The sequence below is a fragment of the Choloepus didactylus genome, chromosome 10 (assembly GCF_015220235.1).
Source record: "Choloepus didactylus isolate mChoDid1 chromosome 10, mChoDid1.pri, whole genome shotgun sequence".
NCBI lineage: Eukaryota > Metazoa > Chordata > Mammalia > Pilosa > Megalonychidae > Choloepus > Choloepus didactylus.
The window spans coordinates 87331756-87475934 of record NC_051316.1 but is presented as its reverse complement, the minus strand read 5'-3'; the positions used below and the strand labels follow the sequence as shown (position 1 = coordinate 87475934).

At 44.0% G+C, this 144179-nt stretch overlaps 1 protein-coding gene across 1 annotated transcript; it reads right to left on the bottom strand.

The window, feature by feature from the left end:
* Positions 1-29058: 29058 nt before the first annotated feature.
* On the bottom strand, positions 29059-88227 carry LOC119545267 (zinc finger protein 37 homolog). Its single transcript, XM_037850786.1, is given in 10 exon segments — positions 29059-30278; positions 30281-30484; positions 30486-30590; positions 72517-73835; positions 73838-74005; positions 74008-74130; positions 81573-81704; positions 82016-82087; positions 83792-83836; positions 88062-88227. Coding segments are annotated over 10 exon segments (2832 nt in total). The 3' UTR covers positions 29059-29780.
* Positions 88228-144179: the final 55952 nt, after the last annotated feature.

Genomic DNA, 144179 nt, shown 5'->3' with positions numbered 1-144179 from the left:
GATTTAAAAAAAAAAAAAAAAAAAAAACGGCCCTCCTCAGAGATCTAATGGGTTATTGAAATGCTAATAGACAAAGCAACCAGGGCCATTAAGGAAAGGTGCCCTGGGCAGAGAGATCAGCCTTGCTTCGGGATTTGCATATGCGCCTCAAGGCCTGATCTCCGCCCTTCCCCTTTCTGTGTTCACCAGAACTCCAAAAATCCTCTGCTTTTACTTTGGAGCTTCTCGTGTTGTTTTCCTTCTATGCCCGTCTCCTCTCTGCTGGGCTGGCTGCTCTCAGAGTCTCTGGTGTCTGGCCTCAGTCTATCTATGGTTGGAGTTTGAATCAGTAGAATGAGTTTCCGATGAGAGCAGCCACTGCAATTCTCCCTTCTCCTTCCTGGAGCTGACAGCCCCTCCTCCCCCGGGACTGAGCCTGGCAGGGAGGGGCGCGGGTCCCCTGGCCGCAAAAACTTACAGATTTCGCTGATCTCAGCAGTTCCACGTTTTCATGAGTGTTGTATGAAGTATGCCCAAAGACAGATTGCTCTGTGGTGTCCAGTCCACGCAGTTCCTGGCTTTTTACCTACTTTCCTGGAGGAGTAACTAAAACATACAGCTCACCAGTCTGCCATCTTGCCCCGCCTCCGGTATCTTTTTCTTGAGTGTCTCTTCAGTTTGTTCATTTCTAGCATATAGAAACATTACTGACTTATGTGCATTAACCTTGTATCCCGCTACTTTGCTAAATTTGTTTATTAGCTCTAGTAGCTGTATCGTCGATTTCTCAGGGTTTTCTAGATATAAGATCATATCATCTGCAAACAATGACAGTTTTACTTCTTCTTTTCCAATTTGGATGCCTTTTATTTCTTTGTCTTGCCGGATTGCCCTGGCTAGCACTTCCAGCACAATGTTGAATAACAGTGGTGACAGCGGGCATCCTTGTCTTGTTCCTGATCTTAGAAGGGAAGGCTTTCAGTCTCTCACCATTGAGTACTATGCTGGCTGTGGGTTTTTCATATATGCTCTTTATCATGTTGAGGAAGTTTCCTTCAATTCCTACTTTTTGAAGTGTTTTTATCAAAAAGCGATGTTGGATTTTGTCAAATGCTTTTTCAGCATCTATTGAGATGATCAATTGATTTTTCCCTTTTGACTTGTTAATGTGTTGTAATACATTGATTGATTTTCTTATGTTGAACCATCCTTGCATGCCTGGAATAAACCCCACTTGGTCATGGTGTATGATTTTTTTAATGTGTCTTTGGATTTGATTTGCAAGTATTTTGTTGAGGATTTTTGCATCTATATTCATTAGGGAGATTGGCCGGTAGTTTTCCTTTTTTGTAGCATCTTTGCCTGGTTTTGGTATTAGATTGACGTTAGCTTCATAAAATGAGTTAGGTAGTGTTCCATTTTCTTCAATGTTTTGAAAGAGTTTGAGTAAGATTGGTGTCAGTTCTTTCTGGAAAGTTTGGTAGAATTCCCCTGTGAAGCCATCTGGCCCTGGGCATTTATTTGTGGGAAGATTTTTTATGACTGATTGGATCTCTTTGCTTGTGATGGGTTGGTTGAGGTCTTCTATTTCTTCTCTGGTCAGTCTAGGTTGTTGATATATTTCCAGGAAATTGTCCATTTCCTCTACATTATCCAGTTTGTTGCCATACAGTTGTTCATAGTATCCTCTTATAATTTTTTTAATTTCTTCAGGATCTGCAGTTATGTCACCTTTTTCATTCATTATTTTGTTTATATGGGTCTTCTCTCTTTTTGATTTTGTCAGTCTAGCTAGGGGCTTGTCAATCTTGTTGATCTTCTCAAAGAACCAACTTTTGGTGATATTTATCCTCTCTATTGTTTTTTTGTTCTCTATGTCATTTATTTCTGCTTTAATCCTTGTTATTTCTTTTCTTGTACTTGGTTTAGGATTGGTTTGCTGTTCATTTTCTAGCTTCTTCAGTTGATCCATTAGTTCTTTGATTTTGGCTCTTTCTTCCTTTTTAATATATGCGTTTAGTGCTATAAATTTCCCCCTTAGCACTGCTTTTGCTGCATCCCATAGGTTTTGGTATGTTGTGTTCTCATTTTCATTCGTCTCTATATATTTAGCAATTTCTCTTGCTATTTCTTCTTTAACCCACTGATTGTTTAGGAGTGTGTTGTTTAACCTCCAGGTATTTGTGAATTTTCTAAGTCTCTGATGGTTATTGACTTCTAATTGTATTCCATTGTGGTCAGAGAATGTGCTTTGAAAAATTTCAATCTTTTTAAATTTATTGAGGCTTGTTTTATGTCCCAGCATATGATCTATTCTGGAGAAAGTTCCATGAGCACTAGAAAAGTATGTGTATCCTGGTGATTTGGGATGTAATGTCCTGTATATGTCTGTTAAATCTAATTCATTTATCAGATTGTTTAGGTTTTCAATTTCCTTATTGGTCTTCTGTCTGGTTGATCTATCTATAGGAGAGAGTGATGTGTTGAAGTCTCCCACAATTATTGTGGAAACATCAATTGCTTCCTTTAGTTTTGCCAGTGTTTCTCTCATGTATTTTGTGGCACCTTGATTGGGTGCATAGACATTTACGATTGTTATTTCTTCTTGCTGAATTGCCCCTTTTATTAGTATGTAGTGGCCTTCTTTGTCTCTCAAAACATCCCTGCATTTGAAGTCTATTTTGTCTGAGATTAATATTGCTACACCTGCTTTCTTTTGGCTGTAGCTTGCATGAAATATTTTTTTCCATCCTTTCACTTTCAGTTTCTTTGTGTCCCTGTGTCTAAGATGAGTCTCTTGTATGCAACATATTGATGGTTCATTTTTTTTGATCCATTCTGCGAATCTATATCTTTTAATTGGGGAGTTTAATCCATTTACATTCAACGTTATAACCGTGAAGGCATTTCTTGAATCAGCCATCTTATCCTTTGGTTTATGTTTGTCATATTTTTCCCCTCTGTCTATTAATATCCTTTATTGTACCCATACCGAATCTCTTTAGTACTGAACCCTTCTCCAAGTCTCTCTGTCCTTTCTTTGTTTCTCTGTCTGTAGGGCTCCCTTTAGTATCTCCAGTAGGGCAGGTCTCTTGTTAGCAAATTCTCTCAGCATTTGTTTGCCTGTGAAAAATTTAAGCTCTCCCTCAAATTTGAAGGAGAGCTTTGCTGGATAAAGTATTCTTGGCTGGAAATTTTTCTCACTCAGAATTTTAAATATATCGTGCCACTGCCTTCTCGCCTCCATGGTGGCTGCTGAGTAGTCACTACTTAGTCTTATGCTGTTTCCTTTGTATGTGGTGAATTGCTTTTCTCTTGCTGCTTTCAGAACTTGCTCCTTCTCTTCTGTGTTTGACAGTGTGATCAGTATATGTCTCGGAGTGGGTTTATTTGGATTTATTCTATTTGGGGTTCGCTGAGCATTTATGATTTGTGTATTTATGTTGTTTAGAAGATTTGGGAAGTTTTCCCCAACAATTTCTTTGAATACTCTTCCTAGACCTTTACCCTTTTCTTCCCCTTCTGGAACACCAATGAGTCTTATATTTGGACGTTTCATATTATCTATCATATCCCTGAGGTCCATTTCGATTTTTTCAATTTTTTTCCCCATTCTTTCTTTTATGCTTTCATTTTCCATTCTGTCATCTTCGAGGTCACTGATTCGTTGTTCAACTTCCTCTAGTCTTGTACTATGAGTGTCCAGAATCTTTTCAATTTGGTCAACAGTTTCTTTAATTTCCATAAGATCATCCATTTTTTTATTTAGTCTTGCAATGTCTTCTTTATGCTCTTCTAGGGTCTTCTTGATTTCCTTTGTCTCCCGTACTATGGTCTCATTGTTCATCTTTAGTTCTTTGAGTAGCTGCTCTAGGTGCTGTGTCTCTTCTGATCTTTTGATTTGGGTGCTTGGGCTTGGGTTATCCATATCGTCTGGTTTTATCATATGCTTTATAATTTTCTGTTTTTTTGGCCTCGTGGCATTTGCTGAACTTGATAGGGTTCTTTTAGGATTTGGAGACCAATTGAAGTCCTTATCTCTAATTTATCAGATCTACAGCTTCGTGGAGTACACTTTCTCTAACTAACCAGCAGGTGGCGTCCACGAGCCACCTGTTCTCCACAAGCCAGTTCTCCCCTGCTTAGCCTTTTTGGTGAGTGGGGGAGTGAGTCTTGTGGGGTCCAATTGGTGTACCAAGCTTGCGTGTGTAGTTGGTGTTGCCTGCCCTGTATATGGGGCGTGTTTCTGGGCAGTCAGGGAGGGGGGGGTGGCTCTAACAATCAAATCTCCCTGATGATCCTAGAGTTTTAAAGCTGCTGCAATAGTCTAATCCTTCAGTTCAGTCCTGCCACAGTTTGTCTCTGCCACTGACCCACAAGTCCTTGGTATTGGCGTATGGCTCCTGAGACTTGCAAGTGGGCCCCTCTTCCAGGCCGTGCACCCCGGGTCCTCTGTTGAGGGATGACTGTGCTATGTCACAGGTGAGTGCTGTCCCCGCAGGGCAGTTCTGGGCTGCTGGGCTGTGTAGGAAGGCTCCCAGTCTGCTGAAATGATGGCTGAATGGGGCTTTGTTAATTCACACTGCTCTACCTTCCCAACTCTGGGACAATCAGCTGAGGTTGCAGGGAAGGCTAATGTCCACGCCCAGTTTTGTGGTGTGTGCCTGTTATTTGAAGCACTTCCGTCACACTGGGTTGTCTGGGGCAGTTCTGGGCTATGGGGCTGGCGATGGGCAGGAGTGTTTCCTGTCCACCAGGATGATGGCTGTGAGCGGACACCCCCCTTTTCTTGGGAAGTTGTGGTGTTTAGTGAATTTTCTCAGCCACTGGATTATTGTGTTTTGTCTCAGAGCTCTCCTAGTTCTGCTCTTGACTTGACCTGCCCAAATTGCAAGTCTTTGAAGCTTTCTGTATTGGGCTTCTTAGAGTAATTGTTTTAGAAAAAGAAAAAAGGATTAAAAAAAAAGGGCCTTCCTCAGAGATCTAATGGGTTATTGAAATGCTAAGAAACAAAGCAACCAGGGCCATTAAGGAAAGGTCCACAGGGCAGAGAGATCAGCTTTTCTTCGGGATTTGCATATGCGCCTCAGGGCCTGAGCTCGGGCCTGAGCTCTGCCCTTCCCCTTTCTATGTTCACCAGAACTCCAAAAATCCTCCGCTTTTATTTTGGAGTTTTTCGTGTTGTTTTTTTTCTATGCCTGTCTCCTCTCTGCTGGGCTGGCTGCTCTCAGATTCTCTGGTGTCTGGTCTCCGTCTATCTATGGTTGGAGTTTGGATCAGCAGAATGAGTTTCCGATAAGGGCTGCCACTGCAGTTCTCCCTTCTCCTTCCTGGAGCTGACAGCCCCTCCTCCCATGGGACTGAGCCTGGCAGGGAGGGGCGCGGGTCCCCTGGCCGCAAAAACTTACAGATTTCGCTGATCTCAGCAGTTCCACGTTTTCATGAGTGTTGTATGAAGTATGCCCAAAGTCAGATTGCTCTGTGGTGTCCAGTCCACGCAGTTCCTGGCTTTCTACCTACTTCCCTGGAGGAGTAACTAAAACATACAGCTCACCAGTCTGCCATCTTGCCCTGCCTCCTCCTGTACTGCATTTAAATATTTATGCTAGGAGCTGGGGACTATGATCTGAAAACACTCTCACAAGTTGTTGGTGATCAATAAATATCACAGTTGAATGAAATAATGATTTCTATCCTGGGAAAGATGGAAGAAGGTAGAGAGGTGATAAAAGATGAGCTGTGCCACCCCCCCCCAAAAAAAAAAGAAAAGAAAAGTTAACTACTGATGTTAAAGCATTTCCAAGATAATACAGTAAGTACATGGAACAAAGATTCAATTTACAAAAGTTCACTTGGCCACCCATCTATAGGAAATGCATTTACTGTATATGATAAGCTATCTAGGGTGCAGCATTTAACTGCAGAGGAATTTTGCCTATAGTGTGGGAAGTTACTTTAGAAGATGATGCTACTAAAGGGTTTTTTTTTTTTTAAATGATGATTCAACTTGATTCAATTATCATGAGCAAATGCTTACTTGGCATTTAGAAGGCTAAAGAGATAGAAAAGATGGGGGCTGTGTCCCCAAGAAACCGCTGGCCAATGATTTGGAAACAACCTAATTATAAGGTTAAAAGTAAACAATTTTATATAGGAAAACAGAGGAGCCAATAATAGTGAAGACAAATAAGAGGAGAAAAAAGGAAATGTGATTTGGTCCAACTGAAAATTGATCTCCCAATTCCAGGTATGGAGCCAGAATAATTTTTCTCCTCCAGTTAAATGAGGCTTTACCTAAGGAACACAAACACACAAGGGAAGGATGGAAAACATGCAAGTGTCTCCTGATCCAGTGGGGAAGGAAAGGGAGGGTCTCTGGGAGTAAAGGGTTTCAGCTTCTCACACTGCAGACAAGGTTCCCTGCTCTCGGACAGGGAGAAAGGGGTAAGAGCTGAGTTGTTCTGCCAGCCTGCAGGTCCCAGGAAGCTGACTCCTTCCTCTCTGCCAGGGGAAGAACGGTAATTCTGATAAGTGGGTCCCAGTCAGCGTAACAGGAGCAGACGGAAAAAGTGTGCATCTTGTCTACTGCTGTCCTGGAGAGCTGGCCTTTGGCCCTTGTCTTCTGTGGGACCAACTGAATGTGGTTCTGACTTCTGTCGAGAGTGGTCACTCATTCCAGGGCTGAGCTGCCCAGGCCCTCCAAATCCACTAATCTTTTAAGAAAGAGGGTGTTTATCTAGTCTTACCCCACATTTCAAACATAGCATTGACACTGGAATTCAAACTGCTGTATTAGAGGCATGTTGTATCAGCTAGTTTGATACTTAAGGTCCTTAGATTTCAACACAACAAACTTAGGAACAGCCTGTAACAAAGAAAGAAGGTATTGTCACAAAGTCATATTTGCTCAAGGCACTCCAAGCATGGAATTGGGACAGGGTGCACTTACCAAGACAAACAGTTACAATGGAAGAACATTTTGCAGCAATTCAAATCTCATTTGTCCAGGGGCCAGATATATTAAAATAATATTTGGATGTCTGAAATACAATAAGCACTCACTGAATGTTAGGTTGGTGCTTTATACATACTGTTTTTATCAATCCTCATATAGCCCTGCATGGAAGGTGCCATTATCTTGTTTGACAGAGTCATGCACTAATGCTCAGAGAGGTTAAGTAACCTTAGCAAGATCACAGAGCCGGTAGGTCAGAGAACTGATATTTGAACCTGAGACTGTCTGATTCCCTAGTCCTCACTCTTATCGACTCCACTACACAAGTTGGGGCTTGCTGTTTCTAACATGAAAGATAGATGGCTGAATACAGAGAACAGGAATAAGTAAAGATGTTGACTCTCAGAAGTTGCATGTCGATGTCTTAAAAATTTGGTGCTGGGGGTGTGACTGCAAGAGTCTGATCAAGTAAAGGGCAATCAACAAACACTGGATGGATGGATGAATGGATTGATGGATGATTTGGGGTACTTCTCTTTTAATAAGGAACTAGGAGGTGCTTCCATACAGAAAAATACCTGGTCGCCAACCACATTAAGACTCTCCTACCAAGACAAAATAAAGGTCATTTTGTAAGCGGCCCAAGAGAAGGATGACAGTCTGCAGGTTGTTAAGAAACAAGTGGCCCACGTCATGGCTCACTGTGTGGGCAAGGGGTTTATGGAGTCCATGTGTGACCAGAAAACAGTCCATCTATAAGAAGGTAGTTTGACTGAAACTAACCAGCTGGCTGGAAATGTACTATGACCTTGTTCTCAGTCACACTCTCAATCAACTGGACAAACTGCTCATTGAGAAGGCCAGTGGCAACATTTAAGCCACATTATCTGACACCAAGGCATATTCGGTACCAAAAAAAGAATAGCAAGAAGCACAAGCTTATTTGATCCATGTGCCAGAGAGGAAGTATTTGTCGGTCCCTAGTAGTCAGAGTGAATACACATTCTGCTGATATTGGCTCAAATGCAATTTAAAAATATCATTCCTTTCACCAATGGAAGGTTTTTGAAGCTACAACATCTCATCTGTAGCAGCTGGGTCCTACAAAAAGCAGATGCTGAGACAGACGTGGAAGTGATGAAGGCTTATTAGGGAGTAATATTTGTGAACAGAAAAGAGAGCAAGCAGGTTTGGGCAAGGGGGGTTGCCAGACCATGACGCAGATCTGACAAAGTCTCTATCAGCTCAATGGGAGGCTCCCAAGCATACTGAAGGAGTCCCACGTTGCGCAGAACTGGATAGGCCCTTGCATGGCAGTCTTGCTCTGTCATTAGCTGGGGCCATCTCGGGAAAACCAGTACCTAGGCTCAAGGGTGGAGGCCAGTCGGAACCCAGTTGACGGTGGGAGGCTGTCAGCCGACCACACCCCTCACAGCTGGGCAGTGCAATGAGTCCTTTCCTGAAAGGGAAATTGGAACAACACATCTCTGTCTGGCACAGCATCCTAGTATCCAGAAACAGGTCAAGACTTCTCTTCCCACAAGAGGTCCAGAGATCTCTTCCCACATGGCATAGGGGCAGGCGTGAAAGCAGAACCATTTTCCCTCTGCTCTAGTTTGAAATTTCCACCACAGCATGAGGGTGCCCTGTAGGTCAGACAGCCAAGGGCCCCAGGGACTGCTGCCTCCAGATCCACTCATTAAAACTCAGCAAGTACTTACTTATGCATGTCCCCAGCTCAACCAGAGCACCCTCTGGTCCTGTCTCAACAGCACATCATTTAGGACTGACTTAGTCCAATGAAGATGACACCAGCAGCCTTGAGGAGGAGGGGAAAGTTTGGGCAATGGGAGAAATAATTACACATCCTGGGTCATGGAGAAAGGGTTCAGGAGGCCCCCCAAAATAAAGAGCATACATGTTACAGTTTTTCATAGGCAGGAAATGCATTTAAAAAATAAGAAAATTCTGCTTCATACCATCAATGTGAAAATTGATGCAAATATTTATGTAAAGAACTTGGCACAGTGCCTGGCACATATAAACAGTCAATGAACAGAATCTAATCATTGTTTTCCATTTTGATCGACTTATTCATTCAACAAATAGCCCCTGTCTACTATGTCCAAGAACTGAGAATACATTGCTGAATAAAATAGCTTTAATCTCTGACCTCACTGAGCGTCTACATTAGTCTTTTTTTTTTTAATCGTCACTTTTCACATAAAGTCAAAAGCTTGACCCTAGGAAAAAGACTCAACCAGGTGCCTTTCTACTAATCATAGCCTCTAACAAAAAGCCTAATTTATTTCTTCCCTTGCTTGTATTGCAATCCTTCCACCCCCAAGATACCTCCCTTATTTCTGCCTGAACAAATATTACCCTCTTCCAAAGCCCAGCTCAAGAACTCCCTTTCTTTGATTCTCCCGGTGCTCAGCCTTCTCATTTGTTCTCTATAATACTTAGAGCTTTACTCTCACACTGCAGCAGCCAACCACTCACTAACTCATGCTAGTATCAAAATATAATCCCCAAGGAGTTAAAAACCCAACTCTCATACAACTATATAGTGAGCATGTGTCAACAATTTAGTTAACTCATTACTGAGAGAAGAGAAGAATGACAGTTGGTTCAAAAGAAGGTATGAGAAAGAAAAAAGATGCTGAAATAAAATTGCTAAGTTAGATACAAAGTAGTTAATGCTCTAAAAGGCAATAAATCTACAACTTTTATGGTAATCTTCTCTATTGGACTGAGTCGTTTACATATCTACCTTACCGGAAAAAAATCATTTGTACTTTCCTGGGTTTTTATTAGTTGATCTCTAACTTTACAGAGACTGGGCCCTAAACAATAGTAAATAGTAAGTTAAACAGAGTTATATTTTCTAGAGAGCCAGATGACAGTTAGGTGGGTATATCAGTTATGCTCCAGCATAACTTTGAATTGACACATGGTCATCTTTTTGCTTTATTTCCAAATTTTGGATAATATTTAAATGTCAGTTTTTAAGGTTGCACATACATTGGAAAGGTGATAGTGAAAGGAGAACTAACTTTGGTGTCAGGAAAACCGGGGTTCAAATTCTTTCTCCACAACTTAACCTCTCTGAGCTTCAGTTTCCTCAGAGTTGTTGCAAAGATTATATGGAAAGGTTTCGAAGGTACTAGAATGCACTAGATGCTCAATAAGTCTCAGTTCTTTACTCTCTTCCTGTCCTCTTCTAAGATTGGTCGTATCTTGTAGTTCTTGTGGTTTGCCTGGGCTCTAGTAGAATGCCTGAGCTTCTATAGTAGGTTTTCAATAAATCTTTGATATATGCCTTGTCTGTGACTTAGGCAAGTTCCTTCCTCTATTTGGGCCTCAATTTACCCATCAATAAAAGTGAGAAGTTTCAGTGGTTCTTAACCATGGGCAGCACTAGTCCTGAGGGAAGGAGGGGTTTGGGAATGTAGTGGGAATGGGGATACTTTTGGTTTTCACAATAACTAAAGAATACTACTGACATCTGGTGCCTAGAAGCCAGGGATGATAAGCCTGCTGCAGAGCTTAGGCTGATTCCCTACCAAGTGGAACGGTTTTAGCCCCCATCGAGAAACACTGAATCATCCCTACAGGCCTTTGCAAACGACACCTTCTGACAACAAACTGATACTTCTCTACTCTTTTCTTCAACGGATAAAAGACACACAGTTGCATTACAAAGACCTGTTTTGTTTAAAGAAAAAAAGTGCATTGTTTCCAAACATTTTAGCCATTCCCCAGATTATTCCATGCCTGAAATGTGGCCTCATTTTGTTGACCATTTTCATCAGAAGAATGGCTATTTCTTTTTGCTGCTGACAGCCACACTGAGTTGATCTATTTTCTGGAGAAAGAGATTGCCCCAAGGAACCCATATTAGGAACCAACTAGTCTCTGCTGAGTGCCCAGGTCTGTGCAAAGAATAGCAGGTGTGCCAGTTTGAAGGTATTATGTCCCCCAGAAAAAAGCCATATTCTTTGATGCAATCTTGTGGGGCAGACAGAATAGTGGGGATTAAGTTGGAACGTTTGAATTAGGTTGTTTGCATGGAGATGCGCCCCACCCAACTGTGGATGATAACTGATAGGATATTTCCATGGAGGTGTGGCCCCACCCATTGAGGGTGGGCCTTGATCAGTGGAACCATATAAAACATGCTGACTTAAAGAGACTGAAGAGAGTGCAGCTGGGAGTGATGTTTTGAAGAGGAGCAAGCTTGCTAGCGAGGAACGTCCTGGGAGAAAGCCGTTTTGAGGCCGGAGCTTTGGAGCAGACGCCAGCTGCCTTCCTAGCTAACAGAGGTTTTCCGGACGCCATTGGCCATCCTCTGGTGAAGGTACCCGATTGCTGAGGTGTTACCTTGGACGCTTTGTGGCCTCAAGACTGTAACTGTGTAGTGAAATAAACCCCCATTTTATAAAAGCCTATCCATCTCTGGTGTTTTGCGTTCTGCAGCATTAGCAAACTAGGACAGCAGGGAAGTTGAAGACAAGGTCCCTGACACCAGGCAGGGAAAGGACAAGCACACTACTGCCTGAGGCACTAACCCATGGAACCCTAACTTTCCAGGAGAAAGCTTGAGGCCAGCTAGTTCCATTCTGTGCGTGCCCCTTCCAAAGAGCCCACCTTCTCTTTTTTTTTTTTTTTTTACTTTTTTTTTTTATTAAATTCAGTTTTATTGAAATACATTCACACACCATACAATCATCCATGATATACAATCCACTGTCCACAGTATGATAACATAGTTATGTGTTCATCACCACAATCTATCTCTGAACATTTTCCTTACATCAGAAAGAACCAGAACAAGAATAAAAAATAAAAGTGAAAAAAGAACACCCAAATCATACCCCCTTCCCACCCCATTTGTCCTTTAGTTTTTATCCCCATTCCTCCACTCATCCATACACTAGATAAAGGGGGTGTGATCCACAAGGTCTTCACAATCACACTGTCACCCCTTGTAATCTACATTATTATATAATTGTCTTCAGGAGTCCAGACTGCTGGGTTGGAGTTTGGTAGTTTCAGGTATTTACTTCTAGCTATTCCAATACATTAAAGCCTAAGAGGTGTTATCTATATAGTGCATAAGAATGTCCACCAGAGTGACCTCTCGACTCCATTTGAAATCTCTCAGCCACTGAAACTATTTCGTCTCATTTTGCATCCCCCTTTTGGTCAAGAAGATACTCTCAGTCCCACGATGCCGGGTCCACATTCATCCCCGGGAGTCATACTCTGTGTTGCCAGGGAGATTTACACCCCTGGGAGTCGGGTCCAACGTAGGGGGGAGGGCAGAGAGTTCACCTGTCGAGATGGCTCAGTTAGAGAGAGAGAGGGCCACACCTGAGCAACAAAGAGGTACTCAGGGGGAGACTCTTAGACACCATTACATACAACTTTAGACTCTCCTTTGAGCCCACCTTCTCTTCATTCTTTTGTTCATGGTCTTGCATCACATAATTATCTTAATATCTCCCATCATTGGACACTGAGCTCTGTAGGAAAAACAACAGGGTCATATTCTTCTCTGTTTCTAAACATACTTAATGCTGGGCTTAGCCCATAGCAGGCACTAAATTTATAGACTTTGAAACCAAACCTAGTTTTACGATTGGTTACCCCTTTTGCTTGGCATCTTGAGAAGAAGTCCTATAAACCAAGGAACCAAATAGTTTTCCTTTTGGAAAAGCAAAATCTCCATAAGATCCACACTTCTACCAAGATTCTTTCATTAAAAGCTTGCAAAGCAGGAGTATGAAGTAGCCACAAGGTGGCACAAGAGGATAGATTTTCTTTTCCTGCAGAAGAACTAATGAGGAAATAAATGTCTAGTTGTCCTTGCTTAGGAATTTGCATGTTGTGAAGAATTGATAAGAGTCATGACAATGCGGTTGAACAGTTAAAATGTTTTAATTAATTTAATCGCCTAATTTTAAGGAAATAGCTTTGTGCTCTCTGTTTTCTCTTCAACTTCAATTAGTTTAATTAATTCAGTTTTGGTTAGGGTGATTTTGTGAGTTATTTGTTCCTGTAGTTTTCTACAACTTACTCAGAGTCTTATAGCAAACATGCTGGATCATATTTAGGGGAACAGGGCCTGGGGAGTGGATGAGTGTGGTCTGGAAGGCTATTGGAGAGGAGCCTTGAATTAGTATTCAGGTCAATTTTTTGGAAAAGTTCTTTGAACATCTACTCCTGAGGCTATTTTGACACTGCCCTAATTGTGACCAATCTTTTCACTCAGTCACTCAGAGAATATTCAACTATTAACTAAGCCTACACTGTGCCAGGCCCTTTCTTCAGGGTCAGGCCTTTTGCAGTGGTAACCAAAAAGACAAGGATTTTGCCCCATGTAGGGAAGACAGACATTACATGAATAAACACAGAGATGGAAATAAAGTTGAAAATTGCCGTAAGTGTTATGAGATACTAAAAATGGATTCTGTGATTCATTCATTCAACATATGTTTACTGAGCATCTATGTGCCAGGACTATTGCTTAGGAAAAATAAGGAAGACAGATAGGATCCTTCTCTTTGTGGCATTTAGAGTCTGTAGTAGGTTGAAAAATGGTCCTTTAAAAGATACCCATGTCCTAATCCCTGGAACCTGCGAATGTTCCCTCATATGGCAAAAAAGGGGGGAGGGGTCTTGGCAGATGATTGTTAAGGATCTTGACTTTTCTTCTGGAAAAGCAAAGTTTTCCTAAGATGCTACCTCTGAGGTTTTTCCCTTAATTAGCAAAGCAGTAATAGGATGTGGCCACAAGGTGGCAGAACAGGAGATATTTTATTTTCCTGCAGAAGATTTAATGAGGAAATGTCTCTAGGTGTACTCCTTTAGAAAGTTGCATGATGTGAGTTGCAATCACATGTTTCTTTATAAGAGGGAAGCAGAGGAAGAGGCAAAGAGCATTCCAGGAAAGGGAAGAATATATACACAAAGCCTTGTGGCAAGAAGGAAGTGGAAAGTTCAGGGAACTAAAAGGACACCCGGGTTGCTGGAGATAGAAAGCAAGCATATTATGAAGTGAGCTGAGGCTAGAGAGGGGGACAAAGGCCAGATCATGCCAAGCCATGAAGGTCACGTCAAGGATTTTGGTCTTTATCAAAATGGGAAGCTGGTGAAGAGTTTTTAAATCAGGGGAGCGGCATGTAAGAGGTGTGTTTTAGAACTCACTCTGCCAACAGGGTAGAGAACGGGGAGCAGTGGGCAGTGAGGAGGGCAAGAGAGGATCCTGGGAGATCATTTAGGAGGCTACCGCAACATTCTGTCAAGAGAACATGTTAGCTTGGAAAGCAGTGGACAGAGATGAGGGATTTTTAGAGGTAAAAGAAATAAGATTTGGAAATGTAGATACAGGGTTTTGGGTGTGAGGTGTAATATTAATTTCCGATTTCCTGACAAGTCTAACTAGATAAGTTGTAGAGTTATTCATAAAGATAGGAAACACTGGAGGAGGGAGAGGTTAAGGGGAAGACTGATTTTTGCTTGAGTTTTAGGTGTCTTTGAACATGCAAGGCAAAAACTTCAAACAGGCACACAGCCTTCTCGGGCTGAAGACTAAAGAAGCGGCTGAGGCAAGATAACCATTTGGGAATCTGATTGTGGATGGTGTGCTGATTTGAAGCTGTTAGGGACCCCAGAAGAGCCATGACCTTTTAATCCAATCTTGTGGGGTGGGACCTTTTGATGGAATGTTTCCATGGAGATGTAACCCACCCATTCAGGGTTGGTCTTGATTAGTTTACTGGAATCCTTGAGAGAGCTAAGAGCCAGATGCTGAGAGATGCTTGTAGATGCAGACAGAAAGACGTTTGGAGATGTTAAGTTAAAAGATGAAGCCCAGAGTTTGCCCTGGACAAGCTAAGAGAGGACTCCTAGATGCTTACAAAGAAACACCCCAGGAGAAACAAGCAGAGAGCTGAAAGAAGCAAAGGGAGACAGAAACCCAGAGACATTTTGGAGAAAGCCATTTTGAAACACAACCTGGGAGCAAAGGACCAGCAGCTGCCAGCCACATGTCTTCCCAGTGAACAGAGGTGTTATGGACGTCACTGGCCTTCCTTCAGTGGAGGTATCCTTTTGTTGATGCCTTAGTCTGGACACTTTTATGGTCTTAAAACTGTAAATCTGTAACCTAATAAATCCCCTTTATAAAAGCCAGTCCATTTTTGGTATGTTGCATAACAGCAGCTTCAGCAAACTGGAACAGACAGTAACTGCTGCTGTGGAGCTAGACTAGATTCCTAAAGAAGAAAGTATAAAAAGATAAAAGGGGGCATAGGATACAGCCTCGGGTACCTCCAACATTTAGTGGTCAGATGGGGGAGAATGAGCCTGCAAAAGAAACCAAGAAGCCACTCAAAAGAAAGTATGGTGTCAAGGAAGACCAGAAAAGAGACTATATTAAGAAGGAGGGAGGTTGGGAGGAAAGTACAAAATGGCAGCAGATGTCTAAACTTTAAATAGACATGTCAACTTAACTTTTTGACAAAGGAAAGGCTTCCAGACTGGAGTGCCTTAGGCAAACCCCTCCACCATGTAAAAGTCTCTTTTGCTGTTAGAGGGAAGCTGTACCTCTCTATATTTTCCAATTTTTCCAATCTTGCACTGGGGAGAGGGACAGAGTTAGCCTAGGGTGATGAGCAATCTGACTTTTGTTGGCAATACTCAATAATCTGTTGGTGAAAACGTCTCCTGAGATGAGAGTCCTCCCAGTCTGTTGTATGTTTCTGGGTACTGCAGATCACAAGTGTATATTCCCACATTTCTGTACCTGCTTTCATGTGTCCTGTGCTGTGTGAAAGAAGAGAGAATGGACAAAATAGGAGAAGAACTCAAAGTGGCCAAAGCTGATGGTATCTATATACAGATGCCCTGGAAGCAAACGAAAATAAAGGAATTGAAGAACAGGACTGAAGAACATGGAGAGGTGAAAATGGAGAGCTCCACCATCAGCATCCTCTTCAAGTCTGTTTTCAAGGTACATCTGTGGAGTCAGTTGAAGTGTTGTGTGTAACGTGCAAAGGAGTGCCCTGACTTTTCCATGCGACTGCTTCCTCTCTAGCCCTACAGAGAGAACCATCTGCATCATCTTTGTGCTGGTGGTGTCTGTCTTTGGGGTCCCTCACCTTGGACATGGTTGAGCGCCTGTTTCTTCCTCTAGGATGCTAAGCATCATGTCGGGGACCAACTCAATACATTCTAAGGAAAAAAAGTCCCAACCATAATTAATAAAACCATTTGTGATAGCAAGCAGAGAAAAATAGATTTTAGGAGGAGGAAAAAGAATATGGTAGGGTTTAGTCAAATCACAAAATCCCTGAGAAAGGCTCAAATTTGAACACTTTGTGGGTGCAGTATTTTCAAAGCTGTATTGGAGGCTTGGATGGCACCTGCTTATACTAAAACATAGTAAATCAAACACACTCCTACACACATGCACATACCAATGTAATTTTAAAATATTGGCATGGTTTTCCTCCCTGATTCCAAGTTAAAAAAATGTTCAGTGCTATCCAAACAGTTTAAAAATACCTATGAAACCATAAAATGAGTGTGAATACAGTTTGGGGAATGAGAATGTACAAAAGTTTTGGTAGACAAATTGTAAAGGGCACCAAAAACTCAATCAGCAACTGCAAAGACTGCAATAACTCAATCAATTCGACTCTGACTACCTGGAATTAGGCCAGACCCCACAGGTTACAAGCAATCCTCTCTCTAAAAGACTGTCCTACAGGCACAATCACAAGTTTGGGGGCTACAAATGAGATCACATAACTCCTCTGCTCAAAACCTCCAATGTCTTCCCAACACTCCTAGAAAACCAAGTGAACTTCTTACCATGCTGACTTTTCCAAGTCCAACCTCATGCCCTAGCTTCCTCTTTCAACTGGCATTTTTGCTGTTTTCTGAACATAACGAGCTTGTTTCTATGTCACGACCTTTGCAATTGTTACTCCTTCTACCTGGTAAATATTTCTCCTTCATCTTTGCATGTCTTATTATCTCATTTTATACAGGTCTCTTCTGATATGTCAATCTCAGAGAGGACTTCTCTGTTTGCCCTGTCTTAAAAAGGCACTGTCACCTCAAAGTCGCTCTCTAGCCCTACTTAACACATAATCCCTGAAATTTTGTTATATATTAATTTATCTGCTTGTTTATGGTCTGTCTCTCTGAATAGAATATAAGTTCCCATAGGACAGAGGTAGTGTCTGCTTGTTTCCGCTGTGTCAATGATCGTAAGAGCACAAAGCAGGAGCTAAATAAACATGTGGCAAATGAGTAAAGGAATGGAAGATACCAGCTATGTGGCATGTCAAAAACCCTGCTTTGGTTGCTTCATGTACAAGTGTACTAAAAAGCTTAGAAAAAAAAATTCTTTTTCTTTCTAAAAGAAACCATAAGCAGTGCAGAAATAAAACAAGAGCCATTCTCATTGTGATTTTGGAGATACATAAGTAGCCTAGATGACACCAGAGCCAAATTACTTCAGAGCACTGGATAGTCACTGATCATCTCAACTGAACATTTTACCAAATTTCCTCAAAAGAAGAAAACAGCCAAAGACCTTGGAAAATTACATATCAAAAATGATCAGTCAAAATTTATTTATAATACACTTTCCCAGAGATGGTTCAAGGTGGATAATTTCTGGGAGTCCAGTCCTTTCTCTCTCCTGCAGATGGGAATGAGAACAGCCTCCTCGCCCAGTGTGTGTTGGCGGGAAATGACGGGTGAAAATAGCATTGTTCCGTGAAAGACAGGAGGTGCACAGGACTTGTCTCATTTTCCTGTTTCACTGGCTGCATGGCCTGAAGAGAGCCACTTGGTTTCTCTAAGCCTCAGCTTCCCTGTGCTAAATAAAAAAACTATATGATCATATCAATAGATGCAGAAAAGCCATTTGAAACAATACAACTTCCATTCATCGTAAATCCTCAGCAAACTAGAAACAGAAAGAAACCTCCTTAACCTGATAAGGGGCATCTACAAAAAACTTACAGCTCACATCATCCTTCATGGTAAAAATGGAATGCTTTCTTCCTACAACCTACTGTACCACTTTTGAAATTTCTTATTCCCTGCAGATATTTTCAAACTTCTCTTTTACTTCCTTAAACATAATAAGTATAGTTGTTTCATTTTCTATATTTGATAATTCAAACATCTAATGTCTTTACAGGTCCTCTTTTCTGCTATCTATTGTTTCTGCTCACATGTGTTGTCTTGTTTCCATGTACACTCAGTTAATTTTCGCTATGCTATTTCTTTTCCTTGTGGGGGTTATTTGAAGCCTAGGATGAAGGTGCTATCTTAGCAGGTAGGAACATTACCAATCTAGAGACACTTTAAATTCAAAGCTCTATTTTTTTGGGAGGCCACCAGGTGACGTGAATTAGACTGCAAATATGCAGTCTGGTTATGTCTTCTCAGACATAGGTTCTCCCTACCCCCCAAAGACAAAGCTAAGGTAACTTTCTTTGCAGTCCCTTTGGGATAGGGATATGGGGCAGGTTTACTTTCAACCTGAGGATGTAGCCCTTTGGGGTACCAGTTTAACATGAGCAGGGTCTCTTACTAGAATACTCACCCTGGGCATTAATTTCTGTTTCCTTCACACCATGAGACAATCAAAACAAAAGTTCAAATTTACTTGAATTGAAGCAAAAAAAGCTTCTAGACTTTGTTCCCTTCCTTGGTTCTTGCTTTCTCTTTGATTTTTGCCTGGGAATCCATCCTTTTGTTTCAGCATATTTCACTCTTTTCAGTGTGAGTATTGGTCAGAATAACCACAATCCCAGAAACTGACTTCTCTCCCTGCATTCCAAATGGTCAGCGTTCATTATAGTTGGGTTCCAGATATGGTTTTTATGCTCCCCAATGAAAAAAAAATGTTTACTTGGTTGATTTGCAAATGCCATCTATAGTATGCAATCACTAAAATAGAATCTTCCTACACCTAGATATCTCTGTATACTAACCAGAATGGCAAAACTTACAAAACAAAAAGTGACAAGACCAAATATTAGAAGGATATGGAGCAACCAGAATTCTCATACATTGTTGGTAAGAATGTAAAATGATACAACCACTGATTTATACACCAGTGAATGAAAAATGCCAAAACAAGGCATGTCATCCTTAAATTTGAAGACACCAGAGAAAAAGAAGAGAGCCTAAGGGTTACAAAGAAGAAAATAAGTTACATAAAGAGTACTTACAATAAGAAAGGCATTCTTAACGGCAACACTGAAGCTAGAGACCAAAAGAGAAATGCCTTTGAAATTCCAGGAAAAAAAAACGATTTTTAACCTATAGTTCTATATCCAGCCAAACTATCTATCAATTAAGCATAAAAGCAGAATAAAGACAATTTCACATATGAAAAGTTGAAAATTTTTACTTCCATCTATCCTTTCTCAGAAAGTTGCCAGAGGAGGAGATTCACAGAAAGAGGAAGAAAATCAAGAAAAAGATGTGGCATCCTGGAAGCAGGGGCTAATACACAAGAGAGAATGAAAGGGTAATAGGAAAGGAGGTCCCAAGATGAATGCAACAAAGGAGACCTGAGAACAAATATCTTTTGGAGTGTGTCCAGAGCTCTAGGAATGTCTCCATGTTTAATGAAAGAAGAAAGCAGAGGAAAAAAAAAAAAAAAAGAAGAAGAGCAAGAAAATAAATAACGAAAAGGGAATTTACACTTCTGGTAGTTACTTAATGAATAAGGGAGAAGTACATAAACAGAATAAAATTATAAAACAAAAAAATACTAAGGAAAACAAAAGTTGTTAGGAGAAAAGATATGTAATAACATTATACTCCAAAAGTCCAGTATAAATCATATTAAAAAGGATCAAATAATGTAAAGCCCCTGCACAACATACACACACATCTCTGGAAGCCTGCATGCCCAGACTAATATTTGCATTCTTCGAGGACATGGATGGACTGGAGGTGGTGGTGGATGAACTGTGGGCTCTGGCCACATCTTCCTGTGAATTGCCCCCTGGCAGCATGAAGCCCCCAGCCCTACACACTCCTGGTTCACCTGGCCACTGACCCTTTGCTGCTGTGGCTTTGCACTAGGCCATCACCATGCTCAATGGTCCATTTACCACGCAGGCCTAGGGTACCCAGCCCTGTGGAGCCTGATGCCTAGGTGGCAGGGATCAATGTGTAAAATGACAGATAAATCAGTTGTGCAGGGCTAATGCATGTGCATGTGTTTCTGAGCAGGGCCAGCATCATAGGGGTGTGCAACCTGTGCAGGTGCATAGGAACCAGTGCTCAAAAGGGCCCCATGCTTGGATGAATGCTCTACTGTCATCATCTTGGAATTATTAAAAATTTTATTTTTAAACTTACATTTTGTAAGTGCAGTCTGGTGGGACCATAGAGCATATGCATAAGCAATAGATATATGTGCAATATGTGTGTCCACAGTACCTTGCCATCCCATTTGCTTATAGTTTTCACAATGTCACATAAACACAGGAATTTGTTGGGCCCACAATGTGTGGGAGTTCAGCAAGACTCAAAAGAGGTTAAGTGTTTATGTCTACAACTGAATAAGTTGGGGTGCTGACAGCCCAAAGAGGCTACACTTTCCATTTGAACCAGAACTTGCTCAAACTTCAGAAAGAAGGCAATGGCAATATAAAAAACAGAAATAATTAAGGAACTATATCATATTCTTTTATATCAGAGTTACCTTCCTGTTTTTAGTTACGCAGAAAATGATGACAAAGAAAGAGGGAAATATAGGACAACACATAGTTTTCCTTTTCCACTTTTTCCTTACTCATCAGTAAGCTAAAGGGAGAGAGTGTTGGAGTGTGTGCATACCAGGAAGTGAAATCAAAACATTGAGTTAGTTTTGTGCAGCATTTATTTTATTCTGGTAGAATGTAATACACACACACACACACACACACACACACACACATGCAGATATGAACTAGAAAATACAAATTATGTCATTTTGGTGATTCAATCTATGAGTTAAATGCTGTTACATTTGCATTTAAAGTTGACATTGCACAATATAAAGAGGAAAAGCAAAATTTAATATTCAAAATTGTCTTTACTTAAAATGGCATTAAATAGAAAATAAAAAGCACCATGAAAACCATGGAAGAAAGAAAAAGCCATTATATTTTAGTACGTTTTAATTTGAATTACTTGGAAAGCACTTTTCTCCTGCCTTTTGAACAAGGGACCCTACATTTTCATTTTTCACAGGACCCTGCAAGTTGTGTAGCCAATTCTGCTTCTGAAATCCACTGTCCCTTTGTAATTTTTTATGAGCATATTTTTGTGTACTTCTCCATTCTCCTTTTGTTTTGATTAGGTTAACTGCTGGTTGTGTAACTATTTCTCAAAAGACAATTTTGATTTTTATATGGGTTTTACTGCTTTTTCTTTCTTCTTTTTTCTTGTTACTTTGTGTGATAGGTTGAATTATGTCTTCCAAAACGATGTGTTAAAATTCTAAACCCCAGTATCTCAGAATGTGACCTTCTTTGCAAATAAGGGTGTTGCAATGGAATTAGTTAAATTAAGATGAAGCCATAATGGAGTACAGTTTGCCCCTTATCCAATATGACTGGTGCCCTTATAATAAGAGAAGAGACAAACAGGAGACAGACCATGTGAAGACAGAGGCAGAGATTGGAGATATGCTGCCATGAGCCAAAGAACACAAAGGATTGCTGACAGCCACCAGAAGCCCAAGAGAGAGGCAGGAACAGATTCTTCCCGAGAGATTTCAGAGGGAGCATGGCCCTGCCAACACCTCCATTTTGGACTTCTATCCTCTGGAAGTGGATAATATATTTTTATTCATTTAAGCCACCCAGTTTGTGGTACTTTATTATGGCAGCACTAGGAAACCAATATACCTTATTGCTTTACCTTGATGTTTTTTACTAGTATTTTTAGTTCAAAATTTAATTAATTTCTTTATATTCTGCTACTATAATTGAAATGTCCTAGGGTCTAAGTGCTGACTCTGTCATCCACCAACCAGACCAGCAGAGGATTCCCTAGGTGGGAGGTCCTTCCTCAATGTTTTTTTTTTTTTTTTTTTTTGGTCATTTTTATATATTTAACTCATATATAATTTGTGTACCTAGCTTCTACCTCCTTGAAAAACTACCAAAAATGGCAGTGGTTATTCCAGGATTTCTAGGCCATCCAAGAATTTAATTCTGTGTATGTTATGAGGCAAGTACCTAATTTTTTCCAAATGAACAGCCAGTGATCACAGTATCACTCGAGTAGTCCATTTTTCTCTACTACTTTGAAACATCATTGTTATTATTGGGGATTGAATCATGTCCCCCATAAAAGATATGTTCAAATCCCTACCCCTGGTCCTGTGGGTGTGAACTCATTTGTAGATAGGACCATTGAAGATGTTATTATTAGTTAAGGTGTAGACTCATTTGTGAATAGGATCTTCAAAGATCCTATTTAGATGAGGACAAATTGAATAGGAAGTGCCTTAACCAATGAGTGGAGTTCTTATAAGCAGAGGAAATTTGGACACAGTCAGTCAGTAGAAGCCAGAGATCAGAAGACACTGGAGAATAAGGAGATCACCATGTGAAAGAGGCAGAGATGCAAGCCAAGGAACCCCAAGGATTATGGCAAGCCAGCACAGAATGCTACAAACTCCAGGAGAAAGCCATGGCCTGTTGAGACCTTGATGTTGGACTTCCAGGCTTTGAAACCATGAGACAACAAATTCCTGTTGTTTAAGCCAACCCACTGAGTGGTATTTGTCATAGCAGCCCTGGAATGCTAAGACAGTTTTAATATACTAAATTTTCATATATACACATCTCTGTTTTCTAGTCTATAGATCCATTTGTTTCATCTGTGGTGTATCAATTGTTTTATTTCATACAGACCAACATTTGAATTACTTGGAGGCAAGATCTCTTCATTGTTTCTAGTTTTTAAACATGCTTTTAGTTATTCTCATACAATTATCCTTAGTATACCAAACTTCATTTTAAAATCCCATTGAGTGACAAGAGGGCCAAGACAATTCAATGAGGGAAAGAATAGTCTTTTCAAAAGCTGGTGTTGGCTGGGAACTGATGGCTTGACATGCTGAGCCCTCTGTCTTGGGGCTTGCCCCTATGAAGCTTGTTACTGCAAAGGAGAGGCTAAGCCTGCTTATAATTGTGCCTAAGAGTCTCCCTCTGCATGCCTCTTTGTTGCTCAGATGTGGCCCTCTCTCTCTAACTAAGCCACCTTAGCCGGTGATCTCACTGTCCTCCCCTCTACATGGGACCTGACTCCCAGGGGTGTAAATCTCCCTGGCAATGCAGGATATGACTCCCGGGGATGAATCTGGACCTGGCATCATGGGATTGAGAACATCTTCTTGACCAAAAGGGGGATGCGAAATGAAATGAAATAAAGTCGAGAAGTCACTCTGGTAGACATTCTTACGCACTATATAGATAACAATTTTTAGGTTTTATTGTATTGGAATAGCTAGAAGTAAATACCTGAAACTACCAAATTCTAACCCAGTAGACTTGACTCTTAAAGACAATTGTATAACAATGTAGATTACAAGGGGTGACTGTGTGATTATGAAAACCTTGTGGATCACACTCCCTTTATCCAGTGTATGGATGGATAAGTAGATAAATGGGGACAAAAACTAAATGAAAAATAGGGTGGGATGGAAGGGGATGATTTGGGTGTTCTTTTTTATTTTTATTTTTTATTCTTACTCTGATTCTTTCTGGTGTAAGGAAAATGTTCAGAAATAGACTGGGGTGATGAATGTACAACTATATGATGGTACTGTGAACAGCTGCTTGTACACCATAGATGACTGTATGGTATGTGAATATATCTCAATAAAACTGAATTAAATAAAAAACTGGTGTTGGGACAATGATATCCACATGCCAAAAAAATGAAGTTGGACTGTTACCTCATACCATGTGCACAAAATTAACTCAAAATGGATCACTGACCTAAACATCAGAGTTATAACTATAAACTCTTAGAAGAAAACATACAAGTAAATCTTTGTGACCTTATGTTAGGCAATGATTTCTTAGATATGACACCAAGAGGATAATGAACAAGACAAACTAGCTAAGTTGGACTTCATCAAAATTAAAACCTTTTGTGCTTCAAAGAACACCATCAAGAACATGAAAAGACGACCCACAGAATGGGAGAAGATATTTGCAAATTATATACCTGATAAGGGTCTAGTGTCCAGAATATATAAAGAACTCTTGCAACTCAAATAAAATGACAAATGACCCAATTAAAAATGGGCAACGGAGGGGTTCGATCTAAGATGGCGGCATAGAGAGGAGTGGAAGCTAAGTAGTCCCCCTGGAACAACTGAAAAAAAAACCAGAAACAACTAGTAAATAATCCGGAATAACTGCAAGGGGACAGACGTGACTGTCCACTCATCATACACCAACCTGAATTGGGAGGAAGGCCCGAGATCACAGCATAAAATCTGTAAGTAAGAACTGCGGATCCAAATCAGAAGACCCCTCCCCCAAGCCCAATCTACAAAGCCTCGTGGTGCCAGAGAGAAGCTTTCTCCCAGCGAGCGAATGTAGCTCAGCTGAGCTCCAACTGGGGTTTTAATTAGCGAGTGGGAACTGCTCACTGTAGGTACAAATCCCCAACAAGTAGACAGAGGCTTTGGGAGATGACTGACCTTGGAGAGCTGGAGGGTCACCTTGGACTAGCTCTGTTCCTTTTTCGACTCAGTGGAGAAAGCCTCAGCCAGTTTCAGTCCCCAGTTCTGTGACCCAGACAGGGGTGTGGCACAGGCAGAGAGAGACCATTGAAATGCTAATGACCTCCCCCTAGGGTGTCTATCTTCTCTAAGAGGAAAGGGGTGGGTCCCAGCTTTACTACCTGCCTTTCATTCAGAACTTACACCAGTCAAGAATTATAGGCTAATCTTTGCATCAGGCAGAGAGTGCCCCTGCACGGCCTGGCGGCCCGGGGCTTCCCTTGAGGGACAATGCGCAATAGTGACGTAGCACAGCTTTCCCTCAGCAGAGGTCCTGGAAGATCACAGCTGAGAAGGGGGGCCCGCTCGGAAAACCCAGGGACGCTAAGTCAATGCTGGTGGTTTGTGGGTCAGCAACAGAGAAAATCTGGGGCAAAACTGAAATGAAGGATTAGACTCTTGCAACAGCCTTGAATCTCTGAGAACACTGGGAGGTTTGAATATTAAAGCAGCCCTGCCTCCCTGACCACCCAGACACATGCACCACGTTCAGGGCAGACAGCTCCAACAACAAACCCAAACTGAGTTCACCAACTGAACTCCACAAAAATCATTTCCCCACACACCACAGAGACAGAGTTGGGGAGAACTGACTTGAGGGGTATAGGTGACTCGCAGACGCCATCTGCTGGTTAGTTGGAGAAAGTGTACACTACCATCTTGTATTTCTGAAAAATTAGATGGGTATTTTTTTTTTTTTTTAAACTTAAAAGAACCCTATCAAGCAAAGCAAATGCCAAGAGGCCAAAAACAACAGAAAATCTTAATGCATATGATAAAACCAGACGATATGGAGAAACTGATCCCAAACACACAAATCAAAATATCAGAAGATACACTATACCTCGCAAAATTAATCAAAGAACTACAATCAAGGAACGAAAACATGGCAAAGGATTTAAAGGACATCAACAGACCATGGCCCAGGATATAAGTGACATAAAGAAGACCCTCGAAGAGCATAAAGAAGACATTGCAAAAGTAAATTAAAAAATAGAAGATCTTATGGAAATAAAAGAAACTGTTGGCCAAATTAAAAAGACACTGGATATTCACAATACAAGACTAGAGGAAGCTGAACAACATCTTAGTGTCCTAGAAGCCCACAGAACAGAAAATGAAAGAACAAAAGAAAGAATGGAGAAAAAAATAAAAAAAATCGAAACAGATCTCAGGGATACGACAGATAAAATAAAACGTCCAAACTTAAGACTCATTGGTGTCCCAGAAGAGGAAGAGAAGGATAAAGGTCTAGAAAGTGTATTCAAAGAAATTGTTGGGGAAACTTCCCCAACATTCTACACAATATAAATACACAAAGCATAAATGCCCAGTGAACTCCAAATAGAATAAATCCAAATAAACCCACCCCAAGACATATTCTGATCAGACTGTCAAATACTGAAGAGAAGGAGCAAGTTCTGAAAGCAGCAAGAGAAAAGCAATTCACCACATACAAAGGAAACAACATAAGACTAAGAAGTGACTACTCAGTGGCCACCATGGAGGTGAGAAGGCAGTAGCATGACATATTTAAAATTCTGAGAGTGAAAAATTTCCAACCAAGAATACTTTATCCAGCAAAACTCTTCTTCAGATTTGAGGGAGAGCTTAAATTTTTCACAGACAAACAAATGCTGAGAGACTTTGCCAATAAAAGACCTGCCCTACTTCAGATTCTGAGGGGAGCCCTGCTGGCGGAGAGACAGAGAAAGGAGAAAGACATATAGAGAATTTTAACAGACATATATAGTACCTTACATCCCGAATCACCAGGACACTCACTTTTCTCTAGTGATCACAGATCTTTCTCCAGAAGGGACCATAAGCTGGGACATAAAACAAGCCTCAAGAAATTAAAAAAAAAAAAAAAAATTGAATATACTCAAAGCACATTCTCCAACCACAATGGAATACAAATAGAAGTCAATAATTTTTGAACTGTAATTCCACTAGTTACTTCCTACATGATATAAAATACACAAACTCTAAGGACAAATCAGTGGTTTTGAACTCAATGTAAAATATGTAATTTTAGACAACTATATAAAGGTGGGGGAATGAAGGAGTATAGGAACATTGTTTATGTGTCCTATTGAAGTGAAGGTGGTATCAAAGAAAAACAAGATTGATAGGGATTTAAGAGGTTAATTTTAAGCCCCACAGTAAACACAAAGAAATTATCAGAGAATATAACCATAGAGATGGAAAGTAGAGTTTGGGTTAGGAGAAACAGGGGAAGGGGCAATGGGGAGTTAAGAAATGAGTGTAGGTAGGGTTGCTGTTTGAGGTGAAGGGAAATTTCTAGTAATGGATGGTGGGAAAGAGTGTTACAACATTCTAAACATGATTAATCCCACTAATGAAAGGCTAGGGACGGGGTGGAACGGGAAGATTTAGGCTGTATATATGTTTCCACAACTGGAAAAAAAAAAAAAAAAAGACAGTCTAACTAGATGACAATTGAATGCTAAGGATGAACTTGGATGGGACCGGAGGATAGAGGACAGGTGGCTCAAAGGGACACAGCTGAGACATAAAGAAAAGGAAATATAGAATGTAAGCTTTGTATCATTGTTGAATCTATTGTACTTCTTAGCTGAGCTTAATGGGATTGCATAAAAGAATGTTCTTGTTCATGGGAAGTGTATACGTGAATTACAGTGTATGCTCAAAGATGTGAGCAGCTAACTCTCATATGTTCAGAAGACAGAGCAATAGATGATGGATGATAGATAGGGAGGGAAAGAAATAGCGATGTGACAGCATGTTAAAGTTGGTGGATTGAGCTATCAGGGGAGGGGGGTCAGGGTATGATGGAATTCTGTGTATGGGGCTAGTATTGTTTTTGCAACTGTTCATATAACTTTGAATTTATTTCAAAATAATAAAAAAAAAAAAAACCCAAAAAAGAGAAATGGGGGAAGGGGCAATGGGGAGTTCAGAAATGAGTGTAGGATTGCTGTTTGAGGTGAAGGGAAATTTCTAGTAATGGATGGTGGGAAGCTGATACCATTACAGCATTCTAAATGTGATTAATCCCACTAATGGAATGCTAGGGAGGGGGTGGAATGGGAAGATTTAGGCTGTATATATGTTTCCACAATTGAGAAAAAAAAAAAAAAAGACAGTCTAAATAGATGACAATTGAATGCCAAGCATGACCCTGGATGGAATCTGAGGATGGAGGACAGGAGGCTCAAAGGGACACAGTTGAGACATAAGGAAAAGGAAACATAGAATGTAAACTTTGTATCATTGTTGAATCTCTTGTACTTCTTAGCTGCACTTAATGGGATTGCATAAAAGAATGTACTTGTTCATGGGAATTGTATATGTGAATTATAGTGTTTATTCAAGGAAAAAAAAATGGGCAACAGATCTAAAATACATTTCCACAAAGAAGATATGCAAATGGACAATAATTACATAAAAAGTTGCTCAACATCATTAGTCATTAGTGAACTGCAAATCAAAATCACAAAGAGATATTGCTTTACATCCATTAGGATGGCTATAATCAAAAGGTCAGATAATAACAAGTGTTCATGAGGATTTGGACAGATAAGAAACTTCATACACTGCTGATGGGAATGTGCTACACTTTTGAAAACAGACTGGTAGTTCTTCAGAATTACTATTTGACTCAACAATTCATGAAAACGTATGTCCACACACACAAAAAAAACATTGCATGTAAATGTTCACAGCAGCATTATTCATAATAGCCAAAAAGTGTAAACAACCAAAATGTCCATCAAACAATGACTAGATAAAGAAAAGGTGGTATATTCATTCAACGGAATCCTACTTAGCCATAAAAAGCAAGTGCTGATACACGCTACAAAATAGACGGCCCTTGAAAATGCTATGCTAAGTAAAGGAGCCAGTAAAGGTACATATTCTATGACTCCATTTTTATGAAATGGCCATGACAGACAAATCCATAGAAAGAGAAAGTAGATGAATATATTCCAGGGGCTGGGAAAGGGAACATGGGGAGTGACTTCTAAAGGATAAGAGCTTTGTTTTTTAGATGATGAAAATGTTCTAAAGTTGCTTGTGGTGATGGGTGCACAACTCTGTGAATATACTAAAACCAATGAATTGTACATTTTAAAAGGCTTATTGTCTTGCATGCAAATTATATCTCAATAAAGCTGTTTTTTTTTAATTTCCATTGAGATTCTAATTCAATTAATTTAAAAATTAAAGATAAATCTGAAACAAAAGACATTTATACTATTGTTTTCAATCATATTTATTTATTACTATACTCTATCTTCTTTAGAACAGGTTTACCTATTTGTCATATATCTTGGAATTTTAAGCTTTCTGGTATTTTTAGTTTTTGTCTTCATTGTGAATGTCACTTTTTCCCATTACATTTTCTGACTATCCTACTTTAGAAAGCTTTTTGTGTGTGTGTGCATTATCACATATATATATATCCACTTTAGTACCTCTATTAGCTGGATTTTGTAATTATGAAATATCATCTTGAATGATGCCAGTTTTTTCTCGTCTTTTAAAAAAAACGTCAGTTCTGGATGAACAATTCCATTACAACTTTCCTCTCAATGCTAACACATTTTCCAGATTAATTACAGCAATAGTGTTTCTTCTTAGTAAAAACTGTATAGTTTTGAGTAAATGTGTGTTCCGTGTGTTTTTTTTTTCTCGCATAACAAACCTAGGGTTTCTTGTCACTGTGACTGCTTATGTGTAAGTGATGATTGTGGCTGCAGGCTTTCCTAAATTAATTACTCTAATAAGATTTAATTTCTGAAATGAGTTCTCTGGTGTCAAACTAATGATGTACTATGACAAAAAACATCATTCACATGTATTACATTGGTAGGGTTTCTCCCCTGTGTGTGTTCACTTATGTATAGTAAGGGCTGAGCTTAAGCTGAAAGTTTTCCCACATTCATTACACAGGTAGGGTTTCTTTCCTGTATGAGTCCTCTGATGTCATATTAGTGATGTTCTATAGCAAAATACTTACTGACATTCATTACACTGATAGGGTTTCTCACCAGAATGAATTCTTACATGTTCAGTAAGGTGCATACTTCGGCTGAAGGTTTTTCCACATTCCTTACAAATAGAAGGTTTTTCTCCAGTATGAGTTCTCTGGTGTTCTGTAAGATGTGCACTCTGATTGAAGGCCTTTCCACATTCATTACACCCATAGGGTTTCTCTCCAGTATGAATTCTCTGATGTTGAATGAATGCTGGGGTATGGCTGAAGGATTTCCCACATTCAGTACATTCATAGGGTTTCTCTCCTGTGTGAGTTCTCTAATGTCTGATTAACGATGTGCTGTGGCAAAAAACTTTCCGACATTCCTTACACTGGTAGGATTTTTCCCGAGAATGAATTCCCTGATATTCAATAAGATGTGTACTCTGGCTGAAGGTTTTACCACATTCAACACACTCATATGGTTTCTTTCCAGTATGAATTCTGTGATGTTGAGTAAAGGCTGAAATATGGCTGAAGGCTTTTCCACATTCATTACAAGGATAGGGTTTTTCTCCAGTATGAATTCTCTCACGATTTCTAAGAGATGACCTATGACAAAAGGCTTTTTCACATTTGTTACATTCATAAGGTTTCTCCCCAGTATGGATTGTTTGACGTTGAATGAGATTAGTACTCTGACTGGAAGCTTTTCCACATTCATTACATTCATAAGGTTTCTCTCCAGTATGAATTCTTTGATGTTGAATAAGATTAGTGTTTCGACTAAAGGATTTACCACATATTTTACATTTATGAGGTTTTTCTCCAATATGTGTTTTCTGATGCTGGGTAAGGATTGCAATGCAAGTGTAGCCTATCCCATATTCAGTACACTGATAAGATTTCTCTCTCATACAAATTTTCTCAGGTTCCATCCATACTGAACTATGGCTTTACATTTAAATTGTATCCAGAAAAAGTAAGGTTTGAGGTACAAATGCATCATTTTTGTATCTAATAAATTAAAATACTTTTATTCACAAGCTGCCCGAAAAAAATCAAAGTGAATTATGCTTGAAGTGCCTACCATCTGTGTCAAGATTATGAGGTTTTATATACTTATAGAAACTCAGTTGTTTAAAAAGGTTTGAGCTCAAATTAAATATTTCTCCAAAATTATCATATTCATGACCTTCCTTTTGAATCAGCTTTTCCTTGTTATCTGGTTATACTGCTGTTTTTCAAACTGGTGATTGAATTCCAATTTTTCTTATGTAGAATATGAGGAACCATCATTTGAAAATTTTTGTCTTTGGCATTATTTGTCTTTCACAAATGCTCTGCTTTGGAGCCAATGCTCCGATCTCAGGAAATGTATCCAGGATTAAGTAGAAGGCACTATCTCTTTCCTCTGGGATCTAAGAGGGGAAAACAAGACTCACTCATCAGTTACAGAAAAAAAAATTAATATAAAAATAAGGTAGTGCTATGGTATAATAGTTAACATTATACACTATAGGTCCTGATTAACATGCGAGTTTTAAAAAGGATCAATATAGGTAGGCGTGGTACAGAAATGGTAGCATTTAGACAAAATACATAGTATAAACAAAGGTAAAATACAGAAAACTATATGACATGACTACAGGCCAATAAGATGAATTCAAATGTGTGTCTTTTGAAAGCAGAGATAAAAAATAAGATAGGATAAGTGAAATGGGACCAGATAATGGAGAGCTCTGACAAACAAGCAGAGAAATGCAATGTCATGTAGCAAGAGCTAGAAGAGTTTAAATTTTCATATCTCATCAATATAAATATGTAACGTTTTAGATGAAAATGCTTGTTAATTCAATATAAAGTGAATAATAAGAGAATAAAGCTATCAAATTCAACCAGAAAGTATGAAATAAATGATATGGTCCTGGTTTGGGATAATATTAGTAGGAATTTAGTATAGGAGTAAATATAAAAGCAACAACATCAAAACAAATAAAAAGTACTGATATTGATTATGGGGAGTTTTTTAAAATAAGATTCATAAAAATACAATGGTTTCTAGTTTAGGAGGCTGGAAGAATAGCAGCCCTAATGACAGAAAGAGTAAAGATGAAAAGAGGCACTTGGTGAAAGCTGGTGATTTCACTTTTCACCATACTGAGTGTAAAGTGATTTAAAGTGAAGTGGGACATTTAAGTGGAAACTAAGGAGGGGAAACGAATAGGATAGAATGCATATTATACATCTGGGTTGAAAAAATTATTTCAGGGAGTATGGTCGTTAATTTCATGGGTCAATTTGGCTGGGTCATGATGTTCAGTTATTTGGTGAAGCAAGCACTGGCTTGATTGTTACTATGAGGGTATTTTCTACATGGATTTGCTTATATAGTCAGTTGATTGCATCTATGGTTGATTGCATCTACAACAAATGGGGGAGATTTCCATTAGCAATGGGAGGGCTCTCCTCATCCAGTTAGAGGTCTTGGAACCTGCAACTGAAGATTTCAGAGGTTAGAAAGAATTTCTGCCTTTACTTCAGTCAGCCTAGGGAATTCTCCTGGGGAACTCAACGTCACCTTCTTCAGAGTTTCTAACTTGCATTCTGCCCTACAATTCAGACTTCCAACCCCCATGATCACATGAGCTAATTCCTATAATAATAAATCTCTTAATATATATATATATATATATATATATATATATATATATATATAGCCTGTCCGTTCTGTTTAGAGAACTCTGACTAATAAAGGGAGTTAATGACATGGAAGGACTATTTGAGGATATCAAAATGTATCTTTGAGATAAAAACCAAACAAGTAGTAAATAAGCCTTAGAAGGATACGCCTTTTCATTAGCAAGGAATTAAAGCTAATGAAATAGCATTTGGAAAGAGACTATAACAGACAAGAACATGGTGGTGTCACACAAGAAAAGACAAAATATCAAATGCAACAGATAGTCTGAGTATGGGAAAGAGTATGAATAGGTTACTATAAAGAAAAAATTCAGGAATCTCTTCAAAATAGTTTTAGTAGAAAAGGAGAAGATAAGGATCTAAATTCAAAGATTAAAAGAGAATATGTATTGAGGCTGTTAGCTACAAGTTTGAAAAGTTTGGTAATAAGAGAATAAAGTCAAAGGAAGATAAATATTAAATTGTTGTTAGGCAAAGTTTTGTTTTGTTTTTTTTGTTTTTTTTGTTTTTAAATCAAGAGAAACTCCTGAATGTCTGAAAGGAGAAGGAAAGGAGTTGATGAACAGGGACACAGTGAAGCAGAAATAATTATTAAAGCAAGGTCCTAGAATAAGTAGAAAAGAATGGAATATGCAGTATAGATGGAGAGATTAAATAACAATAGGAGAGGGCTATGTCTTTCTCTGAGATCGTAGAGATATGTGAGACAATGGATATAGGGAGAATAGTGTGTAGAAGTAAGGTTGATATTGCTCCCACTAGATGAACCCAATCTTCTATATATGCACGGGGTTCTGCACAGAGAACCGTAGCCAACATTTCCAAAGCTACCTCCTACTCCACGATTTTTACTGCTATCACCACAATGGACAGACGGACTACAGTTTACAAGGATTCCTATCTACTTGGCTGTACTTAGCTATATGACTCTTTCATGACTAGGTATTTTGTGGCATCCCATTTTTTCCCCTTGGTTATCTATTAAAGAGATTCTTCCTCCTTGGAAGATAATATCTGATTTAAAAAGATGATGGCCTACTTTTGTCAATTTGAGCTTAGTTGTTTATGATGGGTAGAAGCATCAAAGAATTTTGTCCTAAAGCAGTCTTTAGGAATTCTGAGATAGAGGAATGTTGATGCCTCTAAGGTAACACAATAAAGCTGTAGGGTAAATAGTCTTCCTGGGGCAAACCTTGCCTCCCTTGCTTGTTACTTGTTTCTCTTTTATTCCCATGGGAATGAAGGAAACCTAAACCATCATCAATCTTCTAGGAACAGGGAGTGCTCAAGGCACAGAATGGGATGAGCAGACAAGATTGACAGTGCTGATTGAAACTCATTCTTTATGCACAGATCATGAGAAAGAACTTTGGAAAGAATAAATACATATTCCTCAAGATACCTCCCAAGTCTTAGAATTTACTTTCCCTCTGTCTATGTGCCTTCTTTGTCCTTGCCTATATAAACTGCTGTTAAATCTTCCCTGTTAATGGAGAGCTCCCTGGGACCAACTGCCGCCTTGGTCCATATCTCTGTTGGCACCCTTCCAGCAATAAATGATTGTATGAGTCACCCAGATGCATTCTTTGGGCTTCTCAGCAGGCGTATCAGCACCCTAGGACCAGATGCAGTGACCTTGCAGCTACAGTGCCACAGAAATTATCTATTCAGAATATTTTAAACAAAAGAGCTTTTACCTGGTTAGTAATAAAAGAAATATCTTGTCTCTGTACATAAATAAAAAATTAAAAATCTCTGGTCCCTAAACTCAAAGCCCTGTCTCAGATAAGTTCTTTTAAATCTCATAGATTTTTGACATTTAAGGAAATAGTAACTTCAATCTATAGTAAATATAAAGCTGTACTTAGCCAATGGGACAAGGTTCTTGTGGTTTTTCAAGTTCACATCATTGTACACTATCTCTGACAATGGTCTTGTTTTCACTCCTATAAGGTAAAGTCCACTGCGACATTGAACAAATACCTACTCACTAAGGGATCACTCATGCAACTATTAATGGAAGAGAGAGTAAAGCTGGAAACTGGAAATGACAGAGTGGAGGGCCATGATGTTATTCAGAAAGGGTTAAAGGTTCTAAGTTCAAAAGTATCCAAAGGTACATTATTTGGTGTCTGTTATGTACATGACAAAAGTATAATCATACAAGGTTTCCCTGCAAAATAAACTGAAAATAAGAAATATAAAATTGACCTCTAGTAGGTGAAATATAAACCCAAGAAGTTTAGAAATTTCATAGAAGGCAATGCAGACAAGGACTTGGTTATAACCCTATTGGTGGAAATGACAGAAAAATGGATCAATCAAAAGTAAAGTGATTGTAACAGAGCATACAAAAAAGGAGAGTTAGAGATGCAAACACTGGTAGTTTCTTCCCTTTTAAAAGATATAATCTTGGGGAAAAGAGACTGGCACCAAGGAGCTAACACCCCCCCAAAATAACCCAGCATTATATGAAAGCATTAAACATTTACATCATGCCATCATCTCTCCTTGATATAATTCTATGCTTACCAAGCAAAATTAGGATTAGAATTTGGTTTCCCATATATTTTTTTTATTACCAGAGGACATAAATATCTTAACTCCTTGTTAATTCTAGATCTCAACATAAAATGATAAAAACATTTTCTATTTAATACTTCAGTCCCTTGTAAGCTTGCATGGTATAAATCCATTTCTTCACTCATTTCAAGTTTCTGTGTCTGAAAACCTGAAGACCAGAGACTCAACAAGATAAATGTCACATATGAGATCCCCTGGCTTTAACCAGCCAACCAACCTCCCCAGAAAACTTTAATATTACTGACTGCCATATTTCACACTTCAATAGAACCTCCTTTGCGTTGGACTCAATAGGTGATAGAAAAGATACATCAGAAACAGAACTGGCTATTAAAAGACATGTCCTCTGAATGGAAGGAAAAGTTTTACGGAAACTTAGGAGGAAGGGAAGGGAGCCTGAAACCAAAACAGGCAAAAGGAAGCTCTAGAGGAGTGGTGAACTGACACTAAAGACATACAGCCACTTTCTACCTGGAGGTACTAAATTCTTAGCTATTCTGGCATAAGCTAGAGACTGACAATCCAAGTGTGACCACCCAGCAGAAGGCCACTCAAGAAGGGCAGAAAAAACAGCATAGACTTTGGCATTCACTAGCAGCTGGAGTAACAAAACTGTAGACTGAAGGGGACTCAAATTCATGATTAGTTCTCCACAAGGAATATGCTGAATTTTGGAGCTGTATGGGGTAGGAGTCCAAAGAGCTAAGCTGAAAACCTCTGAATGGCACAAGTAAATCTCCCACAGTTTTTTAATGCTGAGGAGACAAAGCCTTGTCATATTCTCAACTTTGCCCAGGACAAACTCACCCTAGGAAAAGAAGCAACAAAAAGATAGAATAAATCTTTTCAAATCAGTTAACCAAGCCCTAACTCAGTGGGACTGAGAGGTGATCCTATCTACCTAAAACAGAAAAAGGATAATGCTTCCTGGTAAATGATGCCGTCAACTTGAACTTCTTTGGCTCTTTCGTACACGATGATTGGCACAAAGTCAAAACTTATTTGACATGAAAAGAGTCATTACCATAGGATCAATAATCAAGAGAAAATAAAATAGAAGGAAAGACAAAAGAGAGGTAAGGATGAAAAATTTCAATAGCAATTTGGAATCAACAAAAAGGAATCAAATAAGCATTCTATAACAGAATATCTGCAATTAAAAACTCAGTAGATGGAATTGACAACAGATTATTTCAAAACAGCATGAAATAACTGGACACAGATCAATGAAAAAATACCCAAACTAAAGCACAGAGAGGGAAAACAAGAATAATGATAATTTTAAAAAGAGTAAAAACTGTCACAGCCAAGAATAGTCTAAGGCGACATGACAACTACATGTAACATGGTATTCTGGATGGGTTCTTGGACTAGAAAAAGGGTGGTTAGGTAAAAACTCAGCATATCTGAATAAAATATGGACTTTAATAATGTGTCAATATTGGTTCAGTAAGTATGACAAACTTCCATACAACATAAGATATTAATAATAGAGAAACTGGTTGTGGGGTATATGGGAACTGCCTGCTCTGTATCTGCAATTTTTCTGTAAATATAAAACTATTCTAAAATTAAGAGTTTATTAAAATTAACAAAACCAAAAATACTACTACATTATACTTTTGTTAATCTCCTACTTACATCAACTATTTTCCTACAGCTTATGTTGTTCTTTGGATCATTTAGTCTTGTTTCTGTTTTACTCCCTGACGATACGCTTTAAATAGTACTTTTCATATATCAGACATTTAATAAAAGCTTACTTCTTAAGAAAAAAAAACAGGATTAGAGAATAAGAGAGTAATGCGACTCACTCAAAAGGTCTAACCGACATGTGACTGGAGTCTCAGAAAAGGGGAGAGAATGGAAATAAGCATATTTGAAAGAATAAAGGTCAAGTATTTTCCCAACTGATGATTCACAGATTCAAGATGCTCTCAAACCATCAGCAAGCTAACGACAAAGAAAACCATATCCAAGGAAATTATGGTCAAAATACAGAGAATCAGAAACAAAGCATACTAATTTCTCTCCAAATTAACATATATACATAACGTATATACACATACGTATGTATATGTGTGTATTTGAAAATTAGAAAAGATGAGGGAGGGGGTCTTGCCCATACCAGAAATCAAAATATTATACAGTTATGTGAATTAGAAACAGGATAGTACTGGCACAGGAATAGATTGAAAGAACAGTAAAACAGAGTAAAGAATATAGAACTAAGCCTATTCTTTTATGGGGATTTAGTATATGATAAAGATGTCTTTTCAAATTATTTTGGGAAGGATGGAAATTCAATAAATGATCTTTGGACAACTGGCTTATCCATTTAGGAAAAAATATCCCTCCCCCCATCTTATAATAATAAATTAAAGTTGAATTAGAGTGTTAAAATTCAAAATAGAACTATAAAATAAGCAGAAAAAATAACAGAAGAATATTTTTATAATCTTGCAGTGAGAGTGTCCTTCTTAATAAAACGTAACACCTGGACACTATATGAGTCTTTTCTTTGACTCATACAAACAAAGATAGGCAATTAAACAAAATTAAGAGAAAAGACATATTGGGAGTAAATATTTGCAACCAATAAAAAAATATGATTTATTAGCTATATTATATAGAGTTTCTAAAAATCAATTAGGAAAAAATATAATGCAATACAAACATGAGCAACGGATATGAATTCCTTTGGGAATTCACAAAAGAAATACAAATGGCCAAAAAGTATGTGAAAAGATGCTCAACCTCACTTCTAATCATGGAAATGCAGATTAAAATGAGATATCATTTTTCACCCATCAGACTGGCAAAATTATTAAAAACAGACAATATCCAGTACTGTTTAAGTATGTGGGGAAATGGGTGCTCTCACACAGTGTTAATGCGTATCTTAGTTTGCCAGGGTTGCTGACAAATACCACACAAGAGGGTGGCTTAAACAATAGGAATTTATTGATTGATGGTTTGGTAGGCCAGAGATCCAAAATTAAGGTCTGGACAGGCCATGCTTTCTCATGGAGTCTCAGTGTCCTGGTGCTGGCTCGGGGCAATCGTTGGGGTTCCTTGGCTTGCATCTCTGCCTCTGTCACTTGATGAGCTGCCTCATCTTTGGCTTCTTCTGTCTTCTGGCTTCTACTGACATCTGGCTTCTACTTCCATGTTCAATTTCCTTTGCTTATAAGGACTTCAGTCATATTAGATTAAGGCCCACCCTCATTCAATTTGGGCATACCTTAACTAATAAAGTCCTATTTGCAAAGGGGTTCATATCCACAAGGATGGGGATTAGGACCTGAACATGTCTTTTGTGGGGGACATGATTCAATCCCCAGCAGTCATAACTAACTGCTCCTTATAACGCAGTATACATCTTACATAGGTAATCAAATGTAGTTATTAATTTATTGATGCACTCAGCAAATATCTAAATATCCTTGTTGTGCCAGTTTCCATACTAAGAATTGAAATTATTTACAAAGTTGAAGAAAAGGTTCCTAGTATCATAGAGCTGAGCCTCAAGGGAAAGGCAGATAAAGCGAGTAACTATATTAGATGGTATGTGCCCTTAAGATATTGCATATAAAATGTACAAAATGTTATGGTGTAAAGAAAAAAAAAAAGTGAAAAACAAGAGTGAGGGATTCCAGGAATGTTTCACAAGAAGACAATGAATTTATTTGCCAGGCAGAACAAAGGAAAGGGCAAGGTAAGAAGGCACAGTATAAATAACAATATGAAGATATCAAAAATTTTTGTTACACATTAATATGCAGAAAAGCACTCCTGGAGGTGAAGCATAGGGCCCAGCATGGGGTAAAAACGAACAATAACGCAAGCAAGGAAGAGGAGTAACATATTTGAAAAGCAATGCATGTCAAATTGACTAAACAAAAAGACTAAACCAACTGGGATAGGCAATGAGATGCCACAGAATATGTTCCTAAAAGAAAGAAGCAGGATCATATTTACATCTAAAATGTATTTCAAATAAAGTCACACGGTGAATAGGGTTTTGGAGCGCCAGGGAAAGACTGAGAGCAGTAAGTCAAACAAAAGATATTGCAATAGAACAGAAGACTGATGAGAACCTCTCTAAGAAGGGATAGAATAGAAGCAAGGCATATTCAGAGGAAAGCAACAGGGCCTGGTGTCTAAAACAACATGCAGGAGTAGGCAGGGGCGGTAAGGAAGGAATCAGTGACTTCAGAGTTCCGATTTGCACAAATGAGTGGATGGTGACGCCACCTAGCCAATGAAAAATCTGAACAGATTTGAACAACAGGTTCAATTTGGCATGAGTTGAATTTGAGGCAGCTTTCTCTCACCTTTTGTTTCTATCCTATCACCAAGGATATATTAAAGCTAAATAATTTAGCAAATGGAGGACATGGGGTGAGGAAGGCAGGGAGTGGGGCAGGGAAGGGTTTTTAATGATTAAAGTCTTCAATTATAGAAGAACTTTCCTTATGAGGTCCCGTACCATCCAGAATAAGTCCATTTTCCAGGGTTTAAGAAACAGTCTGGGGCTTTTAATGTCAGGGAAACTCCTATATTACTACAGTCTTAATTCTTGGTCATCTCAATATCCAAATAATGCCCTTTCTTGGTTCCTTGAGCTCTCTCCTCTAATGACCCTGTCCTCCATCCTACTTCAGCCACCTACTCCCATGATACCTACACTTTGTCATTATCAGTAATAGTGCCCCTTTTCTCATCTCAGTTTCAAGCATCCCACCATTTTCTCCCTTACCAGCTCTTTCCCTTCAGTACAAGGGTTCCAATCATGTCACTTCTCTTCTCAAAATTCTCCTATGCAAATTAGCAACTGTATGTAAATTATATTCAATAAAACTGATTAAACAACAACAACAATCACCCTTATCACTCAGAGTAAAAACAGAACTCCTCGTAGTGGCCTACACAACCCTGCAAGATCTGACCCCTCTCACTTCTCTCATCTCAACTCCTACTATACTACCCCACTCACCCCTCGCTGTCCACACTGGACTCCTTGTTGTTCCTCACACATTTGTCCCTTGGGTCCCAGGCATTTGCTGCTCCCTTCCCCCACCCCGGATATCTGCAAAGTTCACTCCCTCATTTTCAAGTCTCTACTCGATGTCACACTATTAATGAAGGCATAAAATAGCAGCTGTCCCCAGGCTGTCTCTAACCTCATTACTCTGCTGCAGTTTCCTCCATTAGTCACTATCTGATATACTGAATAGTAGCATGTTTATTGTCTGTGTGCCCCCTAGACTGGCAGCTAGGGACTCTGCTTTGTTCTCTGCAGTATCCCTACTTCCTAGAATATTACCTGGCAAAAAGAAGGCCTTCAATTGATATTAGTTCAATAAATGGAAGAAAGAAAATCTTTTCTCCCTCTGGGCACAGAGATATCTCAGGAAAGAAAAAAATACAGCAGAGTTGCATTATAAACCCATTTAATTTGTATGTTTTCCTGTGCAAATTCACCAAATAAGTTCAAGAAAGTATGCCGTCTGGAGTTAAGGTGTGACCTGCTGTTCCCTTGGTCTCAGTTCCCATGTGGCTCTCATAAGTGAGCATCTTGCCATGCTAATAGTTATTCTGATGTTTAAAGAACATGTTTTGGTGCATTTACACATATATTACCGTAAAATTGTATACACATAGCATGTGCATATAAATTATGAGCAATTTAAGAGATTTTTCAAGGGCATATTTGACTGCATGCGATTTTTCAAACTTTGGGTGGCAACTTTAGAAATTAAACTCAGCTTAAGTGATACAAATACCTGAAAAGGTTTGTTCACCGCAGACAATGTAGCCAGGGGCCAGTGGTCAGGTCCTTCTCCTTAATACCATCTTATCTAAGCAAGGAGAGAACTGAGGAGGCAGAGCTGAAAAAGAAAAGGGGCCTTGACATATCAGAATTGTCTATTTAAGGGAACCCTGTCTGACTACCTGGATGTAACCCACACTCTCCCTAAAAATAAGTTCAGAATGAGTTTAGGAACAGATGCCCTCCCTGCAGAGTACAAAAGGAAAGCCATTGACATTGCTATCTGGGGTCTGACCCTGTTTCTGTGCAAGAGACACAGCTCCTAAACTGGCAATCCAGACAAAGGCTATCCCCAAAGCTCTGGCTCTAGCATAATGGGTGAAACAGAGTGCACCAGCCCGCTTCCTGCCTATTAACAAAAATAAATAAGGCTTGTAAAACATCTAAAAATTTTCAAAGTTCATTCACAAATGCCATCTCAGAAAACAACAGCCAGTTGCTCTTCATAGCCCATAGAAAGTAGGGGGCCAATTCCACAGCTCTTTAGAGAAGTGGCTTCAGAAATTTAAAAACAAAATAAACAACAAAAAATTACCTCTAGAGAGGAGGTGTGTTTTAGTGGAAAGAGCAAAGAACTGGAGACCCAAAGCCTGGTGTCTCTAAGCACCCAGGGCAACGTTTTCTTGCAATTCCCAGGTCTACCTCCAAGGATTGAAGGGCCGCGTTCTCCTCTGTGACTGCCCAATTGATCCCATCAGTCAAAGGCCCCAAGGTCAGAAGCTCATCCTCATGACCCTGCAACCCAGAAATGATCGTCCAAACCCTTGACCCGTAAACTGGGATGCGATGACAGAGCTCGGCCTCTCTCTCTCGCCCACGGCCAGCCCTAGCCCCGCAAACCACCCCCAGTCCATTCCAACGCTATCCAAACGGCAACCGTGATCGTCTAATCCCCGCCTTTCTTCCGCAACTGCCTCCCACCCCCGGGCTCCCCGCCACGGCACTCTCTCAGGCCCCTCCCGCCCAGCTGCAGGGAGGGTCCCGAGCGGAGCACCCTCCTCCACCTCTACCCGGACTCCTATTTGGGCGGAGGATAGGAAAAAGCTCACCAGCTCCCCCGAAAATTAACAGCACTGCCAGGCTTCCTAGACCCGCAAGCCAGGAAGTGCGCCCCGCACGCGGACACCTGAAACTACATTTCCCAGAATGCTCTGCAAAGGCACCGGCGAGCTGATGGCTGCTGCGAGCTCCAGAGACGCCTTGGCAACTCGCCGCGAGTTGCAAACGTGCCCTGCTTTCTTTCGTTGTTTAAAGGATGAAGAAAAACGGTAAAGAGTGTTCTTTCATTATAAACAAATGTATATCAAAAGGAATGCACAGTTTTCGTTAACATTTCCTCTCTCATACAAAAGTAACGCATATTCACTATATTAACAGGTGATTTACAAATACATTTTTCATTCAATAGATAAGCAAAAAAGAATGGAAAAAAAAAAAAATACGGGACAATTCCATACCACAGAGATACAGAGATAATGACTGTTCACACCGTGGTTTATAAATAGCATCCTAAAAATATTGGGGACACATGGAGAGAGGAAGAGGGAGAGGTGGAGGGAGGGAGGGAGGGAGGTTGGTTTAGTCCAACGAAGAATGAGGTTATACATTTTGGATAAATTTTTTTTCTAACTTTTTAAATGTTTTCCTGTTAGGAATTTAGGTTATGTTCACTTTAATACTACCCAAAACAGCGTTTTGATGAACATCCTTCTAGATGAGTCTGTGGCCTTCCTCACATCTGTTCTTGAGAATGAAGTACAAAAAGTGAATTTAATTTAAAGAAAATGTATACCTTCCTTTTTTTCCATACAAAGGAACATGTTTCCAATATACAGAGGAGGGAAAGTCAAAGGGTAAACATTCCCATTGCCATAGGGAGAAATTGAAAGGAAAACAGGGGTCACGGGACCCAAACAGTTCCTAAAACCTTCAGGGCAAACACCATTTGATTTTGAAGTCTGAGAGTCACTTATAGAAAGACGTTTTGTCCTCAGGTCTTGAGAGAGCAGCAGTCCCATTCTTTCTAAAGGCTTATGCAGCAGACTTGGTCTCTCCAAATGCTGGGGTGATAGCTCCAACATACCCAAGAAATGGGGAGACCACCTTGCTCTTGGCTCCACCCTCCTCAAACACCTGGGTGTCACCTGGACTTTCTGCCATCTCCAGGGCACACACTCAACCCCTTCAGAAAACTGGGGTGGTGGCCAGGCTCTTCCTGATCCCCAGGGAATGTGCTCTATCCTCTTTGAACTCACTGTCTCCACATGCATGGGTGGGTCCACTCTCCTGACCTGAGATTTCTTGACTGCAAACCTCAGCTTCTGTGGTTCTGCATTTGAAGAAATTGTTCCTTCAATCTGTCCCTTTTCTGTTGCTTTTAATACAGACTGGTAGTGGTTCTAGTAAAACTGCAGAAACATTGGTTTCCTATGCAACATACAGGGATTCCAGCTACCAAAATCTTTCCTGGATAACTCCATCTTCAATTCTGGATTGTACTGAAATGGATGGCTGATTCCAGGTTTTGTTAAATCCTCACATGGGCTACTATTCTCTGGAGACTCATTTTCCAAACTATCAGTTTCTGTTTTCTTTTTTTTTTTTAATTCATTTTATTGAGATATATTCACATACCATGCAGTCATACAAAACAAAGTGTACACTCAATTTTTCACAGTATCACCACATAGTTGTGCATTCATCACCAAAATAATCCCTGATACCTTCATTACCACACAAACAAAAATAACAAGAATAAAAATTAAAGTGAAAAAGAGCAATTAAAGTAAAAAAGAACACTGGGTGCCTTTTGTTTGTTTGTTTGTTTCCTTCCCCCATTTTTCTACTCATCCATCCATAAACTAGACAAGGGGAGTGTGGTACATATGGCTTTCCCAATCCCATTGTCACCCCTTGTTCTAGTTTGCTAATGCTGCGGTATGCAAAACACCAGAGATGGATTGGCTTTTATAAAAAGGGGGTTTATTTGGCTATACAGTTACAGTCTTAAGGCCATAAAGTGTCCAAGGTAACACATTAGTAATCGGATACCTTCACTGGAGGATGGCAAATAGCATCCGGAAAACCTCTGTTAGCTGGGAAGGCACATGGCTGGCATCTGCTCCAAAGTGCTGGTTTCAAAATGGCTTCTCCCAGGACATTCCTCTCTAGCAAGCTTGCTCCTCTTCAAATAACATCACTCACAGCTGCACTGAGTTCCATCACTTTGAGTTAGCACGTTTATATGGCTCCACTGATCAAGGCCCACCCCGAATGGGTGGGGCCATGCCTCCATAGAAATATCCCATCAGTTATCCTCTACAGTTGGGTGGGGCGCATCTCCATGCAAACAACCTAATTCAAACGTTCCAACTTAATCCCTACTATTCTGTCTGCCCCACAAGATTTCATCAAAGAATATGGCTTCTTCTGGGGGACATAATACATTCAAACCAGCACACCCCTCATGAGCTACAATTTTATACAGTCGTCTTCAAGATTCATGGGCTCTGGGTTGTAGTTTGATAGTTTCAGGTATTTTACTGCTAGCTACTCCAATTCACTAGAACCTGAAAAGGGTTGTCCATATTGTGCATAAGAGTGCCCACCAGAGTGATCTCTTGGCTCCTTTTGGAATCTCTCTGCCACTGAAGCTTATTTCATTTCCTTTCACATCCTCCTTTTGTTCAAGAAGATGTTCACCATCCCATGCTGCCGGGTCTAGATTCCTCCTCGGGAGTCATATTCCACATTGCCAAGGAGATTCACTCCCCTGGGTGTCTGATCCCATGTAGGGGGGAGGGCAGTGATTTCATCTGCCAAGTTGGCTTAGCTAGAGAGAGAGGGTCACATCTGAGCAACAAAGAAGCATTTGGGAGGAGGCTCTTAGGCACAATTATAGGGAGGCCTAGCCTCTCCTTTGCAGCAACAGACTTCCCAAGGGCAAGTCTTGTGGTAGAGGGCTCAACCCATCAAACCACCAGTCCCCTCTGTCTGTGAGCACATCAGCAACCATCAAGGTGGGGAAGCCCAATACCCCTGCATTCTCCACTAGCTCCTCAAGGGGGCTCTGCATATTTTTTTCATTGTTTTTTTTTTTAACTCTCTCTTTTTTAAAACAACTGTATCAAAAAAAAAATTTTTTTTTTAAATACAATAAAAAAAAAAAACACATTTCAAACAAACCATGACAAGGGAGTAAGAAAAAGACAACTATCCTAAGATAACTACTTCCAACATGTTCCTACACTACCCTGAGAAAATAACCTAATATAGCAACATTTCTGTGAACTTGTTCCTACCATACCAATCAGAAATTAACAGACCATAGTCATTCCTGGGCATTCCCAAAACGTTAAAATTACCCATGATAGCTTATCTGTTCTTATTGGGTTATCATTCCCCCTTCCTTAATTGCTCTCTATCACTAGTTCCCCTACATTCTACATTATAAACCATTTGCTTTACATTTTTCAATGTTCACATTAGTGGTAGCATATAATATTTCTCTTTTTGTGCCTGGCTTGTTTCGCTCAGCATTATGTCTTCAAGGTTCATCCATGTTGTCATATGTTTCACGACATCGTTCCTTCTTACAGCCGCATAGTATTCCATCGTGTGTATATATCACATTTCATTTGTCCACTCATCTGTTGAAGGATATTTGGGTTGTTTCCGTCTGTTGGCAATTGTGAATAATGCTGCTATGAACATTGGCCTGCAGATATCTGTTCGTGTCACTGCTTTCAGATCTTCCAGGTATATCCTGAGAAGTGCAATTGCTGGATCAAAGGGTAACTCTATAACTAGTTTTCTGAGGAACTGCCAGCCTGACTTCCAGAGTGGCTGAACCACTATACAGTCCCGCCAACAATGGATAAGAGTTCCAATTTCTCTACATCCTCTCCAGCATTTGTAGTTTCCTGTTTGTTTAATGGCAGCCATTCTAATTGGTGTGAAATGGTATCTCATTGTGGTCTTAATTTGCATCTCTCTAATAGCTAGTGAAGCTGAACATTTTTTCATGTGTTTCTTGCCATTTGTATTTCCTCTTCAGAGAATTGTCTTTTCATATCTTTTGCTTATTTTATAATTGGGCTGTCTGTACTATTGTCATTGAATTGTAGGATTTCTTTATATATGCAAGATATCAGTCTTTTGTCAGATACATGGTTTCCAAAAATTTTTTCCCATTGAGTTGGCTGCCTCTTTACCTTTTTGAGAAATTCCTTTGAGGTGCAGAAACTTCTAAGCTTGAGGAGCTCCCATTTATCTATTTTTTCTTTTGTTGCTTGTGCTTTCAGTGTAAAGTCTAGGAAGTGGCCGCCTAATACAAGGTCTTGAAGATGTTTTCCTACATTATCTTCTAGGAGTTTTATGGTACTTTCTTTTATATTGAGATCTTTGGTCCATTTTGAGTTAATTTTTGTGTAGGGGGTGAGGTAGGGGTCCTCTTTCATTCTTTTGGATATGGATATCCAACTCTCCCAGCCCCATTTGTTGAAAAGACCATTATGACTCAGTTCAGTGACTTTGGGGGACTTATCAAAGATCAGTCGGCCATAGATCTGAGGGTCTGTCTCCGAATTCTCAATTCGATTCCATTGATCTATATGTCTATCTTTATGCCAGTACCATGCTGTTTTGGCAACTGTGGCTTTATAATAAGCTTCAAAGTCAGGGAGTGTAAGTCCTCCCACTTCGTTTTTCTTTTTTAGAGTGTCTTTAGCAATTCGAGGCATCTTCCCTTTCCAAATAAATTTGATTACTAGCTTTTCCAAGCCTGCAAAGTAGGTTGTTGGAATTTTCATTAGGATTGCATTGAATCTGTAAACGAGTTTGGGTGGAATTGATATCTTAATGACATTTAGCCTTGCTATCCATGAACATGTAATATTTTTCCATCTTTTAAGGCCCCCTTCTATTTCTTTTAGTAGAGTTGTGTAGTTTTCTTTGTATAGGTCTTTTACATCTTTGGTTAAGTTTGTTCCTAGGTACTTGATTTTTTTAGTTGCTATTGGAAATGGTATCTTTTTCTTGATTGTCTCTTCAAGTTGTTCATTTCTAGCATATAGAAACATTACTGACTTATATGCATTAATCTTGTATCCCACTACTTTGCTAAATTTGTTTATTAGCTCTAGTAGCTGTATCATCAATTTCTCAGGGTTTTCCAGATGTAAGATCATATCATCTGCAAACAATGACAGTTTTACTTCTTCCTTTCCAATTTGGATGCCTTTTATTTCTTTGTCTTACCGGATTGCCCTGGCTAGCACTTCCAGCACAATGTTGAATAACAGTGATGACAACAGGCATCCTTGTCTTGTTCCTGATCTTAGAGGGAAGGCTTTCAGTCTCTCACCATTGAGTACTATGCTGGCTGTGGGTTTTTCATATATGCTCTTTGTCATATTGAGGAAGTTTCCTTCAATTCCTACCTTTTGAAGTGTTTTCATCAAAAAGGGATGTTGGATTTTGTCAAATGCTTTTTCAGCATCTGTTGAGGTGATCATTTGATTTTTCTCTTTTGATTTGCTAATGTGTTGTAATACATTGATTGTTTTTCTTATGTTGAACCATCCTTGCATGCCTGGAATGAACCCCACTTGGTCATGGTGTATGATTTTTTTAATGTGTCTTTGGATTCGATTTACAAGTATTTTGTTGAGAATTTTTGCATCTATATTCATTAGGGAGATAGGCCTGTAGTTTTCCTTTTTTGTACCATCTTTGCCTGGTTTTGGTATTAGATTGATGTTAGCTTCATAAAATGAGTTAGGTACTATTCCATTTTCTTCAGTGTTTTGAAAGAGTTTAAGTAAGATTGGTGTCTGTTCTTTTTGTAAAGTTTGGCGGAATTCCTCTGTGAAGCCATCTAGACCTGGGCATTTATTTGTGGGAAGCCTTTTGATGACTGATTGGATCTCTTTGCTTGTGTTGGTTGGTTGAGGTCTTCTATTTCTTCTCTGGTCAGTCTAGGTTGTTCATATTTTTCCAGGAAGTTGTCCATTTCCTCTACATTATCCAGTTTGTTGCCATACAGTTGTTCATAGTATCCTTTTATAATTTTTAAAATTTCTTTGGGATCCACAGTAATGTCACCTTTCTCATTCATTATTTTGTTTATGTGGATCTTCTCTCTTTTTGATTTTGTCAGTCTAGCTAGGGGCTTGTCAATCTTGTTGATCTTATCAAAGAACCAACTTCTGGTGTTATTTTCCTCTCTATTTTTTTTGTTCTCTATGTCATTTATTTCTGCTTTAATCCTTGTTGTTTCTTTTCTTCTACTTGGTTTAGAATTGGTTTGCTGTTCATTTTCTAGCTTCTTCAGGTGATCCATTAGTTCTTTGATTTGGGCTCTTTTTTCCTTTTTAATACATGCATTTTAGTGCTATAAATTTCCCCCACAGTACCGCTTTTGCTGCATCCCATAGGTTTGGTATGTTGTGTGTTCATTTTCATTTGTCTCTATATATTTAGCAATTTCTCTTGCTATTTCTTCTTTAACATACTGATTGTTCAGGAACGTGTTGTTTAACCTCCAGGTATTTGCGAATTTTCTAAGTCTCTGAGGGCTATTGGCTTCTAATTGTATTCCCTTGTGGTCAGAGAATGTGCTTTGAATCATTTCAATTTTTTAAAATTTATTGAGGCTTGTTTTATGTCCCAGTATATGATCTATTCTGGAGAAAGTTCCATGAGCACTAGAGAAGAATGTGTATCCTGATGATTTGGGATGTAATGTTCTATATATGTCTGTTAAATCCAATTTATATATCAGATTGTTTAGGTTTTAATTTCCTTATTGGTCTTCTCTTAGTTGATCTATCTATAGGAAAGAGTGATGTGTTGAAGTTTCCCACAATTGTTGTGGAAACATCAATTGCTTCCTATAGTTTTGCCAGTGTTTGTCTCATGTATTTTGTGGCACCTTGATTGGGTGCATAAAGATTTATGATTGTTATTTCTTCTTGATGAATTGCCCCTTTTATTAGTATATAGTGGCCTTCTTTGTCTGTCATAACATCCTTGCATTTAAAGTCTATTTTATCTGAGATTAATATTGCTACTCTTGCTTTCTTTTGGCTGTAGCTTGCATGAAATATTTTTTCCCATCCTTTCACTTTCAATTTCTTTGTGTCCCTGTGTCTAAGATGAGTCTCTAGTATGCAGCATATTGATGGTTCATATTTTTTAATCCATTCTGCCAATCTGTTTCTCTTAATGGGGGAGTTTAATCCATTTACATTCAATGTTATTACTGTGAAGGCATTTCTTGAATCAGCTATCTTATCCTTTGGTTTATGTTTGTCATATATATTTTTCCCTCTCTCTCTTAATGTCCTTTGACGTGCCCATACTGAATCTCCTTAGTACTAAACCTTTCTCCATATCTCTCTCTCCTTTCTTTGTTTCTCTGTCGGTAGGGCTCCTTTAGTATCTCAAGTAGGGCAGGTCTCTTGTTAGCAAATTCTCTCAGCATTTGTTTGTGAAAAATTTAAGCTCTCCCTCAAATTTGAAGGAGAGCTTTGCTGGATAAAGAATTCTGGGTTGGCAATTTTTCTCTCTCAGAATTTTAAATATGTCATGCTACTGCCTTCTTGCCTCCGTGGTGGCTGCTGAGTAGTCACTGCTTAGTCTTATGCTTTTTCCTTTGTGTGTGGTGACTTGCTTTTCTCTTGCTGCTTTCAGAACTTGCTCCTTCTCTTCTGTATTTGACAGTGTGATAAGAATATGTCTCAGAGTGGGTTTATTTGGATGTATTCTATTTGGAGTTCACTGGGCATTTATGATTTGTGTATTTATGATGTTTAGAAGATTTGGCAAGTTTTCCCCAACAATTTCTTTGAATACTCTTTCTAGACCTTTACCCTTCTTTTCCCCTTCTGGAACACCAATGAGTCTTATATTTAGATGTTTTAAATTATCTATCATATCCCTGAGGTCCATTTTGATATTTCCAATTTTTTCCCCATTCTTTCTTTTGTTTTTTCATTTTTCCGTTGTGTCATCTGCCAGATCACTGATTCACTGTTCAGCTTCCTCTAGTCTTGTACTATGAGTATCCATAATCTTTTTAATTTGGTCAACAGTTTATTTTATTTCCATAAGATCTTCTATTTTTTAATTTAGTCTTGCAATTTCTTCTTTATGCTCTTCTAGGGTCTTCTTCATGTCCTTTATATCCTGTGCCATGCTCTTCTTCATGTCCTTTATATCCTGTGCCATGGTCTTGTTGTTCGTCTTTAGTTCTTTGATTAATTGCTGGAAGTACTGTGTCTCCTCTGATCTTTTGATTTCGCTGCTTTGGGCTTGAGTTATCCATAGCATCTGTTTTTTTCATACGCTATAAAATTTTCTGTTGTTTTTGGCCTCTTGGAACTTGCTTAACTTGATTGGGTTCTTTTAGGATTTGTAGACTGATCAAAACCCTTATCTCTAATTTGTCAGATCTACGGCTTCATGGAGTACACTTTCTGTAACTAACCAGCAGGTGGCATCTGTGAGCCATCTATTCCCCTCAAGCCAGTTTTCCCCTACTATGTCTTTGTGGTGAGTAGTGGTGTCAGTCTTGTGGGGTCCAATTGGTGCACCAAGCTTGCGCATATAGTTGGTGTTGCCCGCCCTGTATATGGAGCATATGTCTGAGCAGTTAGGTTGGGGGGGTGTGGCTTTAATAATCAAATCTCCCTGGTATTCCTGGAGATTTAAAGCTGTTGCAATAGTCTAATCGTTCAGTTCAGTCTTGCCACCATTTGTCTCTGCCGCTGACCCACAAGTCCTTGGTATTGGCGTATGGTCCCTGGGATTTGTGAGTGGGTCCCTCTTCCAAGCTGTGCACTCCTAAATCCTCTGCTGAGGGATGACTGTGCTATGTCACAGGTGAGCGCCATCCCCTCAGGGCAGTTCTGGGCTGCAGGGCTGTGTAGGGGCATTCCCAGTCTGCTGAAAGGATGGCTGAATGGAGCATGTTAATTTCCCCCTTTTCACCCAGCTCCGCCTTCCCAGCTCCAGGACAGTTAGCTGAGGGTGTGAGAAAGGCTAATGTCCATGCCCAGTTTTGTGGTGTGTGCGTGTGTTGTTGGAAACACTTCCCATCACACTGGGTTGTTTTGGGCAGCTCTGGGCTGTGGAGCTAGTGCCGGGCAGGAGCATTCCCTGCCCACCAGGAAGATGGCTGTAAGGGGACACCCCCCTTTTCTTGGAAAGTTGTGTTGTTAGTGAATTTTCTCAGCTGCTGGACTTATTGCCCTGTGTCTCAGCACCCTCTTAGCTCTGCTCTTGTCTGGGCCCAAATTGCAAGTCTTTGAGGCTTTCTGTAATGGGCTTCTTAGAGTAATTGTTTTAGAAAAAGAGAAAAAGATTTAAAAAAAAAAGGGGGAGGGCCCTCCTTGCAGATTTAATGGGCTGTTGAAATGCTAAGAGACAAGGAGATTGGGGCCATTAAAGAACAATCAAGAGAACAGAGAAACTGGCTCTTCAAACAAAGAAACTCACCTTCTGGATTTGCATATGAGCCTGACTCTGCCTGAGCCCTGCCCTTCCCTGTTCTGTGTTCACCAGAACTCCAAAAAGTCTCCGCTTTTATCTTTGGGTTTTCCTTGCTACTTTTGCTATCCCTGTCTCCTCTCCGCCGGGCTGACTGCTCCTGGATTCTCCAGTGTCTGGTCTCAGTCTATGTTTGGAGTTTGGATCAGTAGAACTGCAGTTCTCCCTCCTTGTTCCCAGCACCGACGGCCCCTCCTCCAATGGGACTGAGCCTGGCATGGAGGGGCATGGGTCCCTTGGCTGCAAAAACTTACAGATTTCGCTGATCTCAGCTGTTCCACACATTCATGAGTGTTGTATGAAGTATGCGCAAAGTAAAATTGCTCTGCGGTGTCTGGTCCACGCAGTTCCTGGCTTTCTATCTACTGCTCTGGAGGAGTAAGTAAAACCTACAGTGTGTTTTCTTTTTGCCCAAGAGTTCAGCTCTCAGCTTATCTCTTTCCTCTCTCATTTTCCTATAAGCTGCAAGGAGAAGCCAGGCTGCATTTTCCACATTTAATTTGGAGATCTCTTCAGCTAAGTATCCCAGCTCATTGTTTTCAAATTCTCCCTTCCATCCAACATCAGAACTCAATTTTGCAAAATTGTCTGCCACTTTAAAACAAGGATAGACTTCCTTCCAGTTTGCAGTAATGCATGCATCATTTCTGTCTAAATCCTCATCAGAAGTATCTTTAGAGTCTATATTTCTTCCAACAGTCTTTTCAAAGTAATCTAGGCCTTTTCTGACAAGCTTCTCACAATTCTTCCAGAATCTTCCCCTTATCCATTTAAAAAGCCATTCCATCATGGTTGGTATTCTCAAACTCAGCAGCAACCCAGTTCTCTTGTATCAAAATCTGTCCCAGTTTGCTAAAGCTGCCATAATGCAAAATACCAGAAAAGGATTGGCTTTTTTTTTTTTTTTTTTTTACATTTCAGTGAACTTGTTCCTACTACAACCATCAGAAATTAACAGACCATAGTCATTTCTGGGCATCCCCAGAACGTTAAATAGCTTATCTGTTCTTCCTGGATTATTGTTCCCCCTTCCTTAATTGCTCTCTACTGCTAGTTCCCCTACATTCTACATTATAAACCATTTGTTTTACATTTTTCAAAGTTCACATTAGTGGTAGCATATAATATTTCTCTTTTTGTGCCTGGCTTATTTCGCTCAGCATTATGTCTTCAAGGTTCATCCATGTTGTCATATGTTTCACCAGATCGTTCCTTCTTACTGCCGCGTAGTATTCCATCGTGTGTATATACCACATTTTATTTATCCACTCATCTGTTGAAGGACATTTGGGTTGTTTCCATCTCTTGGCAATTGTGAATAATGCTGCTATGAACATTGGCGTGCAGATATCCGTTCGTGTCACTGCTTTCCGATCTTCCGGGTATATACCGAGGAGTGCAATCGCTGGATCGAATGGTAGCTCTATATCTAGTTTTCTAAGGAACTGCCAGACTGACTTCCAGAGTGGCTGAACCATTATACAGTCCCACCAACAATGAATAAGAGTTCCAATTTCTCCACATCCCCTCCAGCATTTGTAGTTTCCTGTTTGTTTAATGGCAGCCATTCTAACCGGTGTTAGATGGTATCTCATTGTGGTCTTAATTTGCATCTCTCTAATAGCTAGTGAAGCTGAACATTTTTTCATGTGTTTCTTGGTCATTTGTATTTCCTCTTCAGAGAACTGTCTTTTCATATCTTTTGCCCATTTTATAATTGGGCTGTCTGTACTATTGTCATTGAGTTGTAGGATTTCTTTGTATATGCAAGATATCAGTCTTTTGTCAGATACATGGTTTCCAAAAATTTTTTCCCATTGAGTTGGCTGCCTCTTTACCTTTTTGAGAAATTCCTTTGAGGTGCAGAAACTTCTAAGCTTGAGGAGTTCCCATTTATCTATTTTCTCTTTTGTTGCTTGTGCTTTGGGTGTAAAGTCTAGGAAGTGGCCTCCTAATACAAGGTCTTGAAGATGTTTTCCTACATTATCTTCTAGGAGTTTTATGGTACTTTCTTTTATATTGAGATCTTTGGTCCATTTTGAGTTAGTTTTTGTGTAGGGGGTGAGGTAGGGGTCCTCTTTCATTCTTTTGGATATGGATATCCAACTCTCCCAGCCCCATTTGTTGAAAAGACCATTATGGCTCAGTTCGGTGACTTTGGGGGCCTTATCAAAGATCAGTCGGCCATAGATCTGAGGGTCTATCTCTGAATTCTCAATACGATTCCATTGATCTATATGTCTATCTTTGTGCCAGTACCATGCTGTTTTGGCAACTGTGGCTTTATAATAAGCTTCAAAGTCAGGGAGTGTAAGTCCTCCCACTTCGTTTTTCTTTTTTAGAGTGTCTTTAGCAATTCGAGGCATCTTCCCTTTCCAAATAAATTTGATAACTAGCTTTTCCAAGTCTGCAAAGTAGGTTGTTGGAATTTTGATTTTGATTGCATTGAATCTGTAGATGAGTTTGGGTAGAATTGACATCTTAATGACATTTAGCCTTCCTATCCATGAACATGGAATATTTTTCCATCTTTTAAGGTCCCCTTCTATTTCTTTTAGTAGAGTTATGTAGTTTTCTTTGTATAGGTCTTTTACATCTTTGGTTAAGTTGATTCCTAGGTACTTGATTTTTTTAGTTGCTATTGAAAATGGTATCTTTTTCTTGAGTGTCTCTTCAGTTTGTTCATTTCTAGCATATAGAAACATTACTGACTTATGTGCATTAATCTTGTATCCCGCTACTTTGCTAAATTTGTTTATTAGCTCTAGTAGGTGTATCGTCGATTTCTCAGGGTTTTCCAGATATAAGATCATATCATCTGCAAACAATGACAGTTTTACTTCTTCTTTTCCAATTTGGATGCCTTTTATTTCTTTGTCTTGCCGGATTGCCCTGGCTAGCACTTCCAGCACAATGTTGAATAACAGTGGTGACAGCGGGCATCCTTGTCTTGTTCCTGATCTTAGAGGGAGGGCTTTCAGTCTCTCACCATTGAGTACTATGCTGGCTGTGGGTTTTTCATATATGCTCTTTATCATGTTGAGGAAGTTTCCTTCAATTCCTACCTTTTGAAGTGTTTTTATCAAAAAGGGATGTTGGATTTTGTCAAATGCTTTTTCAGCATCTATTGAGATGATCAATTGATTTTTTCCTTTCGAGTTTTTAATGTGTTGTAATACATTGATTGTTTTTCTGATGTTGAACCATCCTTGCATGCCTGGAATGAACCCCACTTGGTCATGGTGTATGATTTTTTTTAATGTGTCTTTGGATTCGATTTGCAAGTATTTTGTTGAGGATTTTTGCATCTATATTCATTAGGGAGATTGGCCGGTAGTTTTCCTTTTTTGTAGCATCTTTGCCTGGTTTTGGTATTAGATTGATGTTAGCTTCATAAAATGAGTTAGGTAGTGTTCCATTTTTTTCAATGTTTTGAAAGAGTTTGAGTAAGATTGGTGTCAGTTCTTTCTGGAAAGTTTGGTAGAATTCCCCTGTGAAGCCATCTGGCCCTGGGCATTTATTTGTGGGAAGATTTTTGATGACTGATTGGATCTCTTTGCTTGTGATGGGTTGGTTGAGGTCTTCTATTTCTTCTCTGGTCAGTCTAGGTTGTTCATATGTTTCCAGGAAATTGTCCATTTCTTCTACATTATCCAGTTTGTTGCCATACAGTTGTTCATAATATCCTCTTATAATTTTTTTAATTTCTTCAGGATCTGCAGTTATGTCACCTTTTTCATTCATTATTTTGTTTATATGGGTCTTCTCTCTTTTTGATTTTGTCAGTCTAGCTAGGGGCTTGTCAATCTTGTTGATCTTCTCAAAGAACCAACTTTTGGTGATATTTATCCTTTCTATTGTTTTTTTGTTCTCTATGTCATTTATTTCTGCTTTAATCCTTGTTATTTCTTTTCTTCTACTTGGTTTAGGATTGGTTTGCTGTTCATTTTCTAGCTTCTTCAGTTGATCCATTAGTTCTTTGATTTTGGCTCTTTCTTCCTTTTTAATATATGCGTTTAGTGCTATAAATTTCCCCCTTAGCACTGCTTTTGCTGCATCCCATAGGTTTTGGTATGTTGTGTTCTCATTTTCATTCGTCTCTATATATTTAGCAATTTCTCTTGCTATTTCTTCTTTAACCCACTGATTGTTTAGGAGTGTGTTGTTTAACCTCCAGGTATTTGTGAATTTTCTAAGTCTCTGATGGTTATTGACTTCTAATTGTATTCCATTGTGGTCAGAGAATGTGCTTTGAATAATTTCAATCTTTTTAAATTTATTGAGGCTTGTTTTATGTCCCACCATATGATCTATTCTGGAGAAAGTTCCGTGAGCACTAGAAAAGTATGTGTATCCTGGTGATTTGGGATGTAATGTCCTGTAGATGTCTGTTAAATCTAATTCATTTATCAGATTGTTTAGGTTTTCAATTTCCTTATTGGTCTTCTGTCTGGTTGATCTATCTATAGGAGAGAGTGATGTGTTGAAGTCTCCCACAATTATTGTGGAAACATCAATTGCTTCCTTTAGTTTTGCCAATGTTTCTCTCATGTATTTTGTGGCACCTTGATTGGGTGCATAGACATTTACGATTGTTATTTCTTCTTGCTGAATTGCCCCTTTTATTAGTATGTAGTGGCCTTCTTTGTCTCTCAAAACATCCCTGCATTTGAAGTCTATTTTATCTGAGATTAATATTGCTACACCTGCTTTCTTTTGGCTGTAGCTTGCATGAAATATTTTTTTCCATCCTTTCACTTTCAATTTCTTTGTGTCCCTGTGTCTAAGATGGGTCTCTTGTATGCAACATATTGATGGTTCATTTTTTTTGATCCATTCTGCGAATCTATATCTTTTAATTGGGGAGTTTAATCCATTTACATTCAACGTTAAAACCGTGAAGGCATTTCTTGAATCGGCCATCTTATCCTTTGGATTATGTTTGCCATATTTTTCCCTCTCTCTATTAATATCCTTTATTGTACCCATACCGAATCTCTTTAGTACTGAACCTTTCTCCAAGTCTCTCTGTCCTGTCTTTGTTTCTCTGTCTGTAGGGCTCCCTTTAGTATCTCCAGTAGGGCAGGTCTCTTGTTAGCAAATTCTCTCAGCATTTCTTTGTCTGTGAAAAATTTAAGCTCTCCCTCAAATTTGAAGGAGAGCTTTGCTGGATAAAGTATTCTTGGCTGGAAATTCCTCTCTCTCAGAATTTTAAATATATCGTGCCATTGCCTTCTCGCCTCCATGGTGGCTGCTGAGTAGTCACTACTTAGTCTTATGCTGTTTCCTTTGTATGTGGTGAATTGCTTTTCTCTTGCTGCTTTCAGAACTTGCTCCTTCTCTTCTATGTTTGACAGTGTGATCAGTATATGTCTCGGAGTGGGTTTTTTTGGATTTATTCTATTTGGAGTTCGCTGAGCATTTATGATTTGTGTATTTATGTTGTTTAGAAGATTTGGGAAGTTTTCCCCAACAATTTCTTTGAATACTCTTCCTAGACCTTTACCCTTTTCTTCCCCTTCTGGGACACCAATGAGTCTTATATTTGGACGCTTCATATTATCTATCATATCCCTGAGGTCCATTTCGAGTTTTTCAATTTTTTTCCCCATTCTTTCTTTTATGCTTTCATTTTCCATTCTGTCATCTTCCAGGTCACTGATTCGTTGTTCAACTTCCTCTAGTCTTGTACTATGAGTGTCCAGAATCTTTTTAATTTGGTCAACAGTTTCTTTAATTTCCATAAGATCATCCATTTTTTTATTTAGTCTTGCAATGTCTTCTTTATGCTCTTCTAGGGTCTTCTTGATTTCCTTCATATCCCGTACTAGGGTCTCATTGTTCATCTTTAGTTCTTTGAGTAGCTGCTCTAGGTGTGTCTCTTCTGGTCTTTTGATTTGGGTGCTTGGGCTTGGGTTATCCATATCGTCTGGTTTTTTCATATGCTTTATAATTTTCTGTTGTTTTTGGCCTCGTGGCATTTGCTGTCCTTGATAGGGTTCTTTTAGGGTTTGTAGACCAGTTGAAGTCCTTATCTCTAATTTATCAGATCTACAGCTTCGTGGAGTACACTTTCTCTAACTAACCAGCAGGTGGCGTCCACGAGCCACCTGTTCTCCACAAGCCAGATCTCCCCTGCTTAGCCTTTTTGGTGAGTGGGGGAGTGAGTCTTGTGGGGCCCAATTGGTGTCCCAAGCTTGCGTGTGTAGTTGGTGTTGCCTGCCCTGTATGTGGGGCGTGTTTCTGGGCAGTCGGGGAGGGGGGGTGGCCCTAACAATCAAATCTCCCTGATGATCCTAGAGTTTTAAAGCTACTGCAATAGTCTAATCCTTCAGTTCAGTCCTGCCACAGTTTGTCTCTGCCGCTGACCCACAAGTCTTTGGTATTGGCGTATGGCTCCTGAGACTTGCAAGTGGGCCCCTCTTCCAGGCTGTGCACCCCGGGTCCTCTGTTGAGGGATGACTGTGCTATGTCACAGGTGAGTGCCGTCCCCCCAGGGCAGTTCTGGGCTGCTGGGCTGTGTTGGGAGGCTCCCAGTCTGCTCAAATGATGGCTGAATGGGGCTCTGTTAATTCACACTGCTCCCCCTTCCCAGCTCTGGGACATTCAGCTGAGGTTGCAGGGAAGGCTAATGTCCACGCCCAGTTTTGTGGTGTGTGCCTGTTATTTGAAGCACTTCCGTCACACTGGGTTGTCTGGGGTAGCTCTGGGCTATGGGGCTGGCGATGGGCAGGAGTGTTTCCTGTCCACCAGGATGGTGGCTGTGAGCGGACACCCCCCTTTTCTTGGGAAGTTGTGTTGTTTAGTGAATTTTCTCAGCCACTGGATTATTGCCTTTTGTCTCAGAGCTCTCTTATTTCTGCTCTTGACTTGACGTGCCCAAATTTCAATTCTTTGAAGCTTTCTGTATTGAGCTTCTTAGAGTAATTGTTTTAGAAAAAGCAAAAAGGATTTAAAAAAAAAAAAAAAAAAAAAAAAACCGGCCCTCCTCAGAGATCTAATGGGTTATTGAAATGCTAATAGACAAAGCAACCAGGGCCATTAAGGAAAGGTGCCCTGGGCAGAGAGATCAGCCTTGCTTCGGGATTTGCATATGCGCCTCAAGGCCTGATCTCCGCCCTTCCCCTTTCTGTGTTCACCAGAACTCCAAAAATCCTCTGCTTTTACTTTGGAGCTTCTCGTGTTGTTTTCCTTCTATGCCCGTCTCCTCTCTGCTGGGCTGGCTGCTCTCAGAGTCTCTGGTGTCTGGCCTCAGTCTATCTATGGTTGGAGTTTGAATCAGTAGAATGAGTTTCCGATGAGAGCAGCCACTGCAATTCTCCCTTCTCCTTCCTGGAGCTGACAGCCCCTCCTCCCCCGGGACTGAGCCTGGCAGGGAGGGGCGCGGGTCCCCTGGCCGCAAAAACTTACAGATTTCGCTGATCTCAGCAGTTCCACGTTTTCATGAGTGTTGTATGAAGTATGCCCAAAGACAGATTGCTCTGTGGTGTCCAGTCCACGCAGTTCCTGGCTTTTTACCTACTTTCCTGGAGGAGTAATGTGCTGGTTTGGATGTATTAGGTCCCTCAAAACTCCATGTTCTTTGGTGCAATCTTGTGGGGGCAGACGTATTAGTGTTGATTAGGTTGGAATCTTTTGATTGAGTGCTTCCAACAGGATTGGCTTTTATAAAGGGGATGTATTAGGTTACAAATTTATAGTTCTAAGGCCCTAAAAGTGTCCAAATAAGGCATCAACAAGAGGATACCTTCACTGAAGAAAGGCTGTTGGCATCTGGAACACCTGTGTCAGCTGGGAAGGCACATGGCTGGCAGCTGCTCCCGGGTTCTGGTTTCAAAATGGCCTTCTCCAAATAGTCTCTGGGCTTCTGTCTCTCTTAGGTTCTCCCAGGACATTTTTCTCTAAGCATCTTAGGGTCCTCTCTTAGCTTCTCTGGGGCACACTCTGGGCTTCATCTCTTAGCTTAGCATCTCCAAGCATCTTTCTATCTGCATCTCCAAGTTTCTGGGCCTGTTTTGGCTCCTGAGCTCCCTTAAGTACCCCAGTAAACTAATCAAGACTCACCTTGAATGGGTGGGTTCACACCTCCATGGAAATAATCTAATTGAATAGCTCACCCACAGTAGGGTGGGTCACATCTCCATTGAAATAACCTAATCAAAACATCCCAGCCACAGTAAGTCTGCACCCATAAGACTGCATTAAATAAAATGGATTTTTCTGGGGTACATAATAGATTCAAGCCAGCACAAGCACTAAATATAAATTTACTAAGTTGGGATATTTAAGTAGTGCTTTAGTTAAGGTGGCAAAGTCAGGATGGAGCAGTTTTCCCCTGAGAGATGACATTGGGAAAGGGGAAGTGAGAATGCATGTCATTTGGTAAACTCTAGCTAATTATCCTGGTAAATAAAATTCAAATGGCCTCTTCTGGGAAAGCTTTTCCTGATTGGAATGGAAAATCTTTGCCACCTGTTAAAGGTATCCGATAGCAACAAAGGGGAAGAGTTTGGGGATAAACTCCAGAGGATAATTCAGAACCTCTAGTTCTTGTCTCAACCTGGTCTTAACTTGCTCTTTGGCCTTAGACCAGCCACTTTTCTCATGGTACCCAGTTCTCTCACTTGTAATGTGGAGGAAGGCTTTTTTTTTTTTTAATCTTCATTTTATTGAGATATATTCACATACCACGCAGTCATACAAATCGTACATTCGATTGTTCACAGTACCATTACATAGTTGTACATTCATCACCTAAATCAATCCCTGACACCTTCATTAGCACACACACAAAAATAACAAGAATAACAATTAAAGTTAAAAAGAGCAATTAAAGAAGAACACTGGGTACCTTTGTCTGTTTGTTTGTTTGTTTCCTTCCCCTATTTTTCTACTCATCCATCCATAAACTAGACAAAGTGGAGTGTGGTCCTTATGGCTTTCCCGATCCCATTGTCACCCCTCATAAGCTACATTTTTATACAGTTGTCTTCGAGATTCATGGGTTCTGGGTTGTAGTTTGATAGTTTCAGGTATCCACCACCAGCTACCCCAATTCTTTAGAACCTAAAAAGGGTTGTCTAAATTGTGCATAAGAGTGCCCACCAGAGTGACCTCTCAGCTCCTTTTGGAATCTCTCTGCCACTGAAGCTTATTTCATTTCCTTTCACATCCCCCTTTCGGTCAAGAAGATGTTCTCCGTCCCACGATGCCGGGTCTATATTCCTCCCTGGGAGTCATATTCCACGTTGCCAGGGAGATTCACTCCCCTGGGTGTCTGATCCCACATAGTGGGGAGGGCAGTGATTTCATCTTTCAAGTTGGCTTAGCTAGAGAGAGAGGGCCACATCTGAGCAACAAAGAGGCATTCAGGAGGAGGCTCTTAGGCACAATTATAGGGAGGCCTAGCCTCTCCTTTGCAGCAACAGTCTGGAGGAAGGTTTTGAAACACGTATTTGGGTCAGTGTTTGCTGAGGTAAAGAAGAAATTTCTGGTGTCAATGAAAGCAATTGAACATACACACAGTATATTAATAAATACCATACAGTGTTATTACTACAGAATATCCAGCCCCTAACCAATGCCTAAATACCCTATGGATTAATTCCCAGGGTTACTCAGCTTTTTTTTTTTTTTAAAGAGAAGTTGTGGGTTTACAGAACAATCATCCATAAAATACAGAATTCCCATATACCTCCTATTATTAGCACCTTTCATTGGCATGGTACATTTGTTACAACAGGTGAAAGTGATTTTTATAATTGTAGTATTAAATATAGTCCATGGTTTAACTTACGGTTCACTGTTTGTGTTTGTGTAGTTCCACAGATTTTTTATTTTTATTTTTATTTTTTAATACATTTTTTATTGAGATTGTTCACATACCATACAATTATCCAAAGATCTAAAGTGTACAATCAATTGCCCATGGTACCATCAAACAGCTGTGCATCCATCAACACATTTTTTTTCAACTTTTAGAACATTTTCACTACTCCAGAAAACAAATAAAGACAAAAAAAAAGGAAACTCAGATCCTCACATACCCCTAACCACGCCCCTGCTCCATTACTGAGTGATAGTTTTGGTATAGTACATTTGTTACTGTTGATGAAAGAATGTTAAAATACTACTAACTGTAGTATATAGTTTGCAATAAGTATATATTTTTTCCTACAACTTCTAGTTGTAGTGTCATACATTTGTTCTAGTTCATGAGAAAGATTTCTAATATTTGCATAGTTAATCACAGATATTGTCCACCACAAAATTCACTGTTTTATACATTCCCATCTTTTAAATTCCAGCTTTCCTTCTGGTGACATATGTGACTCTGAGCTTACCCTTTCCACCACCTTCACACACCTTTCAGCACTGTTAGTTATTCTCACAACATGCCACCATCACCCCTGTCCATTTCCAAACATTTAACTTCACCCTAGTTGAACATTCTGCTCATAATAAGCGACTGCTCCCCATTCTTTAGCCTCATTCTATATCCTGGTAACTTATATTTCATGTCTGTGAGTTTACATATTATAACTAGTTCATATCAATGAGATCCTGCAATATTTGCCTTCATGTGTCTGTCTTGTTTCACTCAATATAGTGCCCTCAAGATTTCTTCATCAACCCATTTCTTTTAAGATGGTTTTGTTCACACACCATACATTCCATCCTCAGTAAACAATCATTGGTTCCCTATAGTCATGTATTTATATATTTACCACCTGTTCTAGTTTGCTAATGCTGCTAGAATGCAAAACACCAGAAATGGATTGGCTTTTATAAAGGGGGTTTATTTCGTTACACAGTTACAGTCTTAAGGCCATCAAGTGTCCAAGGTAAGTCACCAACAATCAGGTACCTTCATTGGAGGATGGCCAGTGGTGTCTGGAAAACCTCTTAGCTGGGAAAGCACGTGGCTGGCATCTGCTCCAGAGTTCTGGTTGCAAAATGGCTTTCTCCCAGGATGTTCCTTTCTAGGCTGAAGTTCCTCAAAAATGTCACTCTTAGTTGCTCTTGGGCATTTTTTCCTCTTTTAGCTTCTGCAGAGCAAAAGTCTCCTTTCAACAGCCATCTTCAAACTACCTCTCATCTTTAGCTCCTCTCTTCTCGACTTCTGTGCATTCTTCAAAGTTTCCCTCTTGGCTGTAGCAAGTTTGCTCCTTCTGTCTGATCTTGTATAGTGCACCAGTAAACTCATCAAGGCCCATGCTGAATGGGCGGGGCCACACCACAGAAACTATCCAATCAGAGTCATCACCCACAGTTGGGTGGGGCGCATCTCCATGGAAACACTGAAAGAATTACAATCTAATTAACATTGATATGTCTGCCCACACAAGATTACATCAAAGATAATGGTGTTTTGGGAGACATAATATATTCAAACTGGCACAGCACTATTGCCACTATCTATATAAGGACCTCTCCACTTCTTCCACAAAGACAAGAAGAGTCAAAGAAGGCAGAGAGGCAAAAGAAAAAGAAAGGAGAAAGAGAGAAAAAACAAACAACCAAAAAAACAACAAAACTTGATAGCTAGAAAGCGACAAAAGGAAAGATAGCATTAACCTAAAGTAGAATAGTCAGACAATGTCAGCAATGCCAGGAGTCTCATACCCTTCTCCTATTTCCCACCCCCCCATATGTGTTTAGCTTTGGTATATTGCCTTTGTTGTATTATAAGAAGCATAATACAATGTTTCCATAAATTATAGTCTCTAGTTTGCATTGATTGTATTTTCCCCACAATCCCACCCTATTTTTAACACCTTGCAATGTTGACATCCATTTCTTCTACCTCATGTAAAAACATATTTGTACCTTTTTTTATAATCATTGAGCACCCTAGGTTTCCCTGAGTTACACAGTCCCAGTCTTTATCATTCATCTTTTGTTCTGGTGTCCCACATGGTCTCAGCCTTCCTCTTTCAACCATATTCACAGTCATCTTTGTTCAGTGTACTTACATTGCTGTGCTATTGTCTCCCAAAATTGTTTTCCAAACCTCTCATTCCTGTCTTTTCCTTTCTGTCTGCAGTGCTTCTTTAGTGTTTCCTGTAGAGCAGGTATCTAGTTCACAATCTCTGTCATTGTCTGTTTGTCAGAGAATATTTTAAGCTCTCCCTCATATTTGAAGGATAGTTTTACCGGATATAGGATTCTTGGTGGTTTTTCTCTTTCAGTATCTTAAATATATCACCCTATTTCCTTCTTGCTTCCATGGTTTCTACTGAGAAATCTGCACATAATCTTATCAAGCTTCCTTTGTATGTGATGGATCGCTTTTCTCTTGCTGCTTTCAGGATTCTCTTTTTATCTTTGATGTTTGATAATCTGATTATTAAGTGTCTTGGCGTAAGCCTATTCAGATCTTTTCTGTTTGGGGTACGCTGCACTTCTTGTATCCATAATTTTATGTCTTTCATAAGAGATGAGAAATTTTCATTGATTATTTCCTCTATTATTGCTTCTGCCCCTTTTCCCTTCTCTTCTCCTTCTGGACACCAATGATACTTAAATTCTTGCTTTTCATTTTGTCCTTAAGTTTCTGGAGACATTGCTCGTATTTTTCCATTCTTTTTTCTATCTGTTCTTTTGTGTGTAGGCTTTCGGGTGCCTTGTTCCCCAGTTCCTGAGTGTTTTCTTCTGCCTCTTGAGCTCTGCTGTTTTATGTTTCCATTGTGTCTTTCATGTCTTGTGTTGTGCCTTTCATTTCCATAGATTCTGCCAGTTGGTTTTTTGAACTTCCAATTTCTACCTTATGTATGCCCAGTGTTTCCATTATATGGTTCAGCTTTTTTGCCATATCTTCCCCTAAACTTTCTGAATTGACTTATTATTAGTTGTTTCAATTCGTGTATCTCAGTTGAAGTGTAAGTTTGTATCTTTGACTGGGCCATAACTTCATTTTTCTTAGTGTAGGTTGTAGTTTTCTGTTGTCTAGGCATGGTTTCCTTGGTTACCCCAATCAGGTTTTCCAAGACCAGAACTGTCTCAAGTCCCAGAAGGAAGAAATATTCAGTATCAGGGTGTGTCTTAGAAAATTGGTACACCCTGTGATGCCTCAGGTCACTGTGCTTTTATGCCCAGCAGTTGGTGCCTGTCAGCCTGTAATTCCAGACTGTTGTAAGGAGGTGTGGCCTGTGGCTGTTTTCCCCCAGGCTCTCGGATTTGGTTCTGAATGGAAGGCAGGTAGTAGAGCTGGGCCCACCCCTTTCCTCTTAGAGAAGATAGGCCCCTTAGGGAGAGGTCATTAGCATTTCAATGGTCTCTCTCTGCCTGTGCTATCTCTACCCTTGTCTGGATCAGAGCACTGGGAACTGAAAATGGCTGAGGCTTTCTCCACTGAGCCAAAACACGGACTGAAAGTCCCCTTCAGGGCTAGTCTCCAGTGACCCTCCAGCTCTCCAAGGTCAGTCATCACCCAAAGCCTCTGTCTGCTTGTTGGGGATTCGTAGCTCATAGTGAGCAGTCCACACTCACTAATTAAAACCCCAGTTGGAGCTCAGCTGAGCTATATTCACTTGCTGGGAGAGAGCTTCTCTCTAGCACCACGAGGTTTTGCAACTCGGGCTGTGTGGGGAGGGGACTCCTGGCTTGGGTCTGCAGTTTTTACTTACAGATTTTATGCTGTGATCTCAGGCATTCCTCCCAATTCAGGTTGGTGTATGATGAGTGGACAGTCACGTTTGCCCCCCCCAGAGTTATTCCAGATTATTTACTAGTTGTTCCTGTTTTTTATTAGTTGTTCCAGGGGGACTAACTAGCTTCCACTCTTCTCTATGTTACCATCTTAGATCCTCCCACGGATTATTTTTTAATTCTCTCTCTTTACTGAGAGTGCTTTCCTGATATCCTTTGTTCTTTCTCTTATTTTCCTCCATCTCTTTGAGCATATTGAAAATATTTTTGTTATTTTAAGTCTTTGCCCAGTGTGTCCACAATCTGGGTGTCCTTGATGTTTTCTGGATTCTTATCCTCTTCTTTTGGATGGGTCATGACTTCCTGTTTCTTTGTTTGTCTTATAATCTCTTTGCTGCATACTGTATGTTTTAATATTTTAAAATAAATAAACTAAGATTTATTCCCTGAGATGTCTGTTTCTTGAGTTTGAGACCAGCTGATGATTTTCTTGAGTGTCAGGAACTAACAAAACCAAGCAAACCTTAGCAAAAAACACCTTTTGCCATATTTGCAAATTGGTTGTGCATTGGCTGGTGCTGTCTGTCAGAGTTCGGCCCCCCTATCAGGAGTTCGGCCCTCCTGTCTGGGCCAGTATCTAGTCCTAGGCCTGTGCTTGCTAGTGGCCTTAGGATTTCCCCTGCTTACAGGAGTTTGAATTCCCCCTCTAATTCCTTGGAAACAAATCTCCCTCTCCCAGGTCTTCCACTGCAGGACTTAAAGCAGATAAACCTTTGACCCCAGGCCCTTTGCCTAATTGCTCCTTACATTTCATTCCTTGTCTCAAGTTGCTTTTGCCTGGAGGGAAAATTTTGAGTGGGGTGGCAGGCCAGAAAGCTTTCCAAGTCATTCTTTCCCAGCCTGAACAAGAACAGAGACCCACAAAGGGAGTTCCAGCTGGCTCCAGACTCCCCTGTGGAGGGGATGATGCAGGGGCCAAGGAGGGCACCACGAGCAGCTTTCACATTCCCTAAGCTGCAGTTTCTTAACTCAGCCCCTGCCCAGCAAATGCAGACCTTCAACTCTCCTCCGCAGCTCTGAGGGAGCATACTGTCTTTAAGTCTCCTCTGCACCCTTTGATGGAGCTGGTTGGAACAATAACTGCCTTGAGTCAAGTTCCTGGGGATCCAAGGTAGGTAATCAAAAGCAGTGATCAGCAATTGGCCTCCACCACCCACCCCCATCTTGGGGAAGTGGATTTTTATGTCCCTTGTTGGCACCAGCAAGCTATGGCCAGAGGCCGGGCCCTACTACTGCCTGTCAGGAGAGGGGGTTGTGCAATGGTATGGGCAGCATGGAGAGAGCAATTTACTACTATTTACCATAATTTACCAGCTTTTTCCTCCTACTCTTCTCTGGATACTGTACAGTGTTCTACTGGACTCCAGAGTTTCAAAAGAGTTGATTCAAAGAGTTCCTGCCTGTTTAATAGTTGTTCTGATGGAAGGACTTATTCCTGGAGCTTCCTATTCCACCATCTTCCCACAATCCTCTCCTCTGATTTACTCTCGGTTGATTGTCTTTTCTTCTTGAGGGGATGTTACTGGACAAAGGTGGTGGATTCTTTGCCCAATGTGCTCAAATGACCGATTATTGAGACACCGGGGTTTCAAAGAGAGAGTTTATTGCTAGGTGTGAAGCAGGAGAGCAGATGGCCTATCAGCCCAAAATCTCCCAGAACTGAACTAATTCTGATAGTTCTTTAGTGTTAAAAGATGGGCAGGTTTTAGGATAATGAGCACAATGGCTCCAGATGATGTAATTAGAGGTGATCTAATTATTGAGCATGCACAGATTGATTGATGCTTAGTCACAGAACGTATGTAAGAAAATGGTGGACTTAATACGATGATGGGTATGACTTTTAGTATTATGATGATCTATAGGTAACTTGTAGGCTAAAATATAAGCTACTGCACATGCCAGGCAGGCCCATTTTGGTTAGCTCCAGCTTCAATTATCAAGGTAACTTTGGACTTGGGGTGGGTTTGTTCTGAGCTGACCCAATAAATATTAGGGGCTGTCTTTTGTGATCATAAGACTCTTAATTCAAAAAACTGGATAAAAGGGGTACAAGTGAAGGCTAGTCACAAAGTTTTCACAATCACAAGGGCACAAGATAAAGGCTGTACAATCATTATCAGAGATCAAGCTGGATTATAGTTCAGAGATTTCAGTTATTTCCCTTTGTCTACACTAATAAACCAGAAAGTAAAAAGGAATATTTATATAATGATTCAGTAATCATAATCATCCCTTAAATACTAACTTCTCAGATACAGGGACACGTTTTCCTAATTCTATGAATGTGAAATAATGTTTTCTTATTTTATCCTAGATATTGTGAATGTTACGTTGTGGAAATTCTGGATTCAGTTAATGTCTGATTTAATTTGTTTATGTTTTTGTAATGTTAATTTATTTAGTGCAGTGTGTTAATATTTTTGTTTTAGCAGGCAGTTAGCTTGGTTGAGCTCAAATGTCAAACTGTCTCTGGGGCACCAGCAAAAACAGAAGCTCAGTTCTTTGGTTCTTAGCTGGAGGGTTTGGTGTCTGTGGCATGCATGCATAGTCCACGGGTTAGCTAGAGATGTAGGCAGAGGTTATGCACAGAATTTGGGTTGCCCACTTGTCTGGGACTCTCTTTTCTTAGACTATCTCCTCACTTTCCAGTGGTGGTGGTTACCCCAACACCAGCCTACAGTTTTTCACATTAGAAAGACTGTGATTTCCTATCAGAGTTGTATCCCCCTCTGCAACACCAACTTCAGCCTACCCTCAGGGCAAAATTCATGGAAATGTGACCTTACCCACTACTATTCCCTTTTCCAAATTTCAACTACTCTCCAGAATCTGCCTGCTTTTGTTCACTTTCTAGTACTTGCAGGTTGTTTTGTGTGTATGTGTGTGTGTGTATGTGTATTTTGCCCAGAATGTATGATTGTTATCTGTGAGAGTGTCAGGTCCAGTAGGAATTTACTTGGCCATACCAGAAGGAGAGAGAAATTGTAACAGTATAAACCAATTCATGGAGAATATAAGGATTATTTATTTTAAAAAAATTAAAAATCTTACTGTTAAACATACAATCCTGCACTAACCACTGTTTTAGTTTCTTAGGCTGCTCAAGAGTTAAACAATGGAGATTTATTTGTTCATGGTTTGGGCCTGGAAAAAAGCCTAAATCAAGGCGTCATCAAGGTAACGCTTTCTTCCTGCAGACTGTGGTGTTCTGGGGCTGGCTGCTGGCGATTCTTGGTCCTTGGGTTTTTCTGTCACATGTCAGTGCACATGGCGGCCTCTTCTGGCTTCTCTCTTCTGAGTTCTGTTGACTTTCAGCATCTTGCTTCTTATGTCTTTCTCTGTGTCTGAATTTAATTCCTCTTATAAAGGCCTCCAGTAATAGATTTGAGACCTTCCTGATTCAGCTGGGCTACACCGTAACAGAAGTAACCGCATCAAAAGTCCTATTTAGAAGAGTTCACACCCACAGGAATGGACTAAGTTTAAGAACATGTTTTTCTCAAGTACATAGCTTCAAACTACCATATCCATTTTCCAAAACAATTGCTCCTTTCCTTCCTTTGCTATAAAGGCTGAGAAGCTAAAGATTCCATTTTTTCCAGGTCCCTCTTGAACTAGGGGTGGTCACGTGACATAATTGGAGTTAATAAGATGTAAGCAAAAGTTTGCTGGTGGAGGTGCTTTGTGGGAAACTTTCACTTTCTTCATTATTAGATCACCCACCTGATGTCTGGAGATGCCTCAGTCAAACATATTCCTAGCTGAATATAGCATAAGCATATGCAACTTCTTAAATATAAATGAGAACAAGATTTCTAATGTCACATGATTCCAGTTTTATGAGGGTACCTGTATTGTAAGGCCTAACATTTCATGTGCTGCCCTGACACCTTTGAGCTTCACAGGGTCCCAAAGGCTTCCCCTGCTCTCACCAGATATGCCCCCCCCCTACCCGTTCCACTGGATAGTTCCCCTATCTGGTGGACCAGTTGCACTACATTGGTCCTCAACCTAGTAGTGCTCTCCTCCTGTGGGCTGTGAATATATGTGACTAATAAAACTGTTGTTGATCTCATCTGCCCAGTGTCAGATGTTATGTGTTGGATCATTCCCAGAACCCTAGGATTGGCCTCCCTCCATCACCAAAGGGGTTAAGAGGAAGTGAGCAAAAGAGTTCCATATGTTATATAACCAATTAACTAGCAATTTGCCTTATATCCAATTTTCCTCTGTTCTGGATATATATATACATATCATAGAATAGGTTCCTGGAAATGGGATTGTCAGACTCTTGAAGGTTTTGATGAATACTGGCAGATATACTTTGAATAGGTTGTACAGACTTGATGCCTGCAAGCAGAATATGAGACATCTGCTTTATACTTCTCTTGCAAACCTAATTCTTAAAATTTTTAAATCTTAATTTTAAAAGTTTCCTATTTTTTCTTCTTTATATCAGAGGAGTTCAGCTTCTTTCTCTTCCCACACTTTCAAATTCTAAAAGATGTATGCCTGGAATGCTCTCCCCTCATATATGCCCAGGGCTTCTTCCCTCACCTTTTCCAAATCTTTGCTCAAGTATTATCATTTCAGTGAGTCCACTCTACCACCATATTTAAAACTGCACTCCCAAGCACTCTAACCCCTTTCTTTATTTTGCATAGCACTTGTCACCATCTGTTATACTCTGTATTTTAATTTCTTATTTATTGCCTGTCTCCCCATCTAGAATTCAGCTCTATGAAGACTGGCATTTTTTTTCTTGTTTTGTTGACTGCTATATCTCTGGCTCTTAGCATTGTGACTAGCATATAGTAGATGCATAGCATTACTTGAAAAAATGACTGCTTCAAGTGTTAATAATTTGCTCTATTTATATGCCATCCATTTTCTTTATATTAAAGAACAGCTCAGAATCCATTTTTAATTTTTAAAAAATGTAAAGCGATTTAGACCAATGGTTCTCAAAGTGAGTTTCCCAGACCTGAGAACTTATTAAAAATGCAAATTCCTTAACTCCACCCAGATCTACTGAATCAGAAAAATTGTGGGTGGTCATTAGAATTTACATTTCTAATAAAACCTGTGCTTTACCAAATTCTCTAGACCATTTTAATGCACACCTAAGTTTGATTCAGATTTATCTCTGGTTTCTGAGCTGTTCTTTAATATAAAGAAAATGAATGGCATATATATTAATAGAGCAAATTATTATTTCCTCATTCATCAATGCTAAATTATAATTCATTTTTTACTAAATGGCTTCCAGAATTTAATCCTATATTCAGGAATACTTATGTTCCTGACTGTCCCAGGTGTGGCACTATTATGGGTTCTCCAAATACAGTTGGAAATCCACCCTAGCCATACATGCAATTGTTTTATTCGTCTAAAAAATACAAGTAATATCCAACTCTGGATAGTGATGACTCATTCTGTATAGTGCCAGACTTTCATTTGATAAGAAATTACAGTTGAAAATGGCTCTCACATTGCATTGTCTTTACCCAAGAGTAAATAATTTGTGGATGAGGGTATAATACTTATGTGTTGATGTCAACATATGCACACACACAAAAATTTCATTCTTAATATGTATACTTTGTAAGTCTCTGAAATGAGGAGGTCAGAAAGGGAGGAACACAAATGGGAAAACATTTCAAACATGACATTTAATCATATTTGTTAAGGGCCCAATATTATGCTGGACCCGTATCTTAGCAGGAAGGTGAACTGTTTATTTGACAGAATAGAATATGACAAGTCCTGCTTACTGTCACAAATGCTTGGTTGAGGAACAGACAAGATAATGTAGTCAATGTGCTGTGAAAAATGTAATAGGTGTCATATGTGCCAAATATTAACTTACAATACAAAGACATTTTTGTGCTGATGTCTGTTTTTAGTGGAACAACTTAAATTTTAAAGGTTTTGCTATATTTTTCATATGACTCAAGAGTAAAAAAATCTTGGTATGCAATGGCAAATAGATCTGAGCAAACTCAAACTGAGTCACAGTACTTTCTGGAGTGCATGCTTGAGAATGATTCTTATGCCAAGTCTGGGCATACTCAGAAAGAGTGCAGTGACTCAGTAACAGTGTCTGCTATATGCAAGAACAGGGCATGGTAGCATTTGTTGCAATACATTTGAAATCCCTGGTTTGGATGTTGTGTTTTAGTGCTTTGAATTCTAGATAAAATGGATTGATTGTTCAGAAAATTATTTTTGTTCACCTGAAATCACAATCATGCAAGTAGAAAAAACACAGTGCTGTTATAGTTGTAATTCATTACTTTAATACAAGAACTTGTGTTTGAAAAGTCTTTGTGAATTCAATACCAAGTTTAATGCCATGTGTCTCTGATGTTCATCATCATTGATCATTATGCATAGAAACTTTTTCACTTTGTCAAACAGCACTAATTTATTCAGTATTAAAATTGTTATTATTTTAATTAGTATTCATAATGCATATTAAAAGTATTTTAATTGTGAAAATAATACATGATAAAACAATTCAAACAGTATACAATAAAAAGATTTTCCTCCCAACTCTGGGTCCCAATGCTGTACTCCTGTGCCCAAAGGTGACACAATTAAGTTTCTTCTGCATTTTTTCAGCATCTACTCACATACATATACAGACTCACACACACTAAGAGAAAGTGAGGCAAGTACACAATCCTTTTGTACACAAATGGGAACATACTACATACATGGTTCTGCAACTGTCTTTAATGTATCTTGAATATTATTCCCTTGAGTACTACTAAGGTTACCAGTATACTTTCTTTCTTTTTCTTTCTTTCATTTTCTCTCAATTTTGTATTAAAATAAAATTTTTATAACATTTGGTACTGATGTAGAAGTGAAAAAAATTTTAAAAGAGCTGGTGCTAGTATCAAAGAGGAAGTGCAGTAAAAATGACCACACTGATTTATACATGACAAAAAAACAGATTTACAAATTCAATTCTAATATGTGATACTTAAATACATAACACCTAAGCAACTCAGGAATTGTCAGGGTGTGTAATTTGTTCATCTATTGCTCTGATTATTCAATTTATGCACACTTTAAAAGCCCACAATTTAAAAGCTTTATATTTCAAAATGAACATGTAGACTGTTTAAAACTGAGTATTTTTAAAACAATATTTTCTGTAAGAAGTTTGGTATCAAGTTTAAACTTTTAGTTCCATTCATGGGTTTTATGCAAAAAGTCATCTTTGCATTCTGTCATGTGTAATGAGGTGTGACTAAAAGGCTTCCTAACATTTGTTAAATTCAGAATATCTCTAAGGTTAAACAAAACCTTCAGTTAGGTTAAAGAGATTTCCCACATTAATTTAATTAATCAGATTTCTCTTCTGAATGGTTTTTCACATGTTTGGTAAGGGATGCATTTTGTTTGAAGGCTTTCCCACATTCATTACATTCATAGGGTTTCTCTCTAGTATGGGACCTCTGATGTATAACAAGTTGTGACTTTGCATGGAAGGCTTTTCCACATTCATTACATTGATAGGGTTTCTCTCTGGTATGGGACCTCTGATGTATAACAAGTTGTGACTTTGCATGGAAGGCTTTTCCACATTCATTACATTCATAGGGTTTCTCTCTAGTATGGGACCTCTGATGTATAACAAGTTGTGACTTTGCATGGAAGGCTTTTCCACATTCATTACATTCATAGGGTTTCTCCCCAGTATGAGTTCTCTGATGTACAATGAGGTGTGACTTTTGGCTAAAGGCTTTCTGACATTCATTACATTCACAGGGTTTCTCTCCAGTATGAACTCTCTGGTGTTGAGTAAGACCTTCAATTTGTTTGAAGGCCTTCCCACATTGATTACATTCAAAGGGACTTTTACCTGTGTGGGTTCTCATGTGATAAGTAAGAGATGAACTATGTCCAAAGGCTTTTCCACATTCTTTACATTCATAGGGCTTTTCTTTAGTATGAGTTCTTTGATGTATAATAAGGTGTGACTTCTTGCTGAAAGCTTTTTCACATTCACTACATTCAAAGGGTTTTTCACCTGTATGAATTCTCATATGTTTAGTAAGGGATGAGCTATACGTAAAGGCTTTTCCACATTCATTACATTCATATGGTATTTCACCTGTATGACTTCTCACATGTTCAGTAAGAGATGAATTATACCTAAAGGATTTTCCACATTCCTTACATTCATAGGGCTTCTCGCCTGTATGAGATCTCATGTGTTGAATGAGGTTTGAGCTATGTCTGAAGGTTTTCCCACATTCTGTACATTCATGGGGCTTTTCCCCAGTATGAATTCTTAGATGGTCAGTGAGAGCATGTTTATGACTATGGGCTTTGCCACACTGAATACATTCGTATGGTTTCTCTCCTGTGTGAACTCTCTGATGTACGAGATACGACTTTTGGCTAAAGGCTATCCCACACTCATTACATTCATAAGGTTTTTCCCCAGTATGAATTCTCTGATGGTCAGTGAGTCCTTGTTTATGGCTGAGAACTTTCCCACATTCATTACATTCATAGGGTTTCACTCTAGCTTTAGTTTTGTCACAGTTAGTAGGAGATGAGCTATAGTTGGATGATTTTTCTTCTTTCTCTGCAGTTTGAATTTTCTCCTGCTTATTATGGGATGAGCTCCTACTGGATAACTTCTCATGTTTCTTTCCAGTTTGAGTCTTGTCTTTCTTTTTATCAAATTATGGCTGAATGTTTTCCTTTGTTCTTTGGCTGAATCAGGTTTCTTTTTTGCATACATTCTTATAAGACTAGGTGAGTCTAAATTCTTTTTCAAACTTTTTCCATGTGAATCAAATTTAAGAAGCCTTTTTTTGAAAGGAATATGTTTTGTATTTGTATTATTTTTTCCCCCACTGAACTATACTCATGGCCTTTCTTCTTAGTCAGAGTTTTCTTCTTGAATGCAACTTCTCTAAAGAGTTCATTTTGAGATTCCTGGTGCTTCTCTTCCAGGGATTCATTTTGCTAGACTTCTAAAATGGAAATCAATGAGATGTTTGTGTGAATGTTTCCATTCTTATATTACGGAATCAAACATAAATAAATGCCTGGTTTTAGGGTTGTATCTTTATTCAACTCTAGTCTCCCAAAGTGAAAGAAATATCAAGGAGAAATGTCCCTATCCTCTTGGACATGATGGAAAAAATGCTGTAGTAAAAACTGGAGAAGAAAATTGACAATAATGATTAGAAAGAGCTTTGACTGTTTATAAATATGACCTTGAAACCTAGTATACAAGAATAAATAAACAGAAGTAGCAGTGAACAGAGAATGGATGCAGATTACAGAGTTTGTGATTGTACTAGAGCTCTCTGAGCCCATGCTGCCCAGCTCTGAAAACTGCCAGCCCACCCATAGTATTTGGCTCCTGCAGCCTGTACTATACCACCCCAGATCTCCATGGTCAAAACTGGTTGGAAATCTGGCTCAAGTCATCATGTCCAGTAAGGTTCTCTCCTTAAAAATTTAGACTCTAGTTAGTTGCTACTGGGGGGCTTAAATTTAAAAATGACATATGACAGATACTAGTAGAACTGTATTTTCCACAGGTAAACAGAAAACTCATCAGTAGAAAGAATGAAGCATATACACAGAGAGAAGCAGAGGTGTAAGACCATGTGTTCTCAAAGAGACCATTCCCATAATCTTATTTCCTAATGGCTTCCCTGTTCTTGGATCTAGTCTCTGGTAAAGTTTAGCTGAACTATCTGATGTTAGGTTACAAGGGATGTATCTATTGTGCTTATAATAAAATCTGCTATTCTTATTGTGTATCAAGTAAATATTTGTTATTGCAACCTGTGCCAGTTCAATGTATTATGTCCCCCAAAATGACATTATCTTTGATGCCATCTTGTGTGGGCAGACATATTAGTGTTGATTAGATTTTGGAATCCTTCAGGTATTTCCATGGAGATATGATTCAATCAACTATGGACAAGACCTTTGGTTGGATAATTTCCATGAAGGTGTTGCCCCACCCATTCAGGACGGGTCTGAATTAGTTCACTGGAGTACTATATAAGCACAGACAGAAGGAGTGAGCTTGCTACAGCCAAGAGGGACACTTGGAAGAATGCACAGAAGCTGAGAGAGTAGCTGCAGATGAGAGACAGTTTGAAGATGTCCATTGAAAGCAAACTTTTGCTCCAGAGAAGCTTTTGAAGATGGTTGTTGAAAGAAGACTCTTGGTCTGGAGAAGCTAAGAGAGGACAAACACCTCAAGAGCAACTAAGAGTGACATTTTTGAGGAACTGCAACCTAGGGAGGAATGCCCTGGGAGAAAGCAATTTTGAAACCAGAACTTGGAGCAGATGCCAGCCACATGCTTTCCCAGATAACAGAGGTTTTCCAGACACCATTGGCCATTCTCCAGTGAAGATACCCTTTGTTGATGGACACTTTATGGCCTTAAGACTGTAACTGTGTAACCAAATAAATCCCCTTTATAAAAGCCAATCCATTTCTGGTGTTTTGCATTCCAGCAGCGTTAGGAAACTAGAACACAACTCAAAGAGTAATAACAACCCAAAGAGCCAGAAATGACAAAAGAAGGTGAGTCCACTAAGGAGTACTGAATATCTTAAAGGTGTCTGGGGGAATAAGCAGGCAATGGTATTCCATTGCTACCATCCATGACCAATATAACAAAGACACTCCTGTGCTGAAAAAAAACAAAACAAAACAAAAAAACAAAAACAAAAACAAAATACCCAAACTGCATTTACTCTGAGTTCCCTGATGCTTTTACCAAATGATAAAATTCATAATAATCAGCTTGGCAAATAAATTTAAACCATCTGGATTTATAAAATATACATAAACTTGTTCCTGTCAGAACAAGCCATTAAGTGCCAATTATAAATTTTAAGTGTATCCTGACTCAAACTGGCTGCTTACATTCTTTTCCCCACACATTATACAATTACGCATTTTGAGATGTCTCAACCTTTACTTTCCGTCTTTGAGACCATCAGCACATTGACAGGTGTATGCAGCGATGTTTGTACTATATGACTCAACTTCTGCCTGAAAACAATTAATTGGGACAAATCATTGGCCCGAGTCAGTTCAATAATATGCATGCCCCTCAGAATTTGGAACTGAAACTCAAAGACCTCTTCTAGCTAGCTACCAGATACTACATGTGTAAAAACCTGTAAACTTGAGATCTGGAGCTGCCATTTTGGGGTGATCTTTTTAGCTATGTATAGGGAAAAGCAGAAAAAACTTCAGACTGGGAATTAAACAGATTTAAGAGAGAAGAAGATATGAGTCCCCTGACCTAAGAGAGAAACACATTGGAAGTGAATAGCTGCCTTGGTGGTAAAGGAACATTACATGGGCAAAGTGAAAACTGGACTCAAACATAAAAGAGGTATGCTACCTGAATAGACAAACAGGACACATTACTTTAATGGAGAATATTTAAGGGATTAGTTCACATGAAGTAGAAGATCAATTTTAGGGAGTATAGATATAACACAGTGCCCAGAGAAGCTGCTTTGTCATTTTTCTCCTGGGAGAAAGAGTGTAACAGGAATTTTTATGTAGAATGACAAAGGATGTGTCTTCCATGGATCAAGGATGCTGAGAAGAATGGAGGCAAATTTCCTTGTGAAATGAAAGGGATCAAAATGTAACCCTTTCCCCTTGAGATTTAACATTATGAGGACCTCAAGGGATGGTTGGACTGGTCAAATGATGTTTGACAGTAGGAAAAGATACAGAGTGCAAGAGGAATTTGCCATCAGGGAAAGGAAGAGAATCTCAATTAGTGAATTGGTATTAATACTAGGGTAGATAGATGATCATGAAAGGAGAACTGGATCTTCCAGAGAATGTGATTAAGGCAGGATGCCTTTCTTTTCTTGAATCTGAGAAAGTTACTAAATATATGAATGTTACACTAAAATGACTGTAACTACAAACTGAAGTATGGAGGCCACTAGATTCAGCAAATCATTAGAAGGGATAAAATAGTCCTTTCTTGAAGAAACTCCAAGAACTATATTAAGAACCTGAGCCAAGAAAAGAATCATTGTAGCCATGACAAAGATGTATCAAACTACTGAGGAATATTTTTTAGTAATAACACTGTTCTGGTTTGTTAAAGCTGTTGTTATGCAAAATAGCAAAAAAGAATTGACTTTTATAAAGGGGATTTATTAGGTTACAAAGTCACAGCTCTAAGGCCATAAAAGTATCCAAATAAGGCATCAACAAGAGGATACCTTCACTGAAGAAAGGCCAATGGCGTTTGGAACACCTCTGTCAGCTGGGAAGGCATGTGGCTGGTATCTGCTGCTCCTTTGCTCCCAGGTTCTGGTTTCAAATCAGTTTCTCCAAAATGTCCCTGGTCTTCTGTGTCTCTGAGCTTCTCTCTCTCTGCTCCTATACATCCTTGCTTGTTCTCCCAGGGTGTTTCTCTCTAAGCATCTGGGGATCCTCTCTTAGCTTCTCTGGGGCAAACTCTGAGCTTCATATCTAACATAGCATCTCCACTTGTTTTACTGTCTGCATCTCCAAGCATCCGGGTTTGTGTTGGCTGTTAGCTTCTCCCAGGAGCAAACTCTGGATGGAATATCTTAGCTTCTCTCCAAAATGTCTCTCAGCTTCTCTGAGCTCCTCCTCTCCACGAGCTCTTAAAAGTATCCAGTAAACTAATCAATACCTACCCTGAATGGGTAGGGTCATATCTCCATGGAAATAATCTAATTAAAGGTCTCACCCACAGCTGGGTGGGCCATATGTCCATGGAAACAACCTAATCAAAGGATCCCACCCATAATAAGTTTGCTCCCACAAGACTGCATTAAAGAACATAGTCCTTCCTGGGGTACACAACAGTTTCAACCTGGCACATTCCACCTCCTGGACCCCCAAAAGACATGCTCTTTCCAAATGCAAAATACATTCATTCCATCACAGTATCACAAAAGGTTCAATCATTTCAGTAACAATAGATAAATACAAAGTTTTATCAAAATCTGTTACAGGTGTGGTCTATCCTAATGGAAAATTCCCCTCTGGCTGTGAAACTTAGAACAAGTTTTTTGCTTCCAACATACAAAGGAGGGACAGTCATAGGATAAACATTCCCATTGCCACAGGGAGAAACAGAAAGGAAAATAGGTGTCACTGGACCAAAACAGTTCCTAAAACCTGCAGGGCAAACTCCATTAGATTTCAAATCCTGAGAGTCATTTATAGAAAGAGGTTTTATCCTCGGGGCTTCAGAGAGTGGAAGACCTACGCTTTCCAAAGGCTTTCACAAAGGCCTTGCTCTCTCCAAACACTGGGGTGATTGCTCCAACATATCCACGCATTGTTCTCAGCCCCCCTCCTAAAGCATTGCAGCAGCACCTGCACTCCACACCGTCTCCAGGGACGAGGGTCTTCTCTCTATGAATAGTGAAGTGGTTGCCAGATTCTCCCCATTCCCTGCAGAATGTGCTCCACCCTCTCTGAGGCCAGGAGCACCAACACTGTTTCTGAACAATGCAGTGGCCAAGCTCCTCCTCATTTCCCAGGCATCTGAGAACCCTTAGGCAGCAGCACTCTTAAACTTTGGGCACTCTTATACTCACCCTATCTACTTGCTTGGGAGGATCTGCTCTCCTGGCCCAAGGTTTCTAGACTACAGACTTTAGCTTCCATGGTTCTGCCCTTAAGTTATCCTTCCCTCAATCTGTATCTTCTCCAAACTAGTTCATACTGGCAGTGGTTCCGTTTATATAGACCTTGCAAAAAATTTGTTGGCTTGGCATGAAGCATACAAGGGTTAAAACCATCAGACAGTAGGACTTTCCACAAATCCTTCCTGGATAACTCCATATCCAATCCTGGCTTGTACTGAAATGGCTGGCTGTTTCCAGTTTTCGTTAAATCCTCACGTGTGCCACTAGCCTCTTGGGTCTCATTTTCTAAAGGTTTGGAATTTTCCAAACTATCAGCTTCTGGTTTCCTTGTACCCAGGAGTTCAGTTCTCAGCTTATCTCTTTCCTCTAGCATTTTACTATAAGCTGCAAGAAGAAGCCAGGCTGAATTCTCCACATTTATTTTGGAGATCCCTTCAGCTAAGCATTGCTTTCAAATTCTCCCTTCCATCTGACATGAGGAATCAATTTTGCCAAATTCTCTGCCACTTTAAAACAAGGATAACATTTCTTCTAGTTTGCAATAATGCATGCATCATTTCTCAGTCTTCATCAGATGTACCTTTAGAGTCCATATTTATACCAACAGTCTCTTCAAAGAAATCTAGGCTTTTTCTATCAAGAAAAGAATTCTTCCAGAATCTCCCCCTTATCCATTTAAAAAGCCATTCCAACATGTTTGGTATTTGCAAACTCAGCAGCAACCCAGTTCTCGGGTATCAAAATCTGTTCTGGTTTGCTAAAGCTACCCTTATGCAAAATACCAGAAATGGATTTGTCTTTATAAAGGGGATTTATTAGGTTACAAACTTATAGTTCTAAGGCCATAAAAGTTTCCAAAATAAGGCATCAACAAAATGATACCTTCATTGAAGAAAGGCCAATGGTATCCAGAACATCTCTGTCACCTGGGAAGCATGTGGCTGGAATCTGCTGGTCCTTTGCACCTGGGTTCTGGTTTCAAATCGCTTTCTCCAAAATGGCCCTGGGCTTCTGTGTCTCTTAGATTTTCTCTCTCAGATTCTATGCATCCTTGCTTGTTCTCCCAGGGCATTTCTCTCTAAGCATCTGGGGGTTGCTTTTAGCTTCTCTCAGGCAAACTCTGGGCTTCATCTATTATCTTAGCATCTCCAAATGTCTTTCTACCTGCATCTCCAAGTATCCAGGTCTGTGTTGGCTCTTAGCTTCTCCAGGGGCAAACCTCTGGATGGAGTATCTTAGCTTCTCTCCAAAATGTCTCTTTCAGCTTCTCTGAGCTCCTTCTCTCCGTGAGCTCTTGAAGGACTCCAGTAAACCACTCAAAACCCACCCTGAATGGGTGAGTCACATCTCCCTGAAAATAATCTGATCAAAGTCTCACCCACAATTGAGTGGTCTTAGGAAATTCCTGGGATCTTGGACAATTCAGGGTCAGAGGAAACTTAAAGAGGTATTGTGGACATTCTGGTAATTTGGGGTCTGTAGAATCCAAGCAATAACTGACTATTTTAAAGTCTTGTCATAACATCTAAGATGAATTGGGAAACAGAATGGACTTAAGAAATCCCCCTCCAAATTGCAGCAATTTAGATATGTTTTGGGTGAACTCAATGAAAATTGAGAAGGGGAAAGAAAACAAATAGGAACTGAGTAGAGGATAGTAAGTGAAGCCAAAGACCAATGATGAAGTGACTCCCTTTTGGACAGGCTTTAGGTTTATAACTGGATAAAAATAGGGAGGCTGAGAAGAAGCTCTCATTTAGAAAGAAAGGTAAAGCTTTCAATTTACGGCACTCTGACAAGTAGAAATGTGATATCATGGGGTGGACTGGGGTGGTGGAAAGGAGAGAATAGCAGAATATCAGGAAAAGGGAGGGTGACCAAAAAAGTATACTTTTGCTAAGATAAGCAGGGATGGGATTTAGAGAACCATTAAAAGAAGTTACTGCTCCTTCTGAAAGCTGAGCAATGGAGAGCATGGAAGAGGAAAATTGTCTATATGGAGGAATCATTGAGTTTCTGAGGGTCTTGTACTATGATTTAGAGCCCCGGTCTTCACTTTCTTTCTTACCATACCCTGAGTGGTGTGACAGACTGAATTGTTTTTCCCTGTGGAGGGATTACACATTTCAGCCCATTGCTTGGTCATTTGAATTTCAGTGACCCACTCTGTGGAAGGATTATATATTCCTGCCCTGATGAATTTAGGAGTGCCCAATGACCTCTTCTGACCAATAAAATATGAGCAAATAAAGATATGTACCACTTCCAATCAGTGATTTTAAAAGTCACATGTCATTCCACTCACCTTTTTTTCCCTCTGCCATGAGATGATCATGTGCCAGACAGAAACTGTCCCTAAGCCTAGTCCCCAGATGAAGATACTATGGCACAGGGCTGCAGCTTGAGCAAGAAACAAATCTTTCTCCACATAAGCCATTAAGATATTGCTGTCATTTCTTAATGGAGCATAACTTAGCCTAAGCTGACCGATACAAGTGGTATAACCAGACTCCCATTAAGTACCAGCGGCTCACTACTATCATGAACCTCCCAAGGGCACCTCTCATGTGGCGAGTTTCATACAAGGAACAGATATCAGCAACTCTGAAGTTAGAGAACCTTTGCAGTTTGAACCCTTCTTTCCCCAGGGGATTCTGATATTTTTCCACTGCTACCAGTTGGCAGAAAGAAGGGTCTTGATCTCTAAGAAGATTTTAAACATGAATTATTCTTTGAAGAATTCCAAAGTTACCACCAAGAAACTGGGAACTTACTTCCATTGGCTTCAATTTCCTTGGGTTTTGCTATTTCACCCAGATGAGCTTGACTGAGCCTTTTCCCATTCCCCAGACATGGCTCTTCTTCTTCCAACTTTGAGATCATTTCTGATTTGGGAGCTTGGTACCCTGCGCATAGGAAAAGGCAGAAATTGAGTGCTAGGGAAACAACCATCGCAGAAATCAAGCTCTGACATTTGAGCTTCAAGACCTTTAAAGGATAAAACAGATTTGGCTTCTAAAGTTTCACAATGAGGATGCCCGTGTACCTCAATTGAGCAGACCTTCCATTTTGGTGGTGGGGTCGCAAATATCCTGTATAGCCCCCAAAAGTGATTAAAACTCTTTGACTCCCCTCAAAATCAAGGCAAAGCTATCAAGAACTTCATAGAGAAGATATCACAGTGGCCACACTGGAATTCCAGAGGAATTGTCCTTACCCATTGAGGATAGGTGGGTGCAGTTCTCCAGCATCACATCCTTGTACGGGTTCCTCTGAGCAGGATCTATTCCTTCTGAGCAAAAGCCACAGTCACATCTTTGAATGTCATTGATCCCTGTGATAGCACATTTCTATTTGGTCTAATGTTATCCACATTGAGTGAGTGATTTGGAGGAGACAGAAATTTGTTCTTCCCTTGAACATGCAACATGGACCAAGATGTTATATAAGGTACTTATTCTCTACCCAATTTTGCTCTTTTTGAGGAAAAAATCATATTTAAAAATGTCCCATTCTGAATTTTTATGCATGAGGATAAAGAAAAATATTCTAATGTTAGGAAAAAAGATGATGTATCATTAAAAGGAAACAGAATGAATCTGTGTCTCATCCTTTGTAACAGTGGATGCTGAAGGCTTTGGAGCAGTGTTTATGGTTCTGAGGTAGAAGAATTGAGACCCATGACTTTTCTAACCAGTCAAAAAGAATTCATGTTTGAGAGCAAAAGAAAGACATTTGAGGCATGCAAGGATACAGGAAATATACTATCTGCATACTTCAGAAAGAGAGAGGAGAGAGAAGTGGAGGAGGGAAGGAGGTGGAGCTAGATGAGGGAAGAATAAAAGGAGAGATTTTTAAAAAGAAAGAAAATTGTATCAGAGTAACATTTCCAAGTTTGGGAAGGTTTAAAAATATAGTAGAGAGATCAATGAGTAATAAAACCAGTAAATGTCTAGTTATATCTAAGCAACTTGACAAGGTGCTTGAGCAACTGTTAGAAATGTATCCTTGAAAGCAAGATGTACAATGTAAGAATTAGCAGAAATCAAGTGTCGGGGACAGGAGAGAAATTAAAGCATGTTGAAAATTCTCTTCTTATCAGGTAGGTGAGAGGAAGACGAGACAGCTATTGAAGAATTTTGATATTCAACAGTATGTGTTCAAATATATTTGTATAATATTTCAAGATAACCCCTTACCCCAGAGACCACCTGCATATGTGTCACAAATTCACACCACAGGCCTCCAGTCCCTGACTTCCGGTAACCCCCCATCACTGACTTTCACTGGCCTCCCCATCACTGAGCCATTACAGCCGTCTCTAATCATGAGCCCCATAATTCTAAAATGACTGTTCCCCACAAACCTTCCAGTCATTAACAGAACATGTGCTCCCTAGACACTTGCCTCCACGGACACGTCAATCACATCTTTCCGCAGGTTCCTCAACCATTGATACTCACAAAACATATTGATCTCTATCTCCCATGTGATTCAGAATCCCTCTCCTATCAACCACCAATTACTGACACCAACAGGACTAAAAGGAGAGGCCTTTACAGAAGGCCAGCAGACTCCACTGCACCCTCACCCTTGTCACCTGTTCCCTGCACCTGCTGGCTTTAACTGAAATCTGTCTCCTGAGAACCATGCTTCCTTGCATTGCTCCCAAGTAGAGGTGTTTGTCTTCCCCCACCCCAGGACTTATGTACCTCAAGGCCTGAAGAGGAGTTCAATGACTATTTTCTACCATTTCTCCATCCTCCTTCAAAATCCCCGGCTTGTTTAGAGTGTCACCAGATTTTAAACATTAACTCTCTCGGTTGCTATAATCTACCAACTTCTTGGTCACAGCATCAGGGATCTATAAAACCACTTCCAGGTCCAATGATTCACTAGGAGGACCCACAGGATTCACTATATGGTGATACTTATGCTTGTGATTTATTATAGAATAAGGATACAAAGTGAAATCAGCAAAGGAGAAAGGTACCTGGGGCAGTCTGGAAGAAACCAGGCACAAGCTTCCAAAAGTCCTCTCCCAATGGAGTCACATAGGATACACTCAGTTAATTCTTAAACCAGTGGGTTGTGACAACACGTGTGCAGCTCCTTAGAGATTCAGAGCCCAGGTTTTTACTGGGTGCTGGTCATATAAGCACAATCAGCCAAGCATGTACAAAAATTCCAGACGTCCAGAAGGAAAATAGGTGTTCAACGTAAACCACATTGTTTGTTTAGTGAGCCACTCTTTATCAGTTCTGAGAATGGAGAAAATCATCTAGAAATCAAAATTCCCAGACATCAGCCAAGTGACACCCTTGTGAGCAAGCCTTTCTAAGGACAGCCATCTCAGGCCTACTATGTTAACTCTTTCCTGCAGTGACTCTGCCTCATTCACCTGTTTTCTCGCCACCACAGCTCTTGCCATCATTCCGTGCTACCCCTACATCCATGTAGAAGAGCCATTCAATACTCTGTCCTCTCTCTTTTGCAACTGTAACAAATTTTTCTTCCATCCAAACTCAGCCATCCACTTATCACCCATCCAAGCGGTGTCATCCTTGTCATCATTATCACCTCTAAAATTTCTATTTAAAACATTCTACCATCTGACCATCTTTCAATATCCACCAGGTCACTTTCTCTAGTACTTCCACTCCAGTAATTCTCCAAGTTCACTGAGCCCTCCAAATTCATGATCTAGTAATCCTAACTTTTTTCACAATCCTCCATCCCCACTAGCTTTACTTTCCTTCTATCTTGTTTAGATTCATTGTTCTAGCACCATACACACATCCTTGTAAACAGCTTTAACTTCCTTGTTCCTCTCTCCTCCATGGCACTCACCTAGAGTTAGACTCTCCTCTGCATCTATGTAGCTGAGCATTGCAGGATAAAAATCAAGCAATTTTGCATAACGGTCCACTTCAAATTTATAATATGCATCTTAAAAGGGCACTCAACATTGCCAGCAATCCTACTACTTATCCCTAGTAAATTCACTTTTCTTCTTTCCATGATGATTATTTCAACCTTTCTTCTCTTTCCTGAAATCCTCAACATCTACTCCTACCCAAATCATGGTTGGTAAATTTGCCTTATACTTGAAAGAGAAAAACACATGAAAACAGGCAAGAATTACCTTGTCTTGTCACCACCAATTCCATAAACCTCTTTCCAAAAACATTTAACCGGCCTTCCTTTCTGTTTAAATTAAGTAAGTGTTCCTTCTCTCAGCTAAAGTCAGTGCTTTTGGATTGTTCCCCAACTGCTTCTCAACTGATACTGGATCATTCCCACTGACATACAAAATTGCCTTAATATCGTCTGAAGAAAACCCTCCTCTTGATCTCATGTCCCACTCAATGTCCATTTCTCGGCCACCTTTACCAGAAAAACTCCTCATAAGCACTGATATACTAGTTGTCTCCACTTCCTTACCCTCCCCATTCTTTCAAAGCACTCCAACAAAGTTTTACCCCATCACAGCACTGAAAAAGTCATTGTTATCCACATCAGTCCAAATAACCATTGATCTACATCTTGCTGTAATCAAATTCTCCGTAGGCATTCTTCTGGAATTTACAAGAGCATATGACACAATTGATTACTTCTATTATCTTGAAAAGCGTTCTGTATATTGTTGTGACATCGCACTTCCACAGTTTTCCTCCTATCTCAGTGGCCACCTGATAGTCTCCTGGTTCTTCATCTTCTCCCAGATCTCTAAATGTCAGAGTGCCTCACAGCTCTGTCCTTGGCTCTCTTCTCTTCCCCATTTGTCATCTCTCTCTAGGTGATCTCTTTCAATCTTACAGCTTCAAATGCCAACTTGAAGCTGATGCCTTTCAAATATGGATTTCCCAGCCCAGACCTCTCCCAACTTTCAGAGTCATATATCACACAGCTACTCAACATCTCTACTTGGATGAGCCTGGACCCAGCATTGTGGGATTGAGAATGCCTTCTTGACCAAAAGGGGGGAAAGAAATTAAACAAAATAAAGTTTCAGTGGCTGAAAGACTTCAGATGGAGCGAGAGGTCATTCTGGAGGTTATTCTTATGCATTATTTAGATATCCCTTTTCAGTATTTAGTGTATTAGAATAGCTAGAAGGAAATACCTGAAAGTGTTGAACTGTAATCCAGTATCCTTGATTCTTAAAGACGATCATATAACTATATAGCTTATATGGTGTGACTGTGTGATTGTGAAAACCTTTATCCAGTGTATGGACAGATTAATAGAACAAAGGGGGACAAAAAGGAAATGAATGATAGGGGGATAAAACAAGTATTAGATGTTTTAGGTATTCTTTTTCACTTTTATTTTTTGGAGTAATGAAAATGTTCACAAAATTGGTTCTGGTGATGAATCCACAACTATCTGATGATACTGTGAACAACTGATTGTACACTTTGGATGATTGTATGGTATGTGACTATATCTCAATAAAATTGCATTAAAAAAAAAAAGAATAGCAGAGGGAAATACCTGAAATTACTCAACTGTAATCCAGCTGTCTTGATCTTTTCTCTACTGAGAATAACTGTCCTGTAAATCTAAAATTATTTCAAAATAAGTTTTTTTTTTTTAAATAGTAAATATCTAAATAAAATTCAGAATAATATTTTTATGATTTTGAGTTAGGGAAGGCCCTTCTACACAAGACATTAGCCCCAGAAGCAATAAGGGAAAAGACTGACAGATTTTACTACATAGCACTCTGTATGAGAACTTACACCATGAATTAAGTAAAAAAAAACAAAAGACAAAATGGGACATATGCAAAACATATAAAAATAGATTAATACTCCTTCCCCATAATGTTGACACCCTTTTTGAAGAAGAAAAAGTGAGGGTGGTCACTGCCTAGACACCCCTGAAGATCGAGGAAGTGATTAAATGAGAGGAAGGGTTAGCAACAGCCAAGATAGGATTTAACAAAGGATTAAGAATACTGAATCTTTATATAAATATTTCTTTTTAGATGCTAGGGTATTAGAATAGCTAGACGGAAATAACTAAAATGGTGGAACTGTAACCCATAATAGTCTTTGAAATTTGCTCTATAGCTACTCATTTTTGTACTTTGAAAGTTATTACGTTTCTGTTTATATCTTACATTTCACAATAAGGAAATAACTGAAACCGTGGAACTGTAACCCAGACATTCTTTGAAATTACCTATATAACTACTTGTTAAATAATACTTTGAAAGTTATCACTGTTATGTATATATGTTAAATTTCACAATAAAAATGTATTTAAAAAAAGAATAGACAGAGAAAAATACCTGAAATTACTGTAACTCTCTTGATCTTTTATAATGATTGTATAACCATATAGCTTTTATTTTGTGATTGTAAAAACCTTGTGACTGACCCTTACTTATACCCCCTTATCCTGTTTTTCAACTTTAGAGCCTTATGGTAACTAAAAACTGGCCCTAATGTTTATTGACGAAAGGCCTTGAGTCAGCCCACCCAGGACTAACCTACCCCAATTCCAAATCATCTCTATCCTCGTCATCCCAAGCTATTTTGCTCATTATTCTAAAACCTGAACATCTTTTGATATTATAAAACTATCAGAATTACCCGTTTGGGAAGACAGATTTTTAGGCGGAGGGGCCATCTGCTCTCCAGCTTCTCCAGGAGCAGTGAACTCTTTCTCTCTTTGAAACCCTAGTGTGTCAGGAATTGGTCATTTGAGCGCATCGGGGAGAGGACCCACCGCTTTTGATTGGTATCAATAGTATACTTAGTGACTCTCAAAGACACTGCTAACCAGACTTCCACAAACATCACCATCACTGACCCCCAGGCCTCCGTCTCTGATCCCCACAGATACTTCCAATCACCAAACCCACAGCTCCCAACACTGCCCATCCTTGACAATCCAGACTCCAACCATTGCAGGCACCCATAATCGCTGACTCCCAGGCATCCCAAATCATCCACCACCACACACTTCCCCAATCTCTGACAAACCACAAAGCCCCCATTCTACCAAATCCTGACCTCTCAGTGACTGTCACAACCTCCCATCGCTTTCTCTACAGATCTCTCTAAATACTGATTTCCTAAATCTGTAGCGCTCACTGACCACCCAGATTCCCCCATCCTTACTCTACATTACCCTTCAAACATGAAGCCTCTAAAGACACATCAGCATCGACCCCAAGGATTCCTAAATCACAGATCTCGCAGACCACAGCAACCCTCCAATCCCCGACCCCCTATTAGACTAGCTCTGACCGCCAAACCGTCCCCGCCCCGGGGTCGCCCTCACCGCGGCGCCACCCCCAGGCTTGAGCTCAGCCATCTCCGTAGGACACGCGGCCTCTTTGCGGGTTCCCGGGATCCTACTCTGGTGCCTATTCTCTGGCGCTGTCAGGATCGTGTTGCAACTAGAGACCAACATGGCGGCCGCCAGCACCAATGGCCTCTGCCTAGCCGGCCGCTGCAATGGCGGCGCCCTTGAAAAAACTCCGACGGGCGTGGCCATTTTGACAATGGTTCTGCCGTACAGTGGAGATGACAGGTTCTCTAGGACGATCTGGAGAGCTGGCGGGGGTGGTGTCCCAGCGCGACCGGGTGGAGCGGAGCGGAGTGTTGGAATTACTTAGAGGGTCCTGGAGTGGTGACATGGGACTGAAAGGAACCGGGGATCGGTTATTCACTGCAACAAGACTCTGTGTCTGAAGCCGCGTCCCCGGCAGCTCAAAGGTTTTACCACATGAAGGATGGTCACAGAATTTGGAGTTTCTTCTCCCAATAGCTCAGGGTCGCCAGCTGCCGGCAGAATAGGAATCGTAATGCTTAAAGCGGGCTTCAGAGGGCTCGGACAATAAGAGAAATTGGAGGGAGAAAGGAGGAAAGCCTGATCAGGCATATACCTATGTTGGAAAGGGAGAGGACGTTAAACTTTGAAATAGATGATACATCCATAGATGATACGTTTCATTTTTGGTAACAGAACACTCTCAGTGAGAGTCCAGGTTGATATTTTGGCAACTGGAGCAGAAATAATTTCTCAAGGCGCTATTTCATGTACTGTTGTTATTCATTTACCAGTTACTTGTTGAGATTTTATTATGTGCAGACTAAATGCTGTGCTGTGGCAGGTCCTGGGGAGAGTGGAGACTCAGACACAGCCTTGCCCTGGTGAAATTTGCAGTGGGGCAGAGGTGATGAAGTTATCTCAAATAAGTGGCTCCCAAATATGTGGCACCTTCCACCTAGCCTAACGACTCACTAATGATCTCAGCCAGCCTTGGTTGCATCCTGTCCCTGCCCTCCCAGTCTTGTGTCTGAATACAATTCTAAGTGCTTCTTCACTGAGCTCAAGAAAGACTCAGACTGCCTGACATCAGGACAGTTTCTGTTTAGCCTTATCTTAATAATGATTTTTTTTCCTAACATCTTCTTTGTGCAACAAATATGCTTCCCATTTATTCTTAAACAATCCCGACAACACTTTTCCCTAGTCTTCTAGCATTCAGCTTGGCAAAGTGCATTTGTTATAAATACTCTCAGAGGCAGAATTCTATTAAGGCGCCAGTATTTCCATCCCCTGCTGTTTCATCCTTTTATGGTCCCCTACCTATGAGTGAGGGAGGAATCTGTGGTTGGGTGGGACATCACTAGCCTGAGTAGGTGACTAGTCAACTGTGTTAGTATTCATCAAATTGGAAGTTGTCTGGGGTGGGCTTGACCTAATCAGGAGAGCCTGTAAAGGGGACTGGATCCTTCCTGAAGTCAGAGATTTGAAAAATTAGAGGTCATATAGAAAGGACCATGTATCAAGGACCTGAGGGTGGCCTCTAGGAGATGAGAGCAGTTTTTGGTCAACAATTAGCAAGGCAAGGAGGATCTCAGTCATATTATCACACAGAAATGACCCTGACAATAGCCTGAGAGAGGGAGCTTGGAAGTAGGTGTTTCCCTAGTAAAGCCTCCAGATCAGCTCACTGATCCAGACAGCCAGCATGTTGATTTTGGCTTTGTGAGACCCTGAGCAGAGAACTGGCCACCCTCTGCTGGACTCTGACCCACGGAAACTGAGGCAATTAATTGTGTGTTGATTTAAAGTTGGTGGTAATTTGTTAGATAGTGATCAAAAACAAATGCAAGTATTAGGGACTTGGACATTAATTGCTGGATTGAGCTTCCTCTTCAGCTACTCAGGACACTGTTCCCACCCTGTGTCCCTGACAGAGCATCTTTGATCTTCACCTGTCTGGGTGTGAGCAATTGCTTCCCATCTTCCACAGGTAAACTTCTGGCTCTGATTGTTCCTGGAATCACAGTCCTAATAGAGTCCAGTATCTCAAGTAAAAAAAAAGATACCTGTCTATCTCCTCACAGCTAGATCTGAGAGAGAAGAGGCAGGCCAGTTTTTTTCCAATCTCTTCTTTAACAAAACCAACATATCCTCACAAATCCAAACATATTCCAACGTATTTCTAAACAAAATGGTGTTCTATATCTTAATAGTTTTCTAAGCTACTTTGATTCTAGGAAGTGACCGGTTTCCTTGGATAGTTTGGGGGGGGGGCGGGCAATGGAGGTGGGGGGGGGATTGGGAAGTTGTGGAAAGATCTGAGTGCATATCCCCTCCCCTGAAGAGGAGGAAGGGAAATGAGAAGGATGGATGTAAGTGAAGGAGAAAAAAGACTTTGGTGAGAATAGGACAGAGCATGGTGTTGAGGAAATGCTATTATTAAAGAGGACCAACCACTCCTCCACAAGACAGTCAGTTAATTTCCTATTTCAGGAGAAATAGAAAAAGAAGAAATCTTGTAATTGAAACAATTTTGTAAAGACCACAAAGTGTGTGGTTTGTGTATTTGCCCGTGAGTTTTTTTTATGTATTTAGATTAAGACAACTTTTTCAAAAGATCAGTAAAAAATTGTCATATAAAGAAATCTGTGGCAAATTGTCCCTGCTTTTATAAACTCTACTACCTCCTCTATTGTAAGCTAACTTTAGCATCTATACAATTCTAGATACCTAATTTTCTAACTCTATCACCTAACTTATCCTATGCCTAAAGACTTTGCAATGGAAATTTCTTACAGTAAACTCTAGTAAATGTCCTACAAACTGACTTTGTGTAAGGCTCTACCATATAAGTGAAAAAACTGAATGATCCCTCCATCAATGCTTTCTTTTTCATTCATTAATTTGTTAATCAACAACGAAGAAGCACATGTTTTGGACTTGAACAATTCCTGATTAAGCTCCATTTCCCTTATTCCCGTAACTATTAGCCACTTAGTTGACCTCTCAGATCAGTTCTTCCCATTGGTAACATTGGAAGATGTGTTTAACCAGGTTTAGAAAGTAGAGAAGAGAATATGTGTCTGTGCTAAGATTATGGTTGGACATGAGAAAAAAATGCAGTGTTATAGAAATCATTTAATTATCAAGTATCATCAAATAAAGACACAAGAAAGAGTGGTGTGCAGTGAAAGTAGAAAACTTTACTACTAAGCAGAGCTGATAGAAATTGTGAGATTGCAAAGCTCACTATCACTGTAAAAATGGTGTCCTTTAAATGATGAGGCATGTTCAGTGTCTGCGGGTGGTTTGGGATTATTGAGTGCAAAAGGGCATGAAGGAAATTCTCTATATGGCAACTGGGTGGGTGAATCCATGGGTGAGTACCCATTTATAAAATTGTAGTCATGCCAAAACTTAAACTGTGTGCAATGTTTATACATAAAGTAACCTCTCAAGTTCATAAAAAGACAAAGTAGAAGGTTAAAAATAGCAGAATTAAGTAAACAAATGAATCAAAAGATTTCACCATGTATCTGAATGTATGCCAGAAATTTATAAAATCATAGTAGTAAAGGATAAAGTTTAAGGAAATTTACTGTTGCTCATGAATCAAAGAAAATACAGCTTTAATTTCATCGCCAATTGTGCCAGTTTGAATGTATTATGTCCCCCCAAATGCCATTATCTTTGATGCAACCTTATGTGGGCAGAATTAGTGTTGATTAGATTGTAATTCTTTGAGTGTTTCCATGGAGATGTGACCCACTCAACTGTAGGTGATAAATCCGATTGGATAGTTTCCATGGAGGTGTGGCCCCACCCATTCAGCGTGGGCCTTGATTAGTTTCCTAGAGCACTATATAAGCTCAGACAGAAGGAGCGAGCTTGCTACAGCCAAGAGGGACTCTTTGAAGGATGCACAGGAGCTGAGAGACGAACTGCAGTTTACAGAGACATTTTGGAGATGGTCTTTGAAAGCAGACTTTTGCTCCGGAGAAGCTAAGAGAGGACAAACACCCCAAGAGCAACTGAGAGTGACATTTTGAAGAGGAGCTGCAGCCTAGAGAGGAATGTCCTGGGAGAAAGCCATTTTGAAACCAGAACTTTGGAGCAGACGACAGCCACGTACCTTCCCAGCTAACAGAGGTTTTCCAGACGCCATTGGCCATCCTCCAGTGAAGGCACCCGATTGCTGATGTGTTACCTTGGACACTTTACGGCCTTAAGACTGTAACTGTGTAACCAAATAAACCCCCTTTATAAAAGCCAATCCATCTCTGGTGTTTTGTGAAAAGGCAGAATCAGCAAACCAGAATACCAATGAACACAGTTTAGTCCCATCATTTCCAAGGCTTCATCCCAGGTAGTTCTCTAAACTGACACCTTGAGGAACCACAGTCTTAAGTAAACCCTCCAGGAAAAGGACGACTTTTCTGTGCAGTGCAAGAGGAGGCAAGAAAGATACCTATAAGGTTTGTTTTTAGATGAAACAGGAAAAAATCGGTAGGTGAAGAGAATCCAACCAATGAAAGTGCCGGCTAACTCGAGCCCCAGAGAATGGAGGGATCCGCCTGTGGATGTCCGTCCTTGGGCTTGTCTCCTGGACACACAGCCCCAATGTCCTGAGCTGAAATAGAAGGAGCGCACGTGTCCTCGGAGGTGCAATGTCACCGACTCCCGGATTTCTGGCCTGCAGGGGGAGGCCCGGGGCCTTGTCCGCAGTTGCTGCCCGCGGCCCTGACTGGGCTTGGGGAGCGCCCAGCGCGGTTTGTCTCCAGGTCAGACGGGCGAGCCCGGAGCAGGAGGCCTGGGAGGGGGCGCGGGGCACGCGTCAGGTCTGCGCAGCCAGCAGGGCACCCAGCACCGCCACAGCCCCAGGCACCCCCGACCCCACGGGCGACATGTGCCAGGAGAGCCAGGCGTGCTGCAAAAGCAGCGAGTTCCTTGGCACCCCTGCTGGGCACTTGCAGGGCCACGTCCATGCACCCAGGAGGATAAAAAGTCCAGAGATCAGGTGTGAAACCAGCTTGCAGGATTCTGGTGACAACTGTCTCCGGCGCTTGAGGGCTGTGGGCCTGGCCTTCTGGGCTCCTCGTTGGGCACCCTGTGAATGATCTTCAGCGACACTCTGGACTTGGTCCTCTGATCCTTGAGGCACTGGGTGGTGTCTTTAGAACCTGTTGCAGGAGAAGTAGCAACAGGTGTCTCTGGGACAACCCAAGACCCCACGGATTTCCTTTGCAACCTTGCCAACCCTCCCCTCCCCTCCTGCCTCGTCTCCCCCCACCCCCAACTCTTCATCATCCCCTGGCAGAGTTGCCTGGTCCCTAGCTTCAGTGAAAACCTGTGCCAAGCCCTGGATGTTTCCTCTGTGGCATCTCCCCAGGGCCAATGCCTGCATCCTGGCTCTGCCATCTGGCACCTGAGTGCTCAGTGAGCCACTCTCCTCCCGCACCCACATCCCCATTGCCCTCCTAGCACCCAGCCCAGAGACCTGCCTCCTCGGGAGTGGCATCCTGTTCTGGTGGGGTCAGTCTTGTCCTCTCCTCTCCCTTTGACTCGACATGGTCATCCTTTCTGCTTCCCTCCAAGGTCTCCATTTACTCTGTGGAGACTGCAAGGAGATTAATCGGGGTGTCTCTGCTGCTTGTCCCTGGCCTCCTTGGCCACCTTGCTCTGCCTGGAGGTGCTGCCTGAGGGTGGAGAGGAAGAGAGTGAATCAGTTTCCCTGACCCAACTCTAGTCTGGAAGTCTGGTGGAGAGTTGATCACACAGGCTCCAGATGGGAGGAGGCACACACCATGGCCCCACTGCCAGGAGCCTGATTTCCTCTAGCAACTCCCAGCCTCCAAACCCAGCTCCCCAGGTCCTGGCCATTTCAACTTCTCTCCTTAGGCCTGGGATTCCTGCCATGCTCCCACAGACACTTCTGCAAGTACACACCCTGGGGACAGCTCAACTGGCCCAGCCACTGACCCCATGCAGTCTGTCCTGAACCTGGGATTTTCCCCACCACCCTTGGTGGTGTGCCATTGCATCCTCTGGAACCTCCTGCTTTGCCCATCCTCACCCCAAACTCTGTGTTTCCCATGCTGACATGACCCTTCACAGTCATCATTTCTACCAAGAAGAATCAAGAACCCTAACTTGTCTTCACTAATGGCCCTCCTGTGTGCCAAGGATCCCTTCTTTTTCTGTCCTTAGTAGAGGGGATGCTCCACTCCCTCACCTTCAAAGGGCTGGTCTCCCTTGGAGCAAATGCCTCCATAAGCCCCATGGGAGGAAGCTTGCCTCTCTGAGTTCTCATGGCTGCATGCCTGCTGCTTGGAGCCTATTCTGTTTCATGCAAATCTCCCACCTGAGCCACATGTCCAGATACCTAAGGAGCAGACGCTCAGATGACCAGATAGAGAGATGTGTCTTTTATAAGTCCTCCAGAACCCCCTGCTGGGTTGTCCAGTTAACACTTACAGGACCACACCCAAGGATTGCTCACAAATGTAGAGTTCCAATGATACCACAGGCTCAATCTAATCCAAGTGGAAATCCATGGGTTTCTAGGGTTAGGAAGGGTAAATAGGCAGGGGGCCTTGTGAAGGAGTCTGACATGGGCTAGAATATCCCCCCGAACCTCTTCCAAATGCTTCAATGATATTAGTGATCTAATATCTCATTTTGCCAGAATATTTTTTGAAAAGAAGACAGTGAAGTGGTTAGAGTCCCTCCTGGAGCCTCCAAGGCACTAGGATTACATTCTTCAAACATCACTCCTGGACCATTTTTATATCCAGTTCCTTGGGGAACCTGTCAGTTTCCAAAGTAAGCCAATGACCTTCTGAGGCCCTTGCGTGATTTCATCATGGACTGTGGCTTCACTGGATTAGGCACCCTTGAGGTGCCTAATACTTTCTTCCTTGCTCATTGCAACTTTTTTATACATGAGTTTAGGAACCGAGTTCACCCATATGTCTTGATACAGGGGCAGTGTGGACAATGCTGCATGTGTTTTTCAAAAGACTGCATCATGCTTTATTATGTTTTTTCCTCATGCTTTCTACCCATGCATTTATGGATTTCTGCAATCTGTATACATATTAGTATGCATATGTTCTGTGACGGATCTGCAAACTTCTTCTGTAAACCCCATGAGAGGAAATATTTTAGACTTTGTTGGCCATGTAGTCTTTGTCATAGTGTTTCAGTTCTGCCATTGTGGCCGAGTAGCAGCCATAGACCTTAAAAAGAAGAAATAAGTGAGAGTTTTTCCAAAGCAAACATTATTTACAAAAACAAGCATCAGAGCCCGTTGGACTGGAGGGTGATAGTTTGTCCACCTCTGATCCATCCAGCACATCAAGAATGGAGTTTGTTATTCTCATCTTCCACTTCCCAGTTTCTCTCACTTGACTGCATCTGTCGATGACGGCATAAGCATGTGAGGAATACCAACAACACTGTGCCATGTTCATTGCCTTTTCTATTTCAGAAAGTGTAAGCTTTCATGCTCAAACATGGGAACACAAAGTGGGACATGACCATGAACAGAGCTAAATGAAAAATCATAATAGGAAAGAAGAATCGGGTTTGTGGGTCAGGAGACTTGCAGGTGCAAGCAACAAAAGACCCCTATGAAAATAGCTCCATTAAACAGGAAGATTTGGGGTCTCCCTGAGAAAGGAATCTAGCAACAATAGAGCTGGTCTTGGGCTAATGAATTCACAGCCTGCATGATTTCCTCCAGGTCTCAGGCATGTCCGCATTTTAACTTTCCTTGCGAGGTGGGTTCTTTCTTCTGTGGGGTGACTCCTCTCCTGAACCCAGGCTGCTATATTTAAGGCATAGATGCCAATTCTCTATATTCTAAGAAGGGAGAATCATCTTTCCAAGATCCCCAGAAGACTGCCACTCCACCCTTATATTCCAATCCCTGGACAGGTCTTGGTTTAGAAAAATCGTGATTTAGACACAGACTCTTACAGCCTTCAAGGAGGTTTGATTCTGGCTTTGGGGTAGGCAACAGACTAGGTCACCACCAACACTTGCACTCATCCTTTACCAAGTCTACATGAAATGAAGTATTTTTCAGACAGTTGACTGTAATGGATCTCCCATCAGTGGGAGATGTCATCTGAGAGGAAAAATGTGGGCCCAGAGTCTTGAAGGACCATGGACCACTGAGTCACGCTTCCTCTCTTGGAGAAGCTGCTGGAACCATAAAGGCATGAACTGGAGGGCAAAGGCCACTTGGTACTCCCAAGACCCCTACAGCCACCAGGCTACTATCCCAATGTCTCACTTTCCCCAGGATTCCACTGAGCCTCTGGGGTCTCTCCACACCAGGATGCCCTCCCACAGGCCTCAGCACAGCAGTGTCAGTAGTTGCCATGTGGGCTTTCCAGAAGGTAACTGTGTGTGCATGTGTATGTCCATGTGTGCCTGTGGGGGGCGGAGAGAGAGAGAATGTGTGTGGATGTGGAAATCTATATCCTTAATTTGCTCTCACTCCTATTAAGATAATAAAAGAAGCATCTACGACTCACTGATGGCCTGGTCCCATTTTGGACATTTGTCATGCAGGTCCTCACAGATACACATTCTTATTCCCATTCACAGATGGGAACGAGTCTCAGAAAAAAAAAAATAGAAGCATGGACTTGGGATGTCTACAATTCCTGATTTCAATCCCATGTCTTCTTTCCCTGTGACCTTTTGTGAGCCCGTGAACCTCTCAGAGCTGGTTTTCTCCATGTCACATGGGAACACATTTACCTGTACAAGGTTGAGAAAGTAAAGAAGAGAAAGGACACGTGGTCACTGCCAAGCACAGAGTTGGTCATCAGAAAAAATGTTTCATTTAGTCATTCATTTTATTATTAAATGTCACTAAATGAAATAAGGTAACAGAAGGAGGGGTGTGCAATGGAAGCAGAAACATTTTTAAGTATGCACCATAAATTGAGAATATGAGATTGTAAAGCTCATTATAACTGTAGAAATGATGTCCTTCAAAAGAAGAGGTGAGAGGTCCATCTCTTAACCTGCAGGGCCGAGGGATATGAGGTGTTGATGGGTAGTGACTGCAATGGGGTCTGATGGAATCAATCTCTCTCTCGATGGGGTTAGTGGTTTCATGAGCGATGAGGCCTTTTCAAAGTTGATAGTTGTGAACAGGTAAAGGGTGTGGCTTCTAGGTATGTAAATTAAATCTCTATATAGTTGATGGAAAGAAAAACAGAAGTTAAAAGAATAATCCTAGAAAAAATAAATTCATTTTCCATATGAATCAAAGAATATATGGTTTTAATTTTATTGCCAGAACACCTACTACATTCCTAAGTGAATACAATTTAATCATGCAAATTTAAGGCTTGATCCCATGTAGGTTTCTAAAATTACGTCTAGACAAACTACAGTCCCAATTAAGATGCTCAAAACAACCTCCATCCAATGAAGTGAATGGCAGTACAATAAATACTCCTTTGTAAGGTTTGTTTTTTGAGATGAACCATGAAGACATCCATGGGTGAAAGTGTTCCCATCAATTCAAGTGAAAAACCTTTTGAGTTCCTTGCATTATTGCATCACTGGCTCTTTCTAGATTAGATTGGGTTATCCTTCCCTTCTTGCTCATTAAAACCATCTCTATGATCATATAACTAAATAGCTTATACGGTGTGACCATGTGTTGTGAAAATCTTATGGCTCACACTCCCTTTACCTAGTGTATGGTAAAATGAGTAGAAAAATGGGGACAAAAAGTAAATAAATAATATGGAGAGAAAGGGTAGGGGAGGCTTTGAGTGTTCTTTTTTATTTTATTTTTATTCTTATTTTCATTTTTTTTTGGAGTAATGAAAATATTCAAAAATTGATTGTGGTGATGAATGGACAACTATGTGATGAAACTGTGAGCAGTTGTACACTTTGGATGATTGTATGGTATGTGAATATATTTCAATGAAATTACGTTTAAAAAAAGATGCTCTGATGTTGGATCCTGTGTATGGGAAGATGAATAATTAAATAAAGACAAATAAATAAAAAATAATAGGAGAGGGATAAGAGGTATGGGGTGTTTTAGGTGTTGTTTTTTATTCATGTTTATTTTTTAAATTTTGATTTATTTTGGAGTAATGAAAATGTTCTAAAATTGATTGTGGTTATGATTGCACAACCACATGATGATACCGTGAGCCATTGATTGTATACTTTGGATGGAGCACACAGAGTGCAAATATATCTCAATAAAATTGTATTTAAAAGTCTCCATATATTTAGGGACCATTTTTGCTCATGTGGCTTAATATACAGGCAATGATGTCAAGCTGCATCTATATTTTGTAAGATGGTATCATAGTTTTTGTGTGTTTCCTGGTCTTTCCTGTCCATTTATGAATTGCTGCACATCTTTGAGTATATTAGTATATACCATGTGCCAGAGATCAACAAAGTTTCTGTGACGCCCAAGATATAAATATTTTAGCTTTATGGGCCATCTACTCTCTGTCACAACTACTCAATTCTTCCATTGTCACAGAAAAGCCATAGACCATAAGTAAACAAATGAGTGACAGTTGTTGCAAAATAAATGTTATTTACAGAAACAAGAAGCAGAGAAGATTGGGCCTGAGGGCTGTGGTCTGCTGACATTTCAATCCAACATATCAAGAAATGGTGATCTAAGGCATTTCTTTTCTCTCTCTCTCTCTCTCTCTCTCTCTCTCTGTCACTCACAGGAAGCCCAAGGCCAATTCCCACCTGCCCAGAGGGTCCTGCCCTTCCATCCTCCGCATCTGCCTGCCCAACGTTGGTCTCTGGCAGATGACATCCAAGAGAAGACTGTCCTGGTGGGAAGGAGCCCCAGTACGGCATGGCAGTCCTGCCTTGCTCCCTCTCCCTTCTTCCTACTCCCTGGGCCCTGTGGGTGGAGTGGACCCTGCTTCTCCCCCTGCCCGGCTGGAATTTGGTGACACCCATGGGCAAGCCAGGTGCAGAGCGGGCATTGCGGATGTGGGTGGAGGGCAGGCTTGGGACTCAGGGAAGAAAAGGAAAGCAAAGTGAGGAGCCTGCACGCCTGGCCAGGCTCGCACCCCCTGCCGTGTCATCAGCTCAGGACACTTACCTCATCTGACACCTGATTCCCACACCTGTCACACAGAAGTAATTGTCTCTCTGAATCCTGTACAGGATTTATGGGGGCAAAGGGAATAATGGATGAGAAAGCACTTTGTAAACTAAGCACTACCATGATGCCAATCTTTTTATTTTTTCTTAGGATTATTGAAAGATATTTGTCCTAGTTTGCTAATGCTGCAGAATGCAAAACACCAGAGATGGATAGGCTTTTATAAAATGGGGGTTTATTTCGCTACACAGTTACAGTCTTAAGGCCACAAAGTGTCCAAGGTAACACCCCAGCAATCGGGTACCTTCACCGTTGAATGGCCAATGGCGTCCGGAAAACCTCTGCTAGCTAGGAAGGCAGCTGGCGTCTGCTCCAAAGCTCTGGTCTCAAAACGCCTTTCTCCCAGGACGTTCCTCTCTAGCAAGCTTGCTCCTCTTCAAAACATCACTCCCAGCTGCACTCCGTTCCCTCTCTCTGAGTCAGCTCATTTATATAGCTCCACTGATCAAGGCCCACCCCGAATGGGTGGGGCCATGCCTCCATGGGAACATCTCATCAAAATAATCATTACCCACAGCTGAGTAGGGCACATTCCAAGCAAATCCAACCAGCACCCAAGGGTCTGCCCCACACAAGACCACAAAGATAATGGCATTTGGGGGACACAATACATTCAAACCGGCACAATATTATAGGCACTTATAATATTTTTTAAAATTATTTTAAAAAATCTGTTTTTTAAATGTTACAAAGAAATATCTCCCACTCTGAGGCCCAGTCTGCTATCTCAGAGATGAATACTGTTAATTGTTTTCCTGTATATCCTTCCAGAAATTTTCTATGCATAATGCAAATATGTGGTAGCACATCTGTGCCATTTGCTTCCAAACAAAAATATGATGAAAGCCACATACGTATTACAAATTTTCTAAGAGCCACTATTTGAAAAATTAAAAACAAATGGTGAATTAAATGGTGGTTGTGTTTTTGTCTGACTTTTTATTTTATTTTTTCTTTTATTCTTTTTTATTATTTTTATTTTAATTTTTTTTGAGTAATGAATATGTTCAAGGGCTGATTGTGTTGATGAACTTACAGCTATATGATACTGTAAACAATTAACTGAACACCATGATGTGAATATATCTCTATAAAATTGCAGGAAAAAAAAAACAGAGGGATACAAGGTTGGAGAAAACATGGAGAGAGGGATGTAATTATTCACTGCTGGTGGGGAACTAGAATGGAACAGCCCATCTGGAGGGCAGTGTGGTGGTTCCATAAGAAGCTAAGTATGGGGTTGCCATAAGATCCTGAAGCCTCACTATTGGGTATATACTTGAAAGAAGTGAGAGCAGGGATACGAATGGACATTTGCACACTGGTGTTTATGGTGGCAGTGTTCATGATTTGCAATGGTTGGAGGTGGCCTAAGGGTACATTGACTGATGAACAGAATGATGAACTGTGGTGTATGCATACAATAGAATATTGAGCAGTGCAAGAAGGAATGAAGTTGTGAGGCATGCAACTAGATGAATGGATCTTGAGGACAACGTTTTGAGTGAAATGAGCCAGAAACACAGACACAAACATTATAACACCTCACCAATGTGGACTAACTATAATGTGCTGTCCTAGTTTGCTAATGCTGCAGAATGCAAAACACCAGATATGGATTGGCTTTTATAAAAAGGGGGGTTATTTGGTTATACAGTTACAGTCTTAAGGCCATAAAGTGTCCAAGGTAACACATCAGTAATCAGGTACCTTCACTGGAGGATGACCAATGGTGTCCGGAAAACCTCTGTTAGCTGGGAAGGCACGTGGCTGGCGTCTGCTCCAAAGTTCTGGTTTCAAAATGGCTTTCTCCCAGGACATTCCTCTCTAGCAAGCTTGGTCCTCTTCAAAACATTACTCCCAGCTGCACTCTGTTCAGTCTCTTTGAGTCAGCACGTTTATATGGCTCCACTGATCAAGGCCCACCCTGAATGGGTGGGGCCACGCCTCCATGGGAGTATCCCACCAGAGTCACCACCCACAGCTGGGTGGGACACATCTCCATGCAAACAACTTAATTCAAACTTTCCAACTTAATCCCCACTATTCTGTCTGCCCCACAAGACTGCATCAAAGAATATGGCTTTTTCTGGGGGACATAATACCTTCAAACCGGCACATTCCACCCCCCGGACCCCAGAAAAACATGTTCTTTCCAAATACAAAATACATTCATCCCACAATACCACAGAAACTTAAATCATTTCAGTAACAATAGTTAAGTACAAGATCTCATCAAAATCAGATATAGGCATGGTCAGTCCTAAGGCATACTTTTCCTTTAACTTTGGATCTGTGGCCTTAGAACAAGTTATATGCTTCCAATATACAAAAGACGGACATTCATAGGATAAACATTTCCATTGCCATAAGGAGAAACAGTAAGGAAAACAGGGTTAACAGGACCAAAACAGTTCCTAAAACCTGCAGGACAAACTCCATTAGATTTCAAAGTCTGAGAGTCATTTACATAACAACATTGCATCCTTGGGGCTTGAGAGAGCGGGAGCCTAACCCTTCCCAAGGGCCTTTTTGGCAGCCCTTTCCTCTTCAAACACTTAGGTGAGTGCTCCAACATACCCACACATTGGGGAGACCACCTTCTCGGCCCCACCCTCCTCAAACATTGGGGCAGCTCCCGGATTCCCTTCCATCTCCAGGGCACATGCTCAACCCCTTGAGAACAGTGTGGTGGCAGCCAGGCTCTCCCCAATTCCCTGGGAATGTGCTCCACCCTCTTTGGGACCTCAGGTGGCAAAACTCTTCCAGAGCATCGAGGTGGAATGCCCACCCTCGACCTCTGGGGCAAACTCACCCTTTCCATGCGTGTGGGCTGCTCCGCTCTCCCAGCCCGAGACCTCCTGACTCCAGACCTCAACCTCCATGGCTCTGTCTTTGAAGAGATTTTTCCTTTAATTTTTTCCTTGTCTGTCTCCTCCAGTCCAGACTGGCAATGGCTCTGTCTATAAAGATCTCTCAAAAATTCTGTTGGCTTTGCATGAAGCACGGAGGGGTCAAAGCCATCAGACAACAGGACTTTCCACAAATCCTTTCTGCTTAACTCCTTTTCCAATCTTGGCTTGTACTGAAATGGCGGCTGAGTTCCATGTTTGGTTATATCCTCACATTGGGCTGTAACTTCTGGGATTCAACCCACTGGAAGCCCATAATTTTCCAAGCCATCAACTTCTGGTTTCTTTGAACCAAAGAGTTCAGTTCTAAGCTTATCTCTCTCTGCTCGCATTTTACTATAAGCTACAAGGACAAGCCAAGATACATCCTCCACACGTAGTCTGGAGATCTCCTCAGCTAAATATTCCAGGTTGTTGCTTCCAGATTCTTCCTTCCATCTGACACCAGGACTCAATTTTGCCAAATTCTCTGCCACTTTAAAACAAGGATCGCCTTTCTTCCAGTTTACAACAACACATTCATCATTTCTGCTTGGGGCCTCATCAGAAGTATCTTTAGAGTCCATATTTCCATAAACAGTCTCTTTAAAGCAGTTTTGGCCTTTTCTATCAAGCTCCTCACAACTCTTCCAGAAACTCCCCATTATCCATTTAAAAAGCCTTTCCAACATGTTTGGTATTTGCAAACTCAGCAGCAAAAGCACCCCACTTCTCTGGTACCAAAATCTGTCTTAGTTTGCTAATGCTGCAGAATGCAAAACACCAGAGATGGATTGGCTTTTATAAAAAGGGGGTTTATTTGGTTATACAGTTACAGTCTTAAGGCCATAAAGTGTCCAAGGTAACACATCAGTAATCAGGTACCTTCACTGGAGGATAGCAAATGGCGTCCGGAAAACCTCTGTTGGCTGGGAAGGCACGTGGCTGGCGTCTGCTCCAAAGTTCTGGTTTCAAAATGGCTTTCTCCCAGGACATTCCTCTCTAGCAAGCTTGGTCCTCTTCAAAACATTACTCCCAGCTGCACTCTGTTCAGTCTCTTTGAGTCAGCACGTTTATATGGCTCCACTGATCAAGGCCCACCCTGAATGGGTGGAGCCATGCCTCCATGGGAGTATCCCACCAGAGTCACCACCCACAGCTGGGTGGGACACATCTCCATGCAAACAACTTAATTCAAACTTTCCAACTTAATCCCCACTATTCTGTCTGCCCCACAAGATTGCATCAAAGAATATGGCTTTTTCTGGGGGACATAATACCTTTAAACTGGCACATGTGCAAACTATGAGAATTAGAATTGAATCTTAGAGTACAGATTATCAGGTGCAGGCTTATTTTAAAGCTCCCTAGATTCTGAGCTCTTACAGCAGTCACACCTATTCCTGAGTTGTAATGTTATCTCTAAATTCTGAGATACTGAGCTCTTTGTGTATAACCTGTCCTTTCCCTAGAACTTCGAGTATCATATGACACCTGAGACTCAGAGCTAGAGTTTGGCAGCTCTGAATGTCAGTATTATCCCATACAACAACTGTTTAAAAAGCTGAAAAAGAGTTCAGAATTCTATTAGAGATATGAATGAAGTGGCTCTAGTTAGGACTAAGGCAAGTCAGACTAAAGGGTAAAGGATGATATTGACTGTATTTTAAAACTTCAAGTTCTGTGTGAGACCAAAGAAAGAGCTGTTAATTTGGTACAAATCCTTTATTTTCTGTAGCACCCCAGATGATTTAATTTGTACATTCAGTTTACTCAAACACCATAATTACATGGAACTTTGAATAGGGAGTGAGATGTTGTTGTACAGGTTAGTGCGAAACCCTGATACATCCCAAAGTAATTTGGGGAGAGAATAAAAATTTGCAAAGCCCTCCTGAGGGACTGGGGAAAATGTGGAAATATTAAACTTCCACACTGGGAATTACTGATAATTCTCACAAGCATTGGGGACTACCAATTTAGAAGGCTGAGGCCTTGATCTTGGGGCTCACCCTTATGAAGCTTGTTACTGCGAAAGAGAGGGTAAACATACTTATAATTGTGCCTAAGAGTCACCCACAGAGAACCTCTTTTGTTGCTCACATGTGGACTCTCTCACTAAGCCAACCTGCAGATGAACTCACTGCCCTCCCCCCTACATGAGACATGACTCCCAGATGTGTAAATCTCCCTGGAAATGTGGAACATGACTCCCGGGGATGAACCTGGGCCTGGAATTATGGGATTGAGAAAGTCTTCTTGACCAATAGGGGGAGGAGAAATGAAACAAAATAAAGTTTTAGTGGCTGAGAGATTTCAAGTAGAGTTGAGGGGTCATCCTGGAGGTTATTCTTAAGCATTGTATAGATATCCCTTTCTAGTTTTTAGTGTAGTGGAATAGTTAGAAGGATACACCTGAAACTGTTGAACTGCAACACAATAGCCTTGAGTTTTGAAGATGATTGTATAACTGTGTAGTTTACACAGTGTGACTGTGCAATTGTGAAAACCTTGTGGCTTATACTCCCTTTATCCATGTATGGACAGATGAGTTGAAAAATGGGTACAAAAATTAAATGAATAATGGGGGGATGGGATGTTTTGGGTGTTCTTCTTTACTTTTATTTTCATTCTTGTTTTTATTACTCTTTTAAAGTAATGAAAATGTTCAAAAATTTTGGTAATGAAAGCACAACTATATGATGGTGCTGTGAACAATCGATCATAAACTGCAGATGGTTGTAGTTTATGTGAATATATCTCAATAACACTGAATTTTAAAAGTTTTTTAAAAGTAGAAGAAAAAAATGCTTAAAACTGATCAAAATGGAATTGCAAAGTAAAATAGTCTTGACTATTTCTGTGCTTTCTTAATGAGCATAAATACAGAAATCTCCAACTCTTAGTTCCTATGTCACTGAGCCCTCTTTCCCTGCCAATGTAACACATCATTTCCATTTTTTTATTCTTTTAAAGATTATTGAGCTTTGTTCTGAGGAGCAGTAGGTTGTGCTGAGTCTTGCTTTTAATCTTTCCAGGTAAGCCAAGAGCAGCCTTTGGTCCAGGGCTAATGACCCCCACAGAGGCAAGACCCCCTGAGCACTCTGCCCAAGGACCCTGAGTGTGAGCTGCTTCCATTCTGCCCAGTGGAGACATGACCTCCGGCCAGTCCCAGGTGAGCTGAGGACTGTGCTGCCCATTGCTGTCCTCCGTTGTCTTCTGATGCATCGGTTGACCCCTGATAACCCTTGATTTAGCCAAAGACTTGAGGGAATCTCTCCGAAGAGCTCTGAAGTTCTCCCTCTCCAGGTTCTTTCCTCTCCTTGCAGCTCTCTCCCTCTGGTCCTCCACCTGAAAATGGATGTGTCTCCTCCCCAGACATCCAGCCCCATTTCCTGACCTCAGGACACTGTCTATCCCACCAGGGCTGCACTGAGCCTGCAAACAACCTCCAGGCCACCCGCCTGGGAAAACGACCTCATTTTTGTCCCTTCTGTCTGGGATCCCTGCCCTACAGAGCTTACTGTCCAGTAACTGAAAACTGATGTTTCATAAATTCTGTTCTCATAACTGTGAATGTGTGTGGATACATATATATTTTACAGCAGAGAAAATGAGTTTTAGGGAGATAACATGAGAGGCAGGAGAGTCTGGTTAAAGGAGTCATGAAATCTGAGCCCTGCTGTTGCATCAGCTACTGACTGGCTGTGCAGCTTTGCACAAGAGCCCTGTTTACCCATCCAGACGATGAAGTGAATGCTAGCATCACTGAGCCAGTACTCTGCATGTATTAACACCCTTAGGAAGTAGACCATACATTAGCTTCCATTTGCAGATGAGGAACCAGAGGCAGAGGACACTGAAGCCATTTGTCCTGGAAAGAGGCCAGCTGGGATTTGGAGCGAGGCTAACTGGTACCACTGCTGTGTCATCACCCACCCTCTCCTGCCTCCCGGGAGATGCAAACCCAGGATGTGGGGATCTCTAGTCCCCTCCCTGCTCTGGGGTCCTAGCTCCCATACTTCCCCATAGCTGACTGGGAGTTTGTGGGGGAACCTGTCCTGCTGAGTCACTCATGGGCTTTTCAGACTGAAACCCCATTCCTTGTGTTGAGGCCCAACTTGTTAAACCACACCCAGCTGTCACTTGAGGCCAAAGAGGACATCAGTCAAATCCTCAAGTGATGGCTTGTGATCTGGAGTCAGGAGACCTCAGCATGTGGCTTTGAGAGCATCATCTCCTTCATGAGCCTCAGTTTCTGATCTGTAGGTCACTGCAGCTGCAGACAGTGGGAGAGAAATATCCTCTGTGGTAAACTCAAAACCAGCTCCTTCCTCCCTGGATTTCTCGTCATGCAGAAAACCCCAGATTCTAAGGATCCCATGAAACAAAGTCTATCACAACCAACACTGATCCTTCTCTGTGCTCATTGTTCTCTGAACCATATTGAGCTGGTTTTCCCACAATGCTGTGCATTGGGTGCAGTCAGCTCCTGGTCCCCACAAGCTCACTAGGCTGGGAGACATGATGGGTAGGCTGTGGCCCTGCACCTGGGGGACTCCAGAGCTCCCTGCTGAGCCTGCATGTCCTGATGAAAACGTGCTGCCCTTGGTGGGCTTCCTTTTGCAGGGAAGTGTTCCTCAATGTCTACCAATTTCTGTTTTCTGCAAGGTGGTGTGGGTCTGGGGTGAGCCTCTCCAGGATGCTTATCAGTTGCATCCTGGGTTCAGGGCTGCTTGCGCATATCAGCAGGACCATCCTACAGAATGGCTGTGGGCCAGCAGAAAGGGGTGGGACACCAGCCCTGACAGAGCTGCCCTCTGGGGACCACTGCTCCTGCCTCTTTGTGGAGCTGCCTGGGAGGACCAATAGAGGGTCTGAGTTCATATCCTCCACTGAGGCTCAGAGCTCATCTCCAGAGGGAACCTAGAGTAAAGACAAGGTCAGCCCAAAGGGAGTTCAAGGCTACTGTGCAGGAAGTTCTTGCACATCTGACAGAATGTCCAAGGCAATTAAGAGGTAGTCAAATGCTATCCACATAGTTAGAAGTAACTGTATAAATCCACTGCTTGAAATTTTTGAGAACAAATACATCTCAGAATTACAGTTGTTATCAGTGAAACACTTATTTAGTTAAGACCATTGACCCTTCAGGTGAAGTACTGTATAATCAAAGCCATTTCTGTGGAAGCAAAGACAGTGTTACTTCTAGCATTCATTCACTCATTCATTCATACAATCACTCAGCCATTTATTCACTCCCCCTATATAGTACTGTGATGCAAAAGAAACATAGGCTCAGGTCCCAGGGTTTTACCGCCCTTGTTCCAGAGCCAAAAGAACGTCTGTGGAAGACAAGGACTAGTTCTGCAAATGATGATGTAGGGAAGCTTACATACAGGAGACGTGGTCCAGGGCAGCAGCTGGACTCCTAGCAGCACTCTGCAGCGTGCCAAAGCTTACATGGAGATTATATAGGAGGGAAAACAAGATGACACGGAGCCACAGGACTCATTTACAGTGCACGGGAGTGTGAATGGGACCCTTTGGTGCGTGTGCACAGGGGCTTTGTACAAAACCACCCCCTCCCTCAGGGACCCGGGGCAGAGTCCTTCCCGAGTTATCTGCCCTGCACTGCAGGTGCCTCCTGATTCAGTGAATACTCCCTCCTTTCTGAGGCATGGCAGGGCCCTCGGACACTTCCTGTACTGTTCCCAGAGGGCAAGGGGAGGGGGAAAGAAGGGATGGAAGCAAGGTTTACACAGGAGAAAATATTCACCTTCCAGCTCCTGTAGCACCTATCCCCAGTGAGCCTCAATTTCCCCATCAAATGGAAGGATTGGAATTCAATCTCGAGGAAGTTTTTTGGGTGTGTTTTAAATAATAAGCTTCTTTATACAGCTCTTGTAAGTTTAGAAAAACGGAATTGCACATAAAGTACCGAGTTCCCCTATACCATTTCCTCATCTCCAATTTCTTCTGGCATTAACATTTTTATTAGCACACCAATGTGGATACAGTTTTAGTAAAGGAAATCCATGGTGTACCTTACGGGTCACTCTTTGCCTGCACAGTTCTATGACTTGACAGATGCATGAAAGGCACTCAGCAATACAGAAGCATCCAGAATACTTTCATACCCTGGGCTCCACCTGCTCATCCTGCCCAGCCCCCAGACCCATGACAACCTCAGGATCTTTTTACTGTCTCTGTAGTTTTGCCTTTTTCACAAGTTTCATGTAGTTGCAATTCTAAGAAGGACCTGGGCGGGAACTGAGGTCCTTGCAAATGCTACTTTGAAAGATGCCCACATTTCCGAGGTGGTGGCTGTGCCATAGGGAAGGACCTTCAACCTCTAGTCCCAGGGAATTCAGATGGTCAGAGTCAGCTTCCAGCCAGGTGACTGACACCAAAACGGACATTTGCTGTGGCATTTGCTCTGGGAACAGGGGGCTTGTGTGCATCCTTCAGAAAGCCACGGAATGTTCACTGGCCCTTCTCTGTTCCCTCACAATAAACTGACAACCCTGCATGACTTCTTATTTGAATGATCAGGTGAGAGCCAGTATCTCATTCATCTTAACACAGAACATGAAAGAACCAACCCTCAACTCTGAAGCTTGAAGAAAAGAAGATTTAATATAATATTAAAGCCTAACATTTCCTATATACAAAAAAAAAAAAAAAACTACCTCTCTCAAATAGGTATATATTTTCTGCCCAATATACCAAAGTTCAATAATTCACTAATCCTCCCCAATATGCCCTCCCACTACCTCCATCTCCAGGGGTCTCATACACCCCAGGAAGCAGTGGTGCATGGCCCTTGCATAGCTTCAGATTTAAGGTCTGTGGCACCCAGCTGGGTGCCTCCTCCCTCAGTGGGTGAAGCCTTACAGAGTGAAGAGGCCTCTGCAATCCCTGGGATGAGGGCCTGGGATGGGTGGGAGAAGCCTCACTCCGGGGAGGTCCTGATGATACTACGTTTGGTGCAGCCTGAGGAACACTGCAGTGGGGTGAGGCAGGGCAGGAACCCCAGGGAAGGTCGTGTGTGGGGACCCATGGCCCGAGGAAGGGGCAGTGAGTGGTCCACAGGAGTCTGGGTCAGGCTGTCAAGGGGCAGGGAGATGCCAGCAGGAGGAGAGGTTCAGGGCTGAAACAAGGGTCAGGGCAGGGAGGGCTCAGCTGGCTGGTGGGGAGGGAAGTGCCCACCTGGCAGGGCGATGTCACCCAACCAGCTACACATGGGAAGATGACCCTGAGGCTGGCGGCTGTCAGGGCCAGTGAGAAGCGGCTTCACTTCTTCTTCCCTTGGAAAAGGGTGAACAGGCCACCCTTTTCCCCTTTCTTCCCCTTGGCGGAGGTTTTCTTAGACAGCAGCAAATCATAATTGCCTGAAGGGTCCATGGCGTAGAAGATATTGGCCCTATCTGGAATCTTCATCCCTGGAGGAGAGGGAAAGACAGGTGGTCACCTCCACCCACTGTACACCCACAAGGGCAGGCCTGTGCAAGAGACATGAGTCCCACTATCCAGGTCTAAGACCACCAAGGACCCCTCTGAATGACACTTGCCCAAAGGCAAAAGTCAACAAGCACTGAACCAACAAATCTTGTGAAAAGGGGACTCAGTCTTTACCAGGGTCAACCTCAGCTGAGATCTGTCAAAGGCTCCCCCACCTGGACACCTCACTCCCCAATCCTACATCTCTTCCCTGCTGGGCATCTTGGAGCTGGAGGAAGCCTTCTAGAATGCAGACATCTCTCCTGAATCCCACACTCCTCGGGGCAAGGTGACTGAGGATGAAGGAAGGCCAGGCCAAGCCCAGGCCTCCTGAGCAGGGGACCAGGGGGCCTCCAAGCCCAGGGAACCTTAAGCCAGCACTGACTTCCTCTCTGAACCTCTTTTCCACCTGTCTGCTCTGGCCTAGAGCCTGCTGGGACACAAGGCTGGGTCGGACTCACTGCTCCAGGTTCCATTGTGTGGCTCCTTCTCTAGGTCCTCATCCTCTCTAGGCCTCACTCCTCCTTTTCTGAAACTCGGGGTCCCACCCACCCTGCCTATCTCACCACAGTGGTGCTGGAAGATGAGAGAGGATTTAGGAAACCACCTCCAGGGTGTCAGAAGACTTTCCCTGGGCTAATGGCTGAGAAAGTGTGACCGGCTCACCAAAAAGGAAATACAGTTACCCTTTATGGTGTGTGGATAGACTGTGTGCTCTCAAATGGAGTGGTTTCCTCTCCCGTTGGGGATGAGAAACAGGCACAGGGTGTAACTGCCCCATGAACCCAGACCCCAGGCTGCCTGGCTTTCAGTCATTGCTGTGGGGACTGAGTGGATTCCTGGAGCCTCTGAAGGGGATCAAGGGGAGTTTGTTCTCTTTTGTCATTATAATATTTCATATTTGAAATTGGTGTGCACAGCCTCTTGTTTCTTTGGGATGCACAACTGATCCCATGCTGGCTAGAGGGTCCCTCAAAGTGGAGACTGTGAACGTGGCTTGATGTCCACTGAGCCAAGGAGGGAGGCCTTTCTCTTGGATCTCACTGACGTCAGCTTTCCCCTAGGACCCCCACTGTCTGGACACACCCAGGGAGGACAGATGTCCGGGAGAAGGAGCCGGCAGGAGCAGTCGCTGCAGGCACCGAGGGCACCAAGATGCTGACCGCTTCCCTTTTCACGGGTTTTCTGGGCAGAGGGCCTGGGTCCCGGGGGCTGGGAGTGGGGTGCTGAGGCCGCACCCCTCACAGAGAACTTCTTCAAGAGCCGCCTGACCTACTTCTTTTCGGAGAAACAATTTGCACCAGCATGTAGTCCTCTGGATCTTCTTCATCCAGCAGATGCTTCTGCAAGGCTTTGCGGATGAAGGCCCGGGTCCTGTCTTGGCAGGTCAGCTGGGGTATGTCAGGGAGACAGGCCATCAGGGCTCAGACTGTGGAGCCAACTCCCACAAGGGCAGTGGGCGGGGTCCCTCTGGAGCTGTCTCCCCAGGGAACACAGGGCTCTGAGCTTCCAGTCAGCCTGGGTGGACAGGGGCCCCACTGCTTTCCTCTGCTCCCTTGAGCCACCTCCAGGAAATCAGGGTGGTGTTTTCCAATTATTCCTTCCCTATCACCCTCAAGAAATACACATCTGTCTTACAGCTCCCTCCCCAGGACAGAGCCCCTCCCCTCTGGGTCCTCAGTCTGCAGAGCTCCTCCACCTCAAGGGCCCCAGGGACAGAGGCCTCCATAGAGGATGGTGCTGGAGACGGATGTGGACACTCTCTGTGAGCTCCTCCACCACCCTTGGGCCACCTTTTCACTCCAGGACCAGCCCTCCTGAACAGGCCCCTCCAGGATCACAGTGTGAGTGAACTCCGAGAAAGACATCTAGTCCAAGCCTGGGTGTCAGTGAGGAGGGGGAGCTGGACACCCACAGGCCTACCACACACCAGGCCTGTGCTGGTTCAGGGGACACACCCCAGCGGCCTCACCCCGAGTGCCTGGGCACCAACCAGACTCAGACAAAGAGTCACACAAGTGACAGCTTAGTTACAACCACCCGAGTCCCAGGTGAAAAGGGAAGTAGAGAAAGGCACGTGTGTAACATGGCACCTCAGCCACCCTGTGTGGGTGGGGGCTCAGGTGTCTCAAGCAGCAAATCTATCCAGGGTCTGGTCCCCTCACGGCCACTGCCCTGGGGCAGCCCCTCCTCTCCCTTCCTGGGGGGCAGCAGCAGCCCCTAACTGGCTTCCCAGGGTCTGCACCACTCGGGGCCTGATGTGACCCAGCCCCTGGGGCCTCCTGACCTCACTCATGCCCCCTGAACCCTGTTCCTTCACCTCTGGCCTCCTGACTGCTCCGAAGTTGGGGCAGACATGCTTCAAGCCTGGACATTTCCAGGCTGTCCCCTCCCTCCCCACCCTCAGGGGCTGCCTCACTGAGGTCGTCCCAGGCTATCCAATCTCAAGGTGAAGCCTCAAACCCACGTCCACCACCCTCAGCCCTGACTGCCACTGAGCACCCGCCTGTGCTCCTTCGGGATCTGCGTGTGTCTCTGTCTCTCCCAACCCGCTAGCTTGTGGGCACCAGGAGGGCAGGGAGGGAACATGTCAGTTATTCCACATCCACTGTCTGAACGAGTGAGGGGCCCCCACGCACAGCTGCCCACCCGGCTCACCATCATGCTTTTGTAAACATTTCCGTTGTCCATGTCCACTCTGACTCGCACGATGCATTTGTCGTCCACCATCATGTTATAAATTGGCAGGAATTCAAAGGGTATCTGGGTTCTCAGAGGGGCCCTGGGCACGGGGTGGGCCGAGGAGGAGGTGGTGCCACTGGATGTTGAGGTGACACCGGGTGACTCCGGGGATGACGGGAAGGTCGACTCCCCAACCTGTGGGGGGACAGCAAGGTCAGAAGCAACCCTGGAGCCTGCAGGACACCTCTGGCAAATGGCAGGCTCCAGTGGGGCTTCTAGGAGCTCTGTTTCCTACTGGGGACCCCTTGACCACTTGTTTAGGGGGACATGGGGAAGGGCCTCCAGGGAGGAGGAGCGGGCATGCACCTGCTTCTCCTGGCCATCGGGGAATTCGGAGACAAGGGCCATGCCTATCTCGAGATCCGGCTTTGAGGCATCAGCCACGTGTCCAGGGAATGAGGTAGCTGCGTCCCCACTGCTGAGGTTGGGGCCACTGTGGAGCCGGGCACTGGACTCTGTGTTGCCACTAGTGCTGGGCTCAGCACTGGGTTCCTGAGGGCTGAAAGGAAGGGCGGCTTACCTGGGCTGTTGCCAGGGACACAGTCTACACCCTCACGCTCCCCTTGCACTCTGGACTCAACCAACCAGAGAATTCATTCAACATCTCCTATTTTCATTGAGGGACACCAAGGACCAGAATGATGGTGGACTCGATACTGTCTCAGGCCTACTCAGGTGTGGAGAGGGGACCCAATACTAAACAGTCAACACTCTGAGCCCATCCTTAGCCCAAAGGGACACTGAGCCCTGAGGCATCCCTGGATTGGGAACACACTCAGTTCTCCCAGGCATGAGGTCCCCTGGGAGGTCTGGGGCCTGGGGTGTGTTGCTGGCCAACAGGGCTGGGGGCTCCAGCTCACAAGACCAGTGGTCGCTACAGGGCAAATGGCTGCTGTGAGGCTACCAGAAGCCACAGCTCAGGGCTCCCTCCCACAGTCTGATCAGGAGTCTGGGTGCCCCAGGGGTCCCTTGGCCACAGGTCTGATAGAACCCAGAGTCAGGGCCACAGGCTCTCTGGACCTGGCCTATAGGAAGATGCCCCCAGTTCTGTCCACTTTCTGCCCTGGGATTACCACTTGGCCTCGCTGAGCTGTTCCACGTTCCCAAAACAGGCCCCAAGTTGCTCTAGGGGTCGACAGTGGGTCTCCTTGGATTCCGCCTGGAGGTGCTGGATCCTCGGCATGACCTGGTCTCCCTGTGGCGAGAGGGCAGGAGAGGGTGGAGAGGTCACCAGGCTGTCAAATGGTGGAGCCGGGATTTGGACCCAGATCACTGGACTCCAGGTCAAGGAGTGGCAGTTCAGGGACACCGATGCAAGAAAAGTTCCTCCCAAGTCCACGCAAGCCCAGATGCTCACCACCTGCATCGGTGTCATCTGCTCGGCCACCAGCCTGGGGGGGTCCTCAGAGAGGAGGGACTTCACCTCCTTCAGACCATGCTCCAGGCTCTCAGGGGAGCAGCAGGAAGGCTCTTGTGGTGGAGCAAGAGCTGGTGCTGAATTCAGCTCTGCCAGTGGCACTGCAGGTGACACGAGGATTTCCTCCTGCTCTGTAGCTGTGACCACGGTCGGTGAGTTAACAGGTGCTACGTCCAGAGGTGGCACTGGTGCTGGGTGGGAAAGTGGCAGTACAGGTGACACAGAAGCCACTTCCTGCTGTGGAACTGAGGCTACCGGTGTTGAGTTAACCGGCTCCAGCTCCTCAGTTGGGAAGGTCACCACCTCTGGAGGTGGCAACGGAGCTGCCTCCAGCTCTGGCCATGGTGTGTCTGCTGGTGAGGAGGATGGCTCCACATCAGATGCCATAAATGCCTCGACCTCCTGCAGTAGAGGTGGCCTCAGAGCTACTGCCGGCTCTGTCAGTGATGCTGCAGCCGGTGATGTTGCAACCTCTGGAGGTGGCACAGCAGGTGGCTTCAGAGTTGCCTCCAACTCCAGAGGTGGGACGAACGTTGCAGGAGTAGGAGGCTGGAGTTCTCGAGCTTGCAGTGGCTCTGCCACTGCATGTGGCACTGGAGGCAGTGCCATCGATGGAACTGGCTCTGGAGGGGGCACTGCGCTGGTTTTCACCTCTGGGTCTGACACGGGAGCTGGAAGAGGAGGAAGATGCAACGACAGGCCTGGCTATCTACGGGCCTTTCCGGAGGCAGAAATGACTGCACGGCCTCTACATCAGCCCCACACAAGCACGCCAACCCCAAGAATCCTTCCCAAACTGCAGTTCCCCACGTGAGTGGTCTGATGCTCCCTTTTACTCGGGGCCCAAAGGCAACCTCTGGAGTTTCCTCCTTGTGAGGCTCCAGCCCGTTCCCTCCCCACCCGCTCACGTGCCCTCACCCCCAGGGCCCTCACCCTCTGTCGCGGTCTCACTGGGCTCCGCGGGCTCCAGGAGAGAAAGGAGGTCCTGAGCACGCCTCTCCAGGGCAGACCCAGGCAGGGCGACCTGTGCAAGCGCCACCAGCTGTTTGAGGCAGGGAACGCCTGGGTGCTGGCAGAAATCAGCCGGCAGCTCTTCCAGCCAGGTGAGCAGGAGGCAGGAGACGGAGCTGGGGGTGGACGGGTGGGCAGCAGGGTGAGGGGAACGGCCCTTCCGGCCACACTGCCCTCTGACGACCACCTCCCGGGTCGGGGTTCCTGGGTCAGAGAAGAAGACAGACTTCTCCGTCTGTGTCCCCTGGGCCCCTCCACCTGGAACAGAACCTTCACGAGGACAGGGAGGGCTGTGTCTGCTGTCGGATGGCACAGCCCTGGCACATGGTAGGAAATGTGAATGTCTCCGCCTGATGAAGGAACAGAGCCTGTCCCCCTGCCCTAGCCTGCCCCGGTCCCTCGTGGCCCCTCAGTCTGGAGTTCATGCCCTGAGGTCGTGCCTCATTCTCTGTGAGCCATGTGAGGGACTCTCATGCACTGTCACTGTCCCCCAGAGGGCATGGGACAGCTCCCCCCAGCCCTCCAGCAGCTAGGCTCACAGGACTAAGCATGGAGGCACATTTGTGAGCTGCATTCTCACCACACCCTCTGATCTGGAACTGTGGCTGGAGGGTGTTGTAGGGACAAGCAGAGCTGGGGTGGAGCTGGGATGGCCTATGAGACCCAGGGTGGTGTCTGTACCCAGTGCCCCGGGAACCCTCCCATGGGTCACTGTGAGTCCGGTTCTCCTGCAGGAGATGGAGCCCTGGCTTCTGCTCTCCCGTGGGAATGATGAGAGGTACCCAGGGTTCTGCCCAGTCACTCCTGCCACCAGCCCCCCACCCCCATCCTGGGTTGTGAAGAAGGAGCCCCCTCTCCTCACCCCGAGTTCACTCACTTTTTGAAGCCTTCCTGGCCTCCTCCATACCCGTCACCAAAACTGCAGTAATCTCCATATCTAGAGGGGATATGAGGGTGTCACATGTAACTTTCTTGGGGCACCTCCTAATGATGATATCTGGTGCTGCTCTCTGACCCCCCCTACTAGAAGGAAAGCCCAGAAGTGCAGAGAAGTTTGCAGCTTTGTGCAATGAAGTAGACTAAGTGCCTTAAAAAGTGCCTGCACGTAGTAGACCCTTCATACATATTTGGGGAATGAATGAGGCCTGAACTGCACCTTCTCAGATAGGGCCTGGGGCTCCTCTGCCAGCCCCCAGCATTGTCTACCCAGGCTACCTCGAAGACAGGGTCCGTGTAGATGGGATCTCAAACCTCCTTTGAATGGGAATACAGGTTTCCAAAGGTCAGTTTGAGGTACAGCTTCTCCACGTGGAGAGGAAATTCCTAAATGTTGACAACCCCTCCCCACTGACACCCCTTTCTGAGGCCTAGCACAGTGAGCACCTTCCCATTGAGTCCTGATGGTGACCTCAGGAACCTGGTCCTTCTCCCACCCCACTTCCCAGGGGAGGAAACTGAGGCTAGAGGCTGCAATGACCTTCCCCAGACAGACAGCTCATGGGTGGCAGAGCTGTCAGGGGATGGAAGAGGGGGGCACTCACCTTTTGGAAACCTGGTCGAGGACTTCTTCAATGGAGAGGAAGCCCCGGTAATTTATTAGCAAGTTGGTCACGTAGACTCGGTCACCCTCCTGCACGGCCAGCACCAGCAGCTCCATGAGCTTATCCAAAACCCGTTCCTTGTGGGTGCGCTCCAGGCTGCTCTGCACCCTCCTCTGTGCCGGTGTGTTTGCACGCTAGGAAAGGGCAGAGAAGGAGCAGATGGTCAGCAGCTGCACTGGGGGAAGGTGTAGATCTGCCTCCCCCAGGCCCTCCGAGACCTGGTCATTAAGAGGGGCAGGAGGGCTTCCAGCAGAAAAAGGGCCCAGCCTCCAAAGGAGAATTGAGGTGAGGGAGTAATGAAGTCGAGGACCGTCCCCATCATTCGGGGATCTGAGTCACAGGAGAACCTCCCTGTATCACTGCCTAGAAAGAGCTTCATCCCATGAGTCCTCAGGAAACACCCCCATTCATTGGATGGGGGATCCACCAGGGGCAGCTCAAGGTACCGCAGGTCAGAAGCAGAAACCTCCATGCTCGGGCCTCGGGATGATCCCTCCACACTCTGGGAGGTGGGTGTGCCCCAGACACAGAGGGAAAGGGTCTGCTCCACCTCATACCTTCCCTACTTCGGAGGCAGTGGATGCAGATGGCCCAGATTATGGGAACACCTTTGATTTCCAAGCAACACCCTGACTTTTGTCTCTTGCCTTAAAGGGAGTTCTGGGAACCTGCAGCCATGGTGATCCCTGCTCTGGCAAAGGGACAAATGCCAGGGGTATCCAAGTGGGAGAATGTCCCCTACAGATCTGAGGACCTGAACAGAAGCCTCAGAAAAGAGCAAACCCAAATGGCCCCTGGACCATGGGATGGGGCTCCAGCTCTCACGGGGGAGTTGCAAATCAAATCACCAAAGTGACTCTATTTGCCCCAGTGACCCCAGACTTGCCAAAATGCAAGAGAATGTTCACAGCCAGACTGAGCGGACATAGGGAAGGAGCCACGGTCAGGGCCTGTTGGTGGCCACTGAACCACTGCAGCCTTCCAGAAGTTCAGTGGCTCAGGCTATTGAATCTCCTCTGCATGTGTATGACCAGCCATCCCATTCTGGGGATTCTATCCTGGGATGCGGGAAGGGCGAGCAGTCTGCTAGGACAAACAGGAGATGTTCCCTGCAGCACTGCAGAAATGGCCCAGGAAGGAATCCCTTCAAGAGCTGAGAACAGCACAGGCTGAACCACTGGTCCATGCAGCCCCCCTTCTGGAATGTGCTGCAGGTGTCTCAGGCCACAGTTCCTGGCTTGGAAAGTCAAGGGGATATGTTATATTAGTGTTCAATTTGCACTGGAAATCATGTGATCGAGTGAGCCCCACTCCTTTGAGTCAAACCACCCTTGAGAGCATGAAGATCTGTAAGGCTTGGAGATGGTGTGGAAGTACACTCCAGCCAACCACCCCAGTGTGAGAATGAGATTAAGTTTAGCTTTCCCACAGGAGAGGTGTGCCTTGCAGGGTGGGGCAGTTCAAGAATTGGCAGAAGGTCAAAAAGACAAACTGTAGTCCATGGTCAGTCCTCCTGTTTATCTGCCCACTATCCACGGTCAGTCCCCCTGTTTATCTGCCCACTATCTGCTATCTCTGCAAGGTGGAGACTCGGGGGAGAGGTTCCCAAAATAGCCTCATAACTTGTTACCAAACTAGCCCAGACTGGCTCTAAAGAGGCCTGGGCATAACCATTATACTCAGGGGTGGAGATTTGTTCCAAACCTTCCAAATGTTACAACTTCATGCAGGAAACTTATTTCAAATGTTTCCAATTTGCACAGGCTGCATGTTTCAAATCTGCATGGGCTAGTTAGGCTTGTGCAATAGAATGTAACCTCTGGAGTATCCAGCCACTGGAGGAACAGGAGGGACTTGCCATTAGGTGTTAAGAAATAAATTCCGCTGTGTCTATTGTTCTGGGCGCCAACCCCCCACATTGGGGTTGGGCACCCATTCTTGCAAGATCGTGAATAAATTCTTTTCTTCTCCACAATCCGGTGAGCATTTATTCCTTTTAGGAATAGGGCTTGTTTCTCACACCAGGGGTCAGCTGTGTTCAACAATTGACAATAAAAAAGCAGGAAAGTGCAAAGGAGCTCTTGGCTTAATCTGGGGGGAAAAGATTTGCTATCTTTTCTCAGATGCTACTACAAATGTGTGTAAAACTACTCTCCACCTGGCTATGAACACGGTTGTGCAGATTGGTAGGGTGGTGAGGGTGGAGAACCAGATGCCTTTTGGAGTGAGACTTTCAGCGAATCAGAAGGCAAAGCCATGGAAAGATGCCCGGGGAAGGCTCAACGGTCATATCTGCACCTTCCAGCCTGCCCCAGGTGCCTCAGGACCCTGGAATCAAGAAGCCCCTGCTCCTGCTCTCACTTACACATTCCACCAGTCCAGGCTGTGGTCAGGAGGCCCCTCCACCTTGCATATAGATACAGTGTACCTGACGCCTACAAGCAGCTCCTCACTGATGCCCTGCGTGGAGCTCTGCAAACACAGTGCCCAGCAGCTGTGCAAGGGGCATTGGGAGGCTACCTGGCCATCGCCACAAGGGGAGCACCCCTTGTTATCTCTGCGACCCAGGTCAGGCACAGATGGGTGCCTGAATGCACCTCTGGCCCACTTGGAATGGAGATGACAACTTTTGGAGCCGGGATTCACACGTTGAGTAACGGTTTGCCTCCTCATCACCACTTGCCTTCCCACCAGCCACCTGTGACCTGAGGTGTGAACACGAAGGGCCCACCAGTTTTCCCAACCCTGCCCCAGATGGACCCACTCCTCTCGCCTTCTACACAGTGTTAGAAAGGGGGATAATAGGTTGCTGAGGGAGGATGACAATGCCGGCATTGCCTGAATTGTCTGAACTTTGCCAACCCTGACTTACCTTTGAAAACCTCCTGGCCAATGGACAGCGGCTTCATGGAGAAGGGCTGAGCCAATGTCTGCTCCGCTGGAAACAGGTCTCATTCTCCAGTGTCTTGAGGTGAGAACCTCGGGACTTACCAAAACAACAGGACATGTTGCTCTCTCGAGCGTCTCCTGTTAAGTGAGCTGGGCAGGGGGTAGTCTGTGGAATCTGAGTGCCTGGTTACCAGGGTTCCAAGTTCCACTGGCTCTACCTCCAAGGAAGTGAGGTCACATCCTTGGGTCCCCTTAACTGACACCTCTCAACAGCAAGACCCCTCAGGTCCCCTCAGGTCCCATCCTCCTCAACCATGTCATGATGTTCTCTGGGCACAGTCTCAAAGATGATGCCAATGTGGATGGGTGGGTGAGGGGAAGAGCAATGCAGGCTGGGAAGGGCATGGCTTTGAGATGGGCCAAAACATGGCCTGTTGTCAGGGTGAAGAAGTTTCCAGTGAGGCTGCAACACAGTGGGGAGGCAGCAGACTGGGGAGCCTTTAATGAGAAGAATACACAGAATGTTGTGTGGAGGGGTTGGGACACTGCAGGCTGGAGGTGAAGAGAATGATCTCAGGGACACGGTCCTGGTGTCCAGCAACTCAGAGCTGGAGGAAGCCTAGTGAGCACAGGCCACCCCACCCCAACCTGGATTCCTCCATGGCCAGGCATGGGTAGGAGGCACGCCTCGGTGTCTTCCCTTGCACACTGTGGGTGCTGTGGTGGCTGTCTGGGAATGCTGGCCGGAAGTCCCAGAGACGACTACCTGTCAGTGTAGCTGCTCAGAAAACGCTGGACTCAGACGGGCCTCGCAGCCCTAATGTCATGTAATCTTCACACCTGGGTTGAGATGGATGGAGGAAACTGCCAAATGCCCAACAGCTCAGAGGTGACTCTGGGAATGACATTTAGGCCTCTTTCCTTTCAGTGACTCACATTCACACAGTCATTCAAATAAGACTTTCAGAACACTTTCTGTTAGCCCAGCAACATGGAGACGACTTGGGGCATCTTCCATGATTTCTTGGAACTTATGGCTGTGTGGAAGTAGAGATGGCGTATCAACCCGGCAAATGCTGACATAGGGATGAGGAGGAGCTCTTCTGAGGACAAAGAAAGGCCTCCTGTGCAGAGAGTGAGGGAAGAGCATGCCCGATGGGTGTGCAGAGTAGAAAACATGTTCTGCATCAGGTTTTATAGGTCATGTGATGATGCTGGAACACAAAAGATGGGAGGGAGACAATTGAATATACAGAAATGTCATGAAGTTTGAGATGCAGTGAACTCATTGCAAAGGGGTGCTGCAAAAATTTTTTATAAATTTTAAAAATTTTAAATTTTTTTATAATTTTTTATAAATAATATATATATAAATACATATATAATTATATTTTTATATATAATAATATATATATAAATAATTTTACATTATAATCACAAATGCGGTAGCTTCCTAATGACTGATACTTCAGAGAATACAAAACACTGACTTGTCCTTGTAAGATCGATGCCTTTCATTATGCAAATTTCTGACCTGATCCTCGTCGCTTGAATTCTGCTCCATCCACTGCCACCATTGCTTACTGCTTCTTTTGTGGATCCTGAAACCCAAGCCCAGACCCTGTTTTCTTCCTAGTGATGATGAGAGCAAAGTTGAGCTACTGCCATGGACCTCAGTGTCCAAGTACTTGATTAAGACAACATGACAAGATGAAACAAACCATCAAATCTTTATGCCTGCAGATTAAGCCAGAGACCAAATGGAAAAATTCCTAATTCTCCTTGTTTCTTTTTCCCCATGGAAAAAGCTTGGTATGTGTCCGATGTATCAGTGCAAGGGAGGGGAGTCATCTCCCAACACCTGTCATCCTCACACTCGGTCCTCAACTCCGGAGGCTCCTGGGGCTTCAGCTGAGCAAGAAGAAGGTGGGCATGGCACTCCATGTCCGAGCCAACCCTGGTGTTCTTGTCCAGCCAGATGTCCAGGAAGGGGGTGATGGCACTGGGTGTGGGTGGGTTGCTATACAGTGAGAGGATTGGCCTGTGCATGCACACAGCCGTCCAAGCAAAACCCTCCCAGAGGCTCCTGTGTCTGCCCCCGCCTGTCCATTAGACACCATCTCCTGTCCCCCCGTCCGCACTCGGCCTGTCCTGTCAGTGTCATTGCTAGCCCCTAGTAGTAGGGAGCTAGAACAGAGCCTCAATCATAAGATTTCTCTGTCTATAATCTGACCAACTCTCCCCTTCTTCAGCAAAATCTGGCATACTTCTCTGTATCTCCCTGTTGGCAGCCTCCTACAGGAACTGCATGAGGGCAGGGAGGGTTGGGCTGCTGTTGATGGCTCATTGCTAACACATACTAGGAGCTTCATAAATATCTGGCCCAAGAGGGAACTGTGTCTGCCGTCCTGCCTCAGCCCACGGGGAACCTCAAACAGTACCTCGTGGCCCAAGGTGCTACCTCATTCGCCTTGCACCATGTGCGGGTCTCTTCTTCCCACCGCCCCTGTCCTCCAGAAGGTCAGGGGTGCCCGCCTACCCCAGCCCCCCAACAGGTGGGCATGAACATACAGGTTCAAATCTCATGTTTGGTCAGTTGCTCACCACCTATCCTGATCAGTTTCTTCAGCCAGAGATGTGGAAGAAGCAGAGATGGATGAGGCCATTGTTGGGACTAGTTATTCTGGGGACTGGCTCTGAGTCCCTAGGGACCTCTCTGGCCTCGGTGCCCCAGAACACCAGACACAGCTCCCTTTGATGCCTGCCCTCCAGTGGGCATCATAGGTGTCAGGGGCCCAGGTCTTTGCCAAGCCCCTCCTGCCACAACCCCCATACTCCCCATATTGGTTGGGGGTAGAAGCACTCCTCTCTCCTCACCCTGGGTCCCTGGCATTCTGGGATGCTCCTGGTATCCTCCTGGCAGGTCAGAATGAGGGAAGCTACGTCCACATGTAGAGGAGTCCATGACGGTGTCACATCTCATTTACTGGGTGCACGACCTGGAGATGATGTCTAGTGTTACTTTGGATTCACTGACTAGAATGGAAGCCCATATGGCAGAAGTTCTACCTGCTAATTTCCCTGAATTCAGCTAAGGGACTAAAAACATGTTGGCACAGAGTGGACATCTCATATGTTTGATGAATGAATTATCTGAGACCTGCCCCTTCCTAGATATCTGAGTGGCTTTGGGCCCCCTGCCAGGCCCCAGCAAGCCTTCTTCTGGTTACACCCAGTAAGGTGTCACCCTAAATGGATTCTCAAACCTCCCTTACGAGTGGGAACAGAATTTTGCCAAATATCAAGAGCTCAGTGAGGTGTGAGGCAGAGCTTCTTTATGGGGAAGAGGAAAATGCTACAATGGACCTCGCCCGCTCCTCTGCCTGTCCTTTAGCAGAGCCAGACCCCATAGATGCCATCTCTTATTGCGACGTGACAATCACCAGGAAGTCAGTCCTCCTACCATCCCACTTTTCAGAGGAGTGAAACTGAGGCTAGCAGCTGCAGTGACCTTCCCCAGAAACGACCTAGTGTTTGCAGAGTCATTACTGGGCCATGGGGAGAGGAGAGCTCACCTGTTGAACAGCAGGTCCGGCACCTGTCAGGTGAAGCTCTAGAAGTGCCCAGGAAGATATTGATAGAGGAAAAGTCACTGTCCTGGATGGGGCCCGCAGTGCTCGTGAAGCCTCTCTTGTCTGCCTGCCTTGGCGAGATTCGCTGTGCAAGTGTCTGTCCGGTTCTGGAACAACTGTATTCACACTGGGGTGGGACAAATGAGGGACATATAATCAGTGGGTACAGTGTCATGGCAGGAATTTCTAAACTCCTCCCCAAGCCCACCAGAACCCGCAGCTCCGACTCGGAGGGTGATATCTGCCTCTGGGCTCTGTGCTGTCCGGATGCTTTAGCCTGAGGGAGCAACTCTGAGCAATGGGGACAACAGCCAACTCTCCAGCAAGATGACCGTGGGGTGAAGAAGACACACAGCAGCTCAGCACAGCACCGGGCATATGAAACCACCCAGGGATCAGGACCTGATGTAACGCCTGTCTCACCCACAGCCCCCAGCAGCTCCAACAAACACTGAGGAGGAAAAGCACATGGGAAACCTGTGTGAGGGAGGCTCCGGACACCTGCTGGAGGGCTGTATTCAGGAGAGGGAGAGTCATCCTGAACCAGGGCAGGGTTGGGGTGTGGGAGGGGGTGGAGCCAGCCCAGCAGCTTTCAAGGCAAAACATGAATGCAGGGGGCACTTCAGGCTCTTCAGGTTCCAGGCACCCGGAGCAGAGTTTGAACCCAGCTGATGTCGCACATCCTGTTTCACAGCAGCACATACTCAGGCCCAAGGAAGGGCTCATGCAGAGGGTGTCCCATCTGAGCTGAGCACCCCAACTTCTCAAGTCAAACTATAGATTCTCCCCTTAGGCCATGAGCCTGGAGAGAGCCGATTCCCATCACAGGTGAGATTTCACACCCTGATCATTCGGACCCTCCATCTGGGCTACATGGCCCTGCCCTGGGTGTGACCCCAAACCCCTAACCTGAGGTCTGGGACAGGAGCCCACTGGGATGGGAGGTCCGGTGTGGATGGAGCTGGAGCAGCTCCTGCTCCTCAGCACCACAGGCCACAGAGACGACCAGTGTCTTGGGTGACCCCAGGAATTGGAGTTAGGGACAAGGCTGTGCTGATCCCCTGAAGACCCTGAAACATTTCCCGGAAGCACCCTCCGGGCAAGCCTGAGCCCAGCTCCCTGCCTCTTCAACACTGAAGAAGGAGAAAAAACATAGCTCAAGTTTGGGAGAGAGACCCGGCCCCTCATAGTTATCCCCTGCTGGTCTCCTCCACTGCTCCTTCCTGACCCCTCCTGCCCTGTTCACTACCGGATACTCCTTGTCAGGCAGGCAGGTCACCACGGGGCCCAGGCTTGGGTGTGGGAACAGTCGGTGACAGCTGAGGATGTAGGTGGCCTGGTCAATGGGCAGGTTGGGGTGGGGTAGCAGGGTTCTCCAGAATCTTCAGGGCTCTCACTCCCAAAGCAATCCCAACGGCAGGGAGTTGATCTCTAGCCTAGGAGGCTCTAACCTTGTCCTACCCTCTGTTCTCTGTGCATTCCCGGGTCTTGGGTCAATCCCTACGTTTCTCTGGACCTCAGTTTCCAGTTTTATACTGACGGGTTGGCCATGGAGCTGAGTATGTGCCTGCCCAGATAGAACAGGCTGCCAGTCCTCTCTATACTGATGGGGTGTGGGCCCGTGGTATGTGGCTGTCCTACTACCCCTCACAGGGGAAGACGGCCCGAACTGGGCATCACCTGGACTCGAGCATCATCCTCAGCCTGGGGCTGTCAACGGCTGTCCACCCTGGACCAGGACAGCACACGGCGGTGACAGGCTGCTGGGCTCCACGCCTGGCCTTTGCCCCGACGGGCCCTGGGTCCATGGTCCCCCATCGCGTCCTCCCGTCCTCCTGCAGGAGCTCCGCTCCCAGGGTCTGTGCCCTGCTAGCTCTCTGCTGGGGGTCGTGACCCGCTGTTGGCTTCAAACTGGGAGCAGATGCTCCGCCTCGCAGTGGGCGGGGAGATACTCGGCCCCGCCCCGCATCCCTCGAAGCCCCGCCCCGACCCCGCCCAAATGGCGCCCAGGTCCTGCCTTAGGTCCCGCCCAGGCCCGCCCCTCGGCTCCTCCGAATTACCCTCAAGGCCAACCAGCAGGCGGGAGGGGCGGGCTCCGGGAAGCGCATGCGCGCCCAGCCCTCCCTAATGGCCGTTTACTGCCCCAAGGGCTCTGTTCGCGGGAACCGTTAGGAGAGATGTCCGTGTCCCTTGCCACACTCTTCTCTGTGCCCCCGGTGTCTCTTGGGGTTTTGGCCCAATCCCAGGTCACCAGGCAAGACCCAGCTAGAGCTGGACCTGGTGGTGGTGGAGAGTTTGCAGACGCGGGGACACCGAAATATCCCGTCCCCGCCCCCGCTGCCAAGGTCCCCAGACACCACCCAGAGCCCGGCCAGGCAGAGGGTGACGGTCAGGGTGACCTGGAGGCCGGCAGCAGCCCCTGCAGAAGAGACGGCTAGGCAGCTTCCCGCTCCTCCGCTACGGACCCTCCCTCCTCCTTCCTGACAGGATCCCAGAAGCCAAGGTCCAGTGGGTGCAGAGGCTGTCCCCGGGGCAGGGGTGAGCTGGAGGGAGCAGGAGACCAGGGTCCAACCGCCAGTCTGAGTGGGTGTTGGGGACAGCGACTGCTGTTAGGCAGCCCCTCCTGGGCGCTTAGTGGTTTTCTCCCGTTTTACAGGTGAGCAGGAGGCACCAGCACCAAGGTCCCAGCCCCGAAGGTGGGACTCAGGCCTCGGCTCTCACCCCTTCCTGTTCCTCCTTCTGCTCATCAGAGGCCTCCATCGGGTTGAATGCCCCTGGGGCCAGACAGATCCCAAAGGTCCACGCTCTTCAGGTGCCTTCACATCCCCTGCTCCAATCCCCCAAAACCCTCAAGAGGTTGAACCCAAGACCCCCCTTTCATTCAAGGAGCCGAGGCTCTGACAAGAGACCATATTACCTTGTCTGAACAGGGCAATTCGAGGCCCAGTGTCGGTTTGTTTCGAGGTGCATTGAACCCCAAGTGCTGTGCACTGCCCCAGTGCCCATAACAGTGCCCTCTGACCTCATCCTTGAGAGGATGGGTGGGTGACTGGGAGTACCAAGGCAGCAGGGGGGCTTCTGTGGTGGGCAGGGGTGTGGCCTGCTCCCTGGGTGAAGAAAATGCATGTGAAGCTGGATGGGAGTCAGCAGAGCAGGCTAGAGAAGGCGTCCGGAGCACACCGCACAGGGCTGTGAAGGCTTGAAAAGGACTCAGGGCCCCTGCAGGTTGGCACGTGAGCAGGGGACATGACCCATGGGGCCTTTTGAGAGCCTCCAGTTCCCCGGGCTGCAGGGAACTTAGTGAGCACATGGTCCCCTCCCACCTAAGCCTGGATTCCTGAGCCTCAGCCAGCACCGAAGGGCACCCCCCCAGTTCTCCTTTTGTACTGGGTGCTATGGTGGCTGCCTGCTTCGTGCTGGGGAAGAAGGGGTGGCATTATGGCCGGAGGCCCGGACCTTGCTATGTGTTAAAGCACTCGTGCAGGAGGGGTCAGTAACCAGGGAGAGCTGAGTGGGGCACTCCAAGAAGACACCACGTCCCCTGACTTACTGGATGGCCTCTCACCTGTTGCTGTTTCTTCATGTCCAGGTGGATGGTGCAGATGCTGCAGTCACTCCCTGCTGGGTGTAGAGGGACAGCGATGAGTTGAGCTCAGAGCCCCCTAAAAAGCAGCATCTGTGGGTGGGAGGATCCTAATGGGAAAACTAGGGAGACACCGGCAAAGAGAAGGTTCAACTAGGGGCTGAGCTGAGGCCTGAGGTCGTCAGACTGCAGGAGGGCAACTCCCTGAAGTGTAGGGGACGGCTTGGTCTGCAGAAGCCATGGATCTTGTGTCCAGCTCCATGGGGCTTCTAGAAGTCTTATTCTGAAGTCAGAGGCTATTTGCCAATTTTTGGGTTCAGACAATAGAACACAGTCACCAAGACAAGAGGGACCAGAGAAGGGCTGTCAGGGAGAGGGACAGAAAGTCACCTTTTCTCCTGGCCTCAGGACATCCTGGGGCAGGGCTGATGCTCATCTTATCCCCATGAGAGCTGGAGAACACAGTCAGGTGCACACTGAGCTTGTGGGCTGTGTCCTCAACAAGCCAGACTGGAGCTGGTCAGGGGCATTGCAGCTGGACCTGGTACTTGGTGCTTCATTAGGGGTCTGGCCGCTGGATGGAAGGCTTACAGTGGGGGCCCTCTCCCAGGACCTGGACAGCCTCCCAGTGCCTCCACCTTAGTTTGTACATTGGGAACCCAGTAAATCAGCCAACAGGACCCCACATGCTCTAGCTGTCTGAAAGACCACTGAATATCACCCCATTTCCCAAGGATGGAAACTGAGGCCCAGAGACGAGGCAACTTGCCCCTGTCACAGGTTGGAGAGGGGTGGAGTGGAAATCCCAGCACAGGCTGTCTGAGTCCCAGGGACCCTGCGGAGCCTCGGGCTTCACTGAGCCTTCAAGCAGCCCACCCCTTCCTGCTGCAGGCCGGGACCCTCACCAGCGTTTCCTCCTGGCCTTTTTCTCCCAGAACTTGGTGTTGTTGGCTGATGGGAGCAGAGGATCCAGTTCCCAAGAGAGGGTTGGCTTGCATGGTAGGGTGGTCATTATGCTGCTACCAGGAACCTCACCCCAGGCCCCACCCAGTGTCGACACAGAAGTTGGGGTCTGGGGGCCCCATCTGTTCCCAGGCCACAAGCCTGAGGCTGAACAAGGAGCTGTGGCCGCGGGCTCTCTGGCCCCAGCCACCAAGGAGAGGGTGCCCCTGCCACCATCCACCTGCTGCCCTGGCCTCACCTCTCCACCTCGCTGAGCCCCTCCAAGGACCTGGACCAGACCTCAAATTGCTCCTCTGGCACGAAGCTGAGATTTCTGCAGGCCGACAGGAGCGGGTTGGTCTGCGCGATGACCTTGTGCTCCTGGGATAGAGGGATGGACACGACCCTGAGGAGGCCTGGGAGGGGTCACTGGGCATCCAGGTACAGGTGTCTGGGTCTGGGCTCCTGTTGCAGCCTCTCCTCGCCTCCACTCCCGCTCAGTCGCCTAACTGTTCTCAGAGCTGGGGTCAGACAGCATGTCCTTCAGCAAGTCGAACCTGACCCCAGCCCTCTCCCCTCTCTCTTCCCTGGACAGGTCTCCTGTGCATCAGATTCTCCCAGGATCAAAGAGGGAGGGCTGTGTTGCCAAGGAGTGTTGCCAGGTGGGTCGCTGCCTCCCCTCCCCTCCCACAGTGAGTGCGTCCCCCACTCACCTCCCTCCTCTCTTCAAAATGGATCAGTCTCTCCAAACAGTGTGCAGTGCGTCCACTGGAGAGACCCCTAGGCCATTACCAGCCTCCCCTCCCCAAGCTCCTCAGTCTGCACTACCAGAGGGACCCACTAGGGGGCAGGGCAGCGCACATGCCGGGCCTTAGGCTCTGGCTGGGCTGAGGGCACCAGAATAGGGGCACGTGGGGCCGAGGCTAAGGGACCTCCCAGCCCAACCCTCTCTGATGACGGATGGAGAGACTGCGGGGTCGGGCGGGAAGGGACTGCTCGGCCTCTCCCACGCTGCCCGACCTTGGGGAGACCCACTTCATTCTCCCTCTGGGCCATGCCTGAGGGAGAGGCCGTGCCCAGCTCAGACACTCCCTTAAGCTGTGTCAGAGGGGATGTGGGAAGGGGACATGGGCTGTGGCATCTGCCCACTCTCTGCTTACTCTTCTCCAAGGTGAAAATTACACCCCTAGATCCCGTAGTCCAATGAGACTCCCAAAAGAGGCATGCCCAGTGCTGAGAGCCTGGGGCTCAGGGAGGAGCTCTCTCCCCCAAGCCTCATGGTCTGTGGCCCCCAGGCCCCCTCACATCTAGATGGTCCTGAAGAACTGTGTCCAGCATCACCAGGTCTGTTAAGAATGTCCCAGGTAGGGAACAGGGCCCTGGACAACCACCTGTGGCATCAGGTGTGTTTGTGTGTGTGTGGGGGGTGAGCAGCAGCTCTCAGGTGCCCACCTCAGGGTCCTGACACGCCAGTGCCCCGTCTTCCAGGCCCACTCACTTCCCAGTGTCCAGCAGAGATATTTTGAGGTTCATGAGCTCTCAGAGGAGCATCCACAGGTGGGGAACAGTGGCCTGGGCGAAAGCTGGTGGCCTCGGGTCGGAGGTGAGGAGCCCAAGCTCTCTGGGGCCACTCAGGTCCCCTGCCTGAAAACTCCTCAATCTCAGACTCCAACTCCCCACCCAGACCTTCCACTGGGAGCATCTGGGACTCTCAGCCAATTCCCACTGAGTTCCGCTCCCAGCCCCATGGACCCCAATATCCCTGCTAGTCACATCCAAAGGCTGGTTCTTGGGAAATCACAAAGTGTATGTGATTCTCCTCCCCAGATTCACATGAGCCAGGCTCTCCCAGGGGGTCGTCAGAGGGTGTCCTTCCCGAATCAGAGGAAGTCACGTCTCATGGAGGCTGTCCAGGCACGGTGGCACCAGGAGGCAAGGGCTGACTGTGGAGGGTGAGGACAGGGTGTGTCTGGAGACCTTGTTGACTCCTTGTTCTGGCCCCTGGAGTCTCTGCTCCCAGGCTGGGCCCAGGGCGTTCAGGGGCTCCCCCCATCCTCAAGGAACCCCTCAGGGCCCCAGGACCTCATCCACAGCGCTCCTGGACTGCTTTCCTCCTGCTAGGGAAAGGCACCACCCAACAATAGCCCCCTAGCTGGGGTCATAGGATGGGTGGACCCAGGGTGCTGCCCATCCCTCCAAGTCACAACGTCCCAGTCCTCACTGGGGTCTGTGCTAACAGTAGCCCCAATCTCTTGACACAAATTCACCCACTTTTTCAGTTGGTCCTGGTATCCGCCACCCCCTTCAAGGATATGGTGGTTGAAATTTCTACGGGGGGTACCTGAGGGGTCCCAGGTAACTTCCTGGCTGCACCACCTGCTGCTGATGTCCACTGCCACTGTCCGACTCCCCGACTACGGTGAGTAACCCAGGAGGAGGTGGGGTTTTTCTGCTTTGTTCATTGAATTAGGTTCAGTCCTCAAAGTTGGCTGCTCTACAGTATACACATCACATAATTCTTTTTTCTGTTTTTAATGAATGAGCCCTTATCCACACCTCCCCAGGTTCCTGATTGGGACTGGGACACTACTGCTGACTTCCTGTGCTCTCTGCATGGCTGAAACAAGGACAGGGCTCTCTAGGTGAGATCTCAAACACCCTTTACAAAGGGAAAAGCAAGGTTAAGGGGTCTGTGAGGGCTGGGGGTGAGAACTTCATGGGGAAGAGGAAAATATTACAAAATACAACCACCGTCCCTCAGCAGTGCATCCTGTGGAGTCAGGCATGGGGAAGAACTTTCCATGGCTCATCGCATTTAGTCCCTACAATAAGTTTATGAGGTTGTTCCTCCTGCCACCCCACTGTTCAGTGGAGCAAACTGAGGCTAGAAGGTGGGGAGACACTTCCAAGGCACACAGCTAGTGACTGCAAAGTCCCCACTGTGCCCTGTGGGGTTGAGGGTGGGGAGGGCAGCTCACCTTTGTAACTGTAGGTCCAGGCCCTGTGGGGTTGTGGGGAACGCACAGCATGTGCTCAGGGAGGTGTTGATATAGGACAAGTCGCCTTCTGGAAGGTGGGCCCCAGGGGCTCCCCTAGCTCCTCAGGTGTGTCTGCCTTGGTGGCAGCAGGTGGCTCCTGTGCTCGGGGCTGAGTGACTGTCACACTGGGGTGGGATGGGGTGTTCTCAGAGAGGGAGAAGGGATTAGTGGCAGCACTGTGAAGCATCAGGACAGTTGGGGACGGGTGCTCAGACCGGAACTCCAAGCCCTCAGTGACTCGTGGCCTGAGATGGGACCTGAGAGCCTCCAGCACACAAAGGTTCTGAACTTGACAAGGAGAGTTGGAAGCTCAGGACCTATGTGAAATGTCAGTGACTTGGAGTCAGTGTGGTAGCTGTGTGCGCAGAGCCCCCGCCCACGTTGGGAGCCCGCATGAGGGGCAATTTCCCAGGGAGCCCTCACAACTCAGCCCCACTCACGAGAGGAGAAAACAGAGGTCAAGTGGCTGCTCAGGATCACGCAGGTCAGAGCCCAGAGCCCTTCCCGCTGGGGCTGAGGGCTGTTCCCTCCATGCTGGGGGAGGCCGGGGTGACTCCTGCCCTCGCGGCCGGAGAAGTCAGGGGACAGGGTCCAGCAGGATGTCTCCTCAGAGCAAAGGCCTCCCATGGTGGGCACCTTGTCCACCCCTGTCCAAACAAGGTCCCTGAGCAGCCTGCCTCAGTGTCCTCCTTTGTTCAGTGGGGATGCTGACGTGGCCATCTGCCTCCTCCCAGGGTGGCACGCTGGCTGGAAGGCCCAGAGCTGACGACTCGTCAAGCAGCTGTCCAGGAATGGCTGGGGCCCAGGGAGGGCTTCCAGTCCGAATGTCCTTGACTCCTCAGTCCTGGGGCTCAGAGGGGTGCAGTGACCTGCTCCATAGCTCCCACCCACACCTATGCTCACGGTGGTGCTGGGACTGACCACTAACCTGGGGAATTACAACCTCTTATTTTTTTTTTTTCTTGGTCTCCTAATATTTTTTTTTAATCTTCATTTTATTGAGATATATTCACATACCACGCAGTCATACAAAACAAATCGTACTTTCGATTGTTCACAGTACCATTACATAGTTGTACATTCATCACCTAAATCAATCCCTGACACCTTCATTAGCACACACACAAAAATAACAAGAATAATAATTAAAGTGAAAAAGAGCAATTGAAGTAAAAAAGAACACTGGGTACCTTTGTCTGTTTGTTTGTTTGTTTCCTTCCCCTATTTTTCTACTCATCCATCCATAAACTAGACAAAGTGGAGTGTGGTCCTTATGGCTTTCCCAATCCCATTGTCACCCCTCATAAGCTACATTTTTATACAACTGTCTTCAAGATTCATGGGTTCTGGGTTGTAGTTTGATAGTTTCAGGTATCCACCACCAGCTACCCCAATTCTTTAGAACCTAAAAAGGGTTGTCTAAAGTGTGCGTAAGAGTGCCCACCAGAGTGACCTCTCGGCTCCTTTTGGAATCTCTCTGCCACTGAAGCTTATTTCATTTCCTTTCACATCCCCCTTTTGGTCAAGAAGTTGTTCTCCGTCCCACGATGCCAGGTCTACATTCCTCCCCGGGAGTCATATTCCACGTTGCCAGGGAGATTCACTCCCCTGGTACAACCTCTTATTGACACAGCCATTCAACAAAGATTTAGCTAGTGACCCCTTGGTGCCCATCACCTGTGGAGACCTGTCAGACACCCACCGTGCCCTCTTGGCAGTTAGAGCTGTGGATGTGGTAGAGATCAGCATGACAACATGGGAAAGGATAACAGAATTGAGGACAGGGTGCAAATCAAGGCAAGTTTCCTGGAGGAGGTGATGCCAGAAGTGAGTCATGGGGAATTTTCCAGGTAGTGGGGTGGGGATGGTGGAAAGGGTGTGCCTGACAGGTGGGCCCTGTAAGCAAAGGTGTGCTGGGCCAGTCCCTGGAGGCCCTGGGATGAAGTTCAACTGTCAACTGTGGGAAGGGAGACATTGACCACAGAGGACATGAAACATCAGTTTCAGGAACCCACACTGCAGGGGGTTGAAGGTATTTTGTATGTGTAACTGTCTATAGTTTTTATTGAAATGGTATCTCCAAAACTGTAAAAGCTTCAGTGCCTATAAAACTGTGATGGGTCGTGGTGATATTTGCAACTGGTATCTGGAAAAGCTCAGACATGATCATACCGGGGCAGGACTTAGGGCTCCGTTCTAGTTTGCCAATGCTGCCAGGATGCAAAACACCAGAAATGGATTGGCTTTTATAAAAGGGGGTCTATTTACAGTCTTAAGGCCATAAAGTGTCCAAGGTAACACATCAGCAATCAGGTATCTTCACTGAAGGATGGCCACTGGTGTCTGGAAAACCTCTGTTAGCTGGGAAGGCACGTGGCTGGCATATGCTCCAAGTTCTGGTTTCAAAATGGCTTTCTCCCAGGACGTTCCTCTCTAGGCTACAGCTCCTCTTCAAAATGTCACCCTCAGCTGCTCTTTGGGTATTTGTCCTCTCCTAGCTTCTCCAGAGCAAAAGTCTGCTTTCAAAGGCCATCTCCAAAATGTCTCTGTAAACTGCAGTTCCTCTCTCAGCTCCTGTGCATTCTTCAAAGTGTCCCTCTTGGCTGTAGCAATCTCGGTCCTTCTGTCTGAGCTTATATAGTGCTCTAGTAAACTAGTCAAGGCTCACGCTGAATGGGCAGGGCCACACCTCCGTGGAAATTATCCAGTGAAAGATCTCTCTCACAGTTGATTGTTCACATCTCCACAGAAACATCAATCAAAATTCTCCAACCCAATCAACACCAATACGTTTCCTGCCCACACAAGACTGCATCAAAGATAATGGTGTTTTGGGGGACATAATACATCCAAACCAGCACTCACTCCCTGCTTGGACTCTGTCCCCAGGCACTCCCCCAACTGCCTCCCTTTGCTTGGTCACTCCCCAAGCCCACCCCCAGGCCCTTCCACCCATGCCTGGAGCAGCCCTGGCCCCAGGCCCTGAGCTCCCTTTTGTAAAGAGGCCAACATCCTGGTTTGGTTTCAGGATTTGAGTTCCATCATTCACGCAACAAATGTCAGAGGCCACACCCTAGGCTGGGCTTGGGGAAGCACCAATGCCCAGGTGCCTGGGCCGAGGCTAGGAAGGGCCTGGTCCCCCGGGGCTTGCAGAGCCTGGCCCAGCACCCGGGTGGGAGTGAGGCCGGCTCTCCCTCCTCTCCTGTCAAGACAGTGCTGCCTACCTGGGGACCACTCCTCGGGTCTCCACTGGTGTCCACTTCCAGCAGCCTCTTCCTGTCCCACTCTGGAAGCTCCTTAAAGGCAGAGCCTGCAATTCATAATGTCCCTGGTCTACATTCCCACCTTCAACCAGGTCAGGTCCAGAGAGCCCTGGAAGGTGTTCCCTGGCTGAGGACACAAGGGCCATGGGTCCACCCTGCACCGTCTGCTCAGGAAGGACCTGACTCCAGTCCTCTGCAGGCCAGGCTGTGTCCTCACACTGGATACTCCATCTGCCCACAACCTAGACATCCGGGCCTGCACCAGCCAAACCTCAGGGCACAGAGAAGAGTGGATCGGAGCTGGCCCCATTTTTGCCCGGGGTCCTAGTGTGTGGGTGCCACAGAATGCAGCCCTCTCTACTCCTCACATCACATTCCAGTGCAAAAGATGAACTTGGGCTCAGAGGAGCTTGGACCAGGCAATCGATCCCTGACTTTTGCCCCATCTTGGCCCTGGCACCTCTGGTTCCAGGCTGGCCGTGCCCCTTCCCACCTCTAATCCGGGCACACACTACCTCCTGGAGCACAGGGGAAATGTGTCCCGAGGAAGGAGGTGGCAGGACTTAAGGGACAGGTGCTAGGCTCCCCTCTGGCTCTGCCACCAACTGCCTGAGGGACCTGGGCCCAGACTTTGACTCCCCAGCTTCACATACCTCATCCTCAAGATGGGGACATAAAGCCTTCTGCAGAGTCACCCCCCAGGTGGGAGAGGTCAGCCCACGTGCCCCGGCAAGCGGTGTCCGAGTCAGCACCAGAGAAGGCGGAGGCTGAGGTGCCCCAAGCAAGTGCCCCTGAGGGTCCGGCTTCCAGGGACAGTGAGGTCAGCAGTTCAGTGGTGAATTTTCCCATAGCATGGGATGAGCTAAGCTTCCACGAGTTTCCTATTTTATTTAATCTATATGTTCATTGTAAGTTTTACTAAGATACAGTTCACAAATATAGAATGTACCCAGTTAAAGTGGACAAATCACTGGGCTTTTTTTTTTTAAGTAATAAATACATATGATTTATATGTTTTCTCTCAGTTCTGTCATCTTCTTTTACTCTATACAGAAATCATCTTTTATTATCTATTCTGTCTGTTCTCTATATAATATCCTCACTTCCATTGTTCTGTGTCTATTGCTTCCTATTATGATCCATATTGAAATTAGCTAGTTTCCTTCTCTTGCCCTTCTCTCCTCTCCTCTCCCCAGCATTTCTTTGAAGTAATACCTCTTTCCTCGTAGTCAACAGCAATGAAATCATCAGCACATTTATACTCTCCATCAATTTCCCCTTCTCACCCTTCCTCCATGTTTTCATAGTTTTCTTCAATTACATTGTTCATGGCTGTACCCCTTGCATCCTATATACTCTCTCTTGAAAGCATCTCTTAACATTAGGCCTACACATAAACACATATTTAATTCTCACCACAAATCCCTAATTTGAAGTTATTTGGGTTGTATAAACTCATCCCTAGTCAATATTCCAGACATCTGCAAAAAATCCCGAGGCATATCAAAACTCAAGAAGAAACAGCCCTGTTGAAGGAAGATATCAAAAAGTCAGACGAGGAACAGAATCTGGAACAACTAATCAAGATATGCAAACAAATCTCCTAAATCAGTTCAAAGAAATGAAGGAAAATCTGTATAAAGAAATAAAGGATATTAAGAAGACACTACAGGAGCATACAGAAGAATTTGAATGAATACAGAGAAACATAACAGATATTATGGAAAAAAAAGACACTGTAGATAAAATACAAAATGTACTGGGGACACACAACAGCAGATTTGAAGTGGCAGAAGAAAGAATCAGCTAACTAGAAGACACATGAAATAAATTTGAACAGACAAAAGAACCATTGGAGGAAAAAAATGGAAAAATTTGAGCAGACTCTCAGGGAAATTACTGACAACTCAAAGCACACAAATATACACATTATGAGTGCCCTAGAAGGAGAAGAAAAGGGAAAAGTGTCAGGAAAAATATTCAAAGAAATAATGGCTGAAAATTTCCCAACCCACATTAAAGACATAGATATGTAAATCCAAGAAGCCCAACATACTCCATACAGAATAAATCCAAATAAACCCACTCCAAAACAAACAGTAATCAGACTAACAAATGCCAAAGCAATGGGGAAAATTATGAAAGCAGCAAGAGAAAAGCAATTCACCACATACAAGGGAAGCCAAGTAAGACTAAGTGCTTATCTCTCATCAGACGCCAGAGGAGAGAAGGCAGTGGTACGATACACTTAAGATCCTGAAAGAGAAAAACTGTCAGTCAAGAATTGTCATTCCAGCAAAGCTGTCTTTCGGAAATGAGGGAGAGCTTAAAATATTCACAGATAAATAGAAGCTGAGAGATTTCATTAACAAGAGACCAGCCCTATGAGAGCTATTAAGGGGAGTCCTGCTGGATGAGGAAAAAAAAAGGTGGGAGAAAGAGGTCTGGAGGAGGGTAGAGAATAGAAGAGCATTAGTAAGGGTAACTTAAAGGATAAAAAAAGAGAGAAAATAGGTGTGATAAATAAAACCAAAGGATAAGATGGTTGAATCAAGAACCGCCTTTACAGTATTAACTTCAAAGATTCATGGATTAAATTCCCCAAAGACACAGGTAGGCAAAATGGATTAAAAAATATGATCCCTTATAAGGAAAATGTTGAAAAATAGATTGGGGTGATGAATGCACAACTATATGATGGTACTGTGAACAGCTGATTGTACACCACGGATGACTGTATGGTTTGTGATTTTATCTCAATAAAACAGAATTTTAAAAAAAGGATTTGAAGAAAAAACAATATGCCCTTTGAAAGCATGTTTGGAGGCTCTAACATGGGAGCACAGCTACTCATATACCCTTGACCAAAAAACGGTCCTCCTCTAGAGGGGAAGTCGTCCTCTTCAAGTGAGTGTGCAGCTTCGGGAGGGATGCACATGGAGCAGTGAGGGAGGAAGGGGACCCCCGCCTAGCCAGCCAGGTCAGCTCAATCAACCCTAGTGATCAATGGGGTGACAGATGTCACAGCCAGATCATGCTCAGATCGCAAAACCTGTTGGCTTGAACCTCCCCACAATTGTTGCGTGTCCATGAGTCCCTGAAATCTGGAGTGTTCCTGCTGTTTCAGGCCACCCTCTCCACAGCCAGCTCTGGGACCCATGCTGGCAGGCTGAAGAGAGCTCCCACATGAGGTGGGGGGCACTGGCTAGGGCACTGGGTGGGAGGCCCCTGCCACTCCTGGCCCTTGTCTTGCCCCTTTTCTCATCCAACTTCTGTGCCTTTGCTTCCTTTCCCTGCTTCTTCACCTGGCTGAACTCCCGCTCAGCCCAAGAGCCACCCTTCTCTGAGAAGCCTTTCCTGTTCTCCTTTGGATTTGTTCGCCCCTGTGGGCCCCTACCTTAGAGCACTGCTATCCCCGTCTGCTTCCCCAGACCATGGGCAGGGGTCACCTCCAATACCTCTTAGTCCCAGAGCTTCCTGCTGTGGGTTGGCTCTGGCCCAGGGCTGGGACATTTCTTCCCTGGCTCTGAACCAGTGTGGATGCTGATAGTGCTGGACCGTGCAGCAGCCCCTGCCAGCTGCCCAGTCTCCACCCGCCTCATCCCTGTGCCCCGAGGTGTCAGTCTGTGTCAGGGGCAGCCCTCACCCACGCACCGGGCAGCTGGGCACCACCCCGGGCTCAGGCTGCAATTGAGATGCAGCTGGCAGCACTGATGGGTTGTGTTGCATCTGTCTCTGGTGAATCTGGGCCTGCTGTGCTGTGGGGCTGATTGGTTCAGAGAGAAGCTCTTGAGGCTCCCAGGCCATGAAATCTCTGAGCCTTGGTCTCCTCATCTGTGAAATGGAGTAAAAATGGGGGTGGGGCTGGTCATAGCAGGATGGGGAGGAGAGGGGACTGTGGCCTTACCCCAGGCTCTGCAGTTGGACCTTGGCCACTGCCCATTTGCTTTGTGTCCATAGCCAAGGGCCTTGGCTCCTCCCCAACCCTCAGCTTCAGCTCCCTCCTCTGTCAAATGAAGGTGATCATGTGGAGACAGGGGTGTTACCTGTGATCAGGCCAATAACGTGTTCAGGGCAGGGCCAGGCAACTGGCAGCCAAAATCAGACCAAAGCCTGTCAAGAGAAGAGGTGCTGGGGAGAAGGGGTGCAGCTTGGAGCTTGGGGAGGTGGAATCTGGACCCTCTTTGCACGCAAAGCACCCCCACCCCACCCCCACTTCCTCTCTGAGGGCAGTCAGGCTCCTCAGCGACATGTGAGGGTAGCAAACCCGCAGCTCCCACAGTCACTCAGCAAGTATTTCCTGAGCACCTCCAGGAGGGGTTCAGCGCTGTGTGGGGTCCCAGGGACCACCCCATGCAGAGCCCCCTCCAGTGGGGGAGGCACACAAATTGAATTATCCCCCAGTTGCTTAGTTGTGTTTGGGATCGGTGCTGTGGCGGCAGGCCCCAAGGAAATGATGCTGGGCTCTTCTGCCCGGGTCTGAGTGGGATTAGCCTCTGGAGGGCAGAGGAAAGCAGCCCAGGCTGCAGGAACAGCGGGGCTGCAGTGGGAAGAGCCAGGGCAGCCTAGGAGGGGGCCGGGGAGTGGGGGGAGGCAGGGCGGGAGCACAGGGCGGCTGTGGAGGCCATGGGGAGGGGCTGGACCTTATCCTGAGGAGTGGGAGCCATTGAAGGGTGAGAATCAGGGGAGGGACTCGGGCAGGTTTGTATTTTAGAGTCTTGAGGGCAGGGATGGGGTTGACTGCCAGGAGCTCCAGGTTGCGGAAGGGGAGGTGGGTGTCAGCCAAGAGGGGGTTGCTTTACTACTGACATCGTGGAACGGTTAAAAACAAAACTCAGGCATGGTGTGCAGCAGTGAGAGTGAGCCAGCTGCCGCTCCTCACAGCCAGCATTACGTGCAGTGAAGGAAGCTGGAGACAAGAGTGCACTGTACAATGGCATTTAATTGATTTTATTCTTTATTTTTTTCAGAGCAGTTGTGGGTTTACAGAAAAATCATGCAGAAAGTACAGAGTTCCCATATACCACCCCTCACACACGCAGTTTTCACTATTAACATTTTGCAAGAGTGGTACAATTACATTACAGTTGATGAACCAATATTATGGTTATTAACTGTATTCCATAGTTTACATTAAGGTTTCTGCTTTGTGTTGCATAGTTCTGTAGTGGCTTTTTAAAAAAATTTTATTGTGGTAACATATTACAGCATAAAATTTCCCATTTGATGCCATTTCTATAACATCCTGGTACAAGTCAGGATGATGTCTTTGTTGGGGGAGGGGTCGTGACTGGAGGGGCTTCTGAGGGTCGTGATATGCTCCCTCATGAAGGCTGGTTATTCAGGGATGTTCATTCAAGATCCCTCGGGCTGTGCACTATCTATGTGTGCTCGTCTCTGTGCCAGAAGTAAGCCTTGAGATGTCCGCACTGACGTTGGTACCCAGGCACCAAAGTCCTCTAGACAGAAATGTGGCATCAGGAAGCCATATCCTAGGTGGGGTGCTTGGATCTTTTTCTGGGCCTTTCTGGTGGGGCAGCCTGAACCATTCCACCCTGAGAAGCATCGCGCCTGTTTGTAGGGCAATAGCTGCCAGCAGTCTTCTCTGGCTGGGGAACTTTTCTTTCTGTCTCTTGCAAATCCCAGATGGGCCTGCTGGGCTGTGGGGCTTGGCATTTCAGAGGGAGGCTCCTAAAGCTGCTGGACCACAAAATGTCTCTGAGCCTCAGTTTCGTCATCTGTGAAATGGAGTAATGAGCTCCCACTTGGTGCTTGGATTAAATGGGTTAAGGCCTGTTGCGTACCCAGCACAGCCCTTGGCACAGAGTGAATGCTCAGGAAAGCCTCGCAGCGTTTGGTACTAATCCTGGACAATTATTGGAGAGCATCCAGACGTGGGAGAAGAAAGGCAAGGTCCCCTTTCCTTCCGCTCTCCCTTTAGTTGTTTTTCTTCTCTCTTCCTTTTGTTCACCCATTCATCAGACATTTGTGATTAGAACCAGGCTATGGTCCCGGCCACTGCTGGGGCCATTGGGCATAGTCCCTGCCCTTGGGACTCACAAACTGGGGGAGACCATTAGACATATCCATCTCTCAGAGAAGTGCTGTGTACAATAGGGAGGAGGAGGCATTGGCTTCTGCTTGTTCTGGTCTTGAACCCTGTCTCTGGGGATGGGCCTTTGACTGATGGGTGCTCTCCCCAAATGCCAAGAGATGGCCTGACTCTGAGCTCCAGCCCCACTAACCGTTTTGTGTTGGGGCCTGGGTGAGGATGACACGCCCATTTTGAATGCAGACAAGATTGAGGCCCAGACTGGTTATGCCTGTGTCCCCAGTGTCCTGCTGAGGCCTGGCTTGTAACAAGTGCTCAGTGAATGTGTGTGGAGTAGGTGAACCAAAGAGGCAGCAGTTGGCCCAGGGCAGGTCAGTGAGTCTTCAGGGGGATTAAATGTCCCAGGGAAGAGGTAGAGGATCGGTGAGCCAGGGCCTCATGGTCTCTCCTGACCCTGAGCCCTTCCTCCTGTGATCAGAATCTCTGAGAGTCACCAAGATGGTTGGAAAAACAGGTCTGAGTTGGAAAAACAGGCCTGTGAGGAGATGTGACTCTGGCCAAGTGGCCCTTCCTTATCCCTGGTCACCTCAGAAGTCCAGGGAGCCATGAGGAACGCCATGTGGAAGAGCAGGAGTGCTGGGTGCAGCTCCAGAGGTGGTGGTGACCCCTGACCTCTCGAATTCTGTGGCAAGAGATCATGGCTGGGAGGCCCCTCCCCTGGAGAGAGAAGTGGCAATGCAGAAAGGCTTGGGCACAGCCCTTGTTGGGAGCAGGGGGGTGAAGGGCACGAAGCCCCTGCTGTGCACCAGGGGCCATCCTCGGGACTGGGGGTGCAGGAAGGAGCAGAACAGGACCCTCCCTCAGGAGCAATGCTCTCTGGGAGATGGGAGCCTTGGTCCATTTTCACCACACCTAAGACTGAGGCCCAGAAGAGGAAGTAATTTGTCCAGCCTGCACTGGGAGAGAGGAATTTGTCCAGCCTGATGGAGGGTAGGGGCTCAGAGGGCAGGGACACCCCTGTGACTCAAGTTCACCCGTTCAGGGAACTGGGCCCCAGGGATGGAGATTGCTCTCACCTCTCTCTTCCCTTCCTCCTCCTCACGCGGATCAAACACCATCTGGGCGTGAGTCAACCAGGCACGGTCTGGGAGTGCCTGGGCCACCTGCCTGCTCACCGCTCTGGGCATCCAGCCAAGGGTCACAGTCGGGTTCAAGGCCTGCAGAAATGTCCTGAGCCATGGGTGTGGGTGGGGTCTTTACATGCCTGGCTTCCTGCTGGACCAGCTGTCTCACAGGGGCGCTCACTGTCATTCTCTCCAGTTCCTCTTGAAGGTCTAGCCCTTGTCCCCCATTCCATGTGATTGAGTCCCCGTCATGTGTATGGCAGGCCCTGTTCTTTTCACTAGGTCCTTGCAGCAGCCTCAGTAAACAAGGTCGGTGCCTGAGACCTGCAGGGGTCAAGTATCCAGTGGTGGCAGAGCCGGCCCTTCAGCCCTGACCTCTCTGCCTCTCGGGTCTGTGACTTGTAAGTGAAGTCTTCAGGGCTCAGGAAGGGAAATTCCCTGAGCAGAGACAACCTGCAGCTATGTTTTCTACAGTTGTGGGTCCTGAGGAGAGGAACCTACTACCACAGCCCAGCATGACACCTGCTGTGACTTCTTGCTATGAATTCCTGGAGCCTCCAGCGTGGCCCAGCCCTGGCATGGGGGGCCAGTTTGGGGCACTGAGGTCAGACAACTAGGGGTTCAAATTAGAGCCCTGCCCTTTCCCAGTCATGAGACCTTCCACAGATGACTTCCCTGCTCTGGGCCTCAGTTTGCTCACCTGTGACATGAGGAGAGTAGTACCCACCTCCCAGGGTTGGGGGGTGAATTTCTAGTGGTCATGCAGGGAGAGCTCCTGACTCAGTACCTGAAGCATAGCAAATGCTCAGGGTAGGAAGCTGAGGTTCTGAACTTTCACAGGGTCCACCTGTTGGGGAGTGTTTTCTCACTTCTTCCTCTGACCCCAAATTGACCCAGCTTGGGTCATTTGATGGGTTTGGCTCAGAGCCACGCCCTATTGCCCCCACACTCTGACCCAGTGGCCATTCCTGTCTCGCTGTGAGCCTGGTCTCTGAGACTCACAGTGAAAGGTCAGCCCATAAAGCATAGGGTCCAGGGTCACCATTGTGACAAATACTCACCCTGATGCCACAGTCCCCTGAGAATGGCTCTGCTGTCTTGGTAGGGATCCCTGCAGAGCAGGGATGGGGTTAGGGAGGGTGGGGGCTCCTGAGGTGAGGTCTGGAGGGGTGCAGACCACCTCTCACCTCCTGTGTGGTCTGCAGCAAGTGCCTGGACTCGTTAGGTGTCAGTTTCCTCATCTGTAAAGTGGGGTGGTATTTGTGCCTTAGAGAGTGTGCCAGTTTGAATGTATTATGTCCCCCAAACGCCATTATCTTTGATGTAATCTTGTGTGGGCAGACCTATCAGTGTTAATTAGATTGAAATTCTTTGAGTGTTTCCATGGAGATGTGCCCCTCCCAACTGTGGGTGATGACTCTGATTGGATAATTTCCATGGAGGTGTTACCCCGCCCATTGGGTGGGTCTGAATTAAATTACTGGCACACTATATAAGATCAGACAGAAGGAGCAAGCTTGCTACAGCCAAGAGGGACACTTTGAAGAAAGAACAGGAGCTGCAGATGAGAGACAGTTTGAAAATGGCCGTTAAAAGCAGACTCTTGCTCCGGAGAAGCTGAGAGGACAAATATCCCAAGTGCAACTAAGAGTGACATTTTTGAGGAACTGCAGCCTAGAGAGGAACGTCCTGGGAGAAAGCCATCTTGAAATCAGAACTTTAGAGCAGACGCCAGCCGCGTGCCTTCCCAGCTAACAGAGGTTTTCCGGACGCCATTGGCCATCCTCCAGTGAAGGTACCTGATTGCTGATGTGTTACCTTGGACACTTTATGGCCTTAAGACTGTAACTGTATAACCAAATAAACCCCCTTTTATAAAAGCCAATCCATCTCTGGTGTTTTGCATTCTGGCAGCATTAGCAAACTAGAACAGGGAGTTAATGCTTGAGAAGCACCTGGCAGATGGGAGGGTGCCCAGGAAACAGGAACTAGGCTGAGCTGTACTGGGTGGTGGTGGCTTCTTCGCCCAGGGGCATGGGGTTGGACCAGTGCTTGGTCAAAGTCAGCAGTTTGCTTTGGATCCTTTCTACAGCCAGCTCTCCTCTCAGGCTGTAAGAGCAAGAGGGAGAGGAGCTAAGATGGCGGCATAGAGAGGAGTGGAAGACTGTTAGTCCCCCTGGAACAGTTCATAAACGACCAAAAAACTAGTAAATAACCTGGAATAACTGCGGGGAGACAAATGTGACTGTCCACTCATCATCCACCAACCTGAATTGGGAGGAATGCCCGAGATTGCAGCATAAAATCTGTAAGTAAAAACTGGACCCACGCCGAGAGCCGAGAGCCCCTCCCTCACAGAAGCCTTGCGGTGCTAGAGAGCAGCACTCTCTCAGCCCAGCTCCAGCTGGGGTTTTAATGTTAACTGCTCAATACAGACAGCGAATCCCCAATAAGCAGACAGAGGCTTTTGGTGACAACTGACCTTGGGAGAGTCAGGGGACATATCTGTCTCAGGATGGGGAACACAGAGGATCAGGTGCTATCTCTGGCTGATGGGTGAATCTGGGAGCTTTCTGTCCCTTTCTCTCTCTGTGGAGAAAGCCTCAACCATTTTCAGCCCGCAGTGCTTTGCGGTAAAGAAAGCCTCAGCCATTTTAAAATCACAGCAATTTGACCAGCAGAATCAGAGAAACAAAGAACTTACTGATATACAGATGACTTCTCTGGAGGGGGCATAGCTTCCCTAGAGGAAAGGGAGGGGCCCAGCTATACTACCTGCCTTACTGGAACTAGACCCCAAAGCCTGGGGGAGGAGAGCCACAGGCCAACACCCCCTTACACCAGCCAGTGACAGGCTGACAGGTGCACCTGCCAGGCAGAAAAGCACTGAGTGTGTCAATCCTCTAAGAAAGACCATCAGGGAAACCAGATACTGAATATTTCCTCCTCCTGTGACCTGAGCCTGTTCTCGTCTGGGAAAACCTGATTGGGGTGGCCTAGGAGGTCAGATGGCTAGAAAACAGAAAACTACAACGTACACTAAGAAAAACAAAGTTATGGCTCAGTCAAAGGAACAAACGTACACTTCAACTGAGATACAGGAATTTAAACAACTAATGGTAAATCAATTCAAAAAGTTTAGAGAAGATTTGGCAAAAGAGATAAAGGCTGTAAAGAAAACACTGGACATACGTAAGGCAGAAATCGAAAGTTC